Source organism: Python bivittatus, unplaced genomic scaffold (assembly GCF_059951505.1).
Source record: "Python bivittatus isolate LINGU-HERP-01145 unplaced genomic scaffold, Pbiv_v1 ctg000610_np1212, whole genome shotgun sequence".
NCBI lineage: Eukaryota > Metazoa > Chordata > Lepidosauria > Squamata > Pythonidae > Python > Python bivittatus.
In genome coordinates this window covers 58042570-58186748 of record NW_028277088.1, presented here as the reverse complement: position 1 = coordinate 58186748, position 144179 = coordinate 58042570, and the positions used below count along the sequence as shown (strand labels likewise).

The 144179-nt window shown below is 39.0% G+C and overlaps 2 protein-coding genes across 9 annotated transcripts; one reads left to right on the top strand and one right to left on the bottom strand.

Annotated features, from left to right (window-relative positions):
- Positions 1-1100: 1100 nt before the first annotated feature.
- Positions 1101-44556, top strand: ZPBP (zona pellucida binding protein). Of its 3 annotated transcripts, XM_088150114.1 has the most exons (8): positions 1102-1347; positions 15552-15614; positions 17629-17754; positions 31342-31491; positions 35422-35640; positions 37524-37600; positions 39754-39931; positions 44375-44556. In XM_088150114.1, exons 1-8 carry the CDS (start codon positions 1239-1241, stop codon positions 44467-44469), a joined length of 1017 nt encoding a protein of 338 aa, XP_088006240.1. In that variant the 5' UTR covers positions 1102-1238; the 3' UTR covers positions 44470-44556. The 3 variants fall into 3 exon arrangements, with proteins under 3 accessions (XP_088006241.1, XP_088006240.1, XP_025030275.2); XM_088150115.1 differs by lacking the exon at positions 17629-17754 and having other exon boundaries at positions 1101-1347; XM_025174507.2 differs by lacking the exon at positions 31342-31491.
- A 20728-nt stretch (positions 44557-65284) lies between these two features.
- Positions 65285-110790, bottom strand: VWC2 (von Willebrand factor C domain containing 2). 6 transcript variants are annotated; one of them, XR_015797757.1, is made up of 6 exons: positions 110071-110790; positions 106943-107936; positions 104706-104884; positions 88869-88998; positions 76827-78211; positions 67598-67708 (listed from the first exon to the last, which is right to left on the bottom strand). XR_015797757.1 is itself a non-coding variant. In XM_088150110.1 (4 exons), the coding sequence occupies exons 2-4, from the start codon at positions 107669-107671 to the stop codon at positions 67557-67559; spliced, it is 1011 nt and encodes a 336-aa protein (XP_088006236.1). In that variant the 5' UTR covers positions 107672-107936; positions 110071-110787; the 3' UTR covers positions 65285-67556. The 6 variants fall into 6 exon arrangements, 4 of the variants coding, with proteins under 4 accessions (XP_088006236.1, XP_088006237.1, XP_088006238.1 ...); XR_015797756.1 differs by lacking the exon at positions 104706-104884; XM_088150110.1 differs by lacking the exons at positions 76827-78211; positions 104706-104884 and having other exon boundaries at positions 65285-67708; positions 110071-110787.
- Between the last annotated feature and the right edge of the window lie 33389 nt (positions 110791-144179).

The window sequence follows — 144179 nt, the reverse complement described above, 5'->3', positions numbered from 1 at the left end:
TGCCTTTTGCTAGACATGACATTTTTACTTCAAGCCAAAAAGTTCTGTTTTATCCTTCCACAGAACATTCTTCCAATAGTTTTCTGGCTTATCCACAAGGGCTTTCACAAACTGTGAAGGTCCTAATAGTCTGTGTTTGGGTATCTTGTTAGATACTGCACTGTGCTTTATATAAGACTATTTTTGAAGATGATCTGGAAGCTGTAACTGGCATAGAATGTAGCTATCTGGAATGTCTTGCAGAGACTATACAACACTGGTTCTAATGGAACTGCACTAAAGGTCTAAATTGTCCCAGAGTTCCAGGCTTTAATAGCAACATTTAAGACCCCAGTGATGCTCAAACATCAAAGAATACTTAATAACTAGTGGGAGGGTTGAGAAAAGGGAATGGAATGGATTCAGCATGTGTATACAGGGGTCCATAGCTATAAAAGAAGAATACTTATCAAGATGTTGTCCTTTGCTTGTCTGTTAGTTGCAAATGCAGAATACAATCAGTGATGCGACCAACTTTTATCAGTCTTCAGTTAAAAAATACATTGCTGGAAAAATGTGTTTCACTGGACAAGTGAGACCAAGATCACTTGAAAAAAGTATTACCCCGTACTTTTTGCTAGGAGTAAACTCCACTGAACTAAATAGGATTTATTTCTGAGCAGATGTGTGAGATTGTACAGAAAAGGCTTGCCATTCCAGACCACTTCGTTTAAACATACTGAGACTTTCCCCATCAAGATGTAGGCTCGAGTCCTTTCTCTGCTGAAAGTGAGACCCATTTATAGCTAATCATAATTAGCTGAGGCACGACCTTCTTAATCTACAAAAACAGGTCGGGGTAAGAGACACAGAACGTTCTAGAGTGTGCACCAAACACTTAAGCCTTGTAATACTCAAAGCGGTGATAATTAAAATACACGGAGAAGTCATAGGCCAGTACGTGAACAAGCGCTTAACGCCGCCGGCGCGAGGGGAAAGCGAATGTTTTGCAGTTGTGCAGGAGTCGCAGCCGAACGCTCAACGCTACGCGAGGCCGCCCGCCAATTCAGCCGCACGGAGCAGTTCTGCGCCGTCGCTTCATTCTAGTTCCCCCGCCCCTCCCCCTTTCCTTCCGTCCGCCGTTGTGACGAGAGCGTTCGAGGCCGGCGACTAACGAATTTGTTGGCGCCAGCGTGAGAAAAAGAAGAGGGGGAGGGCGGGCACGTACCCAGCCCCGCAGCATTTGTTGGCATGCGGGGATGCGGCGCCGAGGATTGCGGAGAAGACGCGACCTCTCCTCTGCATGCTGGAGGTTCCGTACCCCTTGGCTTGCTCTGGCATTGTCCCTATTGCAGGGACTCCCCTTAGGTAAAAGAGCGCGGCAACTACAGTACTTCTTCAAGTAGGAGAGGAAAAGGTAGAGGAGGGCCCTTAGGACCATAATGCGCCTCCTTGCCCTCTCTCCGGTATATTGGCCGCACAATTCGCGAGAAGAGTCCCCCGAGGATACTGCAAGTTGGAAGATTGTGGCTTGATCGCCGTTCGTTGGCGGGACGGAGGAGTATAAATCCAGCAAGCAAATCAGTAGTAGTGATTCGCATGGGAAAGCTTACATGCCAGCGTTTGTAGCTGGGCAGTTCGCAGAGTCTTTCTGTTCTAATCCATGCCTTCTGGGCTAGTGTATGGTCTCCGTTATGAATGGCCCAGTTTTTGCCAAATTTCCTTTTTTGACTTCCTGGAGAGTTTTATGTTTGGGCTCCTGTATAGTTGAAAGGTAAAATCTACAGAGTAGATTGCCTTTCAGAAGTAATTTTTTACGAACTACTGTAGCTTAGAAGTTTCCTGCGTAAATTTCCCCCACCCAGTTGAATAGTATATAAAGTGCTAAATCCCATGATTCACCCATAGACTTCCTGAATCAGACAATTCTGTTATTTAGGATTTTTGAAAAATGGTGGATTAATTATCTTTGTCCAATCTTGATTTAGACATCCTTCTGAGTAACTGAAAAATAGTGGGGTTTTTTTTTCTATTTCATAAGTGAAAACTACTTGTCTTATGAGAAGATAATTTAGAGAAGGAACTTAAAATGTTCTTGGGACAAGTTCCATAGTTCCTCACAGTGATTTTTGAGTGACTTTAAACCATCAAAGAATTTAAACCAAAGATTTATGCAATGTTTTGAGAAACTGGTGGACTTGTATTCCTTTAAATGCTGGTGGCCTGCTCACTGATGAGTCTTTTTTTGCTCTGGCACCTATTTCTGGATTGGCATCATAACCTTTTGGGAAACCCGATTGATCCACTTCTATAATGTATTTATCACAGTATTGTATTATATGTATTTATTATAGTAAAATATAGGAATGGATTTATATGAATGTCCAAGATATCCCCAGCTGTTTCTACTAGCTGGAAAGGTACTGTAACAGTACTTTCTTCTCTGAAGAACATGGGTAATTCCCAAGGGCTCTCAATTGTCATGTTAGATTTTTCCAATGCCTGTTAGGTTTCACATAATCCAAGGGCATGGAGATTTCAAGGTTATATATCTACTCTCCCCCCCTCTCCCCCCTGCAAATATGTCAGGAACAGTAATGCACAAGATATCTTTAAATAAATTTCAGTCCCGGAATTCATTTTTGATACTAGATCTAAGCATATAGACTTTTAAGCGCTTCCTAGCTCAATCTTTCTTCCTTTCAGCAAACTAGTTTTGGGAATGTGTGTATGTCAGCTGTTGCTGTTACTAAAGATTTGGATATAAATGGTTTTGTTCAGTTGTAAATCGCTCAGAGATCTGCTGTTAGATCTCTATGGAACATGCTGTTAGATCTCTATGGAACATAATTAACTTAGAAATTGTTTCTTATTACTTTTCTCTTGTAATTTTCCAAAAGAATATGAAAGCAAAACGAAACTAAAGAACAAAGATATCTGGAATAAATATTATTTTTGGAAATAGACAAACAAAAGTAATTTGGTTTGAAAGGACCTTTCAACCAAAGGATTCCAAAATGCACTTGAGCAAAGGAATTAATAGTAGTTGAGAGAGCAAAATAAATAGATTTCATTTTTATCTGAGAAGGGATATTGTGTTAGTGTTAGGATCTATTTATTTTCCTGCTTTTATAATCCAAAAATAGTTGTAGAAAATTTGAAAACATTTAGAATTAATTTATTATAGTTCTAGTTATTTCAGTATTAGTGGTTGTAGAGCTCCATCCTGTGGCTATCTATTGCAGTTATCTTCTATTCAGAAAGTGTAGTTTAAATCTTAGAAATAAGATCACATGGGATGAAACATATCTTTAACTGAATAGCAAAGTCCAAATGGTGAAAACAGGTTATTTAATTATGTAAAATGCTATTTTCTGGCTTGATGTTCAAAACTAAAATCCAAAAAAGATACTGCATATGTTGGTTGTTATTTTGTTAGCAGTTTGTAAAATGGAATATATGGCTCATCATAGACAAACTGAAACAAAATACCAGAAAGCAGAAATTATATTAACTCTTTTTGAGCTTTAGATTGGGATAATACTAGCTTTAGAAATGCATACCTCAATAACTTTTGCAAGTTTTTAACCAGATTGAAATTAAAATTGCCTCCATAATGGGTATGATGTACAGCATATGCTAAGCTTTGCTTAGTGATAAGCATAGGTAAGATACTTGCCCATGATTGCTATGCCTGATAACACAAAAATAAAGACCAGTTGCAGTTTACTGGTTGCTCTCCATGCCAGCTGACATGTAGTGGCTAATCAGAAAGCATTTCTCTTTTGGTTTGGTTTTTGGCTTACAGCCATCTCAGCATTACTATATTTAGTTCACAGAACTAGCAGCAAGAGATATTTATAGCTGGAATAGCTATACTATATTTTGGGCTGTTTGTGCCTCGAAACTGTATAGGTAGTCAACCTTAGGATAATACATATAGTCCACATTTGGATAATGCACAGGTTTTTGGCTCATAAGAAATCTATGATGAATCATAGATAAAACTTTGATAACATTGCTTCCCTTAACCATAATTCAAGCTGTATTATGGGTTGTATGTCACATTATATCTAACCATGCTGTGGCTTAGCATATGTTAACCGTGTTGATTAGTAGGGCTAAAATTTTAAATAAAAGTTATGTGACAGTCTTATTATATACCCATGTATTGAATGTTAACACAATTGAAACCAATCAGTCTTTCTTCTGAGCAGTCATTTATAGGATTGTATAAAGGATAACTTACTTGCTCTGTTCTAGAGTGTAATTCTTTCAATTGTTATAAGCTCATGCTTGTGATAGCAATGATAATGTCTAGCCAGTTTGTTTTCTCTTGGCCTCCTTTTATTATCTTTAGTATCGTCAAGCATCAGGGGGTTCTCTGATGATTCCTGATTTCATATAATGTTGTTCAAGTGTTTAAGCGTTAGATTTCTAGGGCTTCCAGTGAGCAGTCTGATTTTACTTTACTTAGTATTTGTTCTTGCAGTCAAAGGTATTGTCAGCAATTTTATCCAGCAGCCCAGTCCAAAGGCATCAGCTTTTCTTTGTTCTTTCTGATGATCCATATTTTATAGGCATATGTTACCAGGGAAAAGCTATAGCCTTGACAATTCATAACTTTGCTGTTGGTTGAAGTTGAATATTTTGTCTGGGTCTGTCATTGTATTTCTCCCAAGTAGTAGATATCTAGCAAACTTTTTCAGTCTCTTGGCCACTACCGTGTTATCCATACCTTGCAAACTGCATATAACACTTTAACTGCATCATCTTGTAAGATTATAAATAGTCCTGCTGGTATTTTATAAACTCTTGTGGCTTTGTTGTTAGTATTTTCTAGGACCCATTTAACTTCAGTTTCCCGAATGTCTGGCTCTAGTTTAGTGATCAGCAATTTTGGTATTTTTCATACATTCTTGTGTGCATTTGTACCATTTACAGTTTCTTTCTCAGTAGATGTTTGCCTTTTTTGTCTTTTATCATTCCCATCTTTGCATAAAAGCTTCCCTTAATTTCTGTAATTTTCTTTTTAAAAAACTCGTATCCTTCCCATTCTGTTTTATCCACAATTTCTTTCCATCGCTTATTTAAATTTAACTTCTTGTCTGTTTGTGTTCTTTTCTGGAACTCAGCATTTAGTGGACTATTTTTCCTCTCTTTTAGATGCCTTTCTTCAGCTCTTAATGTGTCATCAGAAATTTCATCTTTTGTTCATTTGCATTTTGGGATATTTTTATTTGCTTCATCTTTAATAGTGTCTTAATTTCAGTCCGAAGTTCTTCAGGCACTTTATCAAATTCATTTCTTTCTTTTATTGCATAATCAAATGGAAACTTGCTAAAATTAAATCTTGTTCGGATGATTTTGTTTAGTATAGAATAGTATTTCCTATAGTATAATATAGTTTTGTATAGCATAGTATAGTATAGTATCTTGTTCTGATTATTTTGTTTTCTATAGTTTTCTGTAGAATAAGTTTTAATTTTGTAGGAAGGGGTGATCTGAGCTGCAGTCAGCCCAAGATCTTCTTTTTGCTGACTGAAAAATCTCAATTTTTGCTTGCAGAAGATGTAACCAATTTGATTTGGTGTTATTCATTGGTGACATCCATGTATAGTGTTGTCTTTTAGTTGTTGAAAGAAGATATGTACTGTAAATATTGAATTTTCTTGGCAACTTCAGCATGCTTACTCCCCAAATAGCAATGGGAATTTCTGCTCTGACAACATCAAGTTTAATCCAGCCACTTCATAAACACCAGTGCTGCTTGTACTTGCTCTTTCCTTTTTCCCAGTTGTTACATATCTTTTCATTGGTAGGTGTATTCACCTCCCAGTGTCATGCTGACATTGTCCTCATTTTAAATGTCTGTTTAGTTTGTGAGATTTGCCCCGTTCGACAGAGAAACTCTCGTGACACGTGTGGTTCACAAAGAAGGTTTACTCATGCGTAACGTAGTAGTCACAAGCAAAGCCAGGACTGGCTTGGTACAATTGCATCACTTGTTATATTCCCCCCTTCCCGCGCTTTTTCCCGCCTCGTGATCGCGTTGCGGCTGTGGGCAATTAGGCCCCCCAATGTTCCCCCTGATCGTTCATGATGGCAGGGTCGGTCAGAGTCCATTGTCCTTGATTGCCAGTCCCCCTCCGGCTGGGTTGGCCCCTCCCTGCTACGTGCAGACCCGCGGGTTCTGTGCTGCGTTGCGATCTTGTTTCGCTGCCCTGCGGCCCCGTTCCTTGCTTGCTCGCGCCGTTATCAGTTCGTAATTAAAAGCTTCCGCTGCGGTTTTCCTGTTTAGCTGGCCGCAGGTGGCTCGTTAATTAGCGGCGCTTTCGGTTCCTCTTTTCCCCGCTAGCTACCGCCGGTGGATTCCGCGTGGTCTGGTTGCGAGCTTCCCTGCAGCCCCGTGCTTCCCTGAAACCTCGTGCTGACCGAACCTGACATGCCGCCCCCCTGACGACAACTCCCCCCCTCGGTCCTATTTCGGCTTCCCGGGGTATTTACTGTAAAAGTCCCGCACTAGGTCCGGCGCCCTTATGTGGGCTTTACTCACCCATTCGCTGTGGGACTTGGGGAAATGTTTCCATTGCACTAGGAGCTGGGTCTGCCCCTTGTGCCTCCGGGCGTCCAGTATCCGGTTGATTTCGAAATGCTGCTCCCCCGACCATGATGGGTGGTGGTACTCCCTCCGCCTTGTGCCAGGCGTTCCCCGGCTGGTGCAACTTTAGCAGGCTGCAATGGAACACCGGGTGGATCTTCCCGAGGCTTTTCGGGAGCGTCAGCCTGACGGTCACCGGATTGATGATCTCCGAAATGGGGAACGGCCCCACAAACCTCGGGCTGAGTTTTTTCGATGCCTGGTGCGTCTTTAGGTTTTTGGTTGACAGATACACCTGGTCCCCCACTTTCCACTTTTCCTCGGGGAGCCTCTTGCGGTCCGCGTGCTTCTTGTAGTCGGCTTTGGCTCTTTGCAATGCCGCGTGCGCCGCTCGCCGGGTCTCGTCGATTTGGGCGAACCAGGCGTCCAGGGAGTTGATCTGGGATTCCGGCTGAGGCAGCTCCGGCATGGGGACGAATTCTCTCCCGGTGGCTACTTTGAACGGAGAGAACCCGGTGCTCTTGTGGACGGCGTTGTTGTATGCCACCTCCGCGAATGGTAGTAGCTCCGCCCAATCGTCCTGTTGGTGCCCCACGTAGCAGCGCAGGTACTGTTCGAGCCCACCGTTCAGGCGTTCCGTGGCTCCGTCCGTCTGCGGGTGCGCCGCGGAGGATAGGGCTTGTTTCGTCCCCACCCGCTTCAGGAACTCCCGCCAGAACCGCGCGATGAAGTTGCCGCCCCGATCGCTGACGATACGTCGAGGTGCGCCGTGGAGTCGGTAGACATGTTGCACGAACAGTTTCGCCAGCCCCTCTGCCGTGGGGACTCGCCGGCACGCTACAAAGTGCGCTTGTTTGGAGAATAAGTCCGTGACCACCCAAATGGCGGTCTTCCCCTTACTCTCCGGGAGCTCCACTATGAAGTCCATGGTGACCTCTTGCCAAGGGCCGTCGGGTTCCGCTACCGGCTGGAGTAGGCCTCTAGGTTTGCCTTTGGCTCCTTTCGCCGTTGCGCACACCGGGCAACCCCCCGAGTACGCCTCCACGTCCTTCCGGAGCGTGGGCCACCAAAACTGCCGCCGGATTAAGTGGAGTGTCTTTACGAAGCCGTAATGCCCCGCGCTCCGGCTGTCGTGGGCTCTCTCCATGACCTCCCGTCGGCAACCCTCGGGCACGTACAGCTTTCCTTCGTGCCACCACAACCCCTCTTGGCCGGTTAGCGCCTCTCGGTTCTGCTTGAGCCAACCGTCCCGCTCCGCTGCCTCCGCGAACCCTTGCCTTACTTCAGACGCCGCGTCCCGTCGCTCCCCTTGGTCTGGCTTCGGGTCACCGCCTTTGCAGCCAGCCTGCTGGCGGGGATGACGGAGTCCACGATCTCCTCCCGTAGGCTGGCGTGTTGGGGCATGCGAGACAGTCCATCCGCTAAGAAGTTGCGCTTCCCGGGGATGTGTTTCAGTGTGAACCTGAACCTCCCGAAGTATTGGGACCACCGTGCCTGTTTGGGGGATAGCTTACGCGGGGTCTTCAGGGCCTCGAGGTTCTTATGGTCCGTCCACACCTCGAACGGTTCAGTTGCCCCCTCCAGTAGATGCCTCCACGTGGCCAGCGCCCACTTGACCGCGTACGCCTCTTTCTCCCACACCATCCACCTCCTCTCCGTCTCGGTGAATTTGCGGGAGGCGTAGGCGCACGGGTGGATGGCCCCCTCCGGGCTGGGTTGGAGCAGGACTGCTCCCGTTGCCACGTCTGATGCATCCACTTGGATTATAAACCGCCGGTCTGGGTCGGGATGGCGCAGGATCGGCTCCGCGGTGAACCGCTGTTTTAGTTCCTCAAACGCCCCCTGGCATTCTGCAGTCCACGCGAGTGCCATGCTGGGCTTGGGGGTTTCCCAGTGCCCTTGGTTTTTAGCAGGTCGGTTAGGGGAAGGGCGATTTGGGCGAAGTTCGGGATGAACTGACGATAGAAGTTCGCAAACCCTAGGAAGCTTTGGAGTTGCCTCCGGGTTCGCGGCGCTTCCCAGCCCAGGACATCCCTTACTTTCGCCGGGTCCATCTCAATTCCCCGGCTGGATATTCGGTAGCCGAGGTAGTCTAGTTGCTCTCGATGGAACTCGCATTTCGAGAGCTTTGCGTACAGCTGTGCCTTCAGCAGTCTCTGGAGCACCGTGCGCACCAGGCTCACGTGCTCCGCCAGGGTCTCGGTGTAGATGAGGATGTCGTCCAGGTAGACCAGGACGCCCCGGTAGAGTAGGTCGTGCAGCACCTCATTAATTAGCTGCATAAATACCCCCGGGGCCCCTTTTAATCCGAACGGCATCACGGAAAACTGGTAGCTTCCGAGCGGGGTGTTGAACGCCGTCTTCCACTCATCTTTTGCGCGGATCCTAACTCTGAAGTAGGCTTCGCGCAAGTCCAGTTTTGTGAACACCCTCCCCTTCGACAGATGCGACATCAAGTCCTTCATCAGGGGGAGGGGGTATTTGTACTCCGTGCTGATTGCGTTCCGCCCCCGGTAGTCTACGCACATACGGAGCGAGCCGTCCTTCTTCTCCCGGAATAACACCGGAGCCGCTAATGGTGACTTCGCGGGTTGGATGAATCCCCGTGCTAGGTTCTTGTCTATGAACTCGCGCAGGGCTCCCATCTCCCTCCTCGACAGGGAGTACATTTTTGGCTTAGGCAGGGTCGCTCCTGGCTCTAGCTCGATGGCGCAATCACTGGGCCGGTGTGGTGGGAGCTGGTCAGACTCCTTCTCCCCGAACGCTGCCGCCAGGTCTCGATACTGCCTCGGGATTCCGCCGCCCGTCGGGGGTTCCCCGGGTCCGGCCCCTCGCTTTGCGGTTGCCTCGCCAGTCGCCGCTGCCTCCCCTCGCCTCGGGATCGTGGCGGGTCTCCGGGGTCCCGGCGCTGCTGCTGCTGCTGCTGCTGTTGCTGTCGCCGCCCGGGTCTCGGGCCCCATCTGCTCTCGCCCCGTCTCCCGGTGTCCCGGACCCTCCGCTTGTCCGCCGGTGGTTGCGGCTGCCTCCGTCTCCACGGCTCGGTCCCCTCTGCTCTCGCCCCTCGCCGGTCTGTCGACCCCGAACCGCACTGCCTCCGCCGTCCAGTCGACTCGTGGGTTCCGCCGCCGCAGCCACGCCAAGCCGAGTACCACCGCGTAGTCGGCCACCGGGACCACCACGAACCTCAGTTCTTCCCGGTGACTCCCGATCGTCATCTGGACCGGCTCGGTGTAATACTGAGCTGGTCCCCCTGCCAGCGTGCCATCTAACTGGCTGAATGAAATGGGCTCCCGGAGGCGCCTCAGCTGTAGCCCGAGCCCCGAGACCACCGCTGGGTGCATCAAGCAGTGGGTGCAGCCCGAGTCCAGTAGCGCCCGTAGCTGCGCCTCCCCTCCGGATCTCACCCCCGGACGTGTATCCTCACCCGGAACGGTGGGCAGTCCTCGTCTCCTATTGGGTCCGCGCGCCTCGACTCCCCTGCTCGCACTGGGACGCCGTTCAGTGCGAGCGCGCCTCGTTTCCCGCCGGCTCCGAGTCCTCTCCGGAGGATGCTGTCTCCGGGGTCGACCACCCCCGCGTCCTTTCTCGGTCACCGCCGCCACTGCCCCCTTCCGCGGTCGGTCACCGGTCCTTTTCCCGTTCGCACGCGGGGTTTTGACTTCGGGCCGTGGTGGGGCGCCTTCCCGCTCCGTCGGGCACTGCGCTGCTCGGTGGCCTCTGCCTCCGCATCGGAAGCACAGATTCGGGGCTCTGGTCGCCTCTCGCCTCCCGGTGGACTGCCGTCGACCGCTCCGTCTCTCCTCGGGGGTCCTCTCCCTCGGCCGGTCCCTCGTCTGGTCCCGTCGTCTTGTGCTCTGTTGGATCTGCCGCCACGCCGATTCCGCCGTTCCGGCCAGCCAGATCCAATCCTTCACTGTGGCCGGGTCGTCCCGCCCCAGTGCCCGTTCCAGGATCTCTGGGTTGAGTCCCCTCTTAAAATACTTCACCTTCAGGGACTCCGGCCAGTCCGCGAGCTTCTCGGCCAACCTCCGGAACTCCAGGGCATATTCCGATACCGATTTGCCCCGCTGCCTGAATTGTAGGATGTCGTCCTCCGCCCGCTTGGCGCTCAATGTGTCCTCGAATCTGTCCCGGAGCGCCTGCATGAAGTCCGGGAAACTCCGTAGTTCCGCCGCGTTGGCATCGTACAGCCCGATCACCCAGCTGGCGGCTTGGCCATCTAGCAGCTCGGCCACGTAGGATACCCTGTCCTCGTCTCTAGCGAATAGGTGACCACCCCTCTGCATGAACCCCCTGACGTGCGTCAGAAAGTGCGGCAGCTGTTCGGGGTCCCCTGAGAACTTCCCAGTGATACCTCGAAGTCTCAGGGCGTCTGCCGCCCGTTGGTCCTCCGACCGGGGCGCCGTGGGTGGTGCCGGCGGGGGTGTCGGACCGCCCCCCTGTCGCTCGCCTCCTCGTTTACCGCCGGTGGCCCCACTCTCTGCAGTAGGGTCTGGAGCATCGCCTCCACGGCGTCTAGGCGTCGCTCGACTCTCTCCTCTAGTCGGGCGAATTTCTCGCTCCACTCACGGTCCCGGAACCCCGAACCCCGGGTCATCGTAACGCCCGAATCGTCTGGTCCTTGATTCACGCCCATCGACCACCGCTCGGATGGAGTGCGCCCGGCCCTGGCCGCTGCCCCGTCGCTCCCGGGCGGCTCCGACCGCCCTTCCGCGAGCCTGGATCCCTCGCGCTCCAGCTGACCCACGGATTCCTCGTCGCTGGTCATGCCTGTATTGAGAAAGAAAACGCTCCTCGGTGGTACCGGGTAGCGCTGACGGTGAGTCCTGGCTTTATGTGAGATTTGCCCCGTTCGACAGAGAAACTCTCGTGACACGTGTGGTTCACAAAGAAGGTTTACTCATGCGTAACGTAGTAGTCACAAGCAAAGCCAGGACTGGCTTGGTACAATTGCATCACTTGTTATATTCCCCCCTTCCCGCGCTTTTTCCCGCCTCGTGATCGCGTTGCGGCTGTGGGCAATTAGGCCCCCCAATGTTCCCCCTGATCGTTCATGATGGCAGGGTCGGTCAGAGTCCATTGTCCTTGATTGCCAGTCCCCCTCCGGCTGGGTTGGCCCCTCCCTGCTACGTGCAGACCCGCGGGTTCTGTGCTGCGTTGCGATCTTGTTTCGCTGCCCTGCGGCCCCGTTCCTTGCTTGCTCGCGCCGTTATCAGTTCGTAATTAAAAGCTTCCGCTGCGGTTTTCCTGTTTAGCTGGCCGCAGGTGGCTCGTTAATTAGCGGCGCTTTCGGTTCCTCTTTTCCCCGCTAGCTACCGCCGGTGGATTCCGCGTGGTCTGGTTGCGAGCTTCCCTGCAGCCCCGTGCTTCCCTGAAACCTCGTGCTGACCGAACCTGACATAGTTTTCTTGGCAGAATACTGGTGTGGGTTGCCATTTTCTTCTCCAGTAGATTTATTTAGTCTAATTTCTCATATACCTTGCCCATCATGGGTGGTCCTTCTGTTTAGGTCTAAGTTATAACTTACAGTGTCTTTGAGATATGCACACCTTGCATTCAGTAATCAACCATGAGCGAATAGAAGAATGTTCCATTTATAGAGATATGCATTTCTGCAAGCTGGAGTTGAAGTAGGATCATGAAAGGACATTTGAAGGGACTTTTATTGCTGAATATGGAAAATATGTGGAATTGGAAAAGCTTTTTACAGCTGTTGGTAGAGAAGGAAGTAAAAGAAGCTATTTAATCTATCATAATGACGTACATAATTTTAATTAGTGTATTTGTTTTGAAAATGAATTATTTGCTCTTTAGTATAACTTTTAGAGTGTGTATAATAAACACATCTAAAATACATCTAAAACAAAATAATAAGGCATGTTTAAACAGTGAATTTACACAATCAGTTCAGTGCTATCATATAGCAAAAATAATTGATTAATTTGCTATGTCTCAGCACAAACTCACAGATATACAGGTAATCCTTGCTTAGCAACTTATTCAGCGACCATTCAAAGTTACGGTACTGAAAAATAACTATGACCAATGCCCATATTTACGACTTTCACAGTGTCCCTCACTCAAGTGATCACCATTAAAGTCAGTATGCAATGTCCTGTGCCTGACCTGTTTTTCTTTTTCCCCCTTGCAGAGTGGAGAGATTGGAGAGGAAGGGATTACAAGAGAGTAAGCAGGCACACAATGGGGAATACACATTGAAAACAGTGCGGTGGTGCTGACAGCCTGGAGCGTGCTATGCAAATAGCCCGGTGTATTCCCCATTGTGTGCCTGCTTACTCTCTTGTAATCCCTTCTTGCTAATTACCCCAGCACTGGGGTGAGTATTTCAAAGGGTGGGGGAGTGGTTAGGAGGCAAAGAAAAGCTGAAAGTGTAAAACTGATTAGTCTGGTCAGTTTTGAGCTGGCTATCCCAGCACCAGGGTGAGCATTCCAAAGGGCAAGGGAGTGGGGAAAAAGAAAGCACAGTTGCGATTGTAAGAGTTACCACATTCATCACCGAATGAAACTCTCCCGAAACACAGGTTCAGCCAAAGAAGTTTAGTCAGGTGTAATGCAGGTGATTACAAGCAAAGCCAGGATTGGCTTGGCGTGGTTACATACAGCGGTTTTATAGGGTTCCCGCCTTGACCCGGAGTTACCCCCTTTTTCCCGTTGCCTGGGTTACTGGTTTGCCCGCGGTACTCCCCTTGCCCAAATGGCAGATTCAGCCATGTTTCTTTGTCTCCCTGATTGCTGTCCTTTGTTTGTGGGGTTGTTGAGTTCATTGGGCTTTTCTTCAGGCTAAGCCGGGGATCCTTAATTGCTCGCCGATTGCTGCGCTTCTGAGCCGCTGCGGTTTGCGTTGCCTGGGGTGCTCGAGGGAAGCAGGCTTTGTTACAAAATATCCGCTCCTGCCCTGAGTCAATTGCCGCTGCCTACAGGCAATTGACTTGCGGGTTGCCTACTTCATCTTTTCTGCTGCCTGTGGTGAAATTGACTAGGGGGCAGTGAAACTGAACAGCGGTATTGGCCGTGCAGTGCTGGCTGAATCTGACAGCGATCACATGATTTCCCACTTAATGACCGCTTTGCTTAATGATAGAGCTGCTGGTCCCAATTGTGGCTGCTAAGTGAGGACTACTTGTATATATATTTGTGCTTCAAGTCACTGTTGACTCCTGGTGACTGCCTTGACAAGTCCTTGCAGTTTCCTTGGCAAGGTTTCAGAAGTGGTTTGCCACTGCCTTCTTAATAGGGCTAAGAGACTGGCCCAAGATCAACCAGCTGGCTTTGTTCCTAAGGCAGCACTAGAACTCTTAGTTTCCTAATTCTAGCCTGATGCCCTAACCACTTCACTAAACTGGCTCTGTTACAAACCCATAAAATCACAATTAAATTAAAAGGTTTAAGAGAATAAAAAAGGCTTTTGCCTGGTATGAAAAAAAAATAGACTTCTACCAGACCTCTCACATTAACAAGTGTTCCTCAGTCATTTAACATGCTGGTGTGGGGTTACAGGACCTAACATCTGCTGGATATGAAGACGAGAAAGTTAACTTGAACTTTTTTCTATTTTCTACCAGCCTCTTCCAAGAAGATTACATTTGTTTAAACTGAGAGTGTAAATGGCCCCAAATCATGTTTTGTTTTGTTGCATTCCATTAATACTACCATGCTAATACTTTGTTTAGATAATTGTCTGAAGTTTCGTGGTTAACATTTTCATCACATATTCATCCTGTTAGGCCAGGAGCTAGTGCCCACAGATTGCATATAGCCCAATAATGCTTTAGTTAACAGTTTAGACAGCAAAGATGCCCATCAGTTGGCATAGCATTTGTGCACCTCTGCAGATACCATATCTTCACCTGGGACTTAACCAGATAATGCTTTAGTGTGTGCCTCGGATTTCTTCTGAAATTTAGTGGTGGTTTGTTACCAAAACTTGGGAACAGAGCAACTGATTGGCAACTTTCATGCCAGACACATCTCTTTGTTCCCTGTTTCACCCTACATAATTGTTACTTAACTTTTCTTTTAATTCTGGTTCCTTTCTTTCTGCATGCTGACATTTGGAAACCATGATTGCCAGTAGCATATACTCTGATTTTTAGAGGCAAAGTGCTTTTCTCTTTGTTCTTAAAGATAGTAGCTCTCTTAGGGGAAACCAGAAGCCCATCAAAGTCAATTAGGCATTCTTAAGAATCTTAGAATTAGTACTGTTAATATTTCTAAGTAATTTATAAGTGCAATAAATAGCATGAATTGATTAAAAATTGATCAAAACTGAATAGGAAATTAAAATTTGAAGTATTTTATTTTTAAATATGTATTTTGTTTCTGAAATTAATGGGAGTAATGTGCTAAGGAAATCAAGTGTCAAATAAATGTATCCTGTATTTTTCAGAGGGATTAATATATAAGTAATTAACTATTTTGCAAATTAATAAATGAGGACTGATAAGAATGTTGAAGAAAAGCTGGACATGGATATATGGCCCTACCCATTTTTTGAGTTTGGCCATCAAGATACTACACAGAATTTTGGATCAGAATTTAGATCAATTTATGACTGATTTATGAAGATTTTGGCTTTTTCAAAAGAATTATGATAATCAGAATAGGAAGATAACTCAGGATATTACTGTTTTGTTACCTAATATTAAACGAGCATTTTCTGATTTGAATATACAGTGGAATCTTGCTCTATGCAGTCTGGTTCTTTACACCAAAGCTAACATGATGGGGGACAGCAAAGGACAACTGAACATTTCCAGCATTTACCACAGCATCTTAAACTATATTTTTAAAGCTTTGTTTGAACATGGCCAGTTCATCCTGTATTATTGCAATCATTTAGCTGTGCTTGCTTCAATCTGTTCTTTTGTTTCTGATTAGTCAACAGTCTTTTGTGTCTAGTTATATTTCTAAGATTTGAATTTTATGTTATTTTTTCCTCTTATTTTGACAGGTTATTCTTCTACCAGAATAGATCCTAGTACATTGAAAGTTGTAGGATCAACAAATTTACCAGGTACATAGTAAATGCTATACATTCTTCAAACTAACCTGAAATTTTGGGAAGGTTTTCAACATTGGGTACATTCAGATGATCATATTTTGTCTTAAACTGAAATGCACAGTTCATGCCTCATGAATGTTAATGCCACTCTCTTTTACTACTTCCTGTGAGAAGTGAAAAAAAACCCAGAAACCACAATTCCTATTAAACTTGAATCAACAAACTGTGGTTAATGATTAATCTAAAGACAGCATAATATAAAACCATAATTTTTAATTGTTTTCTTTTCCTGGATTGTTTTGGAAGCCATTAACCATAGTTAATATAGTTAACAGTTCCTTGATCTCCGTTCAGCTGTAATAAGAAATCTGTAGCTAAAAATGGGGCTTCTGACTTGTCTACCATTCTCATAGAAGAACGGAATGTGAGCAAAGCACATAATTTGCTAGTTATAACGAAGACATCCTAGCATGTGAAAGACTTCCCATGTATTCTGGCATTTATGCCAATTAAATATTTCATGCAATCCTGAATACTTAGCAGCTAGAGAACTACTTACAAGCAAATCTCTTTGAAATTAGTTGGATTTACTTCTGAGTAAACATAGAGTGAGCTATAATGTAGTTGCAAAAATGTTTTTAGAACAGTAGAAGGTATTTTAACTACAGTTAGACTTGTAGTTGAAGAAGAAGGCAAGTTATATATTTTTTACATACAGGTAGCCCCGGGATATTAAGAATGCCTGGTTTACAGACGACCCATAGTTAGGAGCCCATTGTAGCAAAATTCGAGTAAAATACACAATGATTTGAGTTAAATACACAATGGTTCCAGTTCATTACACAATACTACTTATACAGTATTATACAATAATACTGTTCTGGCTTACATACAAATTCGACTTAAGGACAAACCTTGGGAACGGAACTTGTTCTTAAACTGGGGACTACCTGTAATCTTCGCTTACCAACCACAATTGGGACTAGCAACTCTGTTGCTAAGTGCCATGGTCGCTAAGTGAAATATGTTACTGCACCAGACTTACGACCTCACTTTTGCTTCCACCATTGAGTGAAGCACTGCAGTCACTTTCGTTGTTAAGCGAATCGCCGCAGTCGTTAGGTGAGACGTGACTGCGATGTGCAATTTCACTTCCGTGTACTCCCATTCTCTTGTTGGAAGCTGGTTGTGAAGCACAGGCACAGTGATCACGTGACCGCAGGATGCTGTGATGTTTGTAAATGTGTGCCAGTTGCGAAGTGCCCAAATGGACATTGCAGCAGTTATACATGCAAGGATTGGTCACAAAGCTGTTTTTTTTCCAACCATCATAACTTCAAGTGGTTGTTAAACAAGACAGTGAGACAGTACAGCTGTTTTTTTTTTTTCTTTAGTAGTTAGCCTGAATAATATTACGTAATGGAGAAATAAGTGTGGTGTTAGATTTGTAAAACATTCTAATTCTTATGGTTACTTTTAGTATATAATTTATAAAGTTACTCCTATGGGTTTTTTTAAAGTACATCTATATATACAGTGACCATATTTTCTTGAAAAAAATAAAGGATAAACTTGAAAAGGGGGCAAATCTGAAAAAGGTTCATAAGGATTTAGAGAATTATGTTTATAACTTCACTTTACAAAGGAAAATTCAAGAGCAAAGCCAAGAAAATAATTAAATAAATCTAAAGGTCAGCATTCTGAAATAAAGGACTATCCTTTATAATAAAGAATGTATGATCACTATATATATAATCTTTGATGATGCCTACGTACGATTGGGTCCAGTTGTTCCTTATATGGGCCATGGTTTACATGTGTTAGTTATGTGTAGGTATTCTGGGAAGTTATGGGTATCTGTGTAGCAGGATACTAAACATTACGCATTAGAATAAATCTTGAACATAGTATTTTTCAGTTTTTAGCATAGTTTTACTTATATAATTGTTAATTTAACTGTTTAAACAGTTAATTTAATTGTTAATGTACTTTCATGTAACAAGTATTAATTAAATTATATTTTCAGTGAAAGTTTATGTCAGGCAGCATCATAACAGTCCGCGTATTCTGTGTTTAACAAATCATCTGAGAAATTCAGAATTGATCGATCCAATATTTGAGTGGCATGGACCAAGTGGTGATTTGGTTACAGGTATTTTCCTCCAATACTACATAATAATGTTTCCCAATTTTTCATGTAAAACAAGGATAGAATCTCAGATTATATATATACTGTTGTATATTAATTACATCTAAGTAATTTAATTTAATTTTAATTACAATTAAATGTAGATAAACCAAACCAATTGTTTTTAACAATTTTGTTTTTGTCTTTGCCTTACAAGTAGTCCTCAACTTATGACCATTAGTTCAGCGACTGTTTGAAGTTACGATGGCGCTGAATGAATGGTTATGACCAGTCCTCAGAGTTCCGGCTGTCCCAGCATTTCCGTGGTCACGTGATTGTGATCTGGGCACTTGGCAACCAGCTCACATTTACAAACAGTTGCAGCACCCTGCAATCACATGATCACCATTTGTGACTTTCCTTGCCAGCTTCCCCAGAAAGTCAGTGGGAAAGCTGGTAGGGAAGGTCGTAAGTCTCCCCTACCCATGGACCTTGCCCCAGCTTCTCTGCACTTGTGCTGGCCACTCAAGCATCCTCACTGTATCTTCCTTGTGCCACCATGTACCCTTGTACACCCTCCCTGAGCCTCGCTGCACCTCCTTTACACCTCCCTGAGCCTTGCCATGCCTCCCTCTCACTCTCACACACCACCTTGATGTGCTTCCCTCGTGCACCCCCTCGTGCCCTCCCCCACCCAGCAACAGCTGCTTGTCTGCTTGCGAGCTGCCTGGGACTTGCAACTTCCTGCCAATTTCCCCACTGACTTGGTTTTGCCAAGTTGCCTCACCTAATGACTGCGGGATTTACTTAACAACTGCAGCGATTACTGCAGGGATTGCCATTGCCAAGTGATGTGTCGCACTTTACGACTGTGTCGCTTAGCGATGGAAATTCCAGTCCCAATTGCTGTTGTAAGTTGAGGACTACCTGTGCTTAAGTTTTGAAGTTCAGCCCCTGCAATTTCATTCAAAGAACAGATGCAGCCCTTGGGCTAAAAAGGTTGTACTCTCCTATTTAAATAGGGGAGAAAGTTGTTATTCACATAGAAAGGACTTAACTTTGGCTATATTATTATTGCTAGTTCACATCTATGTTTCAACTTGAATAATCATAATTCATTTTAATGAAAGTATGAAACTTTTATGAATGCAGCCCATTGTCTCCTCTTTTTATGGTCTTAGATCAAGTATCAACTGTAGATGCCTGTTTTGTCTGCTTAGTAGGTTAGAATCTTGGCTCATTCACAGCAATAAAAAACTGTAAATGAGTAAAATGCTAATTTGTATATGATTATCAAGATATATAAATGTAAGATGTAAGTATATTTAGAAATTATACATAGTGAGACCCAGTATGGTATCATGATTAAGGTTTTGGACTAGAGTCCCAGGTTGTATTCTACCATCACCCACAGAAGCTCACTGGGTAACTTTGGGCTAGTCATTCTTAGCCAGCCTACCTCACAGGGTTGTTGTGAGACAAAATAGGAGGGAGTACTATGTATGCCACCTTGAATTCCTGTTACAAAATGTGGGGTATAGATCTAATAAATACACATTTTATTGTGTAAGGCTTTTATTAAATAATTAAAATATATAAAACCCTTGCTAACCGACAAATCTTACTGTCCTACATCTTCTGCACAGATAATGTCATACAGTTTGGTAATGAAACTCAAAAACATAAATCAGAAAACACTTAGCAACGTAAGAATTAAAAGGTAGGCAGACGTTTCCTGGAGGGCATTCTATAATTTTCTGGGTACTGATGAGTAGACATACTCCTGAATGGTCCCCTAATTTAGCATATAAGGACATTTGGAGCAGAGCCCCTGAAGAATATCTGAAAAGCTCAGGTAGGTGTATATGGGAAGAAAAGATTGAGATCTTTTATAGCTAGTCCTTGCTTAGTGACTACAGTTGGGACTGGCAACTTGGTTGCTAAGCGACATGCTCGCTAAGTGGAAAATCACGTGACTGTGACTAGGCTTTCAACCTTCCTCTCCAGTCATTAAGCAAAGTGACATGGTTGTTAAGTGAACCGCAACTGGGGTTATGATTTTGCGGTACATGTATAACTGGCAGTTGAATGGGGAGCCTGTTGAACAAGTGAATTCTTTCACTTATTTAGGAGTGGCTTTTACCAACACAGGTTATTGGCTAAATTATTTCAAAAGAAGCTTGGTGAGGGCTGAGGCAAGTACCAAAAGATGATATAAACTATTTAATTATAATTACCCAGGTACCTTCACCCCCATATTGAAAATATTTAGGGCAAAAATAGTCCCAATGCTGACCTACAGTATGGTGTGGAATTGTGGGGCTTTACAAAAGCTACCTCACTTGAACAAGTTCAGACCCGGTTTTTAAGAAGCATACTGGGAACGGGTAAGAACATGTCAGCCCCCACGGTCAGAACAGAAACAGGTATCCAGTCCATACGCAGTCACTCAGTAATTAAATTTTTTACATCTATTGGCAGAGGATCCATTCAATGGACCCTGATAGGCTACCCAAAATATGTTTAGCTGAACAGATAAATATGGCTCAACCCACCTCCTGGGTAGGCTGACTTACCAAAGTTATTTCACAGCATGGGTTTTCCACCCAATATTTAGTCTCAACTGCCTCCTAGGCAAAGGAAATTTTTAAATTGAGAGTCCTAGATATCAGTCCCAAACAGACATGGAGTTATTAGCAAAAAATAGATCTTTAAATTGGCTGGCTAAGAGCAAAACCATTTTCAGATTCGAAAAATACCTGTCAATGAGTTTGATGCAATTCTTAAGAAGGGCCTATTCTAAGAGCAAGATTTGAGTTGTTGGATTCCATGGCCAGTTATGGGCGCTTCTATCACCTGCCGTTATTCTGAGAGGACATGTATATGTGGTGCCCCAGCCATTGAAGATATTGCTCACATTTGGCTGACAACTCTATGCCTCTTTTAGGCTTAGATATTTAACATCCCTATTTGAAAGAACAGCCCACTGAAACCTGAATCACGGATTGTCCTATTTCCTCCTGGGCTCTAATGTATACATTTCTGAGCAGAACTGCTAAGTTTATAGACAAGGCAGTTCAGCTAAGAACCCATTATATTGAACAGATCAGTGTATCATGTAAGGTGATGTATTTATCTGAATGCTGATTCTTTGTATTTACTACCTATGTATTTTATTATTGTATTTTCTTTTATCTCTTTTCCTTGGAATTAGATCCTGTATTTTACTTTTATTTTATTTGATATGGTCATAAGACTAGTCAATTAATAAACTACTCTGATACTCTAACGTGGTAGCCCCTCAGATTGTAATTAATAATTGTAATATCAGATGAACTAATACAAATAGGTTAAATAGTTTTGACAAAGGAAGCACCCCATGCAAAATCTAATTTATTGAATCAGATGTTGAAAATGTCCAAGCATTTGATCACTGGCCAGTGAAATGATAAGGATTCTTTGAAGAAGTAGAAACAGCTAATTTGATAAAAAGTATCCTACATTCACTGGGATTGACCCTAGTATGCCAGAAGGATACTAGAATATTTAATTCCTTGCTTGATTCTTAGATAGGCAGTCCTTTGGAAAAAGACAGAAAGATTGCTGAAGAAGACAGATATTTCTCCGTCCTTATTGCATCCGCAGAGTGCCGCCTGGTGGCCCTGTTTGGGATCACTTGATCCCTGCTTGGTAAGGGGGATCTGGTGATTCATTTGCAGGGCTGTGTGGAGGAATTTTCAGAGCATCTGCAGGACAAAATCGTTCAGATCTGTTCCAAGTTAGACTCCGAGTGTGGGGCAGGGTCTGGGGAGATACCAGGGGATTGTTCTTACCTAGTTATCTGGGAACAGTTTGATCCTGTGGTTCCTGAGGAAGTGGACAGGATCCTTGGGACTGTGAAGGCCACCACTTGCCATCTGGACCCATGCCCCTCCTGGCTGGTGAAAGCAGTTCGGGAGGTGACATGTGGTTGGATCAAGGGGATACTTAATACATCCTTGCAGGAAGGAGTGCTTCCAGCTGCCTTAAAAGAGGCATTGGTGCACCCCCTCCTCAAGAAACCCTTCCTGGATCCTACTGTACTGGACAATTTCTGTCCAGTCTCCCACCTCCCCTTTTTGGGGTAGGCGGTTAAGAAAGTGGTGGCATCACAGCTCCAAAGGGTTCTGGAGGAAACGGATTATCTAGATCCTCTCCAGTCAGGTTTCAGGCCTGGTTATGGAATGGAAACGGCATGGATGATCTCTGGCGGGAGCGGGATGGTGGAAGTGCGACCACCCTTGCTGTCCCTGATCACTCAGTGGCTTTCGATACCATCGACCACAGTATCCTGTTGGGATGACTCAGGGAATTGGGGGTGGGTGGCACGGTCTTGTGCTGATTCGCCTCCTTTCTTCAGGGCCGATCCCATTCAGTGGTGATAGGGAGCGAGAGGTCCCATCCTCGGCTCCTCCTCTGTGGGGTGCTGCAGGGTTCGGTTCTCTCTCTGCTCCTTTTCAACATCTACATGAAACTGCTGGGCGAGATCATCCATTGTAATGGGATGAGGTATCATCAATATGCTGATGATACTCAATTATACATCTCCATCCCAGGTGAGGTAAGTGATGCCGTGACTGCCCTTTCGTGGTGCCTGGAGGCTGTAAGGGTCTGGATGGGGAACAACAGGGTTCAGCTGAACCCTGGCAAGACAGAGTGGCTGTGGGTTAATGGCTCCTCTGTATCTGGGACATTGTCAACTTTGGTGCTAGATGGGGTAGCACTGCCCCAGACAGATCCAGTGTGTAATTTGGAGGTGGTCCTAGACTCGGCTCCTGCTTGAAGAACAGGTGACAGCCATGGCCAGGAGGGCCTTTGCACAACTTCAGGTTGTGCATCAGTTATGCCCTTTCCTGGATAGGGATGCCCTTTGAACAGTCACTCATGCCCTTGTTATCTGTCAGATAGACTACTGCAATGCGCTCTACATGGGGCTACCCTTGAAGAGTATCCAGAAGCTATAGCTGGTCCAGAATGCAGCCATGCGGGCTATTTTTGGAGCCCCAAGAAGGACCCATATAACACCATTGCTCCGCAAGCTGCATTGGGTTCCAGTTTGCTTCTGGGTCCAATTCAAGGTATTGGTTATTGCCTTTAAACCTGGTAAACCTGGCATAGGACAAGGTTACCTGGGGGGCCACCTCTTCCCCATGATTTCAACCCGTCCCACCCAATCATCCAGAGAGGGCATGCTCTGGACCCCTTGGTAAAAGAGCGACTAGCGGGGTCCAGAAGGTGGGCCTTCTCTGCTGTATCCCCCACCCTTTGGAATATCTTGTCCCTGGAGGTGAGGTTGGCCCCCTCACTCCTGGCCTTCCGGGGGGATTTGAAGACCTGGCTCTGCAATCTGGCCTGGGGTGGGGAGGGAAGACATCAGGTATGGGGATGACTAGCCCCTTAGAGGCCTGGTGTTTGCTGCTCTGAACTATTGGCCTCCTGGACTCTTTCATTTTTAGTCATTGTTTTGTATAGGTTTTAGGTCTTATGTAATTGTATATTTATTTATTGTTTTAATGAGTTGTGTCCCCCATTTGGGGGAGATGGGGATAAATTTAATAAATAAAAATAAAATAAAATAAATATTGTAGATGTTGGAAATATTTTAGTGCCTCAGGAGTATTTCTTTGATGAAGAGGAGGATAAGCAGGAGGTTCCCCAGGAGCCAGAAGGTCCTATTTTCTATTCCCCAGGAGCTAGAAAGTCTTATTTGTCATTTTTTAAGAAACGTGTTTGTGGATTGAAGATATTGTTAGATTCAGTCTTTGAGTTAACTTTTAAGTAGAGATGAGCTCAAAGTGTGTTTTGTTTGGAGTTTGTTTCTTGGAAGTTCTGCTGAACCTTTCTATGAAAATTGCAGTTTGGCAGAAATGAAGCCTGGAACATTTTGGTTGTTGTGGATTTTGGCCAAAACAAGATCTGGAAAGGTCTTGTGTGATGAGTAGACAAGTCTGGTGCACCTTGTCCCCCCACCCCCCTCAGTCTTCTTCCACATCGTCTGTGTACTGACCTGCATGCTGATATTCCCCACTGCAGTTGCCTTGGCTCTAAGCATGGCATATTGAATCAGATTATTTGACTTTATGAAAAGGTTCTGAAAGAAAGACTCAAATATGGTTTTGGAAACCCCCAGGGTAAAAGGTATTAAACATATTACTGAGGAAGAGCAACAATTTGCTGTGAATAATCTAGCAAATTATGATGCAGAAGGGGAACTCCCCTTGGGGGGCCAGATGTAAGAGTTGCCGCATTCAGTGCCGTATGAAACTCCCACGAAACACAGGTTCAGTCAAAGTAGTTTACTCAGGTGTAATGCACGCAGTTACAGGCAAAGCCAGAACTGGCTTTGATACATTTACATTAGTTTATATACGGTTCCCTTCCCGCGCTCCGTAAGACCCTCCTGGCTTCCACCCCTGCCCATGCTTGGGTTTTCCCTTGCCCGTGGCATCCCCTCCCCTCTTCTAGATGGCAGGTTCAGCCGTGGTCTTTCGTTCGTGGTTGCTGTGCTGGCATGGTGGTTCTCATGCGGGTGAGCTCGTGATTGGTCTTAACGGGTTGGCGATCGCTGCTTGAGCGGCGGAGCTCCTGTTCCCATTGTTGATTGCTTGCCTGCGGCAGTTGGGGAAATCTGCGGTTACAATGTATTCGAATTCTGCCTTTGGTTGATTCCGCCAAAGTTTGGTTGCTTCCTCTTTTGGCTGCTGGCGCCTGGGGCATTGAAACTGACTAGGTGGATTGGTGCGTGCTGTGCTGGGCTGAACCTGACACCAGAATGCTGATACATTTTATGACCAAAAAAAAAACTGCTGGAAGAAAATGGGCAAGACTGGAGCATGGACTGACAAAGTGTGAATTATGAAAAGCTTAATAATCATCATGTAAGATTGGTGGCCACATAAATAATTTGAATGAATGAATGAGTGAGTGAGTGAGAGAAAGAGAGAGAAAGAAGGAAGGATGGACAGACGGCCGGACGGTCAAAATAGGCTTTAGTGAGATCAGGTGGACTGGAAATAACTACTTTCAGTCAGATGAGTTTACAATATACTATTCTTGAAATATTATCAGAAGAAATGAAGTAGCATTGTTAAGAAACAAGAAAATCACCAAATCATTTGAAAGCTTCTGAGCAGTAAATGGAAGAATAATGGAATACAAGCTAAACCTTTGAATGTCACAGTTTTCCAGATGTATGGGTCAACAACAGATGCATCCAAAGAAATAAAACAGTTCTACGCTAATGTCTAAGAAGTGCTACAACAAATGCTAGAAAGAGATATAGCATACACCATGGTAGATTTCAGTACTAAAATTGGAGACTAACTAGCCATTGTCAGCAGATTCGGTTTAGAAAGAAAATGAAACTGGTAACCACTTGATGTACAGTGGTGGTTAAAATTTTTGGACCTTTTGAATTTTCAATATTTCTGCATAAATATGATCTAAATAAAAATATAACCTTTTTCTAAAAAATCTGAACACATGACATGACAAAAGATAGCTTCAGCTTGGTAATCTTAGCTTCAGTTAATCAATTATGCCAGCAGTGGTTGGAAGTGCTAGAAAAAGAGGTTGACAGAGAAAATACTGGATAGGTACTAGAAAGTTACATAATCCAGAATTAAATAAGTTTGTAAAACATTGGAAAGAATGGAGAGAACTTATCTATAAAGTCTCTGAAGGTCAAATGTGACAGAATGGATGAGAAAGAGATTGAACCAGTCCACTTGTTTATCTTCTCAGTAGGGAAGATGTGGTGCTCAGCTGCAACTCCAGAATGCTCCAGAGCCAAGAGACACCTTCACCTCCAGCTGCAGACTTTTCCAGGAACCCCTGTTTTGGCTAGAGTAGCTCTGGAGCACCACCATCTTGCTGCTTTAGCTCTGGCTACTTTTACCAGGCTCCAGCTCCTTAGCCACTAGGGGAAAAATGTAAACTATTATGGTACTTCTTAAACTTGTAGTTAAAACTTCTTTCAGTAAGGATTGAAGGAAATGCACATGGTGCTGTAAAACCTGTTGATCTAAAGGTTCATAATAGCTGAAAAGCAGTTAACAAGCAATTTCCAAAAGTGATTAGAAAAGGAAGTATGCAAACTTAGTGTCCTTTCAAAGGTGCCGACCACGGTTTGAGTAAGATGACTATTTCTTTGTCTCTCAGAGCTCTAAACCTGCCAGAGACAGCTGTTTTGTGGTCTCCTTGTGAGGAGCAACTGTCTGGAGCACTTGTGGGTGATCTCAAGTTCTCTCATTGTCTAGAGGAAGTATTGAAGAGCCGGTCTACTTGCTGGCTCTTCATTCTGCCCCAGTCATCACTGAGCCATCTTCAGTTTGCCATTTTTTTCTGGGAAATCTATCAGATTCAAATCTTTTATTGGAAAGTGAAGGATTTTCAAATGGAAAGATTGGGTTAGAAAGTCCTAGGATATGCCAGCTTGGGCATTTTATTTCTGAATTGAAAACAATTTTTTTACTTCCATTGCTCTTCTGGCACAATCCAAAGGGCTCACTTTGAACCTATAAATAAGGTTCTTTCATACTACTCAGTTATGCCTCAGTTCTTTCATACTACTTTTTTTTGTATGAAGTTACTCAGAATTAAATATTTATCTCTATATAGAGATTTATTTCTGTGTACTCTTCCATTCAGAAGCTAGGTACAGTGGGGCAAAAAAGTATTTAGTCAGCCACCAATTGTGCAAGTTCTCCCACTTAAAAAGATGAGAGAGGCCTGTAATTTTCATCATAGGTATACCTCAACTGTGAGAGACAAAATGGGGGGAAAAATCCAGAAAATCACATTGTCTGATTTTTAAAGAATTTATTTGCAAATCATGGTGGAAAATAAGTATTTGGTCAAGTTCATCTCAATACTTTGTTGTATATCCTTTGTTGGCAATGACAGAGGTCAAACGTTTTCTGTAAGTCTTCACAAGGTTTTCACACACTGTTGCTGGTATTTTGGCCCATTCCTCCATGCAGATCTCCTCTAGAGCAGTGATGTTTTGGGGCTGTCGCTGGGCAACACGGACTTTCAACTCCCTCCAAAGGTTTTCCATGGGGTTGAGATCTGGAGACTGGCTAGGCCACTCCAGGACCTTGAAATGCTTCTTATGAAACCACTCCTTCGTTGCCCGGGCAGTGTGTTTGGGATCATTGTCATGCTGAAAGACCCAGCCACGTTTCATCTTCAATGCCCTTGCTGATGGAAGGAGGTGTTCACTCAAAATCTCATGATACATGGCCCCATTCATTCTTTCCTTTACACGGATCAGTCGTCCTGGTCCCTTTGCAGAAAAACAGCCCCAAAGCATGATGTTTCCACCCCCATACTTCACAGTAGGTATGGTGTTCTTTGGATGCAACTCAGCATTCTCTCTCCTCCAAACACAATGAGTTGAGTTTAGACCAAAACGTTCTACTTTGGTTTCATCTGACCATATGACATTCTCCCAATCCTCTTCTGGATCATCCAAATGCTCTCTAGCAAACTTCAGAGGGGCCTGGACATGTATTGGCTTAAGCAGGGGGACACATCTGGCACTGCAAGATTTGAGTCCCTGGCAGTATAGTGTGTTACTGATGGTAGCCTTTGTTACTTTGGTCCCAGCTCTCTGCAGGTCATTCACTAGGTCCCTCCATGTGGTTCTGGGATTTTTGCTCACCGTTCTTGTGATCATTTTGACCCCACAGGGTGAGATCTTGCATGGAGCCCCAGATCAAGGGAGATTATCAGTGGTCTTGTATGTCTTCCATTTTCTAATTATTGCTCCCACAGTTGATTTCTTCACACCAAGCTGCTTGCCTATTGCAGATTCAGTCTTCCCACCCTGGTGCAGGTCTACAATTTTGTTTCTGGTGTCCTTCAACAGCTCTGTGGTCTTGGCCATAGTGGAGTTTGGAGTGTGACTGCTTGAGGTTGTGGACAGGTGTCTTTTATACTGATAACAAGGTCAAACAGGTGCCATTACTACAGGTAACAACTGGAGGACAGAGGAGCCTCTTAAAGAAGTAGTTACAGGTCTGTGAGAGCCAGTCATCTTGCTTGTTTGTAGGTGACCAAATACTTATTTTACACCATGATTTGCAAATAAATTCTTTAAAAATCAGACAATGTGATTTTTTGGATTTTCCCCCCCATTTTGTCTCTCATAGTTGAGGTATACCTATGATGAAAATTACAGGCCTCTGTCATCTTTTTAAGTGGGAGAACTTGCGCAATTGGTGGCTGACTAAATACTTTTTTGCCCCACTGTAGCTAGTGACATGGGAAGTTTAGCTGTCAACACTAATTTTATAATTTAGGTGACATTTTAGTTTGTACCAGCTTTAAATTAATGACTGGTGGCTAGAGTTTTATTGGTATTTCCACTATTCCACAGTTCCACAGTTTTATGACTTAAACTGCTTTTCCTGCAGTCTTTTTATTATTTTGTTGACTTTGGAAATCACTTTAAATATCATTTCATAGTAATTTAAATATGTAAAATAAAATAAACCCTTTGCATTCCTCCCCTTTTCCTTTTGCTTCCAAATTTCCAGTCACTTGAAATGTTAAGCTGAAACAGACCTGTTTTTAATGACATCTTTTGGCTCTTCCTCTATAAAAGAACTCACTTTTCAGAGCAAGGGACAAATGGGCATAAAAGAGGAAACTGGGCAATATTCATTGGATACTTTTGTCACTGTAAAGGTAGCTTTTCTACCTTTCTGTGAGAATAAGTAATAAAAGTGTGTTGCTGAGGTGAATGAATCGTACCATACTAATTTTATTCTGCAGTGTAGTGAGGCAGGGCAAGCATTCTGATGTTCTCTCCAGTGCTCCAGAATGCACCTCTTTGGAGTCCAGGTTGGTAACTACTTCAAACATTTTTTTCTAGATTTTATTGTCCCAGAATGACATTGTAACATTGTTATTGGCAGTTTTGGTTGTTGGATGTCAGCGAGGCAAATAGTACTAATTTAGAGAGAGAGAGAGAGAGAAAGAGAGAGAGAGAGGTTTTAGAATGCTTTATTCTCCTAGAATTTTTTTTTTCATTTAAGTAAATGTATTTTATTGGATTAAAAAATAATTATTGCATAATATTTTTGTCAGATTTTTTTTCTTCATCAATATCCTTTAGCTGGTTGAAAAATAAAATTACCTCTTTGGTGTAAACATTTTTAAAAGTTTTTTAAAGATAAATATGTTCAGTTCATCAAAATTTGAATTGGTTACAGTATTGGAATTGGGGACATGTCATAGTATCTACTATGATTTCCTGTAACTACTGATGATTCTAATACCCTGACCAACCAATCCTCAGAAAAATCTTGTTGAGAATTTTCAGTATACAAACCTTGTAGTTCATTTAATAGAAAAATGTAGTAGTGAGGGCTTTGTTACCTAATTTTAACAACCCATAGGCTATTAAATCCAATATTCCTTATTTAACCATATGGACAGAGAAAGCAATAATGTTGCAGATCCAGAAACTCCTAGGGGAAACAATTATCTGGATCCTTTCCAGTCTAGTTTCAGTTTATACATAGATTGGCATGGAGGTGCTTTGGTTCCCCAAAGAGGAATGTAGTGGGAGAGAAATGGTGGATACAGCTTGTTGTTACTCTGGATTTCTCAGTGACTTTTGATACTGCTGAGAGCAGTAACCTTTCGGATGGACATTTGAGGCGCTACTATGCTGTGGCTTGGCTGTTACCACTGTGGAAACAATCAAAAGATGGTATTGGTAAATATTGCTTGACTACTGGGAATTTTTCTGCAGCATCCTGAAAAATTCCATATTGTCTCTCTTGTTATTTAATGTGTACTTGAGGCTTTTGAGAAGGCCCATGGGGTTTGGAGCTCATTGGCATCAGTACACGGATGACATCCAGCAGTACAGTGGTACCTCGGGATACGAACTTAATCCGTTCCGTGACTCTGGTTGCAACTCGAGTTGGTCTCAAGTCGAGGTAAAGTTTCCCATAAGGTTCAATGTAAATCCGGTTAATCCGTTCCGCCCTCCGAATTTGGTCGCAACCCGAGGCAAATTTCCCCATAGGGTTCAATGTAAATCCGGTTAATCCGTTCCACCCCCCGCCCGAATTTGGTCGCAACCCGAGGCAATTTTCTCTTCAGAGCCTTACTCCTGCCAAGCCTGCTCTGCATTTTCTTTGGAGCCATGCTAACACGCATACCAAAACCTTCGCAAAACACCACAAAACACACCACAAGCCTCACCGAACGTCTCCTTGCTACCGTGACCTCGCCCACAGGAAGCCGCGACCACGTGCCAGCAGGGAAAATGGCTGCGGATCCGGTTTGTAAGTCGAGGCGAGTTTGTAACCCGAGGTAAATTTTTCCTGCCGAAGCTGGTTGTAACCCGAAATGTTCATTAGTAGAGGCGTTCATAACCCGAGGTACCACTGTATTTCTGTTTTCCTGCAAGTTCAGGGATGGATGTTCAGACTGTAAAGGATGTGGTAGAACAAGCTGCGGCAAAATTCAGAGATGAATTATTGCTCATTTGCTGGACTTCTGGATGGGGTTGCATCAGTCTGAGGAATAGATATTCCTCTATTTAGCATTAATGTTGGGCAGCCATGTAATATCTGTGGAAGAAGGACCTTTCATTAACTTGGGTTGATAAACAGTTATACCCAGGAGAGAGACCAGGGATCAGTGTCATATTATTTTTGTATGAGTCAATCCCAGACATTTCTGAGATCCAGAAAACAATGTGGCTCTTAGGTCATATGAGTAAATTGGTGCTGTTCTCTTTTGGGAGGTTTTGTCTTAGTACAGGTAGTCCTTGGGCTATGATGGGAATTGGGACCAGGATTGCCGTCGCTAAGTGATGTGTTCATAAAATACGATGTCATGTGACTGCATTATTCGGTGGTGGCAATCATGATAGTCCTTGTTGCCATTTAACCTTGTGCAAGTCGTTAAGCAGGAAGAGGCAGGACTCCCAGGTAAGGAGTATGGAGGATGGGGCAGGTGCTGGGGAGTGCAGGTGGGCCAGCAAGGGTTGCAGCCAGGTGCTGGGAGGCATGGGTTGGGTTGGCAAGGGCAGGTCGGGGGTGCTACAGAGTAGAAGATCCCAGGGGCTCTGTAGTCGGGCTCCTCAGGAGAAAAAGTGGTGGGAATGATTTACAGGAGTGACTTGTTCTCTGCCAGCTTCCCCTTTGCTTCTGGAAAGCTGGCAGGGAAGGTTGCAAATGGCAATCATGTGACCACAGCTTGTGAATGCAGGGATGCTGTGATGGCCACAACTTTGAGGACTGGTTGCAAGTCTCCCTCGTTCAGTGCCGTTGTAATTTTGAACGGTTGCTGAATGAGTGGTCATAACCCAAGGACTACCTGTTATGGCTTTACTGTAGTTTTTAAATTAAATTATTATTAATTTAATATTAGAAATATTAGGATCAAATTGTATAGTAACATGTGCATATGTAATTTTACTAAAAGGATAATAATATAAGTGGTTGTGATATATTTTAGGACCAAGACTAAATAATTGAAATATGTAGTTGCTATAGTCTGAGATACCTTGTTTTAAAAAAACAAAATTTATTCTTTTCAAAACAGGAAATGAAACTGTGACAATATCACCAACAGGAACTCTTCTATTCCGACATTTCAAATCTTACATGAGTGGAATTTACACATGTTCCCTAGTGTTTAAGCCTACTACTGAACAAGAAGAAAAAAGTTATTTAATCAAATATGTTATTTATGGTGAGATAAATAACTCTCCTTTTATGCTTTTCAATGTTTAATTGGTTTGTCAAAATTATATAGTGAAATTCACTGCATAGTTAAACGTGTTGCTGCATTTGATCTTTAATCAACTAAATCAGAACAATTGGTATTTAAATATCCTTGCATAGAATATATACATAAGACTATACATTTCCCCTAGTTTTTTTCTTCTTTTAAAAATGTAGCAAGAATACTAATTCAGAAAGTAGAAAAATAGCATCTAATTTATAGCTCAAATATTAGGGGTAAGCAGAATGTTCCAGCATAAGGTCATGTTTCAAGTATTTGGCGTTTGTAGCAAAACTGAGTTCTAGAATTTTTTCTCAGGCTTCAAATAAAACATTGTGTGATTTAGAGTTTTCTCTCAAGTTTGGATCAACATGGAGTGCTTTGTTCTATATTTGCAAAGGTTTCCACGTCTTGCAGTTGGTTTTATGGAGCTTGAAGCTATGGAGCTATATTTATGCAGTTTCAATCACTGCTGCCATTGGCTGGAGATAGTTAAACACATTTCTGATATTGAGAACCATTTTGGAGATAGGAAAAATACTGCTGCCTGCCTGATAAAATATTTCCTATGAGGTAGTTTGAGTTTATGCATTGTGTTCAGTGTGTGTTGTGCTGTCCCCCCCTTTTTTGGGGAGGAGGGTTAGGTTTGGCCAGTAGCTGGCATTCATGGTTGCCATACCTACTTCTGTGGTCCTAGAATAAAAGACAAGGAAGGAAGGCCTAGTGTCAAGTCGCCATTATTCCATATGGCAGAACGTGCAGAATGTTTTGAGTTTTTCATTAGGACTAAAGCTGCTTGAAACATTTTGAAAGAACAGAATGTTTAGTTTATTAGTTGTTTAATTCTAAGTTTGAAACAAAATGTGGGCTTTGTTTGTTTCATGTACACCCTATTCAGTATTGCATAATAATATAAACATAGTGCACCCTAAAATCAAACTACCTTTCTTTAAAATATTATTTTCTTCCCTTTGGAGGAGTATTTGAATAACAACATTTTCGTTCTATACTAGAGAATTAAGAAATCACTGCCAAAGTTTGTACTATGGTTGGATTCAGATAGAATGATCTTAGGCAATTAACCATAGCGTGAATAAATTATATATCTGCATACTTCCTCTTTAAGCTGCCCCCTCCCCAAAAACTTGCAGGTTACTGGCATTGAGATGTATTTCAAATAGTTTCCTATTACATCAGGACAACTAAGTTTATTTAAACCCTCTTCTTAGACTTTCAGATTTTAGTAAAGAGGAATTTAAGTTGTATTTTATGTCAGTCCCACTAGGTAGATGGACCAAGAGATCAACTCCACAGGAAGGCTAAAGCTAGTTTTATTGAGATTGGCTATAATAACAAAGTTATGCAAGTCCGATTGTATGGTATCGCCTCCCCCTCCTTATACTCCATTGAATTAGGGAGGCATCTGTCTGAGCCATTTCTGAACATTATCTGGACATGTGGACTTAGAAAATGTTTTACCCCTTGTTGCCTTGACAGCAGAACTTGTATATCTCTGTCAAGATCATCTTCCTTACTCTACAGTTTCTGAGTTTAGATAGAAATGGAAATTGTGGTTTAAATAAGCCATGGATTTGGATGGTATATGTATCATGGAAAGGCAAAAATTAGGTTTTAACAAGGCCTAAGACTTAATAAGTTGTGCCTTGATCATGATATAATATGATTTATTTTTATTAGGGTTTTTTCCCCTATTTATGTATTGGTTGAATTGGTCCAACTAATAGAACTGTTCCCTTTGTCTTCAGTTAAATGTTATTGAGCCCTAATTATTTTAAAATAATATACAATGATTGTTAATTAATGGTGCTAAAAGGTATCTAAATTTCTCAGAAACATTTAATTCTTTATCTGTTAGGATTGGGCTACTCTTAGTAATATTTACTCTGGCAACAGTTCTTATTTTCCATATGTTGTAGGGGCCTTCTTTGTTATGTAAAAATTGTTTCTTGAACTTGGGTCTTGCTTTGGGCAATTCATTACCTTAGGCATATTAGTTGATACTGTTATAGAAATTGGAGTGAAATTAAGCTCTATCATAGCGGAACAACTCAACAGGTCTAGCTCCTTGGGAAATTAGGGTGTCCATGCTCATTGATCCCTTTTCTTAGAAGGGATTTTGTGAGAGTGGTGGCAATTTTTAATCTCTTCTACTCTGGTAAAAAACTGCATAGAGGAAATACCAATAACCATGGATGAGCTAAGTCAGGCATTATTTATTATTTATCCTATTCTCCAGTGTATATGGAAATGTCTGAATGTGCTGTTGTAAAAATTGGACACTAGAGGGAACTAAAGATTAAAATTAAAGGAGAAGAACACTCAAACTCGACTTACAATTACAGAATGAAGCAAAATATTTTAACATTGGACATACTGAAGGATATTTTTGAACAATGGAACCAGAAGTTAATTTTAATAGTGTCTGCCTCTATAGATAGACTGTGTCTAAAAGAAGTTATGGAAGAGGAACAAGTCCTACCTGACAAGATCAAGACTCAGTTGAAAGTGGATTTAAAATGCCAGACTACAAGAATGACATGGAAAAAGATGTTACACTGACATACAAAAGAAACTGGCTGATGACTTAATAATTAAAAGGGATATACAAACAACAAACCAAGAGAGTAACCTGGATAATTTTCCTGTATTGGATTTACAAAAGAGGCTTCTTAAAGTTTTGAAGAATTTTGTAAGAAGGGACAAAGAAAAAATGAAAAGAAATCAAGTTCTATGACATTATTTGAAGGGATTAAAGATTAAGATTGTTAGAAGTAAAAGGAAGGAATATAAAGTTGGTTTATTTGTTCAAGGTTAAAATAGATATATTGATAAGAGATGGGATATGGGAAGAAGAGATAATTTGTTTTATTTTAAGAGAAGATGATAAGTTACTAAAATTGTTGATACTTGTGATGAAGGTGGGAAGTCACTTCTTTATATATTTCTTTTTTTTTTTACTATATTATTTTTTTTCTTTTCTATTTCTATTTTTTCCCTTTTTTCTTTCTTTTTTGCATTTTCTACTCTATTCTTTTTTCAGTTTGTATTAGTTTTTGCTGTTGTAATTACAAACTTTAATAAAATCACTATATATATATATATATATATATATATATATATATGCTTGAATGTGCTGTTGTTTGTAGTTATGTTATTTATATTTGCTTCTTTTCTCCATTTTCGTTTAAAAATAATGCTCTAGTTTTAATGGGGTATGCTACTGTTAATGTACATTAATGTAGAAATCCTGCTCTCCTGATCACTTTTTGAGTTGTATGAATCTTTTCCCATGAAAATATGAATTACGTTTACATCACAGCTTTCCAGCGAGTAATTCAAGGTGGTAGAATCCTTCCTTTTTATCTTTACAGCATGTCTTTGAGGAAGATAGTGAGTTTTAGTATCTGGCCTCAGATTACCTATTGTACTTTCATGGCTAAATGCATTTTTCAGTCTTGATCTCTCTGCTCTTAAGCTAATGTTTTAATTAGTATACAATCCTTGATAATTAAAAACAGACTAAAAAAATTAAGTGTATAAACCTCAACTTTAACATTGCATGAGTTGTGATCAAGAAATTTAATCTTGTGATTCTTGAACAATGAACAATATTTTAACAGAAGTTGGATAAAATTTAATCTGTTGTTTAGAAGAAAAAGATCCCACAGGAGAATGTCAACTACTTAAGTGTACCTAATGTAGCTGCTCGGATCCTGAGTGTAATATTCTAGGGAGATAATATTTGGTGCAATTCTTGTTTAAAAATTAATTACTGCAATACTTTTACATCTTAATCAGCTGTTTAAAATGTTAACTTGGTATCTTGCTTTTTTTAAAAAAAAGTTTGAATCTAAACTTGTGATTTTTTTCCTGCAGCTTATTCTGATCCTAACTTTTACTATGAGTTTACAGCACGATATCATTCAGCTCCCTGCAATAGTATCTATAATACTTCTTTTGAAAGGAAGTTGCTTCAGATATTGGCCAAGCTTGTTGTGGAGCTAGCCTGTGAGGTTTCGTTACAGAAGTCTGAATGCCATCATGTAAAAATGCAGAGAGCTGGAATGCAAAATGAGATCTTCTTTACTTTTAAAGGTAAGACTAATTTGAAGAGTTGTTCATGGATACATGTGTTTCATGATATATTGAAAACAATTTTTGTCCCATTTATTGAAGGTATATCTGACAGAGGTTATGTAAAAAGTAATTTGAGATGTTAGTTGATACTATATAACTGAATAATTTTGATAACTGGCTGATTCAGTAAATGACCAGATCATTTTAATTATACATTAAGGAAGTACATTATGACTGAAATAATAATTTCAGCAGAGCAGTTTTATTTAGTTTTCTTTGCCTTGTTATATACTTGCAATAATAAAACATAATTTTGTACTACTGAGTAATAGAACATTAGTTCTCCAAAATGTTGATGTATTTAGCAAGAAATGAACAGTTATACATGCACAGATTTATCATTGACCATAGTGGAAACAGACAGTTTACTTGGTAAAAATTGCCAAAATAAGCTATAATTGAAATTGAATGCCATATATCAAGAAATGAGAAAGACTGTCCCACATAATCATATTTATTGTGGCACAAGCTTCTGTGGATTGGAGTCCATCACCAAATGTGTGAAGTTCGAACGTTGCATGCACATGTTGGTAAATACTCATTGCAAAAAGTATAGACTTTGGCAACCTGGATTTGAAATACAAGTGATCCTCATTATTTGCATGAGTTCTATTCAAGTCTGATAACCACAGATAAGACTTTGAAAAAATATACTTGACCCATCCAGAAAATCCTATCATTTTGTGCATTTGTACATTACACCCAGAAAACATCCCAAAAGTCATTCTCCAAACAGAATAATTTTCCAAAAACGATGGGTAAGTGAAACTCTTTACTGCAGATAATGAGGTTCATATTTACTAAGCAGAGATATGCAAGATAAGCAGTGGGTAACAAAACTCTGGATAACATTGGAAAATGTGATTATTCACATAAGTAGAAAATACATTTTGTAGGCTTGTATGTTTTACTCACTTAACATATAGTCTTCCTATACCTACACATTCTGTTGGTCTTTCAGTCCCAGTCTTACTCCTTTGTTCCACATCAAGTCAGATCATTGGTTTGTTTAGTCTAGTGCCATGTGCTGTTACAGATCTTGGACACAATACTTTCCAAGGTTGTCCTTTAAATAGAGATCCCGATATTCAACCTAAAAACTTTGGCTTTTAATTTATGTATTCTAGGTCTGAGGTCTGAATACAACACATACTTGTAAAATACATTGTTCATTACATGATTTACATATACACTGAGGATAAAAGTAACATTTGGTGATGCAGCATACTTTTATGTGTAAAAGTTTTTAAAAATACATTAAATACATTAGAAATCAGGAGACTGTGAGTTCTAGCCCCACCTGAGGCATGTAAGCCAGCTGGGTGACTTTGGGCCAGTTATTCTCTCTCTCAGCCCAACTCACCTCAAGGTGTTGTTGTGGGGAAAGTAGGAGGAGGAAGGAGTATTAGATATGTTCACTGCCTTGAGTTATATAAAAGCAGCAGAGGCAGGATAAAAAAATCTAAAAAAGAATACATTATGTGATTATTTAAAAGTTTGCTTTTCAATGGATGACATAGTGGCTGAGAACATCTTGGTGACCTTGGCAGATCTCAAAAACCCAAGCAGCATGGACCAAGTTAGTACTTAGATGGGGGACAACCAGGAAATACAGGGCTGCACAGTAAATTGAGATGTTGAAAAAATACCTTTGAAGATGTCATTGGCACACTATTTATGCAGTGTTGCCGGGAAAATGACATGGATGTCTAGTCACCAGGACTTGAAATTCATACAAAGGAGTCTTTTAAATGAATAAAGTTAATTTCCTTTGGCAAACAAGAATATTTATGCTGTACAGTACATACAGTTTCCCCTTGTAAAGCTAAACTTTTTTACAGTTTCTTCTCTAGAAGCAGTAAAAGGCAAAACTCTGTGTCAGAAAAGTGTGTGTGATGTAGCAAGAAGATTACGAAAGGTAATATAAATCCACCAGAAAAAAAAGGAACGTCACAAGAATGTACTTACTCTTCCTTCTTGTTTATCTTCAAAAGTAAATAAATAGCTTTAATATTCTTTTTCCATAAGTAGTTAAGGGTTGATTTAAAAAGAGTGAGAATGTAGTTTATTACCAAGGAATATGGGATGGAACAAGAGAGAGGTTCATGCAGCAAGTTCAGTTCTCTTTGAGTTTTGTCAAATCAGTTAATGACAATACTAAACAACTAAACCTCATTTCAGATACAGTGATCAGTATGTAAAATTATTAGACTTTGTTCCAACTTGGTGATGGTTCTGCATCCATCCCATTACTTTCTTCTGTAAAAATGGGTGGGCATCATTCATTAATAGAAGAGAATATAAAATGCTGCATTAGGATATTAACTCTTCTCTTTCCCTCAATATTTACTTCTTTCAATAAAGGTAGAAATGGATGACAATAGCAAGGGGAGAAAGTTATGGAAAGCCAGCCAGGGACCTCTTCATTCCCTTAGGGTCTCCAGCTGAGATGGTGTGCTTATATCAGTGCTGTGTGGTAGCTGACCACTGTTTAGCAAGGCACCAAGAAGGGCTATGTTATTATTGATTATTTGCACTGAAGTTGCAATCCTGGTGAGTGAACACTTCCCTGTAAGTGATCCAGATTCTTTACCTTTCATTAGCAAGGTAGGGAGAGGAATAAGCACCCATCTGAGAAGGCTGCAGTACGAGTTATAATTAAATTATAAATAAGAGTATTTTCTTACTCATTGTAAGGCTATTACTCTTGTTAAGCCATGACAGTTCTTTCCTATTGCTAACAGGTCAGGGAAGGGAGCCCACAAAATGGAAATCTGAGAGTCCAGTAGCTTGGATGGAATACTTCAAGAAATACTTTCAGCTTTAGTGTCTTTTTGGCCCCAAACCAGGAAAAACATCATAGCAAAACTGTGAATAGAAGCTCTTACCAGTGTAGAACAGTTACCCCAAGAATTATCCTAACTGGGAAAAGGGTATCAGTTTTCAGAAGACTAAAGTTTTATTATTTGTGAGAGTGGGAAAATCTTTCAATTGTCAATATAGATCATTATCCCTATAAAAGGTGAAAAGGGAAAAAGGAAGAAATGTAAATATTCTTCCAGGAAAAGAGCTAAATGTGAGCCCAAAAGAATATGTTCATTCAGCTTCCTAATTGCTGTTTCTTTTTTTGTTATATGCTGCCCACAGTACATGGTTTTAGTTGGGTGGCCATATATAAATAAATAATCCTCCACATCTCCCTCTGGACACTTTAGGAGCCAATCTTTTATTGAGGCCAGGAGAAAAAAAAATCCTGAGGCATAGAAAAGTGTAATGGCTTAAATATTCATCCAGTTCTTATAAAATATATGTATCCATCATCCAAAGGAAAAGAAATTGAAGGAGTAATTGGGAGAGATTTGAAGGCTTCCTCTCATTGGAGAGGTGTATTTAATTATTCTCACTTTTGACCAAGTCTGTAGTTATTTGAATACCAGGCCAAACCAAGAAATTTGATCCCATCAGATTTGATGATTGGAGCCAAGGTTGTTATATCTCTCTGAGCCATCATAAACATTTATTATCTTGACATCCAGACTCCTTTTACAGAATCATGGTTGGAATGGGCCACTTAGGCCATTCAGTCCAACCTGCTGCTCATTGTATGAACCCAATTAAAACATCAAAAAAGATGGCTGTTTAGCCTCTTCTTGGACACATCCAAAGATTGGATGTCTACCACCTCTTTGGGCAATTGTTCCACTGTAAAAATGCTTTAGTTTTTCTACTATTCTGTATTTCTGTTATCCTGCAACTTACATTCAGTATTACACATCCTGCACTCTGGAATGAGAAGGGACAAGTTTTGACTTCTTTGACATCCTTTCAGGAATTGAACAGTGCTATTATATCTCTCTCCACAAACAGTCCCCTGAACCAGCATGTCATGAAGGCATTCTCTAGTCATGTATAAGAATGTTTATTCATCACGTATTGCACTAAATATATTACCCAAGGATCAGCACTGAGTTAATGTAATTGATGTATTCTGTATTTTTTATTTTTATCCAGCAAGTAAGAAAAATGCTGATTTTTATCTTTTCCCAAGAAAGTAATTTCTGTTTACTTCAGGCAAAAGACCTAATAGAGAAATTTTTTAGCCAACAAGTTGAAGTTCTTGGAAAAAGAACAGCACCGCTACCTGAAATATACTACATTGAAGGCACTCTGCAAATGGTGTGGGTTAATCGCTGTTTTCCAGGCTATGGAATTAATTCTCTACTACATCCAGACTGTCCTAATTGTTGTGGTAGGTTGGAAATATAATTGTTTTCTGGATTACTAGATTTTTTAAAGAATTATCTGGTTAACTTTTTATTACAATAGTATCAGTAGGTTTACTGCTTGTGACAATTTTAGATAATATTTCTTAGGGTTTGGTTGCATAGTTCATGGTGAATATCTTGAAAATGGAATGTAGCTGCAAATGAGTCGGTTACTATGATAGAGTAACATGTTTGTATTTCTTCATTGTGGCTCATAGAGATGGATTCTGTGCTATTAAAAAAAGTCAAAATTTTCCAGAGTAAAGTCTTTTTGCTGGGACCCATTTCCATGCTATATAATATGAACCACACCGGATGTCTTGTGACTGCCATTGTGGTAATACATTGGTTTGTTCCTCTCTTTGTAGAATAGGTGATGATTACTCCAAAGGATTGGAGTTAAGAATTCTTAGGGCTGCCTTTTGGAAGTGCTGCATCTGTGAAAACAGTGTTTAAAAGACTACTCCTTGTGCTTTCTTAGGTTTGTTGTGGGGTTCTCCTCTCAATAAGTAGGGATTCTTGCAATCACTATATGCAATCACTATGTCTCCCTTGTACCAAGCTTTAAATGCCACTGAATTAAAAAAAGGGAGAAAGCTTGATATCTTGGCTGAAAGCTCTATGTGCCTGGTGTTTCGTCTCTGAATCACAAATGATCAGGCCTGTTGGTTAAGGGTGAGTCATTTTTGTGGTGAAAAACCTTGCCCTTTTTTTTCTTCATGAATATAAGCAATGAACATGGAAGTTTTTCATGCCAAAACTGCAATATTGCAAAGCGGCAGACTGTTATTGCTTGCCCCTCTGCAGACTGTGGTCCTGATCTGTTGCAAGCTCAACTGCCTTGAGATAGCACACTTGACTCCAATCCACTGATCTTATAATATAGTCTCAGTCTAGAATTGAAAACTTGCTGATTCAGGGAGGTAGGCTCTTCAGCTCTAAAACTGGTGATATGATCGATTATGAGCAAATCCTTTTTTCTGGAGCCAAGCATATGGCCTTCCCAGCAACAATTGCTTGTACTCTTTTGGAGATAGACTAGCAATCCAGTTATTTCCTTTGCTGATCATTCCAGGTATCTAGATAGTGGACTCTATCCTATTCCTGGGGAATCGGGCAGAGTTTCTTTCAAGTGAGAGACATTATTACAATAGAGAGTTGGGTCCTTTTGATAATAGCCTTTGGCTATTGTTTAGAATTCATTTTCATCCCTCTTAGGAGAGTTGACTCCACTCTCTCAATGAAGTAAAATTCTTCCGTCAATTATGTCTGAAGTTTTGGTTTTAGGTTTTCACCATGCCAAGAAGAACGGTGGCCTCCAGCCTGAATTGAATACAAATTCCAAAATCAATACATAGTCATCCATTTTTAAATTTCAAATAGTCTCATCTGAGCCTTTGATACTTTCAGAGTGCTCTCTGCCTGATCTTGATATGTAAAATGCACTGCTTCTTTGAGGTAGAATCTGAAGATTTTGTTGCTTTATGGCAGAATTAAGTGCAGATTCCCTGTCTTATAACAGAATTTCAGAAACGGGTAACAAGTATTACTCATTAGTGCTGTGATTTGGTGAAACACCCTTGTCCTGTGCTCATGAGATACTCAGTTCAGATAGTGGCTTTGTCAGCCTTATTTTTGAGTAGTAGTCTTCTTTTGTAAATTTGCTGGGCTGCAATCTTCAAATTTAATCAGACGTTGCCTCAAACTGTGATGTCAGCAGGATGTAGTCTTTCTGCAAAATTGTCCTCAGTACTCTCCTAGACTACCCACTTCATGGTGAGAATGTGGATTCATCTATGTGAATCTTAGAGACTAAAATGAGAAAGAGCTGGGTACTTCTCTGCAATTTGAATTCAGAGAACATGTCTGTCCTTTTGTTTGGATTGAAGGTCAGAATCTTGGATTCAGTCCACTGTGGTGGTTATTGGATTGAATAGTTGAGAGGAGGCCTTCCCTTTTATATGACATGTTGTGGCATGGACAGGGCTTCCACCAAAAGTCTTAAGCTCTGGAACATTTCAAAGATGAGTACTAGAAGACCCACCAGTAAATAACCTTGGAAAATTGGAATGTGCACTATACAACTAAAACATAAAAATTGTGATCATATCTATTATGTAAGTATGTGAGTTGCTGCTCCATGGCTAAATCTTAGTAAAACTACCTTCAATCTCTTAGACTTAAGCCTTCCTAAGTTAATTTTAGCTATGTTTTTGCCAGTAAACAGAGTGCTTGCTAATGCATCAAGCCTTTAGACAATGAAACATTTTCAGTGGTACTTAGGATATTTTCTTCTTTCTCTCCCCTTCTTTCTCTTTGAATTTCAGTGCCTAACCTTTACTTTTTGCTAATGAAATAGTATAATTCAACACTGGTTATTATGCAAAGTTGATTGTGATGGAATAAGTTTGAATAAATGATATAAAAGAAGAATCACAGCTATTTATGCTGATTGACTAAGTAAAATTTTGGAGTGTAATTGGAAAAAAACACAACACAAGTTCTTTTTTCAGGATTATTATTAAGGACTTATTCCAAAACTCATGTTATATGAGTAGACATTTATTTTGTCAAATTACATCCAATATAGGCAGACTTCTAGACTGCTAGTATAGCCATCCTAGGTTAACTTGGTGCACTGAAGCAGAATCTATTGTGAAGGAGACTTTAAAATATGGTTACATTTTTTATGTTTTGAAAGGGGAATGGAAGTAGCATTACTCTATAAAGAGTAATTATAGAATATAATATATATTGTATTTGTTCTGAAAATGGGAATCAGAAAATGTCACAAGACACAAGAGTTTGTTTTAGTACAGTAAAAGATTTGTGAGGTATGAAATAGTATGCCAGGCATTCATAAAATACATGAGGTAGGATATTTTGTGATGCTTATACTTGTCAGGTTGAAATAGTGTTTTTAGAATTTTATGGTACTGTAAGGCTATTGAGTTGCAGTTGTTCATTGTATAAAGAAATATTTGTTTTTAGCATAGATATCAGTCAGTACCAGTTTACATACTTAGACTTTTGCTTATAGCTTGCTTTCACCTAGGAGACTAAAATAATAGTATGGAATTATTTTGTTTGTTGCAGTTCTAAATTTTGATGTAGAATCCTATAGATATTTACAATGACTAGTTGGGACCAGTTCATGTTCAACAATCTTGGTGTAAGAAACCAAGAGTTATGAATTTGAGTATGAACACTATGCCTGCACCTCCTCTTCTTCCAAGATTAAACCATAGTTTTATGGTATGGACATAAATGGAAATTGTTAGTTAAAAATTTCCTGAAGTCTTCAGTTCTGGTACATAAGAGAAAGGGCAGGGGGGAATCAGTTGACAAAAGTCTCATTTTCAGTTTAATAAACCATGATTAAGCTGAAAGGGCTATATCTGATCAAATCTTTTTTAAGTTGAAACAGTTGAAACATATCCAGAAAAAAGATAAACAGGAGTGCAGATTAGTATATTGTGATTACAAATTATCCAAAATTGTTATTTTTATTCTTGTCTTGGTTTGGTGTTTTGTTGTTAAAAAGTATATTTCTTTTCAGTGCATTTTTTCTTTCTCCTTTAAATTTGCCATTTTTAAAATAGAAAAAATTGAGCTTTAGAAGAAAATGTAGACGAGTTCCCCAAACTTGAATTTTTGTGACTACCAGGAAGAATGCAAACTCTCAATTTCAGCATATAGAGCATATTCAAGAATATTCTAGTTTTGGGAACAAATGAACAATGCAGACCTTGAAGTTGTCTTACCACATTTGCTAAAGTTCTTTGACATTAAGTTGTTAGAGACACCAATCAAGGACCTGGTTTTGGTGGTTTTGCTCATAAGAGTTGTTGAAAGCACATCCACGTAACAAACCAAACCAACCATAATGATAAATAGCAGATCCATAACATTAAAGGATTCTTATTTCAGCTTGGTACCAGTTGTGAAACATTTATCTGAGATTTCACACAATATACAAAAATACAGAAGAAATATAGTACTAGATGTTCTATACCTGTAATTATTGTATTTACTCCCACAGTGGAAGGTAAATCCCAAACAGAATATGATGGGATGGGGCAGAGAAGTTAGCTATGTGCAATGTGTTGCTGATATTGATGGAATCTTTTCAAAGTTCTGTTCACCTATGATGGCTGTCTTATACTTTTTATATTTGGCTATTTCTGCCTCCTATTTCTTTTATTTTATTTTATTTTATTTGTTTCTTAAAACATTTTTGTGTTTGTGAAACCCCACTTTAGGAAATGAAATCCCAAGTAGACCAGACTTATTAAAAAGTTTTGAAGCAATTAAGTGTTAATTGCTTTGAACTTGGAATCTTCATTTGATTACAGCAAATTGTAATGCATTTCATGACATTTTATTATTTTTGTTTCTTTGTTTTGTTTTGCTTTCTTTTATTATAGTGGTTTGCAGTCCAGGATCATTCAACCCTCATGAAGGAACTCATTGTCTTCAGTGCAACAGAAGTCTGGCATATGGAGCCAAACATTGTTACTAGAATGTCAGCATAATCCTTTTGCTATATATTCAGTAACATTCATGTGCTTTATATCTTTGTAATCAAAATAAAAGGATTTTTCAAAAATGTCTAAGTGATTTATATTACATTATGAATAATAATAATAATAATATGTGATCAATGGCAAAAAAATTGTTACATTCCCCTGGCAGTTTTGCATCTCTGACACATGCCATTATATTTTAGCTCCAAGTGGGGCACCTTCCAAGTTTCTTTGGTCTTAGGAAATTTAACACCATAGGTAGGAGTCATGACAACATAATAATAGGAATCATCTTCATTTTCTCATACACTTACGGGATGCAGAGAGTGCTAGATCCTGATACTTGCTGATTAACCACTTCAGTGTTGCGTGAGGAGAAAATGAGTTGTTCCATGCTTCTGTTAAGATTTATTTTGCTTTTCAATATAAAATTATTAAATAACACTATGTAAGAAAAAATAAGCAGTACTCATTACATCAGATCAATCTGTTAAGGTTTCCACTGATTTTGTTTACACTACAACTTAAAATACAATAGAAACCAGCTCCCTTCCAACTGAAATAAATAGAAAACCACATTCACCACTCTTTTTAAAATGTTTTTCATATTCTCCTTTTGGATGTTTAGAGGCTCAGAGCATATTTGATAAGAAAAACCTCTGTGCTCTTACGCATTTATCAGTTACTGTCTTACAAAAGTAATTTTGCCATTGGCCTTCATTTTATCCTGTTCTGTCAGTGATCTGTTATTTTGATTGGATTATTCTTCTCTACAGTTCTTCAAATAGAAAATTGTAACTTTTTAAAACTCAGTGTGCTTTCTTAATATCAAGTTGTGCACAAATAACATTACTGGTTCTTTTTCAAGTTGGATAATGCACACATGGCCAAAATGTTCTGCTACTAATAAGCACTGTGCCAAACATCCAGGTGACATATTAAGAAGCTTAAGAAAGGCTGTCCAATAGAGTCATTTAAGCTGACTGCCTTTTGTTTCCTCATTTCCTACATCTAGGACTGCATATAAAGTGTGCACTAAAGGAAATTACAGAATAAAGGAGGATGTCTCTATAACTACAATGGATATAATACGCAAATATGCATACTGACCTTTATCCTCAAAATATGAGGCAACCACATGTAAAAACACACATACACACTGTCAGTAATCTTAATCAGATTCCTGTGGTGTATAAATGAACACCACAAAATAAAATGGTAAAGAAAAGGACAGTATTATTGCATCATATTAAAACCGTAGCAGGAAAAAAAAATAGGTCCATAATATTTATTTTTAAATTTTAAACTATATACCACTTTGTTATGTAAATCAGAGTGGCATGGACATCTGCAGGGCTTGCTGCTTTCATCCAAAAGATGCAACATCACACTGTGTGTACAATGCAGATACAAAAGAGGCAGGGCTTGCATTGCGAGACTTCTGCTTCCCCCTGTTCCCCCACCCTGATGGCTGCAGTTCAGGGACACATTGAAATAACAGGATACAGCGTGAGTGGCTATACTTTTCAAACCTGAGATGACTTTAAAAATGTGTTGATATCCTGGATGATGTTATCAGGGCTTGGGTTAAACAAGACAAAGAGGATTGCACACTCCTTTTCCTCTAATCAAGGCAATTCATACTACATCAATCCCAAAACCAGATGAAAATCCAAGTGCACAGTGAGTTTAAAAAGTTGATTTCTCCAGCTTTAATGCCAAACTCTGTCCTAAATGTTTCACCAAAAAGGGGATATGGGCAAATGGTTGATAGTTATCTAGTACTTTATTCATTATTTTGAATGTCTGAATAAACTGTTGGTGAGGAAGAACATCAGGAGCTAAGTAGACCTGTGTTGGGTTGTCACTATTAGAGTCGTCTTTCTTGTGGTGATCTACCTCACCTATTTGGTGAATGGGTCTAGAGAAAGTTTACATGTTTTAATGTTAGGGTCTGGGAAGCTACATTTAGAAAGACAAATCTGGCTTGAAAAGAAACCAGTAGTTTGAATTAAGTCCATACATGTGATGGCACACAATACACATATCACACCATCAGGATAAAATGAATTTATCATGCAGGCCTTGTTATCAGTTCAGCTGCTCTATTTTCAAACTGTTTTCAGAGTTTTCAAATCAATCTCAAAGACTGTTTCCAATAATTTTCAATTAGGGAGTGCTCTTCTAGTTTTCACCTTTAGAGGGAGAGAATATTTGAAGAGCAACATTTACAACAAACATGAAAATTTTCAGATTGACATGAGTGGAATTGCATGAAAACAGCTACACTTGTGTAATCACTTTAAAAACTCGGCAGTAAATCAGCATTGGTTTGCCAGTGTGTGTAGATTCATTTCTGAAATTACTGGACATGTACAGAGAGAAGTTTGCTTTTCTATGTTAATACTTGGTATGTATAGCAGTATGTGACATATTGTTGATTCAATTACAGAACTTTTCCTACAGCTTTCTATAACTGCAAAATAACTTTGCCATGTAATATGAAACAGTAAGTGGGACAATGCAGTGTAGATTCCTGTAAACTATTCTGTTTGCTTTGTAATTATTTTGTTACAATAGAAATAATAGTTATACAGTGGTACCTCTACTTATGAACTTAATCCGTTCCGTGACTCTGATCGCAAGTCGAGTTGGTCGCAAGTCGAGGTAAATTTTCCCATAAGGTTCAATGTAAATACGGTTAATCCATTCCGCCCTCCGAATTTGGTCACACCCCGAAGCAAATTTTCCCATAAGGTTCAATGTAATTACCGTTAATCTGTTCTGGCGTCTGCGGACCACGCATTGGACGGAAAAGCGCCCGCGGGCCGCGGTGGCAAAATGCCCGTGTGCTGCGGCAGCAAAACGCCCACGCACCACGTGGTGGGGCAGAAAAGCGCCTGCGCACCGCACGTCGGGTGGAAAAGCCCCCGTGTGTGGCGGGGTGGCAAAACTCCCACGCGTTGTGCAGCGGGCAGAAAAGCGCCTGCGCACTGTGCGGCGGGGCAGCAAAATGCCTGTGCGCCGCACGTCAGGGGCAGAAAAGCACCCGCGCGTTGGGCGCGGCGGGGCGGCAAAACGCCCACACGGCGAGGCAGAAAAACGCCCGTGGACCACGTGCCAGGGGCGGAAAAATGGCCGCAGACCACGTGTCAGGATGGAAAAATGGCCGCAGACCACGTGTCAGGGTGGAAAAATGGCCATACCTCGAGGCGGAGTTTGCACATCGAGGTAAATTTTTGGGGCCGGAGCTGGTCGTATCTTGAAAATTTCGTTAAGTAGGGGTGTTCGTAAGTAGAGGTACCACTGTATGTGTAAAACTGTAAATTGCAAAAGACAGACACATGCTTAACCTCCCCTGCCCACAACCTATGCTGTGTTTTCCTGTGAAGAGTAGAATAATTTAGAATCTCTTTCCTATATTGTTTTTGCATCTGAAATTGATGCACATAGAAAAGAAGTGGGGCTTTAATTGCATGGTCACAGATGCCATCTTTACATTTTCAATCCCTTCACTGCAGATTCCCCTGATCTATACTTGATCTAAGCATTATTCCAACAGAAATCTTGGCTAAATATAGCTGAGACTCTGGTTACTCTACAGCATTCTGGATTTCTTGTTATGAAAGGAAGGCCATCTTGTTTCCAGTTCTGGGACTCTTTTCCTTGGGAATAATGCTCTTTCCTTTGGGAAATATGTTTTTGTCCCCAGAAATTAAAAGTTGGTGAGGAATCTGGCATCCATTTATCTAAAAATCTAGTTAGAGTTCTGGGAAAAGTTGTAAGCTACATGGGCATTAATCCAGGCATGCTTTTTAAAGATTTTTTCTTCTCGAAATTTAGGAAGGCATCTTGAACAATTTCAGTCTCTATCTGTGTTTATGGATACTAACTGACTGATAAAAATGTCTGCCCAGGCATCACTGGACTAAGTGGCCCACTTTAAAAAATGGTCTTCAGTATCTTCTGGAAAGCTGAAAGGAAACAGGCCAAGTGCACTTTTGGGATATTCCACAATATTGGGCAATCATAGAAAAGGCCTGTATTCTGGTCCATGCCCCTTTCACCTTCACAGAGATGAGACCTTAAGCTCTTTCTAGGTGGTCTCACAGGACTGGCAGAATAATTTTGGATAAGGCAGTCCACAATGTGACCTGGTACCAGAACATTTTCTGAAATGGTAGATGAATCTTTTTCCACTTCCACTCAGGAATGAGATAGCTGCCTAAAAGTGTTGGACATCTTCATGTTCATTATATGTAGGATGTATGGTCCACAAAGGAGTCCCAGTTAAATATCAATTTGCTGGAACATAGAGCCATTCCTCAGCCTTCTGACAGTTTTCTCATCTGCTGGAAGATTTTCACATCCTTACAAGGACAGATAATATGGCGGTAAAAGTATACTTCAACAGACAGGAACCAAATTTCAATTCCTGATGAAAGAGTCAGTTAACATACGTATGGACAGATGGCCATATTTGAGCTAACATTTTCAGGAGGGGAACAAATGAACTGAACAAATGCCCAGTGACAGGAAAGTTATAACCCTAATTGATAAATGAAAGCCAAGTTATTAGTAAAAGAATTAATAATAAACTTAGGTTATAAATCTAAGTGACTAAAAATAAACACATTCCTGGCTCCAGATGGGATTCATCTGAGACATCTTAAAGCTGAAATTGGAAATTGCTGAACAAGAATAGGCATCTTTTTCTTAAAATCAGCATCTGCTCCTGATTGGGAAATGGCCAATACAACTCTCCCCCCACCCACTTTCTTTTTTCTTTTTAAAGAATTGAGGTTAATACAGGCTAATCAACAATAATTGTAAGGGTAAAACTATGAAAAACATTGTTAAAAAAATAAGCATGCTGTTTTCTTACTGAAAAAAAAATCTTTTGTAAGAGCACTAATTTGTAGTTAGAGAGGTTTGCTAGTTCTGAAAATCAGTATCTTCTGGACCCATGAAATATGAGGAATGCCGCTCTCTGAAGAAACCTGGCAGTTGGTAGAATGAGAGATACAAGATACAAGAATTCTCTGGGCCAAACTGCAGTTATCAAGTCTGCTCGTTCTGCATGATTTTCCCAGTATCTTGTCACAATAAAGGAAAGTTGTTATGAGTGGCAAAGGTAGTGAGTTGGGATGCTCACTGTTAATTAGGCTGGACTTCCAGTCTGTCTGGATGTGTAGAATTCCCTGGAAATGCTTGGCTCTAACAGGGCTCAAAAGAATAGAGAAAGTGTATATTAGACTGTAACCAGAGCACTAGGGAAACTCACAAGTGGCACAGGAAGGAAATAACCCACTTCTACCAGTTGCCCTCCCCCTGCCCCCATGCTGCTTATACCACTTAGTTAAATTTTATTATAAAATATCCAATAAAAGTGTATGCATCAACATAGTTCGTAAAAGGAGCAAAAGTTATAAAAACTTACAAATAAATGCTAAACAAGGGAAATTTTCCCATGGTGCAATAAAACTAAATCATATCAATCAGTAACAGAATAGCAGAAATACAGATTATAATGTTTCTCTATTGCCTTTTACCCTGATACTGTAGGCTGTGCCCCAGAAATCTAGCCACCTAGTAAGAACTCTAGTAGCTAGCAGTATTTTGGGAGGTAATATATAGCCATCCAGATCAGTAGCAATTGATAATCCTATACCCTATGGGCTTCAGTTCTACTATCAGGGATGCAGAGAAGTTTTCTGGCCTGCCTTTTGACTGAGAACTGAGGATCTGAAATATGGATATATTGCATTGTTCTAGGTGATGGATGGTACGATACAAAACACTTTCCATTTGTGCAACCCGTAATCTAAAAATAATGTTCTCTACTTTTTTGTGATTCTGGATTGTAATTCAGGAAAAACAGATCTCTTCTGGAAGATTTCTCTTTGTAACATTAAATGATGTTGCCCAGATTTTTTTGGAATGGGAGTACACAAATTCTGTAAAAGAAATGCATTCAACTTATGACATAGCCAAAGCACTTATAAAAAAGCTTGGACATTTCATAGAGGGGAGTGAATATTCTATCAATTCCCACTACAGTGCTTCCAGAAAATCAAAGACCTAAAAATAGAAGAAGATGAAATCATGGTTTCATTTGATGTCACAGCACTCTTCATGTCCCTAGATCTAGAACTAGTGAAAGAATCCATGGCAGCAGTACTGCAGAACACACTCGACCTAGCCAAATGCACTGAAATACCCAGAATCATGGACCTCATCAACCTCACTACTTTCAGTTTGATGAACAAATATTCCAACAAATCAAAGGAACACCTATGGCATCAGCACTCTCAGGGCTCATAGCAGAGACCCTAATGCAGCATCTAGAAACTATAGCACTCTCACATGTACAACCAAAAGTATGGATCCAGTATGTAGACAGTGTCATATAATAAAAAAGGAACAACTAGAGAAGACACATGAAACACTCAACAACATCTTCAAAGGAATAAAATTTACAAGAGAAGAAGAAAACAACACACTACCCTTCCTGGATATCCTCATCAGCAGAGGAAACAACGGCAAATTAGAAATGCAAATCTATTGAAAAACAACCCAGACTAACCAAGTGCTCCATTACCAAAGTAACAGAACTTCCCACAAGAGGAGCTGTGTAAGAACTTTATTTAGATGAGCACAAATACACTGCAGCAACCAGGAACACCAGAAAAAGGAAACAGACTGCCTATACAACAACTTCCAACAAAATGGATACCCAGGCAATTTTTTCAAAAAGTGCCTGAATACTCAACCCACTACAGCACAACCAACACAAGCTATGAAAAGGATAATACTGCCATACATCAGAAACATCTAACCAACAACCAACAGATATTACAACCACATGGCATCACCGTAGCACACAAACCAACTAAAGTCCTTCAAAACATCTTAAGTAAACCAAAAGACCCAGTAGCCCAAGAAGAAAAAAACAGGAGTCACCTACAACATACAGTGTAAGGACTGTAACAGCCACTATGTAGGATAGACAGGTAAAAGACTAGCAGAGCACATCCATGAACACCAACTAGCAGTCCGAACACACAATGAAAACTCCTTAATCTCACAACACATGGACAGACTCAACCACAGTTTCAATTGGGAAACTGTGAGCATCCTAGACCAAACCAAATCCAAAAATGCTAGGGAATTCCTGGAAGCCTGGCATTCAGACTCATCAGCCATCAGAAGACACACAAAAATAAACCATATTTACACAGTATTCAAAAGAGACAACAAAAAACTAAGAAGGAAACAAAAAGACCAGAACACAGCCCCTCCAGCAGCCTACATCCAGATAAGCAGAGATTAACACCAGACAGACAATCAAGCAGAAAACAACACCCCTACCAAGGAACTACCAAGAAGAAAACCACACCCCTACCAACATTGGCAGGGTATATAAACAGGGAGAAAACCCCACACTTACTAGCAGTGATGATGTTGCCTAGTTGGGTAATGAAACATCTGCAAGCAAACAACCAAGCTGAGAGAGCACCAGGGACTCCACAGTTCAACCCTGAGCTACATATATTCTATTGAAATGAATTCAGTTTTGAAACTCACCCCGCTCATATTTTTCCTTTTCTCTATTCTTTCACTAAAAAGTGGTTGGGATTAAACTACTGACCTGCAGTCTGATCCTTTTTTTTTTTTAACATCTGCTTCCTGGGCAGCGAAAGGTTTAGAATACCAGTGTAACAGGAAAGGACGCAGGGGACCCCTTTCTTATATGTTACAAGCATTATAGAAACATTTCAAAAGAGCATCAGGGCTGATGAACACAGTCCCCCAAAGCTGCAACTGCAGTCAAAGGAGGACCATGAGTGAATGCAGGGAGGGCACGGCTCTAAGGCTGCGTCAGTCTTCACGTAATAACAACACTTGGTGTGTAGAATGTTATGATGTAAACGTAAAGGGGGGAAAAAGCTTATTTGAATATACTGATGTTGATTTTATTACATGTCATGGGCCTTTTAGTCTAGAGCAGTGATTCTCAACCTTTTTGAAGCTGCCGCCCCCCTAAGGAGCAAAAAATTTTTCAACGCCATCCTTTGTGAAAATCCTGTAAATTAGGGAAGGGCGGGGGGAGTTACTGAATTATAAAAGGCAAAAATTTTAAGTAATTTTTTTCAGTAGACTTACACACCAAATTTGTTCGATTGAACTCAATACTTTTGCCCTGGAAAGTAATTGCATTCCTTTTATTAAAATTAAAATGACTAATGCAAAAAAAATGCTTAAATGCTCTTTTATGTAAATATGTTTATTTCAAAATGCTGTAAATACGTTTATTTATTCTTTTGATGCTTGTTTTTAAATTTTTTTTTATTAATTCTTTTTATTAACCGACATTGTTGGCGGCTGCAAAATATGATGAGGGAAAGATAACTATTTCTCAAAATTAATAATTCACGATCACGATAAAGAACTAATAAGCGCACTTACCTAGCCAACTGGCCAAATAAACAATGAAAGTAAATCGAAACTGAGGGGAAAAAACAGAAATGAAGCGAACGAAAAGCAACTCAAGAAACATGGGTCAAATCAAACATTCATATTGAAAGGACGCTCAACGCACGCACTGCGATTAATCGCGCGGGAAGACAGCTGACGCACACGCTGTGATTAATCGCGCGGGAAAACAGCTGACACATGCGGTGTGCTGGTTGGGATCGGAGAAGAATCGTAGTGTCGAGTTCTTCAAGGTCAGCCTACCTAGAATACAAATTCGTCTCACCATTCTTAGAAGTGCGTGAGGGCAGCCGTCGCGTAAGTTCATTTTATTGCTGGTACAAATGGTGTAAACCGGATAATCGATTTAATAATTTTTTTTTGAGTTTTAAAATTAAGTTTGAATGCCAAAACATGCTCATCGCTCCTCTACCGCCCAAAACATGCCCACCGCCCCCCTACCGCCCAAAACAAGTTCACCGCCCCTCAGCATCCACCCACCGCCCCCGTTGAGAACCAATGGTCTAGAGGCTCTTAATTTTATATTGTCATTTTACACTTGTTTGTTGTAGTATGTTATAACATTAACAGTTGTTTCTATTCTACGTCTGTATTGCATTTAGAAGCATGTGATACATTAACTACTTCCAAAAGTACATGTGCGGGCAACCCAGAAGCACTAGGATGTTGAATAGCCTGAGCAAGCAAGAAAGAAAAATTCAAATGAGCAGATATACCCTGGCTGAATTCATGGGAAAGACTGCCAGCCAGGCACCTTTCTCAGTATACACAAGATGCCAGTGATACATCATTAAATATTCTCTACACAATTGTATTCGTTGGTTATTAGTTCCAGTTACATTCTTGATTTTCTGAACATGTTAGCTTACTGTTTGACTCCAACCGAACTGGTGCTCTGGGAGGTCCCAGTTTATAACCCTTCTATTATGCCCAGTAAAGCAAGGTGTTAATGGCCTACTTTCTAGATACTAACTGATATGAGGCTGACTATCACTTCACATTTTGAATTTTTTAATCTTAAATCTAATCTTGGGGAGAATGTCGGTGGGTTACTTTCTCAGAATTAAGAAATAATATATCAGTTATCAAGGTATGTGTGTGTGTCTGGAAAAGCTTGTTACAGTTTTTAAAAAGCACATGCAAGAAGGAATTCTCAGGCTAATGAAAAATAAAAGCAAAAAGCATAATGTAGTTTAATATAATATTTTTATTGCTGAAACAGTATAAACAATATAACTAATATTGTGCAGATTATATAAAAGCTATCAAATACCATTTCAAAATAAGCTAGGGAAGGGAATAGAAACAATAATTATGAAATTCATTTCAGAATCCAACAGTGATAACTTTTTCCATTCTATTTGTCTCTTGCTACATAAAATCTGGAATTGTGATTAATAGGAATTCCCTGTATCTTTCAGTAAAGTTATTTCTTGGGAGAAGAACAAGTGAGGAATGAGCTAGTATACAGTAACTATGCTTCAGAAGAGCTGTATCAAGCAACAACCTTCCTATTTCATATAATAAACTGATTTTAAAAAATCTTGTTCTAACTTTTGGCTATAAGGTGGACTCTCCTTCAGCACGAGGGCAGCTAATTCCAAGTGAAAATTTGCTGGATAGGCAAGTACTTTATATCAAAGCAGACTCCTAAATAGGCATCATGATCTTCTTACCCAGACTTCATATATCTTAGATATGCTCTATACTTGACTGTATGCAACACAGTGGCGCTAAGTCCATATTAAAACATAAAACATTACATTTTTAATGTGGGTTGTACTATATATTTGCATTCAGTAGGCCAAATTTTAATCAGACTGACATGTTCTAAAATTTGCTTGAACAAATTACACTCTGACAGTTTGTGAAATGCAAGTATGATTTCCTGATTATTTTTTTTGTATTTTTCAATATTGATTTAGTATTAACCTACTTTTCTAGCCAAATCTGGAAACACTATATTCTCTGCATATAAAATATGGAAATCATCAAGTACTTTCATTCTAATATAACTTGTATTTTAATTAAAGTAGATGCAAATTTCATTTTTAAGACCATGTCCTGATTACTTAATATATTGAGTGAAGCAAGAGCAAGCTTAATTTAAAAACCCTGATTTTTATTTTATTAGAAGTAAAATAACTTTCTCAAAATGGATATTACTAGTTTTCAATTCATTTGCTATATCATCTTTTAAGAAACAATGCAGGTTCTAAATTAGTTAAATATCTGGCTTAAAAGTCTTATTTTTTATTTTAAACTATCAGTAACATTTTTGAAAATGTGCAAGGTATTCTCTTAAGTTAATTAATTATAAATATATCTTAAGAATATTATCTGTATTCTGCTAGTTGATTCTTAAGAATGGTTTCACAATTATTTGCACCCCCAAATTGCTAATTCTATTGTAATCCTAGATTTTTCTTTGTTTGCTAGTGTCAGAATAGTGCAGAAGGATATACGTGTCAATAGTTTTCATATCTTCAACTACAAGAAAGGTTTTAAATAGATAAAAAGGTTTATGGTTTTGAAGATGCCAAGACTGAATTTGAAATAGAATTATGTATTAATGATGAGCATGTAATTGCAAAGATGTATAAATTTTTATTGAAATTTGAGACAGAAGATGCATAAGATGTATGATAAAATGGACTAAAATTTTTGGTTATAATATACAATTGGAACAATGGGAAAATATGTGGCAGAAAGGACTAAAATTTATGCTGTGTTATAATTTAAAAGAAAATTTTTACAAAATGATATATCGCTAGTATATGTCACCAGAAAAAGTATCTAAAACGTATAAAGGTACATTGAATGTATGTTGGAAATGTGAACAACATAAAGGAACAGTTTACCATCTTTGGTGGACTTGTAAAAATGCTAAACAATTTTGGACTGAGATTCATATCTGTATACAGAAGATTTTGAAGATCAATATACAATCAAAACCAGAGACTTTCCTTTTAGGTTTGATGGACAAACAGTTAGAAAAAACTCATAGAACTTTATTTTTATGTATGATAACAGCAGCAAGACTTTTGCATGCACAGAGATGGAAAGACAAGAATTCCTATGGTGGAAGAATGGTTGGCAAAGTTGATGGAGTTAGCAGAGATAGAGAAATTGACGGTGTTGATTTGTGATAAGACATTGTGTAATTTTAATACTATTTGGAAACCTTTTTTGGGACTTTTTGTGAGTTACTGAAAAAAATGAAGTATGGATTTGATGATTAGAAATAATATGGATTAATAGTAATAAGAAAGTTGTTTTTTAAACTTAGAGTAAGAGTTGGATGTATATTGTTACTTACATCTGTTGTGAGAAGTGTCAGAAATCAATTCTTTTTTTTCTTTTCATTCTTTTTCCTTTTTGCCCTTTTAACCTTTACTATTTTCCCTCTTTTCAACTTTTCATTTTTTCTTCTTTTTCTTAATATTAGTTCTTGTTAGTTTTTATTGTTTTTTCTCAAAACTTAATAAACTTATTATTAAAAAAAAGGAATTTAATTTATTATTCTGTTCTTTGCAACACACTCATTCTCAAGGGCTTCCCCAAATAAAATAAGAATAAATAAGGCAAGCAAATTTTTCAGAAGACTCTACCTGATTATTTTAAAAGTATTTTGTGGCATAAACGAGAACTATTTCAGCAGAAATCAAGGGGGGGCTATCTTTTTGTGATTTTTCATGCCATGGAAACAATTTCTTTTGAATGAATTCGGTCAACCTGAAGTTGTCTTACAGTTGGATTAAGGAGGTACACCTTTTCATTGCCCTGATTGGCTGAAGTTTAGCATCAATTCCTCTTTAAGAAATACTTGTTTTAAAAAGTGGTTAAGCTGCTGGATTAGGAACAGGGAGACCCAGATTCTAGTCCTCCTCTAGGTACAGAAGGCAGCTGGGTGACTTTGGGCTGGTGACTCTTTGTCAGAGGTAGACTGGGAAGTTGAAAAAGATTTACTGTATCTGACAACCCACACTCAACTAACATGGTAGATTACACTCCTGAACCTTCAGTGAAGAAGCCTTCATCCTTATAGTTTCTTCTGCTATGGAAAAAATGGGTTGTGGATTTTAAGCATATTGTTGGTCTTGTTCAGGTCACTAACAGGGAAATGGTACTTCAGAATGAAATGGTGAAAGGTTTGGTGCTAAATTAGAAATTGATATGTAGCAGTATCATTCAGAAATCATGCACTACTCTATCTTGCTTAACAGGGAAAGAAAATTGAATTTTCAAATATTTCAGAACAGGCCTGTGAAAATTATTGTTTGCAAGGTTGGATGGAGGTACAGGTAGTCCGCACTTACCAACCATGACTGGGACTAGCAACTTTGTCCCTAAGTGGTATGTTCATTAAGTGAAACATCACATGACCGTGCCAGGTTACAACATCAGTTCTGGCTGTGGTTGTTAAGCGAATCACCGTGGGTTATTAAGCACGATGTCACATGACCCCAATTTGCAACTTCCTGCTGGCTTCTCATTGACTTTACTTATTTTTTTGGCATATTTATATGGCCACCCATCTCACAAACAAGTTTGACTTTGCTTGTTGGAAGCCAGTTGTGAAGGTTGCAAATGGTGATCACATGACTGCAGGATGCTGTGACATCATAACTCTGCACCAGTTACCAAGCAACTGAATTGTGATCACATGACTGCAGGGACACTGCAATGGCTGCAACTTCAAGGACCGGTCGCAAGTTTCCTTTTTCAGAGCTATTGTAACTTTGAATGGTTGCTGAACGGGTGGTCGGTAAGTGAGGATTCCAGTACATACTGTACATCTGTTCACTTACTACAAATTCAAGCTTCCAAATCTTTAATATGGTTTCTATTCAGGTATAGCACATATAGCAAAAAGCATCCTAAAGACATACAGTACCTACTGTGGGTCTTTGCAGTCATATCTTAAAGAAAGGCTGCTATAACCTTTTTCCTGGACATTCTCTAGGAAAAAAAAAATGACATAATTGAAATCCTCTGCTTAGTTTGAAAGTATGTGCAACTATCCAGGACTCCTTCCATGCACACCACCATAGCTCTGATTTCAGGCCAGCACTACATTGTGGGGCTCCTAAGGGTTGTCCCTCCTCAGGAAGAAATGTAGCAAAGCCATTCCTTGAGTTATAGGAATTGGTCATTTTCCACTTGTGAGAACTCCCACCTCATCCTACCTCCTAGGATTTCCACCCTCCTGCCATTTGGAAAGGCACTATAATGTTTTGTTATTTTTTTAGCCTGTGAAAAGAAACCATGAGGAATGAACTACGGTGGGGCACTGGCTGGCTGCTGCTTTTTGCTCTTCCCCCCTTGGCTGGCTGGAGGCAATTCTGGCTGGCAACCTGGGAGGAAGGTGCTCATAAGGGAGGGACTCCAGACAACACAAAGTTGATTGGGTATGGAAATGCCACAGGAAAAATACAGTGGTAAAGTGGGATATAGATAGCAACCTGTGGGCTAAAGAAAATGAAGGGGAAGAATCTCACCAATTTGCCTTCTAACAGATGGATACTTAGATATTCATCATAGCAGTAATTTAGTGGATTAGCGTTTTGTGAGAATAAGATAATATTCCTTCAGGGTTTAAATAACAATAGTATGTAGGAGCCTTACTTTATAGTTGGTGAATCCTTTTTGGGGCTGACAGTTTTTTCATATTGTCTTATATCATTGTAGCTCAGTTTCAGCTTTGTAGAACTTAAAACCTCAATGTATGTATGTAAGAGAGTGAGTGTGGCAGTTTTTATTCAGTTGAAACATGTACTATCTGTACTTTTTGGTCTATTCTGTTATTGCATCTAAAATCCCATATTTGTTAAGTGTTTGGGAATCAATATCTAATATTCCTAAAGGAATAAAGTTTTATCAGAAGTTGAGAAAAGCAGAGATTACCTACATAGTCATATGAAAAACAAGCTTCGATATTCTATTCTTGTAATTCAGTGGCAGGTGGTTTTAATTTTTTTTTAAAGAAGAACCTATAGTGAATTTACTTTAACCTTAAAATGTGGTTAATACATCCATTTCCCCCATATAGTATTTATAGATACTTGAACTGGCTATAGGCACCATACTATTAGAGAAATAATCCAGAAGTTGAAACAATAACTCTTACGGATTTTGTTTTGTCCTGCTAAGTTAGGGGTGAGTAACTTGTGGCCCACAGAAGACCATTACACTGCTTTTCCAACTTCCTAAAGCCCCCAAATGGGTTTAGCAAGGTCAATATTTTTGGCTTTTTGGGGGGGGGGGGTTGCACTTTGGTTTCGAGAAGATTTAATGAATAAAAAGGCACCTTAACTCTTGCAGTACCTCAAGGCATCTATTTCCTCTCTTAAGAATCCACAACCATTTCAAAATTAGATATATTTTCCTGTTGGGCATATGGGTCTTTTAAGCTTCTGTAATATTTAAGTCATCCATTTTGATTCTTAAACCTTCAACAATCCACCACAAGAGCAGGTAAAAATCTTGGCTTTATCTACATTCTGACATTACAGGCTGTGCTTCTTGCAGCATTTCTCTCTCTCTCTCATTCTCTCTCTCTCTCTCTCACACACACACACACACACACACACAAACACTTAAAGACCAGTCTCTGGCTGCACAGAAGTTACCCAGTTCTATACTATTGCTAAATTTTGGTCTGAAATTTACAGGACTGTGGATATGACTACAGCATATAATTCCCATTATGTTTGGCAGAGACCAGCAACTTATTAGATGGTGGAACCACTGCGCCATCTTATACAAATGGCTAATATTTCATAGGATTTCCAAATCTCATGCAATAGCAGCAGTCTCACTTCTAAATTCTTGTGAGATCTCATTTGAGAATACTGAATTCACATGAGATTTGGCAATTTCATATTATTTTAGTATGCATCCACCCATATAATTAGTACAGGTCGTCCTTGTTTGGCAACCACAGTTGGGACCGGCAACTCAATTGTTAAGCGAAGCAGACACTAAGTAAAACCATAACTCTGCTTATCATCTTACTTCAGCTTTCCTTTGCTTTACAGACCTGTGAAGGTCATAAATGTGAGGATTGTTGCAAAGTTACTTTCACTGTCGTAACTGTGAATAGCTGCTAAAGGAGGACTACCTATAGTTCTTTAAGCATCATCTGGGGGAGTTATAGGTATCACAAGTCATCAGACATTTGTAATGTTTGTTTTAGTATATCGTTATTTTTGAGTTTAATAACACAAAGTGGGAAGATTCTAAAAGTGCTCAGTGGCCCTAAACAGTTGCCTACTCCTAATGCATTTTTAAAAAATTGTATTTCACACTAATTATTTTGTAAGCAATATGTTTATAGTTTTAGGTTTTCCTATGTGAATGTTTTCCTTCTATTATTTATGTTGGCAAATGTTATTTCAGTAATCCTTGGACAATGAATGAATAGATAATGTGATCCTATTTTTTTTCTGACCTTAAAGATAATCATACGTTCTATTTCCCTGTTAGTCATTGCCAACCTGACACATATTATGGTTGTGCAAAATAAACCTACTCAAAGCACAGAGATAACCTTATATTCCAGAAGGCTTGTTGCAATTGCTTGAAAGCCTTTTCCAGATAGTTATGTGTGTGTGAGCATGGAGAGATGCTATTTTTGCTGAAATTCCTGGCAAAGCAAAGCAGCTGCACATGCATATGCAATTAGACAACATGGATCAGCCCTCAGAGCTTCTCCGTGGGGGCGCCTGGAGCAAAGTTTCCTCAATGCTTTGAGGAGGTGTGCTTTAAATGCTTTGCACAGCCCTATTATATGTGGGGCTATCTCTGAGTACTACTGTTTAAGCTAATATCACTGATGACATTGAACAAAATCAAATAGCAAAATCTCTTAACTAGCTACTAGGTAAGCTTGATTGTTAAATAACCTAGATGTCAGTATCCATAACAAACCCACTGAGCTTTGTTATCATTTTTATTATGATTCTAGAGTAGAAGCTTGTCCAGGTCAAAGTGGAAGAATTTTGGGGAACTCCTGAGGTAGCATAATCAAATTTGTAAGTGAAATAGAACTTTTCAATTTTTTAATGAAGAATTTCAAAACTTCATAGAAACAAAATGGCAAACTAAATTCAATGCTAGTGCAAAATTATATTAATCAGGACATTGCACCTATCTGCCGACTCAGTTCCATTTATCAGTCTAACTAACTACAATCATTTAAATAAGGTAGCTCATTGAAAATGTCAAATGTATGTAATGGCAATGTAAACACAGACATTATAAATAATAAAAAAAGAAAGCAAAGCTGAAGTACTATTATTGTACATTTAAATTTTGATTATGTGCCATCAAGTTGTTGTCCAGTCTTAGCAACCACACAGTTTTTCTCCATGATGATCTGTCCCTAATCTGATCTTTCAGGCCTTCCAACAGTAAACTAATTGCCACTGTAACTGAGTCCATCTACCTTGTTGATGGATATTCTTTTTCTCTTTCCTTCCACCATTCCCAGCATTACAGCCTTTTCCAGAGAGCTAAGTCTTCACATAAAGTGTCCGAAGTAGGATAAATTGAGCCTGGTTATTTGTGTCTCAAGTGAGAACTCTGTGTTGATTTGTTTAATGTTCCATGGGTTTGTTTTCATGGCTGTCCATGGTATTCCTAGGAGTCTTCTCCAACACCAAAGTTCAAAAGCATCAATATACTCTTCCTATCTTGTGTCTTCAAAGTCCAACTTTTGCTTCCATAGAGTGTCTTTGATCTTTGTAGATATAGACACATCATGGCATTTGACTATCTTTTCCAAAGCCTTCACAGCTGCTCTACCATGTGCTAGTCTGCGATGTATTTCTTGACTGCTTATTTTTTTACTGTTGATGAGTGATCCTAAAAGGCAAAAGCTATCCATCACTTCAATATCTTCATTGTCAATTCTGGTTGTTCTACCTGTTTTCATTAGTTTGGTCTTCTTTATATTTAATTTTAGTTCATTGCTGCTTGACTTCATCACTAGAGTTTGGAGGTCCTTTGCATTTTCAGCTGTCAGGATAGTGTCATCAGCAAAGCACAGGTTATTGTTTCTTCCTCCAATTTTAAAACCACACTCATCTTCTTCCAATCCAGCTCCCCTTAATATATATTCAATATATAGGGTAAATAAATAAGGGAAGAATATACAGCCTTATCAGACTACTTTGCCAACCTGGAGCCAGTCTGTTTCGCCATGTTTTGTCTGTACTGTGGCTTGCTGACCTGTATATAAGTTTCTCATGAGAACAATGAGATCTTTTGGGATTCCTATTTTTCTAAGCACATTCCACACTTGACATGATCAACACACTTTGGCATGCTCAAAGGTTTCTATAATCAATGAAGCACATAGTGACTTCTTTTTAGTATTCTTTGGCTTTCTCAATTATCCAGTGTGCATCAGCAATAATGTCTCATGTTCCTCAGCCTTTTCTAAAGCTATTTGAACATCTGGCATCTCTTTTTCCATGTAGGGTTCTAATCTGTGTTGGATGAGCATTATTTTGCTAGGATGTGAAATTAAGGATATTTTACAATAGTTTGCATGCTCTGTTAATTGTCCTTTTTTTGGTAGTGGAATATAAATTGATCTCTTCCAATCTCTTGGTCACTGTGTTTTCCCCAGATTTGCTGGTATAGCTTGGTTAGAATTGTTACTGGTTCTTCTTCTCTTGCTTGCCATATTTCTGTGGGCATTCCATCAGTTCCTGTAGCCTTCTGACTTGGAAATGACTGGAGTGCTGATCTAACTTCATCTTTTAGGACTAGAGGTTCTTGTAAGGAGGGAATATCTGCTAAGGTATCTTGGCTGTTGACACCTCTACTATACAGTATTTCAGTATATTTCTTCCATCTTCATTTTATCTCCTTTGAATCAGTTACTATCTGTCCATTGGTGTCCTTTAGCATACCAATTCAAGGTTGGAACCTCCTTCTGAGTTCAGAGATCCTTTGAAAGTCTTTCCTTGTTTTTTCCTGTCTGTTTCCCTCTTCATTGTATTTGCAGATGTTGCTGTAATACTGTTTCTTGTCTCTTCTATCAGCTCTCTGAAACTCTTAAGAAACCCTTAAGTTCCATTCTGAGATTTTTTGTCTTTCTTGGCTTTGACTTCTCTTTTCTTCCCTTCTTGGCAATATCCAGTTTGCTTTCCCGTGTTTCTTCATTTTTGGCAGTATCTTTTTCACATTCATCCTTAATGACTTCTTTGAGTTTATTCCACAGTTTCTCTGGTTCTCTATTAATGAAGTTCAAGATTTCAAAGCAATTCCTGATATTCTCCTTGACACTGTAGATTTATAGGAAAGTATTAATAATGAAATTGCATTTGGAATCTGTATTATGGTGTTGTCCCATCTAAAAAGTTAGCAGGAAAAAATAAATGTATGCCTAGCTTTGTTTCAGGTACAGTCTTTGGTAGGAACATACTGTACCACATGGCATGACAGCTTCGACCTTCCCTGAATATAATGGTGATGAGCTTCTGGGCTAATAAACCTTTGAGCTGCCAAGAAGTGCACTATAGAGTATACCACTATCACATTTGAAGATGCCAGCCACAGTTGGTGGTGAAAGCCTGCATCAGTATATACTTTTGAGCAGATAGGCAAGGAAAGTACATATTGACTACAAAATACAAGCCTCAAGATGAGGGAATGGGAGGAAGAAACTTGCCTGAGCTTGCCCAAGAGGTTCTTCTCAGCCCCACCCTCCTTGTGGGGGAAAACCCCCCTTTGTCTGGAGACCAAAAGAGAGGGAGAAGGTGAGGTGTGAAGGGAAGCAGATCTAAGCAAACCATCTAGAAGAGGACCAAAAAGAAAGGGTACCTGGAAAAGAAAGAAAGATAGGCTGCTGAAAGATGTAAGCAAGATGGAAACTGGAAACAGCCAAACTTTTTTGGTTGAGCTAGTTTTCAGAAGCAGAGAGCTAAGAAATGCTGAGCAGGAGGAACTGTTGTAGAAGCAAAGCTGAACTTCTCTGGAACCAGAGGTGAGGGAAGGTATAACCTGGAGTCAAGAAAATTTTCACAGAGCAGAGCAAAAGTCTACTTGGGTAGTGAGCAACTGTGTGGAAAATATGTACTGACTGTGAGAAGAGCTCAACTAAGTGTTTCTGGGCTGGTGGTTAGAGAAGGTGCCAAACTGTGATCTTGAAATCTATGGGAATCAGCGATTACTCGGGATATACTAGCAGAAGAAGTGAGCTGAGGAAATCCCTCCTCTCAAAATAAAAGTTCTAAGTCAAGTTGTGTGCTCAGATTCCTTTGTTTTAAGGTATGTTAATTTGCTTTATGGATGCTGGTACTTTGAAAACATCTGCTAAATTTTCAAGGAATTTGCCAGTGACTTTTGTATCAGAAGTTATCTTTGTGCAAACTCTACAAAGAATATTGTTCCATCTAAGCTATTTGAATCTCAGATTCCACCCATCTGGATCTGTGCCTAGTAACTTCACAGCATTCTATTGGAGACTGAGGTTGGGAGTCCTATTTATGGGCCTATTAAATGCTTCATTCCATCCAACTGTAATTGTTTAAGCATTTAACTACTTTAAGCTAAAATAAATTTCTACTTTTCTTTCTTGTTTTATTAAAATTATTTTTTAAGTCACGAGATTTACAGAGTCGCTTTCATCTCAAAAGAAGACCAAACTGCTGTTCTCTGGCCACACAACTCAAAGATACTAGGGCCAGAAGGAGATGCTACAGAGTTCATTCTTTTCCATCATTACCACCATTATGATGAGGATGATGCTGAGTTTACAGGTAAGTTGCTCAGGAATGAGTAAGTTGCTCAATCCCATTTCTCTCACAAGTCAGTGTTAAGGAGGTGGAGGAACCGTGCATGTGTGTCAAAAAGTCAAGATGGCGGGGGTTTGGTCATGGTCACTATTTTTTTTATACCCCCCCCCCCCGAACTGCTCGCCTGGTTAATGCCTTTCCTTCAGGAAGATAGGTGGTGGCAACAGGAAAGTGCTATGTATCCCATAAGCAAAAGCCATGCCATGCACCTGGGCAGGAAGGAGGCAGGGCCAAAGGTCAAGTTTGGGAGGATCAAGACCTTTCCTGCTGCTCTAAACTGACTTTTCAATCACATGATCTGCAGTCCTAACATAGGTTTACCATTTTATGTAAGAACTGGTCTAAGACAATCATGACAATGGAACACTTTGTCTCCAGAAGAAAGCTAAAGATATTTTGAGCAGTGTACTAAATGCAAGTCACAAAGTAGTGTGAATTATTCTCCCCATCCTGCTCTGTTTCTGAGTTTTCAGTGGCATCTGCCTGGTTGGAAATAAGAAATATATGCGGAATTAGATGTACTAAGAAAGTAAAACATTGAATGTATGTAATCTGAATGTATCTGATTAAGAAGTAAAACATTTAATTATGGATCTCTTCTGCATATTTGATCTATGAAATGATTTATTGAAATGGCTTTGTGCATAGATTCTGAAGCATCTAAATTTTCTGACAGGTGAAATATAGAAATCTATTTCACCTGTTGCTGCTTACATATAGCTATCTAATTCTAATAAGTTTTTAAACATACATATGATCATAGAACCAATTTTAAAAAGCTGTTTTGTGGTCCAGTTTGTATTTACACTAGAATAAGTCTGGAAATGATCCAGGTGGAAGGCTTTTTCTGCAGCTGGAATACCCATAAATGTGCAAGCCTGCCATATTTCTTCCCATTTTGCTAGATTTTTAGCAGAGTTTAAAAAAAAATAATGAATGAATATTAAAATGGCCTTTCTCCACACCTGCAGTAATAATGCAGTTGGCTGGGCAATTGTGCTCAAACAGTCTATCACAGATGCTTACTAATGTCTTTTCTTCATCAGGGGAGTGAAAAATCAGAAGAGAAAAGGTGCGGCAATGCCCCATTTTCTGTTTTGCAAATTGCCATCTAAGAAGTTTACTTAAAAAGATAAACATAGTTACCCTATCTATATTAGGGAGTTGATACATTGGATCAATATTGTATTAGCTGTGAGTTCTAGTGAAAATGACCAAATCCTGTTAATTAATTGACCATGCTAATAAACTTGTATTTACTCAAGAGGAAGACAACTTTGAATTTAAGATGACTCTCCCCCTCAGGGAAGGTAGCATAAAAATTTAATTGTTGCTATTATTGTATTCTCAGTGAACCTAATACAATCTTTTAATTTTTAAGGTAAATTATCTGGGAAACTGTATCTTTATTCTATCATAAAAATACAATAGATGAGAAAACCCTTAGAATTTAAAAAAATGTTCAAAATATTGAATGTAAATTGATTTATGAAACAATCATCAGGAAGCTAATTAATGAGCAGGCTCAAAAAGCAACCCTCTCCCACTTCTTACATGACAAGGGCTTAGGTATATTTGATTGGATTTTCATTTTTCTCTGAAAAATGCTGTTTTTCATTGGAATTATATCATCAATTCTTTAGCCATGAAGTTGAAAAGAAATACTAATCTTTACACTGTTTAATTATTTTAATAACAGTAAATTACACTGAGAGGTTTTGGGAAAGATGCCTAAATTAATTGAATGCTTAAAAATCCCTTTTAATTGGGGTTCTTTAAAAAGTCCATTTTTATACAGCAAGAGTTGCCAGCATTTGCCAGCATTCAGTAATTTTCTAGCATAAGAACTGTAATATTTTTGGTTGTGTGTCTGCAGTTCTTGAAAATGCCATAAGGCCACTTGGCTTGAAAAATGATTGACAATCTGACTTTTCAGAAATTATATATTAGTGGGAATGCCACATATTATGCATTTTACAGAGGATATGTTTTGTCCGACATTATTTGCCTATCAGGAAAAGTATTTCAATTAAGTTAAAATAGAAAGCAGCATAAATTATGTGATTTATTCATATGCATTAAATGCTTAAGCACGGAAAATTCACAACTTATAATATTTTCAGACTATTGATGGGAGACTAATCTGTTTTATAACAGAATATAAAAATTATCAGGCAAAAAGTATGAAGTAGCCCAGTTCCTCTCACATTATATTCATGCCAGTGTAAGTCAGTAGGAAAGAAATATTGGCACATATTGTGCACATATTTCACATTTGTATCTCATGGAAGTCAACAACAAATGTTCTGTTGTATTAAATAGGTAAGCACCTCACCCTTTGTAAATTTAAGTGGTTGTAATATTATAATTTTCTTATTTACCTTTCCTATGTGTATTGTTGTTGCTTCATAAAAATAGTCTATATCATATAACAAACATTATTTATTTTATGCATGACCAGATATGCAAGAAGACAATCAACCATTTATATTATTTTAATTGGTATCATCTATATAAAACATTAATTTTAAACTCTAATGGGATTGTAGAAATAATATAATCTGTGAGTCTATTGTAAAGTCACTTGGAAATATAACACTTACATTGACATAAATATTTTAAGTCCAAATGTTGACATATATATTTCTTCCTGTCAAAAACAAAATATCTGATGCCTCAATCAAATTATCCTTTGAAGTTGACTCTTGTTTTTCCAAAAATCATCTGGTACATGGAAATGTTTTATAAAAATATCCTGAGTCCCTGGATTAGTAGATCTAAATTTGCTTGCATTCGTGTCTGGTACACATAGCTTGTCGTTCAATTCGCCAAGTAACCTCTTCATAAGTACAGTGGCATATAGTACATTCATCTGTCTTCACTTCTCGACCTGCTGGAATAACCATGGTCTCAGCAAAGCAGTTGGGGCCTAAAACAGAAGAAAAAGAGGGGTTTCATATGACCCAGATTCCATGAGATTGGCTGATATATATAGATAGGCAAATTGAAATCCCTTCCATGCCCAAAACCTCACTGTCTGCCCTTAGACAGATCAGTTTTTCTCCTTGACCTGTGTCAGAAGGTTGTAAAGATGAATACACTGGACACTAAAATACTAATGAAATTATTTCTACAAATGACTTAAGGCAAGGTGTCCCCAAATGTATATTAGGTTTCCATATATCTCCTAGCTGAAAAGATGCAAGTAACTGTATGCTAGCTTGCAAGATCATCTCTAGATTAGAGATCCTAACTTGTGTATAATAGTGTGAGAATACTTAGGGTAAACGTGGGCTTTCATTGCACTTCTGACATATTGGTCAGAATGTTCACACACAGGCTCAATTGGTAACCTAGTCTAAAAATATCATGTGAAAGCTGAACTAACCAAAGCCAGCAGCAATGATCATTATCCATGCACTTGCCTGTTAATGACCAGAGCATATGGAAGATTGTGACTGTGTAAGAAGAGTAAATGGTAGACAGCATGAAAAGAAAGAAAGGAGAAGAGGGAAGGGAAGGGAAGGGAAGGGAAGGGAAGGGAAGGGAAGGGAAGGGAAGGGAAGGGAAGGGAAGGGAAGGGAAGGGAAGGGAAGGGAAGGAGGGAGGGAGGGAGGGAGGGAGGGAGGGAGGAAGGAAGGAGAAAGAGAAAGAGAGAGAGAGAGAGAAAGAAAGAGAGAGAGAGAGAGAAAGAAAGAGAAAAAAGAAAGAAAGAAAGAAAGAAAGAAAGAAAGAAAGAAAGAAAGAAAGAAAGAAAAAGAAAGATCTCTGAAATTCAGCAAAAGGGGAAGGATGTAAGAAATCTGAAGGTAGTCGGGTCTTATGGACTAGAATTAATGCACTCCAGGAAATGGTGATAAATGAAAAACTAGAAATGAGTTTTGGGGGAAATTGTGCAACTTTCTGAATGAATGTGATCCAAAAGAAAAAAAAGCATATTAGGTAGCATGAATGGATAGGTGGAAATGTGTAGAGAGAATATAGAAAAGGTGATTCAGCCATTTGAAGGCCCAAGAATGAATCAGAATGGTGACTGATGAGTACCTGTTTACAAAAAAGAGATGATTGTTGAAAACATGAGGCTTAAGCACAATTAAAATAGTAAGGCTGCAAGTATGGATGTCATAACTGGAAAATTATTAAAATCAGATAAAATATGGATGTGGTTTATGGAGTAGCTGTTCAACATTTTTAACATGCGCAAAGACTGCCTCTATGGCTGAACATTTCAACAATTCTATTACTGTCCCCTTAAAAAAATGGACAGCTTGCAAGACATATTGCAGAAACTTACAGGGGAATTAGTTTGAACCTGGGAAGGCAATTGATATTCTGATAGAAAGGTTATGAGAAATGACACTGACCAAAATTTTGGATATGCAGAATGGCTTTACTGTATACTAGAAGGGGGTGTGAAGATCAGATTTTTTTCACTTCCAAAGGTAGAAAGCAAGAGATGAATGTGAAAAAGTTATTGCACATTCATTGATTTAGAGAAGTATACAATGATGTGAACAGGCTTGTGAAATATTTTATACAAATATGGAGTTGAAGTTTGCTTGCTGAATGTGATAAGTATACAATAAAGCATCCATGAGAATAAGTGAATGCTTTGCAAATGGTTCAACATTGAGTATCCTTCAAGACAAGGATGCATGATGTCCCCTTTGTTGTTTAAGGTATTTATGAATGAATGTATACTAAATGCTTGTGGCGACATTTAGAGGTGTGTATGGCTTTGGATGCACTTTGGCCATATTGTCTGAGAAGCCAAATCAGATTGCAATATGCAGAGAGAGGTATGGATCTGAAATTTAAGAATGAATCAATGATGAGTGAATGTAGACTGAATACTTGATGATGATGATGTCAGTGATCCACAGAAAAAAATAAAACTATATAAAAACATAATCAGGGATATAATATTTTAACAGCAGCAACACAAAACGTAACCACAGTACTGGTAAAGCTAGTGTCAGAATTGGAAATTAGGAGCTTTGTGGAGACTTTCAGTGAGGATGTGGCAAGCTTGATGTCCTTGAAGGAGTGGGGATGGCATTATGGTGGAGATCAGCAGTCAGAGGGTGGATCCTGGCCAGGAAATCCCTCCAGAGAAAGGAGAGATTGCCCAGATGTACTCTGGACAGCTGCTCATGGGCAGACTGCAGGAACCAAGGTTTTTGCCATCAGCTGGTGAGTCGAGCAGTTGGGAATTGAGGGATTCCAACTAAGCTTACAGTCGTAATGTAGCCTATATGGACATAAACTTCGGCCGAGCCTCATTTCTTAATCACTTTTGGAATTACTTTCTTACTGATTTTCAAATATTAAGAACCTTCAGAACAGCAAGTTTTATGGAATTCACTGGGTGAGTTTCCTTCATGAGAAGAGTGACTTGGATAAATTTCCTATATTGGATTTACAAAAGAGACCTGTTAAAGTTTTGAAAGACTTGGTGAGAAGGGACAAAGAAAAAAAGAAAAAAGAAAAAAAGAGTTCTAGGCCATTATTTGAAGGGATTAAAGACCAAGATTGTTAACAGTAAAAGGAAGAAACAAAGTTGGTTTATTTGATCAAGGTTAAAATAGATGTTGTCATTTCTGGGAACCCTTAATGGACTTTTGCTGACCGTGACTGAATGGCAAGATTTTAAGGATTTGTTTATAGATAAGAGATAAGATATGGGATGAAGAGAACATTTGTTGTATTTTAAGAGGAGGTGATAAACTGTTAAAATTTTTTATACTTGTGATGAATATGGAAGTTACTTCTTTATATATTTCTTTTCTCTTTCTTTGCTATATTCTTATTTTCTATTTTTCTTTTTTTCTCTCTTACTGTACTGTAATGCATAATAAAATTATTTATTTTTTTAAAAAAGGAAATTAGGAGCTTTGTATAATAATAGTCTGTTAGTCTTGGATTAACCAAAAGAACCAAAATGAGAAAACTCTGTATTTTTTACCCTCTGAATTACAAGGACTAACTCATTCAGATATGGGGGCTTTAGAGTATCTGCCCAGTAGGAACACTGATGGTTAACACCTCTGAAGAATGGGGACTGGTGGACTTCAGGGGAAGAAATGGTGAACTGAAGACAGCTCCACTGAAAGTGGAGCCAATGATTGTGGCAGACAGAAGAGCTGGTGAATAGATCAGCTCTTCGTAATTCCTCTCTGGACAAGAGGAGGACCTGAGATTGCCCACAAGTGCTCCATACAGTTGCTCATGAAGAGACTGTAAGACCGCGGGTTTAGAGCTCTGGGAGACATGGGAATAGCTAACTTGCTCAACCCACAGTTGGTGCCTTTAAGGACAATGGGTTCATATTCTTCCTTTTACAGCACTGGGTGAATTTCCTTCAATCCTTAGCGAAAGATGTTTTAAATACAAATTTAAGGATTTTTTTTCCTGAAATAAACAGAAAAAGGGTTATTAAAACTTTGATTTTAGAAAGTTAGAAATGGACTAAGGGTCCAGATAAATTTGAAATTAGATTTTGAAATTAATTATAAAGAACTTGTGGGAAATACTTTTTTGAATTTTTTTAAAAAAATTATAGGATGGGACTTTGAAGGTTGGACACTAGAGGGGACTAAAGATTACAATTAAAGGAGAAGAGCACTTACATTTGATTAACTAATACAGAATGGAGTAAAATGTTTTAACATTTGACATATTGAAGGATATTTTTGAACAATGGACCCAGAAGTTAATTTTAAGAGTGTCTGCCTCTGTAGATAGTGTTTAAAAGAAAAAGAACAAGTTTTACTGGACAAGACTAAGACTGATCTGAAAGTGGATTTAAAAATGACAAGCTACAAGAATGATGTGGAAAAAGATGCTACACTGGGTATATAAAAGAAAACACTGGGTATATAAAATAAAAGAGCCCAGCGGCCACAGTGACTTTGAGACCTTGGGGGTTGGGAGATGAGCCTCTATGTGGCAAGGGGCGCCCCCTCCCCTAGAGAAGACGCAGGGGTACTTGAGTGGGTGGGCGTATGTGAGTGGAGGCTGTGATTGGGAGAAGGTGAATGTGCGACTCTCTGCCTGGGTGGGAGACGGGTAGAGGGCAGGAGTGAATGGGGTCCCTCTCTCCCTGGCCAGTGAGAGAAGCCAGTGGAGAGAGGGTGAGTGTTTGTTAGAGGATTGGGAGTGGTGACCCCCTGTTGGTGCTGAGAACGGTCAGCTGAAGTGCCACAGGGGTGTGTGGCCCCACCCCTTTTTGTCTCCTCTCCCTTGTGTGGTGGGGGGTATGGCAGGCCCCTTAAGTGGAAGGCCTGGAGGGGGGGAGGTGGACCTCGGGCAGTTTAGGGTGGGCATTCAGGTGGTGACGGGCAAGGGGCGGTATGGCGGGAGCCAGAGAGCAGGCCGTTTCAGGGGAAGACGCCCCCGATGCGTTATACCGGTGGTGTGTTCCGGCCCTCAGAGCTCAAGCCCAGACCCTGGTCAGCAGGCCTACAGAGGCCCGGGCTTTCGTCTGTTGCTGCTGAATGCCAGATCAGTCAATAATAAGGCCCCCCTTATTTACGACCTTATTGGGGAGGAGCAGGCTGACGTGGCGTGCATCACCGAGACCTGGCTGGCACCAGAGGGGGGAGTAGCCCTCTCGGGATTGTGTCCAGCCGGGTTTAGGGTGTGGCACCAGCCGAGACCCCAGGGCAGGGGAGGGGGAGTGGCAGTAGTCATCAGGGAATCCCTATTGGCCTTCAGGGGCCCTGCTCCACAAGTTGCTGGATGTGAGACCCTGTTCCTGAGGTTGGGCACACGGGATCAGTTGGGAGTGCTGCTGGTGTACCAGCCTCCCTGCTGCATAGCAGCCTCCCTGCCTGAACTGCTGGAGGCCATCTCGGGGTTGGCAGTGGAGTTCCCCAGACTTATGGTCTTGGGGGACTTTAATCTGCCATCCCTGGGGTTGGCCTCAGAGGCGGCTCGGGAGTTCATGGCTACCATGGCAGCCATGGGCCTATCCCAGGTCATCGATGGCCCAACTCGGGACAGTGGTCACACTCCAGACATGGTTTTCTTGTCGGAGCAGTGGCAGCATGATCTGGTGGGGGATTTTACATTATCCCCCGTCATGGTCAGATCACTCCCTGGTGGCGGCAGGATTCTCCTATGCTGCCCCCCTCCACAGGGAGGTGGGACCTATTCGAACGGTCCGCCCCCGGCGACTGATGGACCCGCATGGGTTCCAAAGGGAGCTGGGGGTTGTTCCTGAGGCCTTGCTGCACGGCCTGGCGGAGGCTCTGGCCGCAGCCTGGAATAAGGAGGCGGCTGGGGCCTTGGACAGGATCACACCTGTGCGTCCTCTCTTGGCCCATCACTCCCGGCGCTCCCCGTGGTTCACGGAGGAGTTGAGGGAGCTGAAAAGGGCTAAGAGACGGCTAGAGCGCCGCTGGCGGAAAACTTGGGAATCAGACCGAACACAGGTTAGAGCGGCTACTAAGGCCTACCTATTGGCGGTAAGGGCAGCGAAACGTCAATATTTCTCCACTCTTATTGCATCCTCAGAGTGTCGCCCTGCAGCCCTGTTTAGGTTCACCCGGGCCCTCCTGGGAAAAGGGGGGGCAGGGGACTACTTGCAGGGTCGTGCAGAGGAATTTGCTGAACACCTGATGGATAAAATTGCTCAGATCCGTTCTCAGTTGGAAGCCAAGTGTGGAGTAGGTCCAGAAGAGTTGCCCAGGGAGTGTTCTTGCCCAGTTATCTGAGAGCGGTTTGATCCTGTTGTCCCTGAGGAAGTGGACAGGGTCCTCGGGGCTGTCAGCGCGACCACCTGTGATTTAGATCCGTGTCCCTCCTGGTTAGTCAGATCCACCAAGGAGGTGACCCTAGGTTGGGTCCTGGTGGTGGTTAATTCATCCTTGCAGGAGGGGGTGTTCCCAAAGCCTTTCAAAGAGGCTTTGGTCTGCCCTCTCCTCAAGAAACCGTCGCTGGACCCCACCCTCCTGGACAATTTTCGTCCAGTCTCCCATCTCCCCTTTTTAGGGAAGGTGGTAGAAAAGGTGGTTGCGCGGCAGCTTCAGAGGATCCTGGAGGAAATGGATTATCTGGACCTCTACCAGATAATTCAGGCCTGGTTATGGGACAGAAACAGCACTGGTCACACTTTTAGATGATCTCTGGCGAGAGCGGGATGGGGGTAGTGCATCCATCCTTGCTCTTCTTGACCTCTCGGCGGCTTTCGATACCATCGACCATGGTATCCTTTTGGGTCGGCTACAGGAGTTGGGGTTGGGTGGCACAATGCTGTGCTGGTTCAGCTCCTTTCTCCAAGGCCGAACCCAATCGGTGTTGATAGGGAGCGAGAAGTCCAGCCCCCGGCCCCTACTGTGTGGGGTGCCACAGAGATCAGTGCTTTCACCGCTCCTATTTAATATCTACATGAAGCCGCTGGGTGAGATCATCCGGCGCCATGGAGTGAGGTATCATCAGTATGCTGATGATACCCAACTATACATCTCCATCCCAGGTGCCTTAGGTGATGCTGTGACTACCCTTTCGCGGTGCCTGGAGGCTGTGGGGGCCTGGATGGGGGACAACAGGCTTCAGCTGAACCCTGGTAAGACGGAGTGGCTGTGGATACGGGGAGCCTCAAGATCTAGGACTTTGTCATCTTTGGTTCTTGATGGGGTTGCAGTACCCCAGACAGACCCGGTGCGTAATTTGGGGTTTCTCCTGGACTCACGACTCCTGCTCGAAGAGCAGGTGGCAGTCGTGGCCAGGAGGGCCTTTGTACGACTTCGTGTTGTGCGGCAGTTACGCCCCTTCCTGGATCAGGGGGACCTCCGCACGGTCACTCATGCCCTGGTCACCTCTGGGTTGGACTACTGTAATGCGCTCTACATGGGGCTACCCTTGAAGAGTATCCGGAAGCTACAGCTGATGCAGAATGCGGTGGCGCGGACAGTTCTTAATGCCCCTAGGAGGGCACATATAACACCGCTGTTGCGTGAGCTGCATTGGTTACCAGTTTGTTTCCGGGTCCAATTCAAGGTGTTGGTCATCACCTTTAAAGCCCTTCATGGCACGGGACCAGGTTATCTAAGGAACCGCCTCGCCCTGGTCACTTCAGCCCGTCCCACTCGGTCCAGCAGAAGGGGCAGGTTGCAGACCCCACCGGTCAGGGAATTTCGATTGGTGGGGTCTAGGCAGAGAGCCTTTTCTGCTGTAGCGCCCGCCCTATGGAACATCCTGCCTCCTGAGGTCCGGTGTGCCCCCTCCCTCATGGCCTTCAGGAAAGGTATTAAATCCTGGCTTTGCCAGAAGGCCTGGGGGCCAGAGGGGGGCCCGCACCTGTGGAGATGGCTGGTGGGATGATGGGTTGCCCCCCCCAGCATCTTACAGATTTTTATAGGGCCAAAATTAAAGGAGGTTTTTTAGGGTATTTTTAATATGTTTTTAAAATATTTATAGTTTTTAGCCATCTTGGAGAGAATTGTATTTTTTCTTTTTTATTGTGAGCCGCCCAGAGTCACCCGTGGGGGAGATGGGCGGCATACAAGCCGAATAAATAAATAAATAAATAAATAAATAAAATGGCTGATGTCTTAAAAATTAAAAGGGATATACAAATAACAAACCAAGACAGTGACCTGGATAATCTTCCTATATTGGATTTACAGAATAGGCCTGTTAAAACTTTGAAGAAGTTTTTGAGAAGGGACAAAGAAAAAAAAAATCAAGTTTTAGGACATTATTTGAAGGGACTAAAGATCAAGATAGTTAAAAGTAAAAGGAAGAAATATAAAGTTGATTTATTTATTCAAGGTTAAAATAGATATGTTGTTATCTTTGGGAACCCTTAATGGACTTTTGCTGATCAGGACAAGGTTTTACAGGTCTATAGATAAGAGACAAGGTATGGAAAGAAGAGATCATTTGTATTTTAAGAGAAAGTGATAAGTTATTAAAATTGTTTATACCTGTGATGAAGGGGGAAGCCACTTTCTTTGCATATTTATTTTATTTGTCTTTACTATATTCTTATTTTTTCTTTTTTAGTTTGCATTTATTTTTTATTGTTGTAGTTGTAATTTTTAATAAATTACTATTTAAAAAAAGCTTGGGGATTGGCAATTACAATTCCAATCTTCAAGAATTGAAAAAAGAGATGATCCTGCAAATTACAGGCCAATTAGCATGCTCAAAATAATCAGTAAACTTAATGCCAGGCACCGCCATGGTAAGGACTGGCTAGATCAGGAAAATCTGATAGCAGAAGAGCAGGCTGGTTTCAGAGAAGGTAGAGTTACCATTGACCAATGCTTGGTCCTACAACATTTGCCTGAAAAATTCTCAACCAACAATATAGCATTACTATATGCTGCCTTCATAGATCTTAATGTAGCCTTTGATTCTATATTCAGGACCAAACTATGGGAGAATCTGGAAGTCTCATCAATCAGCCGTAGGCTTCTCTAATTTATTTGAGCTTTACATACTAATACCACTTTTTAAAAAATATATATAATTTTTATTAGAGATTTTTATACAAGAAAAACATAAGCATAAAAAAAATACAGAATATGAGATTAAGAAAGAAAGAAAAGATAGAGAAAAAGTGCAGAAAAGAAAAAGGGGAAAAGAAAAAGAAATTTAAAGAAGTGACTTCTGATCTTTACAGCAGTTACAAACAAACTTAGTATCAATCCAACCCCTTTACATAGTTCACTTCTTCCCATATTCCCATATTCAACCCTTTTCGATCAGCAAATCCAGAAATCAACTCATTTCTGTCCATTTTCAGCAAAAGTCCATAACAGGTTTCTGATGTTTTATAAAAGTACTTATCTTATCCTTAACAAACAAGTCAATTTTATTCTTTTTACTTCTGCAGTATTCTGGTATTATTAATCAATTAGTTTAGGATTAAGATGTTGTCTTAGAACCTGTTTCCTGCCTTCTTCCTGACAAGGTCCACAAGTATATTTCTTAACTTTTCATTTCTTGTGATAATTCTGTACACCTTGACCACTTCTATATTCATGTCTTCTTCCTCCCATTCTAAAAAAAAAAATTAAGGCTTCAATAACACTTACAGTCTTCACCAAGTTGTTCTGTAGTTGCTCTTAATCTCAAGCATTTTTTTTCTCTTTTAAATCCAGTAGTGTCACATTGTCTATTTTTTTTCCCATCTCTTGGCTTATTGTTTCTGTCTCACTCATTTGTATTGCAGATTCCTCAAATTTTTAATTCATCTTTTATTCCATATTTGCAAATCTTTCTTCCATTCTTCCTTCAAATGAAATCAAATCTCTCTTAACAGATTTAATCAATGATACTGCCACTGCCACTGCAAAATTCTTTTCAGATTTTTTAAACATTCTTTGTATAGTCTCTGGAATAATCCCTATTTGCTCTCTTGACGGTCCTTTTCTCTCTTCTTTTGATGTTTTCCTAATATTAGCCATTTCTCTCCTTAAATGTGTAATCCAAAAAGGTAAAGCAACAAAAATAACAGAGCCTTTCTTTCTTTTTCTTAACTCTTTATACCCATCCAGCTCTCTGTGATTCTATAGTCACATGATCGTTCACAACTTTCCCTCTTCTTTTTGTTAAAGAAAATCCACCAATCAGTCCTCTTAAGAAAGTTAAACAGTCTTCCTTCTCACAAAGATATTTGTTTAATTCAGTCCAAAGTACTTTGAAATAAACAATATTCCAAATTTAACTAGCCCCTTAATCTATTTTAAATTTTCCTAATTTAAACCCTTAATAAACTTTTTGCTTTCAATCAGTTTTAAATCCTTATAATTATTTCTTTACATTTCACTTTGATCTTGTCCCAGGTTGAAGGAACACTAACCAGGTGGTGTAGTTGCTCTGCTGTTCAGATCTCTGTAGCTGACAAAATAATTATATTCCAAATGTATGCTAGAAAATGGGATTTGGGTCAAGCCCAGTGTCTTAAGGCAGGCTCTGTCTGAGACTGAGAGTTTGATGTTTCTTCCTGGGCTTCTGGTGCTCTACTTGCAGTTTGCCTGCATATCTCTATATCCTGTGGATTTTCTCATGAGGAGCAGCCTTACGGAGCACACATGCACAATCTCTTGGCTTCTCCTTGTCCAGAGAAACTGGTCCAGGCTCACCATCCAGTCACCAGTCTTCACCTTGGCATTGTCTCTGCTCTTTGGAGAAGTGTCAGCTTGCCATTTTCCCACCCAGAAGTCCCACACTAACTCCTTTTGCACTTCAAGGACAACAGAGAAACAATCAAAGAAACGTGCTGTTTAAATCAAAAAGTATTAACAGAAATCGTATGTGAAACAACTTCTTATTCCTAAAGTACTGTATATGTAATATGTACAGAGGCCTCTGGGGGAAGCTGTCAATTTCTATGCTCTGTCCAATGAAGAGTCACTCAGACATGGGCATGCAACTTTTGGGGGTGTAATTGGTCTTGGAATGCCATGACAGGGCAGCCCTGTAAAAAGTAGGCAGGAATAGAAAAATTAAATTGATTTAAGAACATTATCTTTAAACTCTGTTAAAACTGAACTAAATATAGTCAATATGATTACCATGCATAAATGTAATAGTTTTCCCCTCCTAAATATTAAAAATACCAACAAGAGCTCTAGGGGTAGTATTGCAGGCTTTGGAAGACTGCATGTAGGCCTGGGCCAATAGGCTGTGTTGAACTAAGAAACTTACATTATGTACGTTTGGGCAATTGGCTTTTTTTAAAAACATTTAAGTTTCTAGTTTAGTTCAATTCCATCATTGACCAGTAAAACAAAACAAAAGAGTCACAACTAAAACAAGCTATAAAATCATATAACAGTACAAATAAAGTTGTAAGTTAAAGTTTAAGAATTTAGGGCATAAAAATTAATATAATAAAGTATGATAAATTTATATAAGGCAACTAAATGATTATTTAGAATAACAAAACTGTAAAATTACTGATCTGAAGTATATAGAACCATTATAAAACTAAATGCTATGTTAAAGTTTTAATTAATATTATAATATCTAGAGAAAATGTAGTGATGTAATCTATAAGGAAGGATAATACATAAGGAGTAATTATGGTTTCAAAGCTAAAAGAGTCTGAAACAGATACATTAAACTGAGATACATTAAAAAGCTTTAAACATAACTAAAGCATCTTGATAAATGTAGATTTCAAATTTTAAACATTCTTGGCACAGTGTGGCATTTTTTCTGAGGGATGACATGTTAGAAAATAAAACAACTCTACGGTACACCTATAATTGCACAACACTTAAAAAAACTAATTATGTCCTATTTATTCATACTAAATAAAACTTGGTTGACATGTTGTGATTGAACACAGGTACCAACTGTCAAGAAAGAGGCAAACCCTTAAAATAGAATGAAATGTTTGGTCTGGTAGGAGACAGCAGAATTCTATCTTTTCTAGACAGCAATAATATCTACCACTCAAAAGCCCTTTATTCTAAGACAAGAATGGGCAACTTCCAGGGTCCTGAGAAGGTCCTGATCAGGCCTTTGGGAGAACCTACTCTGCTGACCTCCACATCCATCTTCCAAACTTTAGTTTCTTGGTGGAGAACAGGGAAACAATCAGTGGAGCCTTTTCTTTCCAGCAAAACAAGTTAAAATTGCTGTGTACCCAATACACTGCTAGTAAACTTGCAGACACTTTAAGCATCTTTGATGAACAAGAGATTCCCCTTCCTACTGACAAAAATATCTCACATTTGGCAATTTTGACAAGAAATGTGAGGTTTTTACTTTATAAGAGGGTACAGGTGACCAAACCAGAGCTATTTGGCAGGCAAAAATCAGTTGGGGAATTCAAGGGCCTGAAAATTGCTTCAGTGGGAGAAAAGAGAGTTGAAGTAGTAAAAAAAGTTCATCCGATAATCATTGTAATCCTCACTCTGTCTCTAATCTTAGAATTCTATTTGTTGTTGTTCAGTCGTTAAGTCGTGTCTGACTCTTCATGACCCCATGAACCATATTGCGCCAGGCCTTCCTGTCCTTCACTGCCTCCCTGAGTTTGCTCAGTTTCATGCTCATTGCTTCAGTGATGCTATCTAACCATCTCATCCTCTGCCATCCTCTTCTCCTTTTGCCTTCAATCTTTCCCAGCATCAGGGTCTTTTCCAAAGAGTCCTCTCTTCACATTAGGTGACCAAAGTATCTGAGCTTGAGCTTCATTATCAATCCTTCCAATGAGCTAGAATTCTATGCCAACATAAAAAATATATACTATGTTGTTCCCATACATAAGTCAGCTAGAAACATACCTGCATTCTTAAAATAAGGGAAATCCTGACGCTTAGGAAACTGATTAGGCTTTGAACACATTTTTTACAATTGGTATACTCTCATAGCTTCAGAGAAAACTAGTATCTTCTTCGCAATTTGTGGAGTCAATGAGATTTCCACATGTGCAGAACAAGTAAATAGTTTCTACTACTTTATTTTTTATATGTTTACAAACTTGATGCCTCATGATGCTATGAAAAGTGTTGTTTTCTTGCAAGTAGATATACTTGAAAAAAATCATAGATAAGTATATGTGACCAATTTGGTAATTTAAATATGAACTTAAATTAGTCTTTAAAATAAGGAATTCTCATGAGAACCCATAGCCATTAAAAAAAATATCACTACATTTATTGTTTCATGGTTGTGTGATCAAAGACAAGCAATCTTAATTATTTTTCACTGTTTTTAATAGTAAAATCAACACTTTCTATCAAAAATAAATCAGACAGAAATATTATTTGGGTAGAACTCAATAGAACAGTGAAACTCTGTTTAGTTTACTGCAAAAACATTTTTTATATTTGGAAGAAGAATTTTAGATTTGTAGGAAGAATGGCAAAGTATGGCATACTATGGAGTATGTATTAAAAAAACAAATAAGCCATGACATAATCTTCTGGGTTGAGGTATCCTTTCAGTGTTGTCCTTGGTGCTGCACATGTTGTCTCCTTTCTAAAGAACTAAATCACAAGCAAGCTTTTAAAAGTTTAACCTTGACAAATGGCTGCAAAGTCATTTTTTTCATAGCAAAAATGACCACATAAAACAGGATATTTTCAGAGTACGGAAGGTCTGAGTGAAACTGAATAGCAAATTATATGGAACGTGTAATTTCATTTTCTCTGTAAAAAAAACTTCTTTCCCATTCTTCCACCATACTGCCAGCTAATGGAGTTTTCAGAAAATTGATTGCTTATCTTTTTAACTCTCAGCTCATAAAAGCCCAGTGATGATTACTCCTGGTATATTCGATGCCCATGACAGAGAACAAACAGCAATAACTTAAGCACAATTACACTTAAGAAGCAATGCAACTGGTAGATCCATCAAGAAATCATAAAGCATCAGAGAAGAAGAGAGTATGAAGAACAGTGGATAGCTATTTAATCTTGTTTCCCCAGTCAGCTTTGCCCAGTGTACATGAAATAAGTATAATTTCTTCATTACCAAAAGTCAGTTCTACAGTGACTACAGGTAAGTCCTTGCTTAATGACCACTCATTCAGTGACCTTTCAAAGTTACAAACGCGCTGAAAAAAGTGACTTATGACTGGTACCCGAACTTACGGCCATTGCAGCCACCCATGGACACGTGATCAAAATTTGGGCGCTTGGCTGCCCGCCCACACTTATGACTGCAGGGGCATTTCAACTCCCCCCACCTGCCTATATACCCATTTCTATGCCCTCTTGCCCCCTGCCACCATGCGCTCTGCTGCCCCAGCTGACCTTCACCGTCTTCTTGCTCCAAAAAGCCCCTTTGCAAAAAGATCCTGGGTGGGGCTGGGCTTTTGCGTCACACTGCAGAAAAAAAATAAATAAAGCAGTGCCTAAGCAGTAGCATGCCAAAATGCCCCTTTGTAGGGCGGGGCGGGGCTGGGCTTTTACTTCGCACTGTAAAAAAAAAAAAAAAAACCCTTCTTCCCTCCCTTTTTTTTTTCTTCCCCTGCGGGTAGACTGGCCCACTCCCGGGAACTGGTCCTCCAGCTGTGATAGGTGGGCAGACTGGGCCCCCTTTGACCCTCTCCCTTCCGTTTTCCACAGATAGACTGGTCCTCCTTCTCAGGAAGGCAGGTAGACTGGTTCTACTTTTGGCCGCCAGGGCTACCTGGCCAGCATTAGCCCTGCGGTGGGGCTGGACTGGGCTTTTGGCTTTTTTTTTTTTTTTGCAGTATGACACAAAATTCAGCCCCACCCAGGAGCTTTTTGCAAAGGGGCGTTTTGGCATGACGGTCTCTAGGAGCCTTTTGCAAAGGGGCTTTTTGGAGCAAGAAGATGGCGAAGGTCAGCTAGGGTGTTGAAGTGTTAGGGATCTCTGAGTGCAGGGTGGCGAGGGCGACTGCGGCTGGGATTCAGCTGGGGCAGTTGCAGCTTTTCAGGGTGTAGCAAGCAGCCCCAGAGCTGTGTGGTTCTGGGGCTGTTTGCCACCCCAGCAAGGCAGGGTGCAGGGTAGCCAAAAGGGCAGAAATGGGGGCAAATAGGTAGGTGGATGGAGTTGGAGCAGTCCCTTACCTTACTGAGGCTCGGGGCTGGGAGGGACCAAGTCCGGAATGACTTGGATTGGGGTGGGTACTCGCTTAACAACCTGCGATTCTTGGTTAATGATGGCAACTGGGAGTGGTGGGATTGCGGTTGCTAAGTGATGCGTTCACGTGACATCTTGCTTTATGACCGGATCATTTAGCAATGGAAATTCCGGTCCCAATTATGGTTGTTAAGCAAGGACTACCAGTATGGCTGTTTCTTTGTGATGTTTAATTTATTTCAGAAATATCCCCCAAATCCTAATCTTACTAAAGATTAGTTCTAATGAATTCATAATATGAATGGATATCTAGTATACTATTGTTGTGAACATAACTTTTATTAGAAGTAGCTTGTAATGTTTTAAAGTCCTGAAGTAATAAAAGAGTAATAATAAACACAATTTTCTTTTTCAGCTTCCTCTGGATCCTAGGGAATATTGTGAGCTTTATGAAGCCATGATTCAGAAATCTCCTGTATGATTGCTTTTTATAATATATGTTCATAGTTATGAACAGAGATGCAGTTGCATCTTTTTTAATAAAACCTATCACATCTGTATACTTTTGTCTATATTTGATACACACACAAACACACACACACAGATACATAAATAATTTTTCAAAATGACATATTTGTATATTTTGCTCAGTCCACAAATTTACCGGAAAACATGTAAGATTTTACATTTTACATGAATTTTGTTTAATGTTGCTATGGTATAATGATAATATTCCATAAGGAATATTTTTATATTCATTCTTGTTTTTTAGGATTCTAAATAAGGGGATATTCATTTACCCTTTTGAACAGTCCCTTCACCTTTCATGAGTGAAAATAAAATGTGATTAAGATTAATTTAATTTCAACATCCCCTTGCATTTTAGAAGTTTGTTTATTCCATCAGGTTATTTTCAACAAATTTACAGGACACTGAAGAAATTTCTTTGATAAAGATAACCTGTGAGTTTTTTTCATTGCACAAATTAAAATTACTTGTTGAGAAAGTATATTTAACTTTGTATACTTTCATATTTCTCACTGGGCAGATTTATCCTAGCTCAGTTTTTGGCTGGAATAATGAACTTCAGAATTTGGTTCTTTTGGCTCAACTCAAGAGTCATATCTGATTCCACTGAAATCCTGGCAGTTATTGGGATCCATGTTTTGTTCAAGGAGTTGTTTCAATATTGCACTTAATTCTATAAAATATACATGGAAAATTTTGGGTTACAGATATAATTTTGAATTGTCTACTCTTGAAAAGCTGGTATTATGTGATAATTGTCATTTCAAGATAGCATCTAAATTATTGTTGAAGAACAAATTGGGTTTCTCATAACGTTACAGAATTGAAAAAAAAGTTTTGCAGGAAAAAAAGGTTTGGCCTACTTCAGAGGGCTGCTTGGCAGCTATTCAAGTTAATACACATGATCATCTGTTTATTTAATGCTATCGCTGCTTCTGAAGTTCCACAGCAGTTCGTTTCTTTGAGAAATTACTGTGGCCTGATGACAGAAACTCCTTTTTATAGGAAGCTGAAGGAAGTTGATGACAGTTATTTATGCAATATCTGAAATAACAAATTTAAACGTCCTGCCCTACTTTTCATGCCCCTGGCTGAAAACACATTGTCAGACCTGCCTGGAGATGAGCAGCAGACAGACTCCCCAAATATTCCAACTTACAGCAGCTCTGACATGGAACAAAGCCCTGCCTTGCCAGAACTTTCTATCCCAAGGATTCCTCAGCTTGGGCTAAGTCATCCAGACCCTGATTTGGAGGTTAGACCACCCAAACCTTAGAAAAGATACAGACTCAGGGCACAGGGTCACAAGACTGCACACTGCTGAAGTGCCAGTCTTGCTCAAAGGCTGTAACTTCTGGCAGAAGTGCTGCAGGAGGACTGATGACTCAGCTGTGTGCTAGGAATAGACTCAGCCATTTAAACCTTTCCTTACATGTGGCAGGTTATTTTTTATTTATTCATTTATCACATTTCTAGGCCACCAAATTCCCAGAGAACTCTGGGCTGCTTCACTAACTAAAAATACAGTAAATAATAAAGCAATTATAAAACAAATAGAGCGGAAAACCTAAATGATGTATGGAGGGGAACCACTAAAAGACACAGCATAACTCAAACTGCACCCACTAAAAGGGGCTCCACCCAACCCTTCTAGCCCCAGACCTGAGGGCCTAGACAAGTTTTCAAAGATTGCCTAAAGGCAGGCAAGCATATGGTTTTCCATGTCTTACTGCCCCCACCCCTTACTTACTTACTGGACTTCCTTTCTTGTTTGGTATTTTGATTCAGCTTATTGTGACTTTGCTGCAGCATATGGTTTTCCATGTCTTACTTACCCCCCCACCCCCCAATTTACTACTTGTCTGCTTTTTACATGCTACTGAAGAGTTTTATAGCCTATCTCAGCTAAGGAATTTACAGCTGTGTAATTAGCCTTAATGGACAGGTTGCAGGGCAGCCAGAAAACTGGTAAATCAAGGAAGAATTGCTTTAAACAACATGAAATTACTTTCCTATGATCTTAAAATTAGATTAGTATGACAATTTTGCTCTGTATATTTTAGAAACCTCAGAAAATGCCTGATAAGAATTGATTACAATTGCTTTGATGTTAGAGATAAAACTCAAAAGTTAAAATATAATGTATGTTATTTGGGTTTGTCTTATTGTTGTCATATCTTGGGCTGACATCAGCAAGATAATTAAAATAATTGGGACCTATCACTTTGTGCTGAAGATGCATATTGGCTACCATTATTTGTAATCTAACAAAATGTTAAGAAGTAAGAATTATTGGGGGAATTGCACTGGGACTAGCTTAAAAGTGATCATACAATGCTAGAATTAGAAGTCTATAGCTGACTTATAACAATGGATTGTTGGGTTCTCATTCTTGTCAGCATTAGAATTAGTTCTTTTCTGAAAGATGAAGAAGGAAGAGGATTTTGAGCAATATGGTCAGTATTTTTGAAATTATTTTGTTTACACTGTAACATAATTTTCTAGGCCCTTTTCTCCACAATTATCATGACTACTGAAAAACATCAAGGAACCTTCCTATTTTTTTTATCACATCTATTTCCATGTCTTGATTTAAAAAAAAAAAAAAAAATTAAGTGATTCTGGGAAAGGGATGAAAAATCCAGTAATGGCTTTTAAACTTAAAATATATACTATAGCAGCTATTATTTTTCTGAACACTCAGGAAATTTTTGATATGGTTTCTTGGAACCTTCTAAAGAGGCTTTTGATTTATTTTGGAATTCCCCAGTTTTTTTGCCTAGCTTAACATGTATACTGAGCCCCTAGAATACAGATGACTATTAATACTGTGTTTTCCCCCTTTTTTTTAATTCACGATGAGATATATGCAAAGGATATGTTTTCTTTTTAATTTGACCTTAGAGCCTCTTGCTTCTGCTATCAGAAATTAATAAAATAATATCTGTAATCTTATTTCTTGCATGTGTTTTATATCTTGTCTGGTTACAATTTATATCATAAATAGTTTTTATACCATTAATTTGTATTAATATATTGTACCTTATTATATATAGTATCCAAATTAATTTGAAAATTGTTTTTATTTTCATACCATTATATTATCTGTTTGCTTAATAAAGCAAAAAGGGAAAGAAAATTATAAACTTTATTTTAAAAAACTCCCTCCATCACCATTGCAGAAATCAGGTTCTAATTATGATTATTTATTTTAATGTATCCAATTTATTTTTTTTCTAGAATTATCATTACATAAGAATTGGTTCTTACTCTTTCATGAATGCGATCCATTTCTTTTAGGTTCTCTTGTTACAAACTGTTTTCAGTGGTACTGGACACTCTAGATAAGTACAAATAAATCTAAAAGTTACCTTGTTTCTTCAACTGTTCTATGTATTAAATAGAGATATATTCACATAACATTGATTGTCTCAAGATTACATTATTTTCAGTACCTGTCAGGTTTTTTTGAAAACCATTTCTTAACATTTTGACTCCAGAGGTAGGGAAGTCAACCTAAAAGTAAGGCACTTCAATTTAAAATTAGGGCTGCCATCCTAACATCAGATATGAAAAATATAGAATATAATTTCTAAATCTAAGAGACTTAAAAATGAATAAGAAAAGAAGAGTTATTTTTGGCTAATGGCTTTTCTGACAATCCTGATCTAAACTGAAAATTTCAATATTCACTGATACTTTTTTCCATTCCCACCTGAACTGTCACTCTACAAATATTACTCCTAGATATAATATTAACTATTATTTTAAATGAAAGTATATTTTGTTAGTTCAAATCCATATAAATCCATACCCTATCTCCAGGCCTGTTAGAGAATTATACTCTGTATTCTTTCAATGGCAAACACTGGTTTTAAAGATTTCTTTACATTTTTTCTCAGACTAACTGAAAAAATATCTGTCAAGATTATCTCCGTCTTCACACCTATTTTACTTTAAAAATAATTTGCCAGGTCAACAGGAAGCTTTGTTTTTTCTTGAAGATTTGATGTGTTGTCAGATTTATTATGGTTAAATGTGGAATTTGGACTGCCCTTACTAATACAACATTATTTTACTTTACTGGAAAATAGCTGCAAACAAGAAAGCTGTAATGCTGAACTTTATGTCAAGTAGTCTGAAATTCATGAACAGAAAGGCTGTGAACCATTCTTTTTTGTTTTACCAAGGCAAATTGGATTTCTATCAGTCCAACTACAAAGCAACATGGACAAGTTCCATTAATTAAATGGCCTAGCTGGAGATAACATATTTATTTAACTGAATATAGAAAACTAAAGATTTTTATGCTGAGGATTGCATTCAGTTTTTAAGCTCTCTGAAACCAATGCATTGTGGTATATATGCACATATGTATGCATTAAATCTAGATTTGGTAAGTCTTTTTCTCAGAAAAGGGTACTTCCAAACACCATAGTTTTCACTCCATTTTTATCTCCTAATCTCCCATAAAGCAGCATCAATTCAATCACTTCTATTGGCCTCAAAATGGTGAGAATGGCCGGGGACACCAAGAGCCAATCAGTGCTCTCTCCAGCTGATGATCAGAAGAATTAAACAAGGAAGGAAAACACGTAGAGCATGTTTTCTGGAATTCTTTACCAGTGGTGTCCAAATGAAGCATCTTATTTCCTTCTGGGTAACAAAGCAATGGTTTTTGTCTGTGTTGTGTGTGTTTCTGCTCTCCTCTCATGTTGTATTTGTGTTTCGTTTGCATTCTGTGTCCACAAAGTATGTATGTGTACACTGAGAAATACAGGACAGGCTGTATTTGATCTGCATCACATGACTTGATGAGAGGATAGCTTAGAATGGACCAGTTACCAACATTCCAAGATGCTGCTCAACTTTCTCTTTCACATGATATACGGGGGGATTTTTTTCTGGAATATCTTTCTCCATAGCCCCTTGCATGATCTAGCCCATTTTTTAACTCAATCTTTCATTTGCCAGGTTCTCCACATCAAATTTGGTCCTATTCTTTTCAGTTTTCTAAGAGTTATACTGGTGGTAGACAGAGTATCTAGTCCCTTTACATAATTTCTTCTCAGCATTCCAGCTGTGAGGTTGGACGGATAGGAAAGCACCATTTTGCAGAGAAGTACTTTTTACAATATTTCTAATCATAGTTGAAAGGTGCAGTACTAAACTTCTAAATAGCGCATGTACAGGTGAGAATAATGACTCACTTGAACCCAGAGGCTGGGAAACAGTGCAAGCAAGGAAAATCAAGCTACCCAAGTTTCTCTTCTTTTTTTAAACAGAGATTTAGGAACTGACTACAAAGATTAAGACTCTGTTTGCTTATGAGGTTAACTGTATTCCTTCCTTAGAATAGTTAAGTTGCAGTGTTCACTGGGCTAGGGCTTGCTTATATATAAGAGCTGAACCAGAACCAAAAGCAAAGTCGATAGAAAAAAGATGATAATCCAAAACCTTGGTTGTTCTGAGATACAGGTTAACTGTACAAAAAATAAAATAGAATAAAAGAAGATTGAAAATGTTGGAAGATGATAAAACATGATGTTTGCAGGGAAAATCAAATGAGCTGTACAAACCTGCACAGATAGAATATCCAGGTTTTGTACTAATATTCAACCCAATTGAACACCTAAACCAGAAAGATATGCAATATATATTTAAAACAATGTTTATTAAATCAATAATCTAATATTAGTTACTTCATCTAGAGATGATGCATGAATTAAAAATCATCAAGTGAGACCTGCAACAAAATGTATGTTCTTTGTTCTAGACAGACATGTTCTCTTCCATTTCTTTTTTCTTTTTCCATTTAGTTTTCCCATTCTTAGTTTCCCTAGGCTATTCTAAAGCAATTCCTTCTTTAGAGATTTTACCCTAAGGATACTGGTGTAACTTCAATTATGCCAGATTTCCTCATCTTTATATTTCTGGATTATGTGCAGGCAAAAATGTTTTGGGAATGTTATAACTCAGTCAATTACAGCATGAAACAAATGGGGAGTCAAGTGCTTTACCACAAAAATTTGCATGTTACCTACCATTTTTGCAGATGGGGCAGCACTGATCTGGTTCATATACAGGGTCCACACAATCAGTCTGAGGACAAGCAGACACAGTGCACACTACTTCACCATTGGCTTCGCAGCGACACTTCTCACAAGGTGAAACCTACAATAAATCCAAGCACATTAAGGTTAAGGTGCTGGAAATTCCTGATTTAACTCTTGACCTTGCTTTTTGCTAGATCTTTGAGGTCCACCAAACTGAGCAGATATTGAATACAGTCTTAGGTGTGTGCTGCAGAACGGTGACTCAAAGGATAGAGCAAAATTATATATTACATTTAAGCTATGTACTGTAAGTATGCCATATTTTGACTTATATTCTGGAGAGAATTATAAACGTGCCAAGTAAGAAAGATAAAAGGAGAAGGAAAACAGTGTCTATGTAACTGCAGGTGGTCCTTGCTTAACAACCACTTGTTCAGCGACTGTTCGAACTTATGATGGTGCTGAATGAGTGGTACTTACAACCAGTCCTCATACTTATGATGATTGCAGCATCCTAGCAGTCATGTGATCATGATCCTGGTGCCCAGCACCTGGCTCACAGTTATGATGCTGCAGCATCCCGCAGTCATGTGATTGCCATTTGTGACCTTCACTGGCTTCCTAGAAGCAAAGTCAATCGGGAAGCTGGCAGGAGGTTGCAAATGGCAACCATGTTGACAACGCACTTAATGACCATTGCAGGTTTCACTTAATGACAACAATCAGAAGTGTTGGAATTTCTGTTGCTAAATGGCATGGTCACGTGACATTGCGCTTTATGACCATGTCATTTAGCAAGGGAAATTCTGGTCCCAATTACCATCATTAAGTAAGGACTCCTACCTGTACTTATGAGAGTTTCCAAAAGCCTGCTTTGTTGGAGAGAAGGGAAGATTTTTGTTATTGTTGTTCAGTAATTGGGAATCAGAAACTCTGAGGCAAGGCTTTCTGGCTTTTTAGCATCAATCCCAGGTGGAAAATAAACATAAGCAAATGTATTCAAATATCACCAGTGTTCTGAAGAAAAGTATTATGGAGGGCAGAAAACAATCTCAAATGGATTCATTTGTTTAGAAACTATTGGAGAAAAAAACTCTCTTTTCTTATTCTAACTTGTTAATAATATTCTGACACACTATTTAAGAGTAATTGCTCCGCTACAATGTGATTAACAAGTCAGAATCGGAAAACCACACCCAGTAATACTTTTATTTCCACTTGTAACAGAGTGATGCCTGAATTACTGTACAACTGAAATTTGGGCTGAAGGGGAAAGGGAAGTATACTTATCTTTATACCTCCAAAAAGGTGGGGTTAGATTGACTGGTAATTAGTTTAGTAATTACAAGACACTGTATTACAACAGTCCCATCCCTATGCATAGGAGTACCATCACAGCATGGTCATGGTAGGATTTGGTCAGCCCTAGGGCCCCTTTTTTTCTTCCATTTTCATATTTACATATTATCTGCAATATAGTATGTTGCAATTTTCTGGAAATGTGGACTGTGTCATCAATAAGCAGATGACCTTTCTCTCTCTGTCTGTCTGAATTAAAAGACTTTGAAGTAGCTGGCAGTTGCCTGTGGGTTACGATAGGCTGGTTGAGGAGAAATCAGCCCATGCCTGGGAATTAGGAAGTGACCCAGTCCCGATGACGATGAATTCTCTCTAAAAGAAGAGATATGTGATTTGGGGGCTGTCCTGGATTCCAGGTTGTCATGAGAGCCATAGGAGGGCCTATGCCCATTTTGGTTAATACAGGACAGCCTAGTTTTAATTATCCATGCTGATATCCACCCAGCACTCATCCATTCAGTTAATGACATAACTGAATAACTGAAATTATTTGGAACTATATTTGAAGATGATCCAGGATCTGAAGCTGGACACAGATACTTAGTAATTAAGTTGAGTGCCTAATTATTTAAAGGGACTATATAACACTGAAACTTAAAGCATTGTATAGGCAGTTTATGAGCTATCAAGACTATCAAAATAATGCCTTTCATCTTATAAAGTCTTACTTAAGTTAGGATCCACATATTTAAAAAAATTATGAACTTATAATATGAACCTTATCTGTGTGGTACGATCAGCTGGAGAAGCCTTGTTCCTCATCCTCCATGGATTTGGTTCTCAGAAGGAATACTGTTGGTTACATGAGCCCCATCCATTAGAGTGCTTCCTTCATTGTGTCCTCCTTTGGTTGGAATAATCAAAAGCCACTCTCTTTAGCCTTGTCAGTGCTAATTACCCACACATTTGTTTCCAATGGTTATGAAAAGTTCTGTTCTTTTTAATGTATAATTTAAATTCTTACCTATAGTTGATGTTCTTCTCTTTTCCTGATACTACCTTTTTTGTCCTGTTCTGCCAGTTAATTATTCTTGATAATTGCTGATGTTTAATAAATAAATATCAAGGTATATTTTTTGCTAGCTGAACTGAGTGTTGTGTGTGCTTGCTCAAATCTGGATATAGTTTGCTGGGTGCAAACTAAACTGGAAATTTCCCACAGTATTTTTCCAACAAATACTTTCTTCTAATTAATGGCAACCTCGTTATGGGATTCTCTCTTGGGTGAAGTACAATAGGCTCCATAATATCTCGTTTTATGACAACTTGCATACATTTGTTCCCCTGAGCATTTCCAAAGTAACATTACTGGATTAGAAAGCCTTTCAAAGGCTTTGCTTTAATCTTGCTAAAACTTTGCTTTAGCTGTTCTACAGTTATACATAGCACATTTATTGCTTTTTCTTGTCTTGTTTTACATCAGATGGTTTTATTGTTGGTTGTCCTATTTAATCATTTTATTGAAAAGAATGGCATTATTCTTTTCTTCTGTGCACAGCTCTGGCCACCCTAACTTCCAGGAGAATGTCCTCTACAAAGCTATAGCTTTATCTTTGGTCAATATTTTGGTTGGAGGCAAGACATTTTCAATCCTTTATGCCAATCATGCTGCAGATATGCAGAAAGGCATGTAAAACAGAAATGTGTACCATAAGCTTTGTGACACCATCTCCAGAAGTATAGAGATGTACACATGGCATACTACTACATGTGGATTAACTCTTCATTTGGGAATGGAATATTCCATGTGCCCAATGGATTTTGAAATGAATACTGAGATATTTTGTCCCAAGAAAGTTCCTTTGGCGTATTTTCAAAAATGATAGCTACATTTCTTTCAGAAGCTCCAATGTTCTTTCTGACCAAGCCAAGGCACAATCTGAAATGTACAAACCAGTGGATTGTCCAAAGTTGAGGAAGCAAACTAATATCTGCTTTTAACATGGTAATGGTCCCTACACCATATGGTATTTTGCTAATACATAAACTCTAAAGCAATATGCACACAGTCTATCACAGATTACAGTGTACAGGACATATAGTATACTGCCAGAAAGATACAAAGGTATCAATGCATGCAGACTGAAGGGTGAGAGTAGACTGGTGGATCTGCATGATAACCAAAGCAGATAACTCTTGGCCAAACTAAAGTGCTATGAAATGGTACACCATGAACAGTAAGTAAGAATGGACAGCCTTCCAGGGAAGCAATGGCAGACTGAAGACGTGGAGCTGACGGCTATGATGGAAATAGGAGCCAGTGAATGGATTGGCTGCTCAGAATTCCTCTCCAGAGTAAGGAAAGGACCAGGATTGCCTAGAAGTGCTCCATACAGTGGCTGCCCGGGTCTCTGGTGGGTTTTAGAGCTCTGGGAGCTGGGGGAAAGTCATCTCACCTAAGCCACAGTTCGGCGCCTTCAAACGGACACTGGGTTTGCATACTTCCTTTCTTAACCACTTTTGGAAATTGCTTGTTAATGGTTGTTTGGATATTCAGAACCTGCAGAAGGGCAAGTTTCATTATGCTGGGAGAACTTCCTTCCATCCTGGATGAAAGAAGTTTCATGCAAGTTTAAGGACTTAAAAAAAAATTATTTTTTTGAATAAGCAGCAAAAGGGTGAGTAGAATGTTGATTTTGGAAAGTTATAAACAGATTAAGGGGCCAGATGGACTTGAAATAAGTTTTTGAAATTAATTACAAGAATATTTCCTGTGGGTTGTTTAAAATTTTACAAAAAATATATATGAAGATTTTGAAACTACAGTAACTGTAAGAAATCTTCCCATGGGAAAGTGTTGTTGATTGGGGGAAAAAACCCAACAACATGATAAGAGGGGACTTTGAAGGTTGACTAGGTTAGATTATAAAGATTATAATTAAATTATAATTATAATTTAAGGATTAGAAAGATTATATTTAAAGAAGAGACCCAGTAATAAAGAATGGAGCAATATTTTACTGCATAGAATAGAGACTGAGGCTGATTTGAATGTGGATCTGAGAATTGATTTACAAGAATGATATGGAAAACGATGTTACACTGGATCTACAAATGAAACCAACTGATCTCTTAATAGTTAAAGGGGACATACAAATAACAAATCAGAAGAGTGACTTGGATAGCTTTCTTATCTTGGATTTACAAAAGAGACATGTTAAACTTATGAAGGAGTTTCTGAGAGGAGACAATGCACTAAGAAATCAACTTGTGGGACGCTATTTGAAGGGATTAAAGATTCTTAAAAATAAAGGGAAGGAATATAAAGTGGGTTTATTTGATCAAAGTTAAAATATATATGTTGTTGTTTCTGTTAGTTCTTAATGGACTTTTTTTGACTAGGATTTGTTTATAGATAAGAAATGGGAAGAGATTTTTTTGCTGTATTTTTAGAGAAAGTGATAAGTTACTCTGTTAAAAGCAAAGGAATATAAAACTGATTTATTTAAGGTTAAATATATATGTTATTATTTCTGGTAACTCTTAATGGACATTTGCTGATTAGGACTGAATGACAAGGCTTTATAATGTGTTTACTGATAAGAGATAAGGGGAGAAGAGATATTTTGTTGAAATATCAGAGAAAGTGATAAGTTACTGATAAGTTGTACTTGTCTTGATAGAAGGGAAAGTCATTACTTTATATATCTTTTTTCTTTATTATTTTTTTTCTTTGCACTTTATATTTTTTCTTTTTATATATTTTTCTTAGTTTGTATTAGGATTTTATCTTTGTATTTGTAAACTTCAATAAAAATTTTAAAAAACAGTAAGAAAGGATTCAGAGGCTATGTATATTCTGCAATCTCATTTTTAATTGCTTTTTACCACTGTGAAGGTGTTTTTCTTTCTTTTTTAAAGATTTCTAGAAGCAAATACCTTCTGAAGAGAGTTTTTACAGAAGTGGGGATGTTGATGTGGGTAGCTGGAGTGAAAATCCAACTGATGGATGTGCATGCAGTGGTCTCCCTGTGTTCCCAGATCTGGTCTCTATGAATCGAACTGAGGGATGGGACTGGATTGCAGAGTTGGAGCCTGGAAGTGGATCAGGAAGTAGAAGACTGGAGAAAACAGAGTGAAGAAGTATTTGTGAGACTGGGCCAGTCATGGCTTACCAAGACAAAGTTTCATCAGAGCCTAGAGAAGTCCAGTTCTCAGCTATGCAAGCTTGCTTCTGCAGTACAGTAGTAATGTGTTGTTTTCTGTGATTATCACCTGAGTGGCTACCTGGTTGGCCTCTGGATGATTTGATCCTTGGACAAGGACTCCCTTGGAGTCTTGATGCCCCTTGTGCTGGATGATATTCAGAGCTGAACCAGATCTTGTTGTACTTTAGATTATAGGTTTATTTGGATAGAGATAAGACAACATCTAGGACTATTGGTTGTACTTATTCTGAGTTGTGGTGGAAAGAAAGGAGGAAATTGGGGATGGAAACTACCGACATTTTCTTAATCTGAATACCCCTGGAGGATTGTGAATGCTCATTGGTTGATTCTTGCCAAAGCGGATAGAGAGGAGGACCAATTTGCCTCACTGGAATGTCCAAGGAAAGGGCTGGTGGCAACTTGGAAGACTTGGTATTGAAGGCCTGAAGGAGCAGTAGGCTACACCGTGGACTTTGGTGACATGGAGGGCTTCATATGTTTTACAACTCTATCAGAGCTGCACAACATTATGGCCTGTGGGCCGAATGCAGCCTGTCAAGCAGCCTCATGTAGCCTGCTGGCATTTTTTGAAAAATAACCAATCCACTGCTGCCAAACGTCACCACCAGGAAGGATCCATTAACAATGCCTAGGTTTTCATAGCCAACTCTGCCATGAAAGATACTCACAGACACTGCCAGCTCCATCACCGCTACCAGCTATTCCTTTGTGGCCCATAATTATTTTTAAGATATCAGTCTGGCCCTTTCCCCTCTATGAGTTATGCAAGCCTGAACTATATGGTTGCTTTGAGGGAGTAAATAAGTTAATAGGGTTAGTTGCAGTGTTTGACTGGGATAATTCTGGGTATAAGACAAGGTGATTAGAGATTGGCATCATCAGCAGTAAAAAAAACAGGTGGGGGGCAACCCACAGTATTAGCCTAAGTGCGAGAGCACTCCTATCCCTGAGGTTGCCTATTGTGTTATGGTTACGGAAATGGAAGGAGGAGGTTATAGCATTAGGGGTTCAGAACCATCATAAAGTGTTCACCAAATAGTTGGCACAAGTATGACTGGTCTGAGGTGGGAGGACTTAGCCTCCATGGATATGTTGAATGTTGAATTATGTGAGCAAAGAAGTTGCCAGATATATCCCAGTTGTGCCAGGTTGAAGACGACATGGGAGGTGTCAGGTTTGCCATTATTGGATATGTAAGATCGACAATCTAGCACTGATCTTCACTTCCAATCCAGTTGCTTGTTACCTGGGTCCCCATGATTGGATCACTGGTGATCTTGGCTTCAAGCTGTGTTGATAAAACTATGTCTGTGTAAAATATGACCTTGTTAATTCACAGCGTGACAGTGGATGAACCTTCAGACCTGATGTGTATTAACAAGATCTTGCTGGGTGAGGGCAGTATTGCTGTCTTGGAGATTTGCTCTTCTTGGATTCAGGTCCTTCAGCATTCTCAATACCATGACCAGGGGTGTGTGGCAGTGATCTTGAGGGAAACCTTCCTTCTAACCAGGATCTTTGTTTCTGAGGTTGTAGTGGATGGATACATATATGTTAAATATGTATATGTTAAATTAAGCAGCAGAGACAAGTTAGGAATTTTGCTGCTGCCCAGTGGAATCCTTGCCTATATACCTGCTCAACCTCATATCTGGGCTAATGTCAAGGGTCCTCTCACTTTTGATGCTAGGTTGTGCCAATGTCCATGCCCTGGAGGTTTTGAAGGGTGCAGAAATTCATGGTATTAATTATGACTATGGGCTTGTCCTAAATAATCTCTGGCTCAACACCTATAAGCAGCCACGTGAATGACCATGTGTTTGTCTCAGAGAGGTTATGTAATAATCTGAAGGGAACTTCTCTTAGCCCTTTGGTGAGACCACTTCCTGATCCCGAAGAGATTAACTGTCATCTGTGACTCTGGTATGAACAAGACTGTTAAAATGGTCTACCCCAAGAATCTCATGGATCTGGATGGATTCCAGGGAACACTTCGTGAATTTTCCAGACATCTTGCAGGCAGTTCTGTGTACCTGGGAAATTATGTGGGTGCTTGATGTAATTACTTCCAAGTGACTGATACCAGATAACTCCTTTGTTTACAAAGGAGCTCTGGAAATGAAGCAATGCCTGGAGCACCCATGCAGAAAGACTAGAATTGAACCTGACTGAGCACAGATAGCAGCTTGAGTTAGGACCTTTACCATAGCAAAAAGGGAGTTGAAGCATAGTTACTTCTCTCTTATTGCATTGGCAAGCTGTAGGCTGACAGCTTTATTCAAATAAACAACTCCCTGCTTGGGAAGGAGCAGCAAGCAGATTTCCACCTGGCCACTGTGATCAGTTTATATAGCACTTCGCTGATAAAACTGCTCACATCTGCCAATCTCTTGACTCTTCATCATTAGAGTTCAAAGTGGTGACAGAAGCAGTGTCTTGCCATGTTAACTGAGATTCATGCTGGCCTGCAGACTGAGGAAGTTGATAGCTGTCTGGCATGACCTACTGAAGAAAGAGGTCTGTGACAAAGAAGTTCTCCTGGATTTGTTGCTACTGCTTCCGGGATAAGTGGAGGCCATGGCTGGAAGTGGGGGTGGGGAGGGAGGGGGAAGAAGCCTTTGCCCACCTCTGCCTGGAGCACCAGTTACAGTCCTATCTGAAGTGGATCTTGCAGTGTTAACTTGTGCCTTCATGAGTTTGGACTACTGCAATCTACTCTATACAGGGATGTCTTTGAGACTACTTTGAAACTTCAGGTGTCCAGAATGCATAAATTATTGCCTTGCACTTGTCCCCATGAGCATATTATACCAGTGCTTTGGCTCTTGAACTGGCTCCCTATTGGTTTTAAAGTACTGGTTTTGACTTATAAAATCCTACACGGCTTGGCTCGGAGATACTTTCAGGATTGCATTCTCCAGTTAGCGTCAGCCTGCCCAACTCTGGGAAACAACTGTTGTTGAACCCCCAATTTTGCAAAGCGAACGGGACTGAAGTTTTCAGGCATTGTTATACTATGGGACAGCATCCCTCTGGAAAGCAGACTCGTCCCCACTTTGTTGGCCTTCTGAAAATTATTAAAACTTTGTGGAGCTGATGGAGAATGAGGTGTCATTAGCCAATGCTATTTTGTCACTGTAATATTTTCAAAGTTTTCAATTTTTTATTGCTTACTAAGGATGTATTTATATCTATGTTGCCATGGTATGAACTTATTAACCGCTAAGAATCTGGTTATGGCAAATGCAAACAGTATATATAAAATTGTTTTTAAAAATAATTTTACTTGAACAACATAAGGACTATGACACAGAAATAACTTATGTCATTCACAAACTACCAGCTGGATTTTATCCATAAAATATGTACAACTGACTATGAAAACATTTAACTCCAATACATCCACATTATATTTTGTATCATATCAATATGATATGATATAGTTTATTTGTTTTGAGTTTAAAAAAAATCATTGAAGATCCTCAAATATAGTTTTTTATTTGTAATTGTTTTATGTATTTATTCTTTTTAATTGTTGTACATTGCCCAGAGTTACTTTGTGTGAGATGAGTGGCTATATAAATATGATGAATAAATAAAAATATTAGGTCAGAATAATATAAAATCATTGTTCAGAGACATTATCTTGCATTCTTTTACCCCACGAATGCCTATCTAATGAATGCCTATTTATTTATATGTAAACATGTACTACATGTGAGAATTCATATCCAGAAACACACATTCATTAAATCTTTATCATCAATGTCCATGGCATTTACAATTTCATCAAGAATTCTGCTTCTGGTGCTATTACTGCATTCCACTTTCTACTTGCCACCACAGAGAAAAGTAAAAAGGCAATTAACAACAGCTTAAAACAATTCTGCATTATGAATTAGTTCTCCGAAGGACAGCAATATTCAGAACACTCAATTCATATTTACAATCCACATGTTATCAAATGTCAGCATTAAGTCTGAACTACTTTATTTATACTTAAGCTGATTTCAAAGCTTAATATCAGAGACACACTCAAAAGCACATAAATTATCATTGATTACAAAATAATTCCCTATTCTTCTCTCCTCAATGCTAACACTCCTTTGGAAGTGTCCATTATTTGACCATTTACATTTTTTGCTTTGATACCAATGATTCTGTGAGACAGAGTATGCACATTCATTAAGATCAACAGGACTTAAAATCACTTACTGTAGTTTTAATACATTCCATTGTATGTCAGTGAAAGTGACATACCGCAAGATTTTCTGTAGGATTTGGCAATACTATCTACCATTTTTCAATTCTGGGTTTTGTGTGTCTGTTTTAGATGTATGTTTAAATATTGTTAATGCTTAACAGGAAGAGACCAACTTGAATGAACAATACAAGCAGTGTAGTATTACATTTTGCAGATACAGAAAACTCAGACAGAGCCACAATTATTAATGTTCCCAATAGAGTATACTCTCTGTATCAGCCAAATATTTAGATTTTTATTTCTTTTTCTCCTTGGCTTTTTACTATATTTTAGAAAGGAAATGCAACTGGAGCAAACCAGCAAGGATTTAATTCAGCTAACAATCTGCAAATGTTGAAGTTTTTTTTTTTAATTCTTGCAATTTAATATTTTCTCATTAAATCCTTGAAGGTAGATTAGGAAGATCCTCTATGCAAGAAAACTTAGTCCATGTGAATCTTTGGTCCCTGTCCTCCTATACAGTACTGTAACTTAGAAACTCTAGTGGAATCCCTGCTCAAGACATTCCTTTAACGTATCTTAGTGTTATGTTCAAGATCTTTTATTAGGTAAAGATCTTAAAAATAACACACACTGTGGCTAAATTTGCATTATTAGCATGCAAAATTTATAAGCGATTAGTTAAGCTGTAGACTAGTTACGGGTAAGTAAGTTTTACCAGAGCACCATAATTAATCTCACATTTTTCTAAGGATTATTATCATAATTATTACATTACTATTTCATATCTTGTTTTGGTCTCACAATAAATATAATTGTTAATTAGATTAAAGATCATATACATACATTAGTATGATTGTTTATTAACTCCAGTTATTTAGCTTTATAGTTACTATTATTATATTTTATCATAAACTTTATTTTAGTATGGGATAAAATGTAGGCCTTTATTACTATGAATCACACAGTGAATATAACCAATGTAATGCCTTTATAACTCTTAATGTATAAACACACCTAAATGTTGAATTAACTGTTATATCATATTACATAAAGTCTTAATTTTATTTATACTCAACTCTGTAGTTTTTATATAGATTTTACTGCTAGAGATATTTATCTTACAGTTTTGCATTAGAGACCATTGGCGTTGGGCGTCTATAACAAATCTGAATAAATAAGTAATGTTATGCTAGCCAATAACTATAATAAAGAGTGTGAGGTACATTTACTTATGTGTTAGCACTTTTAACACTATCCTCTTTCTATAAAGTACTTCCTTTCAAAAACTAGAATTTAATAATTATATTAAGTCTTCCAGAATTATATCTTTCAGTGGATCTTTCATAGATAGCTTTTTCATGTCTGTGGTAGACTGAATTAAATCAAGGCAATATAAATCAAAGATTTAAATTACTAGGAAAAACATATTTTAAAAAAAGTTCACTACAGATAGTCCTTGTTCATTAACCACAATTGGGATCAGCAACTCAGTCGTTAAGTGAAGTGGTCACTATGTGAAACTGCAACAGTGCTTATGATCTTACTTTAGCTTTCCTTTGCTTTACAGTCGTAAATGCAAGGATTGGTCATAAAATTATTTTTTCATCACTGTCGTAACTGCAAATGGTTGCTAAATAAGTCAGTTGCTAAATGAGGACTACCTGTACAGGTAGTACCCAGCTTAAGAATGCCTGGGTTACAGACAACCCATAGTTAAGACTGGAGCCTATTATAGCAAAATTCGAGTTAATTCACAATGGTTTGAGTTAAATATACAATGGTTCAAGTTCATTACACAATTCTACTTATACAGTATTATACTATAATGCTGTTCCAGCTTACATAGAAATTTGACTTAAGGACAGACTTTGGGAACAGAACCTGTTCTTAAACTGGGGACTACCTGTATATTTAAACAATCAGGCACTGGTCATGGACAGTGTAGCCATCATTAGTGGCCTCTGGCAGTCCAAGCTCCCTGACTAGAGATGTGCCTAAAATACAAGGAAAAGCACATATAAACAAACAGAATGTGTGAGATTGTACAACATAATTACTGACAATGGACCACATCAGATATTAGCTTCTAATTGCATGGTTTTGTGGTGCTTGGATCAACATGAGATAGATTAAAATCTGATCTTAACTTGGCAGCTCTTGATCAGAACTTTCACCACAAATGAAAACATGCAGCAAAAACAAAAACAACAACAAAAAACCCAAAACAACCCCCCCCCCAGATGCTACCAAATGAAACAAATATGTGTATCAAGGAAAAGACCGGTTCAAAATCTGAGAACTTCTCAGTTACTCTTACGGGACCCAATTTACCTGTGGGAGAACTTTATAAACATTCAAATATCATTCAGTGTAAAAACTATGGTAAGACACTCTGAATAATAGGATTCATTAGTTTCCAAAGCTGCGATTTGCAAATCTGTAGCTATAGGACCTATATGATCTCTAAGAAACACTTTAAAAAGATTTAAAAAAAATTAATGTATTTTGCAATGCACTGTTTTATTTAAAATACCCACAAGTTATCATGTACAGATTTTTAGAGTAATTTCCAAACACAAATGTTCAACACCGTTTTATCTGGGAATCAAATCTATAAGCAGGTCTTGGGGTCAGGGAGGCAAAGAAAACCTTGTCACCAGAATCTGACAACACTGCCAGAATCAAATCACTGGGAGGGAAGTGGACTCTGAGAAGGAGATGAACAGGAAAAAAAAGTGTAGTTTTTTTAATGAGATATTCAGAAAAATTAGTATAAAAATTGTGCAGCTTTTGAAGTGAATGAAGTACTGGAACAATCATTATTTAAGCAGGAATTTTAATTCTTGAGATAATGTTTGTTCTCCCCAACAATGACAGTTGTACTTTGTCTCATCTTAACGTATCTTTTTTAACTTCATTCCATGTCTTAACATAATTGTTTTGAAGTAACATAAAGTTCATATTTGTCATCGTGATACCCAAATATTTTACCTTCTTCTTAATCTTAAAACCCATTTTATTCATCAATTCTGTTTGTATCTTGTTTTTCATTTTTTTTTTGTTAACATCTTTGTCTTTTGGGTATTAATCTTAAAACCTGCTAGTGTACCAAATTATTTTAATTTACCCATTAATATTTCGATTTCCTTTAAAGGATCTTCCAATACATAACACCAATATCTGGCAAGGCTGCAGGTAAGAAATCTGGGCCACTTCCACCCACTGATTCATCAAAATTGGGTCCACAAGATTTTTAAACACTACCTAAGTTATAAAGATTTCCTTGGGAAAAAAAAATCCTTCACACATATCTGTTGGCAATTTTGATTGAAATTATTTTCACAGGAGGGCCCAGGAAATAATTACTTCTATCACACTACAGCCATTTTCTTAAAAAAAAAAAAAAAAAGCCCCTCCCACCTCCCAAAAGGGGGAAAAGCAGCTATCTGTGTTTTTGTTGTGCTAGTCAATAGGAATCTTGCCACATGTATCATAAATCAAGCAAGCAGCCCCTGCTTAAACCTAAGCCAAGGTGTTTTTTTTCTTTCCCCTCCCGAAAAGACTAATTAAGCCTCAGTCCAAATCCTTTGGTCAGTTGCCCCTATTTTTCACTAAAATTGAAATAGGAGAGTTCTTTCAAATGAAATAAGATATGGATGTTGAAGGAAAGCTGGAAAATAACAAGCACCACCTCATCTAGGTATTTGCACTTTTATGGCTAGGAATACTGATTGTTTCTCAGCTTGCAGTTTCTCAAAACTGAAAATATGGCTTCATTCTTTTTATAGCCCCCTCAGATTTGATCACCATGTATCAAAGCAAAATGTACTGCACCCTTTTTCAGACATTGTAAATGCTGACATACAGTATATTTACAGTATATGCAAAAATGCCTATGTGATGTTAAATTCTCTGTGATCAGAATCCCACACCTCTGTGGATAATTTAATTTTACATACAACTGTATATGGAAAGTCTTTCTCACTACAGATATTTATGTTGAATGCAGAGACGTTAAAAAGCCTAGCAAGTTGGTCTATACATCGTTAGGGTACTGACTAACTAGCACTACCCTACTTCCTGGCCACATATCGAGCATTACTTGCAAAGAGGGCTTTTGAAATCTTGTTTTATAGGATTCAATTTATTTCAGTCATTTCTTTATGTGTACTCATAGTCCTATGAAACAGTTGGGCCATCTTTTAAATTTTGGGGATCATACCATTAATGTTAGATTAGCCAAAGAACCACAAATCTATATCTGTCTTTTTGTTCTACAAATAAGACAGACACTTCACACCTAATTACTTATCAACCCAAGCACTTTCATCAGTCAGATTCTTCTTATCCATCTTACAAACTCCATTCCTAGTAAACACAGAGATGATGGAGCCAGATTAACAGAAATTAATTGGGAAAGGGTCTACTTTACACTTGACTATAGTGGTACCCTTATAATTACTATGCATGCTAATCTTTGTTTAAAGGTTTTTCACAAAGTTAGGAGTTATATCAGAAAATGAATACAGAAAGAGCGCATAATGGAAGTAATAAATCATTATGATACTCTAAGCATACAGTCAGTAATGGCCGGTACACACCGGGGCTGGAAGACAGTCAACTGGTAAAGATTGGCAGAGCGGATAGAGCCAACTACATCTGCTATCTAAGAAGATGGTGTGACCCTTACAGCCAGCCAACTTGACTTTTCACTTAACCACATCATTCCTTGTATAAGGAATTAGAATTTAGAACTTTCATAAATGAAAACGTCCTCATCACTTTCCCCCCTTATATTCTGTTTTTTAGATTTTGAGTCGAAGAGCAGACACTGCTTCTCTACGGACCATTCATTTGACTGGAGATCAAGGTAAAAATGCTAATAAATGGCTTGGAAAGGTGTTAGGAACCACTAGCAAGACAAAGGATTGATGGGGACAGCATCACATAAAATGTTTTAAAATCTAAAGCAGTTATCATTGCAAAGAAACTGCAAATTTATCCACATATTAAAAAGCAATCCACTGGACCTATATGTTTGAGCCACAATCAGAGTAACATAACCTCTATTTCAAAGAAGTGAATTACAGCAAGCAATATAAAGATTCTGAGCATACACAATTAAAATAAAATTAAAAACTAACAGAAAAGAAACACTTTGGCTCTTTATTAGTTATGATAACTACTATTCCAAATACACAATCCACAGAATCCCCATTTATTCTCTCATATGTCTTTTATTTTCTCATGCATTCCCCATACAGCCTTCCCCCCATCCCAAATTACTCTTTCTCTCACAAACACAAAGTCAATGAGATATTATCCTCACCTTCTGCCCCAGTGACCCCATTAGTAATGGGAAAGAAGCTATTGAGATTAACTGCAGGTTACGGTAATACTGGGCATTAAAATGATTCTTATTTAAACAACATATACAGTCGTGTGAAAAAGAAAGTACACCCTCTTTGAGTTCTATGGTTTTATGTATCAGGACATAAGCTTCTCCATTTTGGCTTTCATTTTGTAAAAAAAATGATGACATGGTGTAATATGTCATGTGTAGCTGTTCATCTGAGGTTGTATTTACCTACTTTTGAGAACGGCTAAGGACCAGATGATTTTTATTATGTCCTGATACGTAAAACCATAGAACTCAAAGAAGGTGTATTTTCTTTTTCACACGACTGTACATTCTTAATTCAAGATGGTAATACTAAATTAAAAATCTGCTGCTGTTGCACTTTCAAACTCTTACACATGCCAACCAATCCAATTTGGCAGAAGGCGACTACAACTGAAGAGAAATGATAGATGACATGCAATATCATTTTTTAAAAAAATAACTGCCCCATGTTCAGGTCCAACCCCTGATACAATTGTCACGGCTATTAGGCAGTTCAAGCTCTCCTAAAATTGCACAAGTCACAAAACAGAAATCTGAAGTTAATATGGAAAAATGTTTCAATTATACAAATTGTGAGCTTTCTGGATAGTCTATTGAAGTTTTTATTTTCTGTTAATTTGACTTTATTTCTCGTTATATTCTTCATGACAACCTGGGCTAAACTGATAAATGATAATATATATTACCTCCTCCTTGGTGTATGAATCCAATTTAAAGGATCCTGAGTAGATGGCTATCCAGCCTCCACTTGAACATATCCAGTGAAATGGAGTTCACCATATCCCTCAGTAACTGGTTCCATTGTCAAATTGATCTCAACTGGAATCTGCCTTCCTGTAACTTGACCACTGTTCTCTGTCCTGTACTTTGGGAAAACAGAGAACAGGTTATGGCCTTTTTTGTACCCTTCAGCTACTTGAAGAGTGCTTTCATACCCCACTAACTTTGTTATCTTTTCACAAGACAAAAAAAAACACAGCCAGTTTCATCAATCTCTCTTTCTAGTATCTAATTTAGTCCTCAGAATGAAGTTCAACTTGCTTATATTCCATATGCTGAGGCCACAGTAAAGACTATGAACTTTGAGTTAAACCATTCACTGAAAAATCAGGAAGGACGTTAACGGATTCCAGTATCATCACTCTTTTTTACTTCCACAGCGCATGCATGACCTTGCCAGAAGTTTTTTCCCCCTTATCTCCCAACAACATTCAGTTTTAAAACTTTCTAATCAGGTTTGCCATGCTTCTACCAAACACATTCTTCTCACTCCTTATGAAGTGCAACTCATATTATGCCTGCAATCCAAAAGTCAGATAATGCAGTCCATAATTCACAAAAATGGAAGTAAAGAAGACCCTAATTCTGCCAATGCCAGAAAAGACACACAATTTCCTTGTTTGCACCTTTGACATTTCAACAGAAAAAAATGTTTTGATTATATTGGATGAATCTTCACTGTAAGGTATCAGCTGATCCTTCAGCAATAAGGAATTCTGCTCTCTTAAAGAGAAATACATTGCTGAAGAAAACAGGTTTAAGGTGGCGGTTCAATCTAAGCATCAACTGTCAAATTACACACATATTTCACAGAAGGCAAACTCAATACAATCAAGATACCTTGACAACCATTCAGCTCAAGATTGGCTCAAGACCACCCAGCTACCATTTTTGTCTTCCATCAAGTATCAGTAGACAAACTATACGTATATTCCCTTTCTCATTCAATACTGTTTCCAAGAATCACCCACCACAAATATTATTTTTTGGGATCATCTTCCATGTTTTTGTTTTTTTTGGTCTGTCTGTCTTTCTCAGGATTGCTTCTCCTCCCCAAAAGACTACAGCTTTTCTCACATAATTCACTCCAAATAACACCATCCCTTTACACAAGCTTGTATTCTATTTCCATATCATGCATACATACAACCTTCTCTATTCATCCTCCCTCTAGACTATTCCAGAAACACTCCTAGTCTTCCCTACAGTGCTTCATGCAATCCAGCTTTTTACATGTCTGCCATTCCTTGGCACCATTTCTAACTCTCTCCTGCTTCCATAAGTGCTCCTCTGCTCCCCAGAGCTCAGCAGTCTTTCCCCTTGCTGCAATCTACCCAAGACTGCATCATCCCATGGCTGCTTTTGGTTAAAAAATAGGGCTACTGCATACTATATATAGTTTCAATCTTAGTTGCATGGTCTTCAAGCTACCTGTATAAAAAATGCAATTCTCTACAAACAAATAATAATTTTCCAGTATTAAATCATGTAATTATCTATAAAAATAGTTTTGCTTAAAAAATGTGACTGAGCCCCAAATCCAAATTACTGCACTATGCCTTCAAGTATAAATTATATTTTTTCAGGATAATGAAAATACTGTCTCTAGAAAGTTTTACCAGCTATAAATGCTGAGTTTGATTAAATTCCCCATATCGTGTTTGCTCAGTTATATGTTAGTATTATACTACAAACTGATAATCAGTATGCCATAAAAGTCTGCCATCACCATTTATGAGGAACAAAATAGCAAAATAAATCAGTATAGTGTTACGTTACATAAATACATTTATTTCCACAACTCTATTGTTAAGAATAGGTAGAAATTCCCCTCCCAGAATAATAAGTTTAATACTTGTATATTATCTGATAATAATGTAAGGCTACTATAAATGGCATAACTAGGATTACAAGATTTCAATAGTTGGTAGTATATAAAATCAAATATATAAAACTGATCACAGCCTTCCTTGTTAAGTATATTGGTTCACATAACATACTAGGTCTTGTTTTTTGTAGTACTTTAAATGCAATAAGGAAGGATGTGATACAGCTTCATAACTGAGAATACAAAAGTCAACAGGAAGAAAAGGTCAACAATGAATGAGCAGCTTCCAACTCATCACAATCAGTGTTGCCTTACCATAAATTCTTCCAGTGTCTGGTAGATTTTCCCACGGAAATCACAATAATTTTTCCGTTCTTTGCATTGTGGACAGCACTGAGTAGTGTCAACATGAATACAGCGAGGATGGACTCTAGGACACTCTGGCTGAATGCACAGTGGGCCCTCTTCAGTACAAAGACAAGGGCATGCAGAAGGTCCTGGAGTAAACTTCTCCCCAATTGCATAAACAAAGCCACTCTCATCCACACAGCCTTTTCCACGGTAGTCTGGATAAGCATATTCCTCTGGAGGTTCAGATGTGGTACCAGCAATAATATCTAAGAGGGAGAAATCTTCAGCAGCTGGAAGTTCCTCTTGAATACCTTTGATTTGATTATGAGCCTGGAGGTTCCCAAACTTATTACTTGTTGCCTGAATACTCAAAGCCTGTTTTTGCTTTGTCCAAGATTCTTTATTAGAATAATTTCTGTTGCCTTTGTTTTTCCAGTCCCTGATGCCTTCTTCCCTTCCATTCCTAGTCATTTCATTCACTTTCCCTAGTCCTGGTCCAGTTTGATTCTGTCTCTCACGGGCTGATGATTGATCTTTTTTTTCCTCACTTGTTTTTATCTCCTGCTTGTCTTGAGCCTTGGATAGTTTTTGTAATGGTGCAGTAGAATTACACAGAGCGACCATCAGGCAGCATGTCACAAGGAGGGAACTAGAAAGAGCCCCAATTGCCATTGCAGTATTACTGGGCGTCATCTAAGGCATCTCAGATGGACAAAACATGTTTCATTCAAATCAAAGGAAGTCCGCCTGTCAATACACTGTCCCTGGGAAGAGACCAGTTAGGATACTTCAGATTATTCTGCATTTTTTATACAGAAAGCAGTATATAGTCTTCACCTATTACGTGTAAAAATGAAAAGCAGGCCAAGAAAAGAGATTCAGCTTCAAATTATAGCACAACCGTGGACCTGTTGGCCGTTCCTGAGTAGGCTGATGCTTTTCAACTTGTTTCCTATAACTGAGAGGAGAATAAGGATCTATATCACTTAAACAGCTAACTAAATCACTTTTTAAAAGAAGCATGGTAAGAAATTTGTCATCCTAATTATAAATCACTAGGGAGGAAAATCAATATAATGCTTAGATATCAATATAAAAAAATTTAAAAACATACATTAAGTAAGGGATGAGGAAGTTGGGAATGGGAGGGATAGAACTGCTTCATAGCAGTAGTAAGATCATAGCAAATTCTAAGATATTGAGTTTACCTTTAAAATATTAGTTTTATTTGGAAGGGGGAAGTAATCATAATCACCTAGTTGCTTTTCTGCAAATTGTATATACACAAAAAGGAACAAGACTCCCCAGAACATAGAAAACCCTGGAACATGTATTCAGCAATATTTTCAATTCCTGCTTGCACCCTGATTTTCACTAAATCATTTTTGTAAACTTCAAAACTTAGAGATAAGAAATGGCATCTCTCTCTCTCTCTGGCTATGCTAGCCAATGAGCAAAATAAAGATTTGATTTGATATATATGACTTTCACCCCACTATTCCTTAGTTTATAGAACATGAAGTCTCTTTTCTGTAATATCCAACTACCTCAACTAATTTTATTTTACTAAAAATGCAACTATAAGCTTATTCTCTACCTTTTATGGTAGACTCAGCAATTCTACAGCTATTTCAAACTGTTCCCTTCAAAAACAGTATACATACTCACAAATAATCAATTTGAGGCAATATTTTCTTCGCCATATTGTTGTACTCTATACTATAGTTTCTCAGTGGACATCTAAGTTAATAATTTTTTTTTTTAATCCACAAAACTGCCTTTCATATAGAAAAATCCTATAGCCTAGCATTAAAAAAGGGAACTTTATACATATAAACAGATACTTAGAAGCCAAGAAGCAAGGAATGATTTTAAACAATCATAGTGAATAGTACTATATTTAAGAATCTTATCTTCAATTTCTAGATTTCAGCTTTGTGCCGTACAGTCTACTCAGAAATTAATCCTGTTCAGTTCCGCGAAACTTATTCCCAAACAACTGCATGCAAAACTGAAACCTTAAAGACTAATATGTTCATTGCGGTGTGAAGATATTTCTTGTGAGGACAGGACAGGATAGTTTCCTGTCCTGATGAAGGAAGTTCCAAAGAGTCTTTTAAACAAGTCTTTCAAACTGAGGTAATTAATATTTCAAAAGCGGGGGAGGGGAGATACCTTAAGGGGATTAAAAGAGGAGCCAACATTCATGGATTCAACTCATCTCATTTTAATTTTTCACAAGGTTTTTGAGACAATGGAAAGTAAACAAGTTTAATACTCTTCAGATTCTCTCAGCTCTTACTGAAAGCTGTTTTAGGTTTCAATCTAGTTAGTACTCTTCCAGAATATGCTGTTCATCCTAACTTTTGCCATTTGAACCCTGAAATAATCCATCAGATTTGTTAGGAGGATGAACTATTGTTGCAATATACATGAAAGCACATGATGCAACCACTCTGCTGAAGTTAAGTTTGGATTTTCTAAGTGCCTGATGAAGTGAGCTGTAGTTCACAATAGTGGATACCTTTTAATAAAATGTGTTCAACTGAAAAGGTGCTACCAGGCTCCTCCTGATCTTTATCTGAGAACTAGGTACTCTATGTTGAATTTCATGATGACAGAAACACAAGACAGAAAATCTAGCAAACAATACAAATCAAATGCTCATATGTCTTACTCTCCATGAAGATTTCCCCCCTCCATTTTGTATTCATCTTCATTATAAAGCACAATCGACATGGCATTTTAGGGAATTAAAATAAAATATACCACCAAATACAATACCTATCTCAAGGAAAGGTGGCGGGGGGGGGGGCGGGGAGCAGACAGAGCCGAGAATACGCTGGAAAAGAATATATACTAGTGCAGTTACGCGGATTGTAGCTTAACGTTTAACATTTAAAAGGAATAGCCGTCTATGCTAGTCTTGCAGCAAAAAGCTCCGTCCTTGGTTGGGCTTAGCGCGTTGCCTCCATCGCTACACACGTACACAGACACTATAACTTTCCTGTCTCCCCCCCCCCCCCCGCCGTGCAAAAGTTCCCGCTACTGCTGGCGCCCCAAAGGGCAGGAAGAGCTCATCCTCTCTTTACCTTCCTCTGCATAGCCTTTGCAAGGCAGATCCTTTGCTTCCCCTCATTCCCGACTGGTCAGCCGGTTGCTCCTCGGCTCGGGAGAGCGAGCAGCTCGTCTTTTGTCTTCCATCCTCCGTCCTGAAGGGAGAAGACCCGACCGGCGACCGGGGCCGCCACTCCCGCCCGCTGCCCACTCTTCCTCCTCTTCGCTTGCGAGGCGAAGCCTCAGTCACCCCACAACACAGCAACTATACCGGTTCAGCCTCGTGCTGAGGGGAGGGCGAGCGCGAAGACGGGCTCCTCCCTGGCGTTTTCACATTGCGGTTTCCTCACAGCCCCGCTTGCCGCCTCCTTCCTTCATCCGCATAAAAAAGGTAGCCTGAAGCGCGCGTCCCTCCGCTTTGAGGGACTCCGTCTCTCCCTCAGCCACTCGCCCGACGTCCGGAACTGCTGCTTGCTCCCGAAACGTCAGTTGTTGCCCCATAGAAGAGCTGTTGGCCGGCGTTGCCAGGGGTGGGGGAGCGCTTGCAAAAATGACGCCCGCAAGGAGGCTTCGAGCTGCAGTAACTGTGGGTTGCCTCCTTATCGCCTGCTCTGATTCCCGCTTTCGTGAGGCGGCGGGAAGAAGCTTATTTCTGGCCGGCGACTGATGGCGATCGTGAAATCGTCCTCTAATTTATACAGCGCTTTGCACTCCAGACAAGCCGGGCAGAAGGAACTGTGGGAGCGGGGAGGATGGCGCTATCCTGCCTTTTCAAGAAGCAATATAGTATTGGAAACAGGAAGCAACCCAATTTAAGCAACACGCGGGCCACCTATGCCTGCATGTAACGGTTCAAATGGTGGTGTAGATAAATGCTACTCCCAATTCGTTACACTTTCCTTAAGTTCTGCTCCCTCTCTTTTCGCCTACTCTGCCTTCAGGACAAAACTATACTGATCTGATCTCTCGATTTTTTTGTATATAGTAAAAAGTAGCCAAAGATCCTTCCAAGTGAACTAGGACTGTTTGAGTAGGGAAGTAATGTACTGTAATTTCCCTGCTTTAACCCCTTCCTGTGCTCTATGGGAAGAATATTCAAGTAAAGATGTGAAGAATTACAGTACATTTTCCTTTCCCAGCCCAATTCTAAGATACTGGGTACTTTTCAGTAAGTTTTCACTTCGGACCAAATTAGTTAAAATGTTAGCAAATTATGCTATAGTGGCCCTTCCCTACTCATACCTAACTACAGCACAAACACAACCTGGCAACACTATGATGCTGTCTTCATCCTAGGCATACTGGTACAAAAATATTTTCCCCATTGCAAAGGCAGCTTTAAAGTATACACAATCGGTTAGAGTTTATCACCCATTACTTTGGAGGGAAGTCAAGTGGCCACAGTGACTTGAAACGCAATGGAGGCAGGATAGGAGGGACAGTAGGGATGGCAGGTGCCAGCTGACTGGATTTCTGCCAGCTCTAGAATGGAAGGAAAGCATTCAGTGGTGGAAAAGGCTTAAGTGGGGATTTTGCCTCAAGTCACTCTTGGTAAGGTTATTGGTTTTAACATTGTTTTGGAATAGATTTCAATTATATAATACTCTTACATCTATCCAATTGTTTTAATGCAAATTCAGTGTCAATTAGAACAGTAATACGTGCCATGTAAAGTATTTCACATAAACCCAAAGCAATTCCATCAGATTTAGAACCTAAATAACTTGCATAATCATGAAAAAAGGAGATATCTGCTTCTTGAGAGAAAGGCTATGGCAAATCTAAACAGAATATTAAAGTTTAGAGTCATCACTGCTCACAAAGGTATACTGTCAAGGTCATGGTCTCAGTTATAAAGTATGTCTCCAAAAGTGGACCATCATAAATGCTAAATGAAAAAGATTGATGCCTTTGAACTGTAGTGCTGGAGAAAATTGTTGAGAGTACCTTGGAACAGCATGAAGTACAAATCATTCAATCATTCAGGTAAAACTAGAAACTCACTGGAAGCACTAATAATGACACTATGGCTTAAGTATTTGGGACACAATGAATACAGAATCAAGAGACTGAAGAAGGTGATGATGCTTGGAAAAGTCATTGCTTCTTATCTTCTTTGGTCATTTGTTTTTGTTTTTTGTTCTAGTATATGTGCTCTTAGAACTAGTGCATTGTAGTATCACTTTTATCCAAACAAGAACATTCTGATATATGAGAAGAAAATTTTGATGAGGAAAACATGTATTTTTTTCATTTTCCTCACCTATGCCACCTTGAATTGACCAAATATAGATGGATAGATAAAAGTGGGATAAAAATCTAATCTTCATCATCATCTCCAATACTTATTTTTCTGCCAGATGGTAGGGTTCAAATCTGCTCTGGAAATACCAATCTGCAGTTTGGAATCCCTCTCCATTTAAATAGAGCCACCATATATGGGCAGCAAAAACCAGATAACTACTAGACTCTACTTCTTTGTTGCCATCTATTGTAGCCAAGATATGATAGACCTAATCATAATGGGAGGAAAAAGGAGTTTGTACTAACTCTGATACAACCATTATTCCAGCTTGCCTTAAACCCTGACTGAATCTCTCTTAATTATTGACTTTGCTAATTTTATATCCTTTTGCTTCTGTGTTCACAGATACATTTCTGTGGGCCAATTCATTTTCTGCTGATGCTATTAAAAAAGTTATTAACTACCCTATATGTTATTTCCTGCTTTGAGCAATAGATTCATTTTTCAGTAAATATATACAATGATGATGAAGTCTTTAATCATGCAAACAGTCTGTATCTCCATGGATGAACACATATTGTATGACTGAGATTAATCTTAGGCACCCTAGTGAAAAAACTAGGATTGATTAAAAAGTAATCCTCTGGACTTGCTTCCTCCTATGTTAAATGAAAGTGTCAGATATGTAAGGTTAACATGACTGAAGTTTGGGGAAAGCTGATATCTGGAAGCATTTTAGCTTCTAGTACTGACCAACAGAGGCCAGTATGTGCTGTGAAATCTTAGTGAAAAGAATCTAGTTCTCAGAAGCGCAAGGTCTGAATTATAAGCAATAAAGACATAAAAAAATAAAGATGTGGATTGAGTATCTAGGTTAAAAATAAAATGTGCGGCTCAAACTTACTTTTTTGTCACAGATATACTTTATCAATAATTTATCTACCCAAATTTGATATGTTTTTAGACTGATCAATGCTACCAAGTTTGGGCTGCAAAAATCCAGATAACCAACATGTGGCAGCAAGAAGAGTTTTCAGCATTTCTGTGTTACCATTTAGTGGTCAACCAGATTCTTGCAGCTACAATTTGGTAGCCTTAGTTTTAGTTAGTCAGTACATAGATTCTCTTTGTTACAACTACAAACTTTTCCTGGCTTCTGTTGTTGCTATAATAAGCAACCTGCTTTTTAGTTATTTGAGAATTGCAGTATCCAGTTTCAGAAACAGTTACAGGCTGCACTTCCACTTCTATGTGCATGCTTTAGACTTTTGCAGAGAAAAACAGAAAACAGCTGCTGTGTAATAAGCATATTATTTCAGGATAGAAGTTTGGAGTAACAGGCATTCATTTATTATCATAAAGAGTCCCTTGAGCTGAATTTGACTCCTGATGTCCAAACCGTGCTTAGCTTTTTTTTGGGGAACAGCCAAGGTCGGCAGATGCTGCCACCTGCTGTGGCACATTTATTGCAGACAGTTGTTCACTGAATAAAACCTGATAACTTTTAGCCATACTGAAAATTGATTTTCATCTAAGAAACATTTTTTTCCTCTGAACATCTACCTTGAAGTTCAGTTAAAATACCTCATTTTTCTGCCACCACTGTAGAGCTTTTTCAAGTACTAAAAAAAGATTATATCCTTATCCTTATGGCAAAAGTGGGAGTTTTTAAATGTATTTTGAAAGACACTTGGGAACCACTTCATGAATAGGCCCAGCTATATAGCAGCACCAGGGACATCCACAGAGAGAGAGAAAAAAACCTCAACTGTGCAATTGAAGGCCTGCCCTTTTTCACTATCTGCCACTCATGTCACATGCACTTAAAAAGGGTCAGGGCTGCGATTGAACAGTCACACCCTGAGCTACACATATTCTCCGTATTACAATCATAGTTGCAAAACTACCCTGTGTAGTTTAAAAAAGAACCTTGAAAATTCGAATATTGGACATTTGGAATGACTGAAGTTTTGATGATTAGACAGGGGTAAGGAAAGGGAAAGAAGAATGATCTTGGAACTGGTGAGTCATATAAGGAGACATTGAGGGAACTGACTATGTTTTATCTTTTTTGGTACCTGAAGAGTTGTTACCCAGGAGGTCAGGATCTGTCCTTTATCATCCCAGAATATAGAAAATGGAATAATGCTCTTAAGATACAGAAAGTCAGATTCTAGTTGAGTATTAGAAAACATTTCCTGACTGTAAGACATCATCAAGGGATGTGGTGGACTTTTCATCATTGTATTTTCTCATATAAAGGTTGGCCACCTTTCTCTATGCTTTACTCTGGATCCCTATCCCGATCATGGATTAGACTCAGTTAAATATATATGATCCTTTCCAACTGGATGATTCCTTGATAACTTCTCCCAGTGCCTTGCTAACCAGTGAATACTACCAAACCTACTCAGTACAATGGTACATATATCTTTGTTAAGAAGGGCTTTCTACATGCCTCGAAAGAAACAGTAATCAGACCCACTTTAAGAAAACCCTTTTGAATCTTGCTGATCTGGCAATAATAGGCCAGTGTCTTCGTTTCATTTTCTTTTTTTCTTTTTCTTCTTAATTTTTTTGAGAAAGGTATTAAAGGGTATGATTGCTAGGTAACACGAGAAATTTTTGTAAGGAATTGTGGCTGCATCTCACCTTTATCTCAGGCCTAACTTTGGGATTAAAGCCATATCAGTCACCTTCTATGTCAGAAGACAGTGGAGTGATTATAACAGTATATATGTTCTTGGACTTCTCAGGTCTTAATATTTTTTGCTTGAGGTTTATGCAAGTATTTTACAGAGAAACCCTACAACCATATTTGTTCCTTGTATAGAGAGAATACATAGAAGGTGAACAAGATTATATCAGTTGGCCCTACCACTCTATTCTACTTTTTATATGAATGGAGCAAATAGGCTTAAATATATTATAGGAAGCCCTATGAGGAATGGTTAAAGGACCTGGTTATGTTTAGCCTGCAGAAGAGGTGACTGAAGAGTGATACGATAGCAGTCTTGAAATATCTGAAGAACTGTCATATAGAAAACTGTATATGCACATTCTGTATTGTTCAAGAAGGCAGGACCAGAACCAGTGAGTTAAACCTACAAGGAATAAGATTCAGAATCCACATCAGGAGAAAATTCTTGACTGCAAAAGTTGTCAGCCAGTGAAATAGGTTGCCCATTAAGTGGTAAGTTCTCCTTTGCTAGAGGTCTTCAGACAGAAGCTAGAAAGTCACCTCTCAGGGATGTACGAGTGGATCCTGCATTGAGCAGAGGGTTGGACTGGAAGACTTCAAAGTTCCCTTCTAAATCTGTGATTCTGTGCAATCTTCTAAAAGGAAAGTTCTAAAGATGGTGCTCAATTATTCTTTCTTCCTCTGGGAACTATCTTGTGAGGTTCTTTAATTATCTTTTAAACTTTTATATATATATAAGTTATTACTGTATATATATATATTAAAAGATGTATTACTGTATGTATGTATGTATATGTATATATATATATATATATATGTATGTGTGTGTGTATATATACAGTCAGGTCCAGAAATATTGGGACATCGACACAATTCTAACATCTTTGGCTCTATACACCACCACAATGGATTTGGAATGAAACAAACACAATGTGCATTAACTGCAGACTGTCAGCTTTAATTTGAGGGTAGGTACATCCAACTCAGGTGAACGGTGTAGGAATTACAACAGTTTGCATATGTGCCTCCCACTTGTTAAGGGACCAAAAGTAATGGGACAGTTGGCTTCTCAGCTGTTCCATGGCCAGGTGTGTGATATCCCCTCAGTACCCCAATTACAATGTGCAGATAAAAGGCCCAGAGTTCATTTCAAGTGTGCTATGTGCATTTGGAATCTGTTGCTGTCAACTCTCAAGATGAGATCCAAAGAGCTGTCACTATCAGTGAAGCAAGCCATCATTAGGCTGAAGAAACAAAACAAACCCATCAGAGAGATAGCAAGAACATTAGGCGTGGCCAAAACAACTGTTTGGAACATTCTCAAAAAGAAGGAATGCACCGGTGAGCTCAGCAACACCAAAAGACCTGGGAGACAACGGAAAACAACTGTGGTGGATGACCGAAGAATTTGTTCCCTGGTGAAGAAAACACCCTTCACAACAGTTGGCCAGATCAAGAACACTCTCCAGGAGGTAGGTATATGTGTGTCAAAGTCAACAATCAAAAGAAGACTTCACCAGAGTGAATACAGAGGGTTCACCACAAGATGTAAACCATTGGTGAGCCTCAAAAACAGGAAGGCCAGATTAGAGTTTGCCAAACGACATCTAAAAAAGCCTTCACAGTTCTAGAACAACATCCTATGGACAGATGAGACCAAGATCAACTTGTACCAGAGTGATGGGAAGAGAAGAGTATGGAGAAGGAAAGGAACTGCTCATGATCCTAAGCATACCACCTCATCAGTGAAGCATGGTGATGGTAGTGTCATGGCGTGGGCATGTATGGCTGCCAATGGAACTGGTTCTCTTGTATTTATTGATGATGTGACTGCTGACAAAAGCAGCAGGATGAATTCTGCAGTGTTTTGGGCAATATTATCTGCTCACATTCAGCCAAATGCTGCAGAACTCATTGGACGGTGCTTCACAGTACAGATGGACAATGACCCAAAGCATACTGCAAAAGCAACCAAAGAGTTTTTGAAGGGACAGAAGTGGAATGTTATGCAATGGCCAAGTCAATCACCTGACCTGAATCCCACTGAGCATGCATTTCACTTACTGAAGACAAAACTGAAGGGAAAATGCCCCAAGAACAAGCAGGAACTGAAGACAGTTGCAGTAGAGGCCTGGCAGAGCATCACCAGGGATGAAACCCAGCGTCTGGTGATGTCTATGCGTTCCAGACTTCAGGCTGTGATTGACTGCAATGGATTTGCAACCAAGTATTAAAAAGGGAAAGTTTGATGTATGATTATTATTCTGTCCCATTACTTTTGGTCCCTTAACAAGTGGGAGGCACATATGCAAACTGTTGTAATTCCTACACCGTTCACCTGAGTTGGATGTACATACCCTCAAATTAAAGCTGACAGTCTGCAGTTAACGCACATTGTGTTTGTTTCATTCCAAATCCATTGTGGTGGTGTACAGAGCCAAAGATGTTAGAATTGTGTCGATGTCCCAATATTTCTGGACCTGACTGTATATACACACACACACACATACAGTAATACCTTGGTTCATGAATGCTTCTGTTCACGAACAATTTGGTTCACGACCAGCACCATTTGCAAAATTTTGCTTCCGTTCGCAAACTCTGCATCGGGTGACAAACATGACCCACGGCCATTTTCCCTGCTGTGACACGTGGTCGTGGCTTCCTGTAGGCAAGATCGCGGTCGCAGACAGACTTCCTGTGAAGCTTTTTGGTGTGCTTTTTAGCATGGCTCCAAAGAAAGTGCAGAGCAAGCATGGTAAGAATAAGGTTTTGAAGAAAATAACCATTGAATTGAAGAAGGAAATTGTAGAAAAGCACGAGCATGGTACTCGTGTAACTGATCTGGGCTCGGAGTACAAGATGGCGAAGTCGACAATCTCGACTATTTTGAAGAATAAAGATGCCATCAAAGATGCTGATGTGGCAAAAGGAGTAACGATGTTAACCAGGCAGAGGACACAAGTGCTGGAAGAGGCGAAAAAACTTTTGTTAGTGTGGCTGAATGAGAAACAGCTGGCAGGTGATAGCGTTAGTGAAGCTATGATCTGTGAAAAAGCCAGGAAATTGCACAGTGATTTACTGCAAAAAAAAACCCTCTACAAGCGCAACAAGTGAAGAATTTAAAGCCAGCAGAGGCTGGTTTGATAAATTCCGCAAGAGAAGTGGCATCCATAGTGTGACAAGACATGGTGAGGCTTCCAGTCCTGACAAGGCTGCTGCAGAAACCTACAAGAAAGAATTCACGGAATTCATGAAGGCGGAAGGATACGTCGCTCAACAAGTGTTCAACTGTGATGAAACAGGGCTCTTCTGGAAGAAGATGCCGAACAGAACCTATATCACGCAGGAGGAAAAGGCACTGCTGGGGCACAAGCCCATGAAGGACAGATTGACCCTTTTGCTGTGTGCGAACACAAGTAGTGAGCTGAAGATTAAGCCACTACTGGTGTACCATTCCCAGACCCCTCATGCATTCAAGGAACACAGTGTGAACAAGGCCAGAATGCCTATCATGTGGAGGGCCAATGTGAAAGCTTGGGTCACAAGGCAGTTGTTCATGGAATGGCTGCACGAGGTGTTCGCACCCACCGTTAAAAAATATCTTTCTGACAGCCAACTGCCTGAAAGGTGCCTTTTTCTGATGGACAATGCCCCAGCACACCCTCCAGCCTTGGTGGATGATATGGACGCCGAGTATGACTTCATAAAGGTCAAGTTCCTCCCCCCCAACATGACACCTCTTCTGCAGCCCATGGACCAGCAAGTGATCTGCAACTTCAAGAAGCTGTACCCAAAAGCGCTCTTCACCAGGTGTTTTAATGTCACTGAAGAGACGTCCTTGACTCTGAAAGAATTCTGGAAAAAACATTTCAATGTCCTCCACTGCATCAACCTCATTGACAAAGCGTGGGAAGATGTCACGTACCGGACCTTAAACTCAGCCTGGAGGAAACTGTGGCCAGAATGTGTCGCTGAACATGACTTTGAAGGGTCTGATGCAGAGGAAGTGGAGGAGATTGTGTCCATGTGCAAGAGTATGGGTCTGGATGATGATGGTGCAGACATAGAGGAGCTTGTTGAGGACCATAAGGAGGAGCTGACCACGGAAGAACTTGCAGAACTGAGCAGCAGAAAGCGCTTGGTGAGGACCATTCCGCTGAGGAAGAGGAAGACAGGGAGGAGGTTAGCAGTGACGTGATTAAATGCATTATGGAAAAATGGAATGAGTGCCAGAATTTCTTTGAGAAGCACCAACCCAACATAACTGTAACGAACAGAGTGCTGAATCTGATGAATGATAACATGATCTCTCATTTCCGGAGGGTTATGCAGCGCAGGAAAAAACAACTGACATTAGACAGATTTTTTCCCCAGAACTGAGCCTGCAGCTAAGAGACAAAGAAGAGAGGACACCCCTGAAGGAGATCTCCCCAATGTCCTTTTGGAGGGGGACTCTCCCTTCAAACAATAACCGCCTCCCCACCCACCTTCCTGTCCTCCACGGCAGAAGTCACCTCAAGCAAGGTTAGTGTTCTCTCTCTTCATACTGTACTTTGTTTCATATTTTTGTGGTTTTAAAAAAAATACATATGGTTCAGAACGGATTAACTGTATTTACATTGAACCTTATGGGAAAATTTGATTTGGTTCGTGACCAATTCGGTTTGCAACCAGAGTCGCGGAATGAATTAAGTTTGTGAACTGAGGTACCACTATATATATATAACCATTTTTTATACAAGATTGTCAGTTCTGAACCATTTTCTCTTCCAGAAGATTTTCTTTGTTCCAGAATGGTTGAATTGGTATTCTTGGGTGGGTGGGGAAATGTTTAAGGAAACCCTAAAATATTCCATTCTAGAACACAGAAAACCTGTATTTCTTCTTTTCATACTGTTAAGGACAAAGTTAGGCTGAACAGTTTTCCAGGCCCTGTATATCCTGGATCTGTCAGTTGAGTCCATTTGATCTAGACAGTCAATGAACCAGACCAAAGTGGGTACAGCAAAAATTTATTCTTTTAGAACAAAAGAAAATGGTGTCCCTCTAAGAAGGAAGACAAAGAACAAAGGAAAAAAGGAGGTATGTATGCAATTAAGTAACCAACCAAAAGTTAACATGTTACATATGCTGACTCCAGTTTCCTAGCAACCTTTTGATCAAATATGGCATGTTCTTTAAACCTTTTTTTATCACTTCTTATCACATCCTGCCTGGTACATCCTTTCCCATAATTGTCTCCTTGTACGGTGGAACCTCGGTTTACGAACTTAATTCGTTCCGTGACTCTGGTCGCACCCTGACTTGGTCGCAACCCGAAGGAAATTTCCCCATAAGGTTCAATATAATTACCGTTAATCCGTTCTGGCGTGAAGGACAGGGAGGCGGCTGTTGCTTGGAGGGAGAGTCCCCCTCCCTACGACCACGTGTTGGGGTGGAAAATGGCTGCGGACCACGTGTCAGGGGCGGAAAAATGGCCGCAGACCACGTGTCAGGGGCGGAAAAATGGCCACGGACCACGTGTCAGGGGCGGAAAATGGCTGTGGACCATGTGTCAGGGGCAGAAAAATGGCCGGAGACCGTGTCATGGGAGGGAAAATGGCCGCGTATCCTGTTCATACCCCGAGGTGGAGTTCGCAAACCGAGGTAAATTTTTGCGGCCGGAGTTGGTCGTAACCCAAAAAATTCGTTAACAGAGGCGTTCGTAACCCGAGGTACCACTGTACTTCTCAAATTATTTTGCTCATAAAGAAAGCTGCATCTGCTGCTTGCAAGGTCAAGCACAGTAACAACATGGCTTATTCCTTACAATGGAATCCAGGTGAGATAGTAACGGCACAGTGGCACACTGAGTGCCATTTATGATTAATCTGAGTTTAGCAAGAGTATGTTTATTATGGAAAGGCTCTGTAGACTTGATAGTTAGGAATACAGTATTTCTTTTCTGAATAGGGCCATACTCTCTTGTATTAATCTGGTTCATAACTGAGGTTTCATTTGAATTCATTATTGCCTATTCTTTCCTTGGTTGCAGCTCTGATCTACAGAGCTTTTTATCTGTTTTAGTTGATAAACTATGTCTTAGATTACTTGGCTAGATTAATCATTTAATCAATTTAAATTAGATCACTTAAATCACTGAACAACATAAGCTTGCTATAATATTCTCTACATAGGAATGGTTTTTGAAATTATTTGAAACGTAAAGCAGTGCAAATATTGACACTCACATATAAATGGATTTGGGCTGATGTTTTCATCATCTATTTTTTATAACACTAGCACAATCTGTCAATTTGTTTCTCAACCCAATTTAAAGTGCTGTCCTTTAAAACCCTCAACAGTCTTCTTTCTTACTATTTCACAAAGCATTTCCTTCCCAAATTGTCCACCATGGCCTCCTTGAGCTTACTGGATCATCAGTGGAGCAGCTCCCACTTCCCCAGCCCTTCCTCTCCAAGTTTTGTTCAGGGCTAATTTGCCTTCAGCCTTTTCTTGGTCGTTTTAGTCAAGTAACGGATGAAGTGTTTCCTGTTGGTTGGGCTTAGTACAGGCAGGGGATGGGAGTATTTGGGAAAGCTATCCTTGTTGTGAAAGGTGCCTCTACTCTTTGATTTTTGAGCTTTTGGAAAGGGATATATATGTATATATACCGTATTTTTCCAACTATAAGACGATACTTTTAAAAAAAATCCTTACGCTAAAAATTGAAGGGTGTCTTATGCAAGGAAGTAAGCTGAGGAGAGAACTGTGCAGCTGCAAAACTGCCCATACTTTGTCTCTGCAAACAGGCTTCCTCCTATTGCTAGCCTCCAATCACGAGTGAAATAGCTTGACTCTGCAAACAGGCTTCCTCCAATCACGAGCCTTATGTAACTGATGTCAGCTGAGGAAGTTGGAGGAATTGGAGGAAGTCTGTTTGCAGAGACAAGCTATCGGCAGTTTCACCTTCTCCCACCGAGTGTATCAGGTAAATGTTACCTAATTACTAAATAAAAATGTGTTCTGCACTATCTTTAAAATATTGATTTCTTAATTTTGGGTTGGAAAAGCAGGGGTCGTCTTGTACACAGGGGCGTCTTATTGATGGAAAAATACGGTAACCTGATCCTGTTAAAATTATTTTTCTTTACCCACATCACTGTCTTTCCTCTCCTTTCCTCTAGTGACTTCATCCTTCTCCTTTGTCTGTGCGTAGCTAAGCATTTGTCTCAGCAGTTAAATGCCTGTTTTAATTACTCCAACAAGCATATTGCTACATTTTGGGATGAGAAGCTAGTTTATTGAAGGCTTGTTTGGTTCTTAGTGGTCTGAATCTCTCATTCTAGTTTTTCTGTGAGGTTTTTCTTTGGTCTTTGACTCTGCAGTTAAGTCAGAGGCCTTCCTGGCCTTCCTAAATAGAGTTGTGCCTAGTAGTAAGATTAATGGAAGGCATTCCTCATCCTGTTGTTTTTTTTTCAGTTGAGAGTTTTTAGTGATATGTCTGGTTCACTGGTTAAGAACCTACATTAATTGCTTTGCTAAATGGGGTCAGACTTATTGCATATCGCAATAATAACCAATTTTCCAGTACCTATTGTTGTCGTTAAGTGAGGACTACCTGTAGGCATAGCAGTATGCATAGCATATTTAGATATCTCCTCTAGTGTTTTCGGAATTGACAAAGTAATTGTAGGACAAGGATTTGTATTAATGGAATATTTTGATACTGGTGATTTCTTTATATAGTGCCTTGAGTGATAAAAATGGTCACAGCAACACAGTAATGCGTTTCTTATCCTTTATTTATTTGAGGTGAACTAATTTAACCCAGCTACATAGTTAAATAGATTTATAGGATGGAGGGTATTGCAGACAACATACTTACGTGTCCAGCTAGCTCCCTGCTCCCCATCCCCCAAATGTATTATTTGAAAAAAAGTTTGAAGCTGCCACTAAAATCTGTGGCTACCACCAAAGAGACCTGGTAGCTATTTCTTATGGAATAGTATTTAACTGTAGCAGAGAAGTACATTAGCAAATAAGTGGGAGGTAGGATGCATTTAATAACTGTGACATATGTGAAAGATGTGGGCTTTTATGTGTAGCAACTTTTTATTTCAAGTGGGATATAAACACAAGGTATAGCTATTGCAGAGGCACAACAATGCTTTTTAGGTATAGAAATTTGTGTAGAGATCTACAGTAATATCAGAATATTACTCTGGAGAAATATTACAATAATATCAGGGCTGGGCAGCAATTATGTTCCCCAGTGAATATCATAAAATCACTATGACAAATATGAACTGTATGTTATTTCAAATTAACTATGTTAAGATATGGAATGAAATTAAAGAAGGCATATTAAGATGGGAGAAATTACAACTGTCATTGCTGGAGAGAATTTCTGTGATAAAAATGAATATCTTGTTTAGAATGATGTTTTTTGTTTCAGACAATACCTGTTTTGACAACCGATGCACCATTTAGACAGTGGCAAGAAGGATATATCTAAATTTGTGTGTCAGGGGAAAAAACCATGAGTTAAATATAAGGTGGTACAAGATGCAGAGGAAAGAGGAGGATTGGGTTTACCTGATTTGAAATTGTATTTTGCACCTTGCTGTTTGGTTTGGATAAAAGAGTGGGTGCTGCTGAGAAATAGAAGGCTTTTGGAGTTAGAAGAACATGACCTGAGATTGGCTGGCATGGATATTTGTGGTACAATCAAGCTAAGGTTAATGTGGAATTGAGAATATTGAGTTAATGTTAATAATAGTTAATTATTATAATAGTTAAGGTATCTATTGAGAATATGGAATAGAAACAAACTTAGGGTTGTGCTCAAAAATACCTTTGGGGCTCTCAGCACAAAAAGCATTTTATAGATGAGAAATAATAGGCAAACACAAATGGCTAACTTATTGTGAGACACTAGAATTTTGTCAAGAGGAATATAAAATAAGATCAAGAGAAGAACTGATGGCTGAGGGATATAGTTGTCAGTGGTTCTCTTATTTACAATTATTAGAAAGATTTAAAGTAGACAAAAGAATGTATAGTCTTAACCATTTTAAGACTGAGTTTGAAATAGACACGTAGTTACTAAAATGTATCAACTTTTATTGAAACTTTTATTGAAATTTGAAACAGAAGAAGAACAAGTGTTGTAAAGATGGAACAATGGGAAAATATGTGGTTGAAAAGATTAAAATTTACACTACATCATAATCTTAAAGAGAATTTTTATAAAATGTACCATTGGTATATGTCACTAGAGAAATTGTCTAAAATGTATAAAGGCACTTGAACTTTATCTTGGAAATGTGAACAACATGAAGGGACATTTTATCATGTTTGGTGGACATGTAAAAAGGCTATTTGAAAAGATTCAAATACACACACTGATTCAGAGGATTTTAAAGATTAATATACAATTGAGACCAGAGGTTTTTCTTCTGGGATTGATGGACAGACAGTTGGAAAAAAGTGACAGAACTTTGTTTTAAGTTCTGCAATGAGATTCTTGTATGCACAAAGATGGAAATATTTGGCACTACCCACAATGGAGGAATGATGGGAGAAGATGATAGAACTTGCTGAAATTGCTAAATTGACTTCTTTGATTAGAGAAAAGACAATATCTATGTTTATTGCTGGCTGGAAACCTCTTATGGACTTTTTGCATAAAATAGAAAAAAATGAACATGATTTATGGTTTTGATGATTAGACAGGATAGATTATAGAAAGAAGAGAGTTATGTTGTAACCACAGAGTAAGAGGTGAATTTATAATTATAATGGCTGTAAAGAAGATCAGAAGCTACTTCTTTGTTTCTTTTTTCTTTCTTTTCTATTTTTCTTTTACCCTTTTACCCTTTTTTTCCCTTTTAGCTCTCTTTTTAATTTCCTTCTTTTTCTTACCTTATATTTGTATTGGTTGTTACCGTATTTTTCCGACTATAAGACGATACTTTTTTCTAAAATCCTTACCCTAAAAACTGAAGGGCGTCTTATTCAAGGAAGTCAGCCGAGAATCGGGGTTGCAAAACTGCCAAGCTTTGTTTCTGCAGAGAGGCTTCTTCCTATTGCTAGCCTCCAATCACGAGTGAAATAGCTTGTCTCCCAAACAGACTTCCTCCAATCACGAGCCTGATGTAACTGACGTCAGCTGATGCTGAACAAACCAATTGGAGGAAGGCTGTTTGCAGAGACAAGCTATCTGCAGTTTCACTCGTGCTTGAATGTAATCAGTTAAGCAAAAGAGCCTGGAAATAGAGCTGCAGAGAGACGGTTTGGACCTCCTCCCACCGAGTGTATCAGGTAAATGTTAACTAATTACTAAATAAAAATGTGTTCTGCACTATCTTTAAAATACTGATTTTTAAATTTTGGGCTAGAAAAGCTAAAAAATCTTGTACATGGGGGGTCTTATTGTCGGAAAAATACGGTATCTTCCTTTTAAAAAATCTTTAATAAAAATTATATATATATATATATATATATATAATTTAGTTGATTATGTAACAGTAGTTCAGAATGCTTTTCCTATCTGTGACAGATTTTTGAAGAGAATAGTATGTCTTTATTTGATTTTTATACTGGAAAAGACAGGAAGTTGAAATGTGTTTCCAGAATATACTGGGAAACTAGTGGTGCTATAAGAGTAGCAAGAGCAGAAAAAAAGTGACGGACTTTGATTTTTTGTCATTGGAATATTTGAACTGTTATTTCTTTCCTATCACAAAAGTTTGTGCATACAGTCTAGTTTTTTTTATTTAGATTTGAAAGGGTGATAGATGCTGCTCTGACATTTGTTCTACCCACTTGTAAAACTGGAATCTGATAAATTTAATTTATTTGGTAGCAGTGAAGCACACTGAATAGTGTGTTCCATTTTGACAAATGACTGATACAGAAGAATTTGTTTCTGATTCAGAAGGCAAACACTGCTTGCAAGAGAGAAAAAATCAAGAAGAAAACTATTTCCACAGTTATTATAAAGCAACTTCTTCAGGTTTAATCTAATGATCTTTAATTGCTTTTACTTTTCCAGTAAGGAATAGAAGATCATACGTAGATGTACAAAGTAGACCAGTAATTCAATATTTGTTAATTTAAAATGATGCCTTTCTCTCTCTCTCTCTCCTTCCCTCCCTCCCTCCCACCCCTGAGGATGTTTTTAGATTTAGATTACATGACACTAGGTCTCTTTGGATGATCTTTTCCCTTCTTTAAGAAAAAGAGGAGTGAAATAGGTGTATCTAGGTATTGCTACACCTATTTTGCATTAAACTAATATTTAACCATGTATAGCCAAAATAGGCTGAAGTTCAGCTGTTCTAGTGACATCATCATATCACAGACTAGTTCTTTCTGCAGTCCTCTGAGGTCAAACATGTTTCAAGTTTTTATTTTATTCAGAGCTGCAGAGTATTAGTTTGGTAAGCCAAGTTCAGGTATGCAAGAGATATAGTGGAGAAAAGGCAGAAAGAATTTTAAACAATATGACCCTTCACGAGGTGGCTGTAGGCCGGACAAGGCCTTCTTCACTTAAGTGGTGCTCTTTGGACCACTCAGTTGATTGTTTCAGGAAATGGAAGAATGAAAATGAACACTTAGATACTTGAAAGATTTTAACCTGCTCAATCTATCTCCTGTTGAACTTCCAGCTAACTGAACACACTCTCTTAACATTGATTGACAGCTGGGGAAATAATACGTCTGTTAAAGCAGCCTAGTCAAGATGGCAAGATTCCATTCTGAACCTCCCTCTCTCTCGCCTATTCAATATTGTATTCCTTTTAATGCTCCCTTTTTAATCTTTTCACTTTTTAAGTTGCACCTTGTTCTTATTTATTTTTTCCTTAGTCAAGCTTTTAACCTCACAGCTGAATTCTTATCAGTCTTTTTTACTCTGAATACCCTTTTACTTCTTATGGGGAAGAAAAAGAAGAGAGCTTGGTCAAGCTCTGGGCAAATGAGCCCAAGAAAGACTAAAACAACTATGAAATGACCACAGAACTGAACTGCATGCCAATAAGAGCAGAAGATTCATTCATTTTAAATAACCGCTTTGAACCTCTGGCTGATTTACAGGTGGGGTTAGCTCAGGAGGTAAATGCAGAAAACAAGAGCAGTCAAGATAAACCTGTCATAGGCAAGACAATATTTCAGAGAATCAGTAGACAAAGGTCAAATGATAAAGGTCACATAATAATTGGACAACAGGCTCTTCCCAGACTGGTAAACTAGTGCCTCCTTATAGCTGATATAGTCTCTCTGGTTTACTTGAATTTAAATGCCATCAATTCAAAATCAGATTGTCTCCTATACCTTTTAAAATATTCCCCAGGAGACAACCCAGTAGATAGGAAAATCAGCCCAATTTACTCAAGTGAGATGAATCCATTTGTGCCACGATATATTTTACAGTCAGTTCATATTGTGCTGACTATCCAAAATAACACAATGAACATTTACATACAGCAAAAAAATAATGTTTAGGTTACAGAACATTCTGGTTTAATAATTTCAGAATGACTTATTTTAAACTCAAAATCTGAGCACACTAGTGGAAGAAGATAAACGGTGAAACAAGCAGTACCAACAGAATGGGAATAGTGCTTATTTAGAGGTCATGTGGGTAAAGAAGTCAAGAAATGGAAGAACACCAAATCCTTACTGAGACGGTATTAAAACAATCTGCTGTTCAAGACATCCTCTTGCTTGCGATTCTGATTAGTAGACACAAAACAACTTTGGGCAACAATGGTGAGATCCTGTGGAGTGCCTGGTACTCATGGGAGGTCCATGATCACTCATGTCCAGTCACCATTCTGTCAGGTGGTTGGATTGTCTACCCAATGACTGTCCCAAAATTGGGCCCATAACCTGAACCTTTCTGGACAGGCAATAATAAATAATGATATGAATGATAGATTGGAAAGGAAATGGGAGGATTGTAGAAAAGCTCTTTGAAACTGGAATAAACTTGAGTTGGAAAAATGTGGAATCAAAAGAGTGAGGAAAGATTAAGCAAGCAACCCACAAAGAAAGGCTGTCCTCAAATGTTGCTCAGTTCGGCAACCATATTCTTTTGATTGCCTCTGCTAGTACCTAGCACAGAAAACATACAAGAAGGGAGGTTAGGAAAACTAATTTTATGTTAGACAAAGTCAATCTTTTCCCTCTCTATCTCAAAAGAGTTCTCTCACTTTCCACTTTCTTCATTCTTGTGAGTAAGTATGTGTGCAACTAAATTGCCAACAGAAGTCCCACTTCTCATTTTACCTGGAACTTCTAAATAAATCTTAGTAAAAGGAGTTATTCTTTGTTTGCATAAAGCTTACTGACTGGTGATATCTACTCCCCGCCCCCCAAAAAAGCACCCTTTGGAGAGCTAAATTTCAAAATATACATTCCCTTACAGAAGAACCAGAAGAGTAACTTCATTTATCTTTTTCTCCAGTTCAGTCATCACCAATCAAGCTGAAACCTATCCTGGAGATCTTTCCCAATCCATGTTTCAAGATATATGTTTGTGTGTGGATACCTATATCTGTATCATCTATATCCATATTTATCTGCTAGAAACCATAAAAGGGGCAAGGCCAAGGGAAAAAAAACTCAAAATCAATTTATTGTCGAAGGCTTTCACGGCCGGCATACGATGGCTGGTGTGGGTCTTCCGGGCTGTGTGGCCGTGTTCTGGAAGTTTTGTTTCCTAATGTTTTGCCAGCACCTGTGACCGGCATCTTCAGAGTGCAGGAGCACAGACAGGAGCAGTTCTCTCTGTGCCCAGGGTGATACCCTTTTGTGGGTATTTATAGAGATCTGAGGGGAGGGAAAGGGGGGGATTGGGGGTGGGGGGTGGGGGGGGGTCTGAAGATTGTTTGGAAATTGTGTTTTTCCAATACCAGAAAAGTACAAGAAGTGCTAAAATCAGGAAAAGACAAAAGGGATCCCCTCACCGCCGCAGGAGTATACCGCATACCATGCAGTTGCGGGCAAGTATACATCAGGACCACAAAACGCAGCATCCATACCAGGATAAAAGAACATGAAAGACACTGCAGACTACAGCAACCAGAAAAATCTGCAGTAGCTGAACATGCTCTCAAGCACACTGGACACAAAATCCTATTTGAAAACAAAGAGATACTGGACAACACCAACAGCCACTATACCAGGCTATACCGGGAAGCCATTGAGATTCACAAACACTAGCACAGTTTCAATAAAAAAGAGGAGAGTCTAAAAATCAACAAAACCTGGCTACCAATCCTGAAAAATACAGCCTGCAAAAGGTCAACGAACTCAGCTCAACCACCAGGACGTGTGAACAGTTCACACAATGAACTTGCTAATCACCCCCAGGAGCCCCTCGTTAACAATTCAATAGAAGAAAAAACCCTGCCTAATCCCCAGGAAGATACACACAGATTCTGACACCAAAACAAGCAGCCACTCAGTAACCCAACCCCCCACCCCCCCAATCCCCCCCTTCCCCCCCCTCAGATCTCTATAAATACCCACAAAAGGGTCACATCACCCTGGGCACAGAGAGAACTGCTCCTGTCTGTGCTCCTGCACTCTGAAGTTGCCAGTCACAGGTGCTGGCGAAACATTAGGAAACAAAACTTCCAGAACACGGCCACACAGCCCGGAAGACCCACACCAGCCATCAAAATCAATTCTCTGTAAAATAGGGTGTCCAGTTATCTCCATTTAATTGATTCTCTATTTCAATATATCTTCCATTCTCTTTCATCCTTACAAATCATTCTCAGTCACAGAAACGCGCACACATTTTGTTCCCTTCTTACAGCAGAAAGGTAAGAAAGGAGAAAACAAGATGAGGATGGGGTAAGAGGAGAAAATAGGTGCAATGAAAGGTGAGGAAAAGGCTTAATTAGACAGGTAAAGAAAAGAAAAAGAGGGAAGCCCTGTTTAAGTGCTACAAAACAAACATTAAAAAGTAAAATAAAATAAATTTGTCAGGTTAAAAAGTTCCTCCAAGAAATGGCTGTCTTCAAAAGGCATTCACACATTCCAGCAATAATATCTAAAGCTATTTGCATTTTTTTTTTTGGTTTTCAAAGTATCCTTTCAGAAAATATAAGATGGTCCTTCCAATTATTTGGGGGGGGAAAACCTTCCTATTGGGTAAATATATGAAGAATTAATGAAATGTGGGATTCTCCCCTGCAGCTTGGAGTGATTAATGTAATCAGTACCCATTCAAATATATTACAAAAATACATATCAGCTTTTTTATTGAGTTTTCTCTTTGTGCATTTTTTAAGGTTTAGATGCTATATTTGTAATGTCAAGTTAAAGGGAAATATTTTAGAGATGATCTGTTTTAAAATTGTTAACACCCTGTGCTCTGTCTTGCAATGTGTTCTCTGGTGGATTCTAGTGAAGGATTGAATCAAAACTCATGTACAGAATTCTCTGCAAGTCACTCCTTGGGGAGTGAGTGGGGAGACACTTATGTGCCTACAAAGCAAATCACCCTCTCCATAGAAATAAAAGAAATGCTTATGATTTCTGACCTCCCAGATCCCCAAGGTTTCATTTGTTTTTTGTTTGTTTTTCGGAGCAGGGGATAGTAAAATAGGAGCAATAGTTATTCTACATCTGACATAGTAGAAAAAATCATCCGGAAATTGTAGGCTAATTCTTGAGTGGAACTCAAAACAGCTACAGCATTTGGTAAAGCTTATTTGGCATATTTGTCATTGCCTTTTCTGAGATTCTTAACATGCAGATTGTATGTGTTTGACATGAAAGCTGCTATTTCCTTCTTTATACCCATCTCCTTTTTGTAACATCTTAATTGTATAAATACTGGAGGCTGAAGCATATGCATGTGAGCATTCCTGTTTGTTTGTTTGTTTGTTTTTACAGGCAACTTATTTACATGTCATTCATTAAAAGTGGGGAGGGGGGGTTGGTGCCCTTGAGTCAGTCCCTAGACAAATCCCTGCAGTTTTCTTGGCAAGATGTTGGAAGTGGTTTTCCATTGTCTGCTTTTTAGGGCTGAGAGAGAGAATGAGTAGCTCAAGGTCACCCAGCTCGCTTTGTCCCGAAGGTGGGACTAGAACTCACGGTGTCCTGGTTTCTAGCCTGATGCCTTAACACCAAACTGGCTCTCTCATTATACAGTAGTAACTATATCCTACCAGGAGGATACTCAGAGAGCATGCAGAGTGAATCCTTAACTATACACTGTAAGGACCTGACACTCACAGCTCCCAATTCCAGTAACTCTCCTTCCAGCCAGCCATGGTTCAAAAGAAAGTTCATAAGTGTACAGTTCCAACGCATTGCTAAGAGTGAGCCTGTTTTTACCTTTTTCCCTTCTCTCCCCCTTCACCCCTCAACGCCCCCTTCTTCTCACGTTCTCCTGCTGGTACAACCTTGAACACTCCATTGTTTCTGATAAGAACCCATCTGCCTCTCTCGGTCTGTTCTTTCACCAATCTTCCCATAGCCTTCCAGCCCCACCCCCCAGGGCCGTCAATGGCAGAACCAAAGCAAGCAAAAAAGCAAGCAAAAGGGGGAAAAAAGGCAATTGGCATGAGTAAATTTGCGAGGATTCTGACATACACCTTACTGCTTCCTTGTGATCAGTAGGTTCTGAGGTGCTGAAGAGTCAGTGTTGGATTTGGACCTCCAACAATGACCTGGAAATTTTAACAGCTTGTACATTTTTGTGAGTTTGGAATTAGCATTGATTGAATATTGCTTTTTGAATAGCTTCCTTAACTCCATCTGCCTAATCATATTTGAAGATTAGGAATGCACGAGATAGTCAATTTTATTTCTCTCAGTTTCTTCATTTTTATTTTTTAAATTTGAATCATTCCATTTCTATACCTGATTGAAATTGTTTTAGCAAATGTTTATATGAGAATTTGTACTTATTTCTGTTGCATTTCTCATAGTGTACTATTTTCACAAACAATAATCAGTAACAGCACTTTTCTGTTATTTTCATAAATGTGTTTTGTGCACACATTATTCTAATGTATACATTTTTATACACTAGATTGAAGGACTGCATAGCAGTATTCAGGAAAATGTGTATTTCAAGAGATAGCTGACTTTTCTTCACATTTATTCAAACATGAGCAATTAAAATGTTCATTCAATTGGAATGATTTTTTTTCTTCTAACCAAATGTTTGATAGCCATGTCATTTATAAACAGGCAGCACTTTTAAATTTATGCCCATGCTATGGCTAATTTTGCATCTCTCTATATATATTTTAAGAGCATATAAAATATAATTTGCAGGCTTTTGAAAATGTTACGTTTTTTCTTCAGTTCTAATTACTGAAGCTAATTATATTTAAGATATTGTCTTTGCGGTTGTATTTTCTGAAATGTATTCCTTAGGTCATTTCAACATGAAAAATAGCAAATAGGTGTTGTACCAGCTCTGGGCAAGCTGCCTTATTAGTACCTCTTTCCCCTGTTGACATGGATCAGCATGCTAAATGAGTGCTGAGCCAGCTAACAAATTGCTTTTATCTGGAAGGAAGCAAAGTATAAGCTTAGTGATATTTAGGCAGGCAACTATTAAGAGTTCATTAGGCATTTTTTTTTTCAGGCTGAATCTCCTAGGTCATAACCAGAAGATAAGCCTGTATCTGAGTTAGAGAAAGCTGGCATGTCAGGGTCATAAGGATTCCAGTCAGAATTTTTCCTGGCATGCTAGGTATGTTATGTGCAAGCATGTTCATATATTCAATCATGGGACTTCCCATTTAGAGATTGGGGTGAAAATCCATAAACATAGGAATTAGGTACCAATTCAGACTTCTTCAGCCTTTGTGGGATGAGGAGAGACCATGAGGAGATGTAGATGTAGATTTATGCTCTGGCCTGCCCAAATCCACTTCCAAGCAACCTGTGATAATGAGAAGATCTGCCATGGGATTCAAACTTATTCAACTGAACGTGGTTCCAATTCTACAGATGCAGCCAATAGCATTGGTACCCCTCCACTTTGCCCCCAAGAATCTCAATTTTCCATGAAATAAGTTGAAACTGACACAAGTAAATGGCATCTGCCATTCTTTATTCCATAGTCCATAGAGCAGACACTTTGCTTTTTATGTTTTGATATACAACATATGATTGTAAATAATAAAACAAATGAATATGGCTTGGACATAATTATTGGTACCCCTTAGAAGTTAAGACATTTTTGGGTTTTAGTGATCTCTTGAGCAGATTATTATCATATATTCAATTTAATAATCAGTCACTCAGCCTATTTGAATGGAAAAAAGTACTCATATGTTTTGTGTCATTGTGTGCAGCACAGCTCAAATAGACAAGAGAAAGAAAGCAGAGAGTTGTCTGAGAAGGAAAGGAAGAAGGTAAGCATGGTAAAGGTAATAGCTACAAAACCATTTCCAAAGAACTTCATATTCCTGTGACCACAGTTGCTAATATTATCAAGATGCTTAAGGTCCATGAGACTGTAGCCAACCTCTCTGGATATGGCTGCAAGAGGAAATTGACCTCAGATTGAACACATTTCAAATGGTGGAGAAAGAACCAAGGGAAACTGACTAACCTCCAAGATCAAGGTACAACAGTATTAAGTTGTACCATCTGTCACTGTCTGACTGAAAGTGGCCTCCATGGTAGAAGACCCAGGAAGACCCCACTTCTGAAAGACAGATACAAAAAATCCAAACTGGAGTTTGCTAAAATGCATGTTGACAAGCCACAATCCTTCTGGGAGAATGTCCTTTGGACAGATTTAATAAAATTAGAGCTTTTTCGTAAGTTACAGCAGTTCTATGTTAACAGAAGAAAAAATAATGTCTTTATAGAAAAGAATACCATCCCTACTGTGAAACACGGAAGAAGCTCTACAATGTTATGGGGTTGCTTTGTGCCTCCAGCACTGGGTACCTTGAATTGCTATTGCTGGAGGCAGCAAAGCAACCCCATAACATTATGGAGCTATGGCACAATGAAACCAGAAGATTATCATGACATTCTGGAGTAGAACATAATGCCCAGTGTTAGAAAACTTTGGCTTAGTTGCAGGTCATGGGTCCTCTGGCAGAATAATGTCCAAAACATACAGCTATGCTAACCCAAGAATGGTTGCAAAGCAAACATTGGACTGTTCTGAAATGGCCTGATTGTAAGGTTTACCCCATTCAGCTCCAACGAAACTCTCGTGACACGCAGGTTCAGCAAAGAAGTTTACTAGAGTGTAACATAGGTAGGTACAGACAAAGCCAGGGTTGGCTTGGCATAACTTACATGGTGTTTAATAGTTTCCCCATTCCCGCACTTTACCCCGTTGCCTAGTTACCGATTACCTGCAGTAATCCCCCCTCGCCCAAATGGCAGATTCAGTCCGGTTCTTTTGTCTTCTTGATTGCCGTCTATTGTTTGTGTGGTTGTTTTTGTTGGGTTTTCCTGTTGCGCGTAAAGCCGGGAGTTCTTAATCGCGCGCTGATCACTGTGCTTCCAAGCCACTACGCTTCCCTTTGTCTGCAGCACTCGAGGGAAGCCGGCGGTGTTACAATGTATCTGCTCTCAGCCGGAGTTAACCGCTGGCACCTGTCAGCAATTAGTTCGTGGTTTGGCTAATTTCCCCTTTGCTGCTGCTAGCACCTGGGGCAGTGAAATTGACTAGGTGAAACTGAGCAGCGGCGTTCGCTGTGCTGTGCCGGCTGAATCTGCCACTGATAAGAGCCCTGATCTGGATCCAGTAGTACATCTATGGAAAGAGCTGAAACTCACAGTTGAGAGAAGGAACCCATCAAACCTAAAACAACTGGAGGAGTTTACTCAAGAAGAGTGGGACAAATTGCCACTTGAGAAGTGTAGAAGTCTTCAGAGGTACAGAAAGCCCTTGACTGCAGGTATTGCCTAAAAAGGGTGCCCTACAAAAAATTAGGTTTCAGATTCAATCAAACACAGTTACATCCTACTTCACAAAATACACTATTAGTTAAGTACAGTAGAGTCTCGTTTAACCGACATTTGCTTATCCGACATTCTGTCTTATCCGACACCCCTAAAAAAACACAACAACATGGATAAATCGGCAATGAGAAAAGTGTGCCGCTTGTTTGTGAGTGTGAGTGTACTCTTTCTTGTTGCTGCTGATGGTGTGGCGCCGCAACGCAAAAATCGATTGCAACAGGTGCCGTGGATCAGGTTTTTTTTTTTTTTTTACTGCACTCAATGTTACTGTGTGTTATCCGACATTTTCGCTTATCTGACATTCTGCCGAGACTCTACTGTATCATGAAATGTAAATACATTAAGGAGTTTGTGCCTTGTTCTGGCCCTTATTGAATGTGTATGGGTCATTTCTGCCACCCAGGCTTGCTGACAGTTGGTATATAGAGTGACTTTGGCTAAATGGGGTGGAGAGATAGAAAAGCAGGTCAGTAGTTAGTAAATGGTATGCATAGCATCTGCATTAGTTGTGGCCGCTGCCGTACAGGAAGGGAGGAAGGAAAAAAGACAGAATATTGTAATGCAAGTTTATTACTGAAATTTTTATTTTATTTTCAGCTATAAAGCAGAATGTGGAAATTCTGATTTAAGCCTCTCTCTGGCTTGAATTTGAGAGGCCCCAATTAACCCCACTGATATTTTGGCAGGTATTGAGATTATTATTTATATGAAAAATTATTGAGTTGTAGATATAGTTTTGATACATATGCCCTAAAACATTTCATCATTTGAAAATTATATTTTAAAATAGCGACAAATCCTTTTTCTGGATAAATTCAACTTCTCATCACTTTGGAATAGCTTGACAGATTTTAAAAATGTGTAGCGTATTGATCTTAATCCTAGTATGGTTTGTTTGGCCTTTCTTCTTTCTACTGGAATCCAAAAAGAAAAAATATATATTATCAGGCAAAGAAACCTGATCCAATGAAATGGAAGGATAGAATTCATATGTGTTGTGCTCCAATCACTCCAACTGTTGTGTTTCACTCCACAAAAGGTCAACCTTATGTTCCCGTTTAATTTTTTTCTCAAGTTACAGCAATGGCCGGTCCCATCCATGTGCTGGGTTTTGTGGCATATGTTATAAAATAGCTGCATAGAATTGCTGTTGAAAAATTGTTATTAAGGTACTTTGCTATGAATTATGTGAAATCATTATTTAAAATAGTGCACATATGAATATATAATCAAACAGAAAAATATACATATAGCAGTCTATAAATAATAAAAGTCTTCTTCCTTACCCATTAATAAAACAAACCACCACCACCAAATAAAAAGCCCTAATTAAAATTCTGATGAACAACCTATATCCAGAACAATCCATTACTGCAGATTAGGTGTCTTCATTCAGTGTTATATAATATTTTTTGGCCAGTTCTTATACCTGAAAACACAGCAATTCTAGGTATATTGATAAATTCTAAATATGTAGATATGTCAAGGAGAACATACAAATGTGCAACATACAATGATCAATCCAGAACCATATTAACAGTCTTGTGATTTCATCCAAAATATGGAAATAATAGATTAAGTCCAAATCATATGAATTAATATTCCTGAACTGATCTCCAACAGCAAGGCAGTTGCGACCTCATTAAGCATTCTCTGAGGTATCCAATATACACAAAGCACTTTTTGTATTAATCTCATTTCAAGAACAAGGAAAAGTAATCTCAGCTCTTTTAAAGCAAACTTCTACTGGTTTATCAAGACAGTCCATTCAAGCTGCTTACCAAAGCCACATAAATAATGTAAATTTCATCAACTTCCTTTAATGCCTAATAAAAATGTTTAGTGTTAATGTCACCAGCATATGTAGAATATGCTGAATACTCCACTGTAATTCATTTACTATTTAAAACAATTTCTAATAATTCAGACAAGAGTACTAAGGTCAGTTAAACAAAATTAGCTGTGCACTATAGCATAAATTTAATCAAAAAGAGCACACTATTAATAATTACCACTTGTGATTTAGAGGTAGAATAATCCTAACATCAAACCAAATTATAGAATTTGGGTAAACCCCAAATAATTATAACCTACCTCAAAATTTCTAAGAAAGCATATCAAAAGCTTCCTCAGCATGCAAAAAAATTATAGTTGCTGCATTTTGTGTTAGAGCAAGAGGATTAGTTAATAATCAAATACTGTCAGAACTTTAATAGTCTTGTATAAATTCATACGGAGCTGGGTGCACAATACCTATAATCTCTGACCAAAGTAGTTATTAAAATCTTACTGTCTGAGTTTCTCATGGAATGAATAGAATGAATAATTAATATAATAATAAAAATTACAATAACAATAATTATAATGAATAATTAAAACACAAGTCTAGGATCCTTGACTGGCTTGAAAAAAACCTGCACTATTTCCCTCATTAAACAAAAGAGTAGGAATTTATTTGAAAAAAATATTATATTTTAGCTCCAATGAACAGAAGGTAAAACGCAATATAATTTTTGTATCAGTCAGGACCAAGAGCTTTCCTCACTTTCACAGACTGAATTGTAGTTATAGTTTCTTGAAGCAAAACCAGTAAAATAAGGTTAGTGATCTAAGTGTGGTAATCTCACATTTTGTAGAAGGAAGAAAGGGATTGGAACTATGCAATTTAGAATAAAAAAATTAAAACAACTAAGTACTGATTAAGAGATTGAGAATCTACATTAAACTTTCCCATGTGCCTTTCAGACAGATAATGTAGTATTACAACTATCTCTCTGGATATAGGCATGAAGTCAGATAGGGTTACTTCTGGGGCATTGTTTCCATAGCTCAAGGATCTTTGCACACATTGTATTCCTATTAATTGTAACTTCCCATTGTTTTCAGAGGGAGACACAGTTTTCTGCAGTGAATATTTTCCACCAAATAGTGTAATATTTTAAGCCATTCTCCTTGCCCCAAAGCATTAATTTCAGGCATAAAAAAAGAGTCCAGTTTTATATATATTTCAAAAGTAGCACAGTCCAGTTCATCCTGACTTACCATAAGGGTTAATGAATAAAAAATATGCCAAAGAACTCAGATTATTAGTAAATATATTTATCAAAATGGGAAAGTATGAAAAACTAAGTAGAATGGCAATATGAAATGTAGGAAACAGTAGGAGATAGACTGAAACTACTTAAAGGACCCATTGGGAGCTGTTTTTATATAAAGACAAATAAGGTGAACACAAAGAAAAACCTGCAAGTCATTGGTATTAAAGAAGAAATCTCAAATGAAACAAGTCTTCAGCTCCCTCTTTATAGCCTTCCTCAACCCTCTTCTTTCCATTTTGCTTGTGAAAAAAGAGACTTTAAAAGGGTGGATATTTTTACTAGAATGAGTTTTAGTTAAAGGCTTGTAGCAGACATAGCTGACTCCCTAAGATGGATGACTGGAGATCTTTAATTTCTTCTCTCAGAAAATCCTCTGGCTCTTCACATCCTTGCCCTGTTTCCTGCTTGGTATTTCCCACTACCATCAGTTATCTTTCAGGGAGGCCCCTCACCTGGCATCCTTCCCCTAACCCTGTATCTGAGAGAGACAGGGCTCTCACTACCCTATACCTTCCTTCCTTGTCTGCTACCTTTCTGGTGGTTAAAGGTAAGGCTGTCCTTCTAACGCAATCGCCTGACCGCATAGCTTAGAAACATGTGACCACAGGACTCCACTACTCTTCGGGAGATAGACCAGTCTCACAAGAGGAAAACAGAACCACGTTTTATTTAAAAGGAAAGAGATAAAATATAAAACTCCCTTCTGACTTTATGTACTGGAAATTTAATAGTCAATAGAGATAAAGATTAATGACAGAGATCTCCAACTGGAGACAACAATTTTTTTTAATATACACACACACACACACACATGTATATGTATACATATACATATACGTATATAAATAAAAGCAATAATAAGGTCCAGGCAGATCACAAGATTGTGCTTGTTTGCTATAAATGGCTTGTTTTCAGCCAGAACCTCAGCAGAGATTCCAAATTACAAAAAAAAAAAAAAAAAATTCTAGAGACACACATACACATCCATCATTTTATGTACACAGCCTGAAAGAATGGATGCAGGCTGAGATTTAAACACCCATTTCTATAATTTATACAGAGAAATAAAGACAATTAGTACCACATCAAAAACCAACAATCTAGCACATATCCTATTCAATGCTTTTACCCAATCTTACAGCAGGAGAAGACTTATTCAACAGTTTTCCTGTGCTCCAGATTTTTCCTCAGCTGTTTATCAGAGACTGGGAAAATGGCACACAGCACTTACTTTCCAGCCTTGGTCCAGGAAATTCTGCCTCATTCTAAGAGGATTCTTTAGCAGAGGGGGAAGAGCTGGGGGTATCTGTCTGTGTCTCTCTGACAGAAAAAGCATCTCTCCCACAGGAAGATGTAGATTCACTGTTTGAAGCAAGGAGACGTCTATTCTGTGTCTGAGCTTGGGCTATGAATGACAGAGTTTACAGTCTGTCATTTGCAACAAGGCTGTTAGCGTAAATTGCCAGAACCTCTTTCCCTGCTTTCCATCTAACCTTCCCCACAACCTAAATTATTCGGGCTGATCCTAGAAATAAATGATGAATGGATAAGTGGCATTCTGAACTCATCTGTAATATTAGCATTAACTTATATAAAAGTTAGCAATGAAATAAATGACCCCATTAATTTTAGTCTTTCATTTGGTATACAACAAATGTTCCTTTCTAATAATGATGCTCTGGAAACCCCCATAACACTTATTAGCAAAATTAGTAATAAGCTGTCCGTCCTGAAGAATCTAGTGTGATGGATTTCAAGGCCTTCCTATGATCCTTCACAACATTTGGGAGTTGCTAGTCTACTCTATAGCAGTAAGAGCTGTTGTGCTTGAGTAAAGGGTGGGGAGTCTGATCCTTACTGGTCCATCATCATCAAGACCAGTTTGGCCTTGAACAGGAAGTATCCCTCTGGTTTAGAAAGTTGTCTGACATTTCTATAAGAACAAAACCTTTCAGTCCTAAACAGGAATGCACATTAGCTACATAGAGCAATGGGAACTATGTGGTAGAACCTTTGTCAAGTCTGAAGATTTATTACCAGCTGCTCTGCAATAAACAAAGCTGAGAGTCAGGGAAGAATAGAATACTTAGCTATGTAGAGACCTGCCACTGTTCCCAACAGAATGTGACTTAATGCAGCAGTGTCTAAATTTGATGAATGGTCTGGGATAAGATGCTAAATAAAATGTAATGGGAGCAGAAAAGCCCGTTTTTTCCTTAAAAAAAAAAAAACCTACAGATCAAAGTGCTAAATAAGTATAAGACAAACATATTTATCAGTGAAGCATATCAGAAAACTGCATTCTTGATGTTGGGAATGTTTCATTCTAAAACAATCCCTTCTGATTTTCCTTTAGAAGGAGAATTTTGTCATCCCTTTAACCCAAAAGTAAATAATACATAATCACCACTTTCAATCAGGGTAATGTGGAAAAGTGGCCAATTAATTTAAAATGAAAGCCATCTCCCCCTACTCCCCAAATGACTGCATACTTGAAATGAGTGAACCATATATCATGAAGAAAGGCTTAGATTAAAATAGATATTCTTTGTAATAAATTTAAAGGAATAAAAGCAGCTAGGAACAGGCAGTGAGTGAAGAGGAGATTGTTAACATGCTTTCATCAGGAACAAAAAATGTGCTTCAGAAGAAAAGGTAGGAGTGCTTTTCCCCAGTGCCACCCAATCTCAGATCTGAATCAACTATTTATACTAATAAATAAATAAAACAAAATAATAAAAGTAAAGAAAACCCATTAATGATTAATGTACAGAGCTTATATCTCTACAACTACATACTGTAGATGACCAAACAGCTCCACACTTGCAAAGGCAACGTCCACTCAGCTTGCATTGCTCCATGTCAGATGTATGCCCCACCCCACATGGAATTTGTTTTGTTTGAGAGAGTATTTTTGCAGTGCACAGGTCGTTGACTGATAAAGTTATTTCTTATATGACATTACTTTCTTTTTCATGAAGGTGGAGTGTTCACTGCTTATTGCTGGCTACAATTAAAGGGGCTTAGGGGATAGACAGATGGCCCAATGGATAAATAAATGGGCAGCAGTGGTTTCTGACTTCCACATGCAGAAGCAGTGTTGTGCCATCTGCTTATAGAGTTTCATTTCCTTGTAGGCATATTCAATAGGCAAATATAATTTGCTACTATGCACTGTGGTGGGAATGCACCTTTACTCTGTCTGTCTGTCTGTCTGTCTGTCTGTCTGTCTGTCTATCTATCTATCTATCTATCTATCTATCTATCTATCTATCTATCTATCTATCAAATTTATATAGCCACCCATCTCACATATGTGACTCTGGGCGGCATACAATAAAATCTTCCCTTTCAGTCACTGAGCATTGTGCTCCATGGCCATTTTATTCTGGGCTACTTGGCAGCCTGCCTTTTTCTGAAGGGAACTTCCCATCATGAACAGGAAAGAAGCTGGATTTTTTTTTTTAACACCATGACTTTTTTAGAAATATGAAATTGACGTGAGCTCTGCTTCTGGCTCACAGGAAAACCAGAACCTGCAAGGAGGAAGAACAGCAGGACCAGGCTGTTCCAGGGCCTGCTAGGCCAAAATCATCTAGCATATCAACTTCTGATGCCATGTTAGTGACATTATGGCATGATTGTTCTTTTCTATCAAAGGAAAACTGGCCCCAAGTTAAAAAAAAAGTTTCCAAGAACAAGCTAAAGCTGAGCAAGAGTGACCACCAAAGTTGTCGCAAAACCTTACATGAAATGAAAAGGTTTTCTTCTTATAGAAAATGAAGACAGCATATCAGAACAAATTAGCCTGAATCCTGGAAAATGAATTAATTTACCTGGTGTAGCTATAGATGTGAATTAGCTACCCAGTAGACCGCTTCCCCACACAAGAGGACAAGGAGTATGTTTCTTCTTTTTCCATGTATGTTGGTTTTTAGAGGATCTGGCTGGGGTTTTTTTTTTCCTTTTTACTTGTTTAGTCCCTATTTCATTCACTCAGCATAGACAAATATTTTTCATTATCATGGAGTAATTGTCATTATCAGCAGATACTTGTTAAGAGAAGATTCCTAGGATTATAAACAAAACAACAACAAAAATTCAAAATAATACTGTAGTTCCAATAGATTTCAGACTTGGAAGTCCTAGTTGGCATCAGGGTTTACTGGCTAGACAATGTTGTCTCAGGAGGACCAGTGTTAATCCATACAGCATCATGGTCCTGTAGTTCTTTCTCCTTGCACTTGTTACTTGTTAATTTGCTCAAATAAGTGAGGAGGAGAAGTAGCAAACACCTTATTATCTCTCTTGGGAAGTTTATATGGACAAGGCAGATAAATGAACTGGAGTAAAGAAAAGGAGGAAATCCTATTATGGAGAAATCCTCAAAACGCAATCAATGGTGAGCTTTGGTATTTTCAGTTAAGTACTTACTTAAAAAGAAAGTTTTATAATAGATAATACAAGTGGGAAACAATAGGATCTTGTCCACCTCTAATTGTGTGCTCAGATTGCTATCTTACCTTCCAACCAAAACATCTTGTAGGGTCTCCCTAAACAATCCTCTTGACATTTTAGCTTCTAAAGCTAAAACAGTCGATGTGATGAAATTTCCATGAATGCTAATTTTATAACTCCAGTTCCGTGCCCTTTTTCTCTTTTTTCTTTTTCAGACTTTCATATGTTATATTGAAAATCCCCATGTTAATTTTATCTTTATATCACAATTAAATAATAGCGATTCTCAATGAACATTAATAGAAACTGGGCTTGAATGCTGTTAGTGGTACATATGGATATTCAAAAAAATATAATTTTGTTCTCTCTCTCTTTTTTTTTTTCCTGGAACACAGAACATTCAATCATGGGTATGGGTATGCTGGCAAAATCATCCTGAGCATTTGTCAGGAACTTGCCCAGTAAATCCAACAGCTTTTATTGATACCATGTTTACAATCTAAAAGAGTAAAAAATATTAAAGGTAGAATTTTCAGGATTCAGTCATCTCTAATAAAGGTAGGGGACAGAGAATACAATGTGTATTCTCAATTTATAATGCAAAACCAAAATATTCTTTCATTCCTTCTTTTCTCTTTAACTTGGGTTGGCTTTAATTTTCCATCATTCTTAACTGAACATTTCCAATTCAATAATTATTTTCAATTCTTCTTAATAATTTGCCTCATGAAATGCCTTTAATTTCCTGAAATCAATATTGATAGATTAAAGAAATTCTTGAGAACTCTTCCTCCTCCTCTAAAATTACTATCCTCACCAATGTGCTAATATCTTGTGGAGAAAAGCAGGTAGTGGTAATTTGGCTGATAAAAGCTAGTACTGTATGTTCTGACAAGAAGGAAGCCCCAAGGAATTAGACTTGCTGTATCTACCACTTGAAAAATGAACAATCTAAAGCCTTTTGCACTGGTTTAGTGCAAAAATATATTATAGCCACCCATTCCAGTAGACTCTGGGTGGGTAACAAACCACACCAGGAGTTGCACAAACACATTAACCCTAATCCTGAGACCAGAGCCAGGATTTAAGGGCTTTTCAGAACCCTGGGAGAGTGGGCACAGTCCTTATCTCTGAGCGATGCTGTTCCAGATGCACAATAGAGAAGGCATCCTTCCTTGATCCCATAAGATGACAAAATTTAATAGAAGGGACTGGAATATACCCAAAGCATCAGCCGAACTGCCAAGCAGATCAGGGAAAACCCCAAGCTTCCTCTGGAACCCAATAAGGATCCATTAGTCACCTGGGGTGGGCCAACCTAATAGGCCCTGGCTCCTTGTAGGGGTGGGTGGTCCCAGCAAGCCAGAGGGCAACCAAAGAGTGATATGACTGCTAAGACATGACTGATAATGCTCTGTAAATGTGAATATATGTTAGATAATAGCTTTTCCTTTTTAAAAATGAATATATGTTAGTTAATAGCCGCAGTACTATCTTTCCTCTAATTCTCCTCTTCTAACTGCATAGTTTTTTAGTATAATGTTGCTGTTGCTGTTGTTGTTATTATTATTATTTTATTTTTTGTGTGTTCTTCTTATTCTTGACGCTATGCAAACACACTGAGAGCTCTTTGCACCGAAGTCAAATTCCTTGTATGTTTACATACTTGGCCAATAAAGTATT

Excerpts from the sequence above, each read along its gene's own strand:
- ZPBP (XM_088150114.1), top strand. The coding sequence starts at position 1,239 with ATGCGGCGCCGAGGATTGCGGAGAAGACGCGACCTCTCCTCTGCATGC. Across the intron at positions 1,348-15,551 it reads ATTGCAGGGACTCCCCTTAG|GTTATTCTTCTACCAGAATA; the intron begins GTAAAAGAGCGC and ends TTATTTTGACAG. Across the intron at positions 31,492-35,421 it reads AATCAAATATGTTATTTATG|CTTATTCTGATCCTAACTTT; the intron begins GTGAGATAAATA and ends TTTTTCCTGCAG.
- VWC2 (XM_088150110.1), bottom strand. The coding sequence starts at position 107,671 with ATGACGCCCAGTAATACTGCAATGGCAATTGGGGCTCTTTCTAGTTCC. Across the intron at positions 88,999-106,942 it reads AGACACTGGAAGAATTTATG|GTTTCACCTTGTGAGAAGTG; the intron begins GTAAGGCAACAC and ends GATTTATTGTAG. Across the intron at positions 67,709-88,868 it reads CTGCCCCATCTGCAAAAATG|GCCCCAACTGCTTTGCTGAG; the intron begins GTAGGTAACATG and ends CTTCTGTTTTAG.